This window comes from Sarcophilus harrisii, chromosome 5 (assembly GCF_902635505.1).
Source record: "Sarcophilus harrisii chromosome 5, mSarHar1.11, whole genome shotgun sequence".
Lineage (NCBI taxonomy): Eukaryota > Metazoa > Chordata > Mammalia > Dasyuromorphia > Dasyuridae > Sarcophilus > Sarcophilus harrisii.
This window is the reverse complement of record NC_045430.1, coordinates 249032910-249177088: the sequence shown is the minus strand read 5'-3', so window position 1 is coordinate 249177088 and position 144179 is coordinate 249032910. Positions and strand designations below refer to the sequence as shown.

The 144179-nt window shown below is 38.9% G+C and overlaps 1 protein-coding gene across 1 annotated transcript; it reads left to right on the top strand.

Annotated features, from left to right (window-relative positions):
* The first annotated feature begins 61736 nt into the window (after positions 1-61736).
* Positions 61737-64541, top strand: TMEM158 (transmembrane protein 158). The gene is given in 3 exon segments (XM_031940081.1): positions 61737-63214; positions 63217-63300; positions 63303-64541. Coding segments are annotated over 3 exon segments (1515 nt in total). The 5' UTR covers positions 61737-61824; the 3' UTR covers positions 63344-64541.
* Positions 64542-144179: the final 79638 nt, after the last annotated feature.

Genomic DNA, 144179 nt, shown 5'->3' with positions numbered 1-144179 from the left:
CCAAGCCCTAAGATTTCAATTTTAGAACACTTCTAAATAAGGAAACTCCTACCAGATCAAGCCAACAACTGCCCTGCAATGCATAATCTCTGGGAGTTACCTTAAGCACCCAGAAGTTAAGTGACTTGCCCTTGCTGACAGGCCCAGTTTGTATCCTAGCAGATGTTTAATTAAATGCCTGCTCAATTGAATTAGAATTCATTGACCCCAAGCTGTTCCCTGCTACCTATCCATCCAAAGCTTATCTTGTTCACACAAATATCCTCCCAGTGAAGCTCCTTGGCAGAGTACCACAGAACACTTTGAAGGTTAGAAATTGCTGGTGACCCAAAGAGCACTGGAGAGCCAAATGGAAGATGTAAACAGCTGGTGCACTTTTACTAACTGGTACAAAAGACATCGTCAAGGATGGCTAAAAATGAGAAGGGAGCTGTGACAGGGGGAACAACATATGGGTCTTGTCAGACAGGTAATCAACCAACATTTATTAAGTGCTTACTATGTGCCAGGCACTGTGCTAAGCACTGGGATGCACAAAAAAGCAAAAGACAGTCCTTTAGCTCAAAGAGCTTACAGGGAAGACATAAATAACTGTATACATGTGACATACATACAGAATGAAAGTTACCAATTATGCATCAACAAACTTTTTTTAGTCCCAGAGGAGCCCTGTCATGCAATGGAGAGATGTTCTACAAAGGATTTCTAGAAATACATGAATGAGAAGGGCTTGATGGATTACTCTCTGTTGGATGGAGCACTCACATTGAGGAGATCCTAGATAGATGGATTCTAGATAGATGAAATATTCTAGATGGATAGATAGATGGATATTCTAGTATCCATAAAAGAGTCAAAGTGATCGTAAATATATCAGTATTTCAGGAATTCAATAAATCCATTGTTATAGGTCAGAACTTGAAACAAGGTTCTAAATCACTGGAATTTATAGAGACAATGATTATGTACTTAGTTCACACTTTTAGAGTTCACACCTTTAAGAGAGTTCACATCTTTCACACCTTTAAGAGTTCACATCTTTAGAGAGCATATATAAGCTAGGAACCTCAACTAGGATTTACTTCAGGAGATTCACAAGTCAGGAACCCACAAGCCCACTCTTGGAGGATGAGCCAGATTCATTCCAACTTCCACCTTTGTGCTGGCTGGAGGCTTTGGATTAGGAGGGAGCTAGAGGCTGAAGCTGGAGAGGCAAAGAACTAGTGGCAAGAGCTCTTAGAACAAAGGAGAGAGATAGGCCTCTAAGAAAGCTAACTGGACTATTTTGAAGGAGACAATAAAGCAGGGGTCCTCAAACTACGGCCCGCGGGCCAGATGTGGCAGCTGAGGATGATTATCCCCCTCACCCAGGGCTATGAAGTTTCTTTATTTAAAGGCCTACAAAACAAAGTTTTTATTTTTACTATAGTCCATCCCTCCAACAGTCTGAGGATCAGTGAACTGGCCCCCTATTTAAAAAGTTTGAGGACCCCTACAATAAAGGATATGGACTTTAATAGCTAGCTGCATTTGAGGTGATTATTATACTGAACTGAAAGGAAGGCTGCCTTCAGAAGCCCCCCAGAAATCTGCTCCCAGAGAACATTACACTTTAGATAAGAGAACATTACATTTTGGCACCTGAATGTGGGACAGACATGATCCTGATCCAGTGGAAAAATCTCCTCAACCCAGAAATTTGGGTGCCTTTGTTATAAGGAAACTTTGTTAAAGAGCTAAAGTAATATTCCAGCTGAAATGGGACACATATTTAGAAAATAGTCTTCTGTTTCTCTTCTAGGAAAATGTTTAGAGAGCATTGTCAAGGTTACAAAAAGCCAAGGTTTGATTATAATTTGGGAGCAGATCACTGAACTTTTAGAAACTGTACAGTACACATCTCCTTGATACTCTAAGGAAAAAGAATTGAATCCAGATGAGTGGAAATTAGTAGGAGAGCAACTAGTTGAATACTACAATTCCAATTCAAATTCAAGTTCCAAAAATACACTTAATACATACAATTTAATACAACTGGCTTTAAGAAATTATATGTGTTAGAATAAGGAAAAAGAAGAAAGAGAGGAGAGGGAGGTGCCAACTAAACTAAATGAAAAGGATGAAGAATCAGATAAGAATTCACAGCAGTAGAAATTATATCATTCCCCATCTCATGACCCTTGCCCCTCAATTAACCCTTCATGGGTGGAGGGAGAAGGAGGAGGGGGAGAAGCAGTAACGCAATCAACTCCTCCCATGAAGCAGACTGTGACAGGATTAGAAAAAGCATTGGTTAAGGCAAAAAATGATGGACAAGATGTATCTGATTTAATACATGCATACCCTGTGATTGAAGAGATTGACTCTTCAAGTCAAAAAAGGAGAAGATATATTCCTTTTGATTTGGAAAAAATTAAAGATTTGAAAAAAGATTGCATTCTTTATGGGCTACATCATCTTATGTTAAGATGTTACTAGATAGTTTGGCTTATGAAATCTTAACCCCGAGTGATTGGAAATCCATAGCTAGGACATGTTTAGAACCTGGACAAAACTTGTTGTGGTTTTTGGAGTAACATGAATTATGTAGGATTCAAACCAGACGCAATAGGCAAACTGGAATTAACATACAAATCACTTTTGACCAACTAACAGGTGAAGGTCAGTATGGAGAGAATTCAGCAGATTAATTATCTCATAACAGTATATGAACAAATTTCTAAGGCTTCAATAAAAGCTTGGGGTTCAGAAAAAGATGAAGGTAAAGCCTTCACAAAAATAGAACAAGGTCCCAATGAACCTTTTGCTGATTTTGTGGGATGTTTGCAGACAGCTGTCACAAGAACCATTGGAGAAAATGCAGCTACTGAAATAATGACCAGACATCTGGCTAAGGAAAATGCCAATGAAGTTTGCAAAAGAATTATATGGGGACTATACAACAATGCTCCTTTAGAGGAAATCATAAGACACTGTGCCACAGTGGGCAAAATGCTTATTATATCCAGACTATGATGAACATGGGAAGACAGAGTCCCTCTTGGCAGGGGACTTCTAGAGAAACTCGTTGATGTTTTCAGTGTGGAAAACTAGGAAATCTGAGAGCCCAGTGTAGATATAAAGATAGAATGAGAGTACAGGGGGAGAGAAGACCTAAAATCCCATGTCCAAAATGCAACCGAGGCTTCCACTGGGTCTCAGAATATAGATTGATCCAGGGAAATGAGAGGCAGGGCCCAGCCCCAAGATATCATACAAAAAACAGGCGGGACATGATGGCAGCTGAGTTTACACCCAGAGAAGGTCAGGACTCTGATGTGATCAATCAGCCTAAAAGTAATCACATGGCAGAAAGGGATTACATGATCAGTCAGCCAAAAAAGCAATCAGATAGTAGAAAGGGATTATAATAGGGGAGAATACAAGCCTTTTAAACTAACAAGGCAGTATCCAGTACAAACAGCTCCAATGCAATTGCCAGGTGATGAAGAGAGACCTAGAAAGTGGTAAATAGAAGGGAATTAGATAAGTTAACTGCCTGGAAGAGAGGGTTTGCTTGAATTTCTGCAGATGGAGAAGGAAACAGAGGAAGGAAACAGATGGGTGGCAATGAGCACCTGGAGACAGAAAAAGAGAAAAATCTGGAAACAAAGGAGAAGATCTAAGAAACATCTGACACTGAAAGAGCATGGCTGATAATGAGACTGTTAAAGAACTTTAAAATCTGCAGGAATCATTGGATTCTCTAACACAAGATGAGACTATTTCAGGACTTAAAAACCAGCAGGAATCATTGGATTCCTTGAGATGAAAAATTGTTGATGAGGCAGGACTTTAAAACTTGCAGGAATTATTGGATTCCTGGCACGTGGACTAATGGATAATAGATTCCTTTTGGACTATTTCTAGGTCTTTTGGACATGTATAATTCCTCGTGTTGATTCATGTTATTTCTCACATCACTACTAGCCTGTGTTATTATGTGCTTATGTAATTTATGTAATTATGTGTAATATCTCCCATATTGATGGATTTATATTTCAAGTGAGCCCCTTTAGAAATCCACTAATCTGATTTGATTTCCCATTTCCTTAGGTGTTTTCATCTCCCTTCCTGAGAAGTCAGGGAGGTCATGATCACCTCTTTTTATGGTGTTTTCATTCCTTTTTTGAGTAGTCAGGGAAGGCATGATCACCTTCTTTTTTGGGGTTCTCACCTCCTTGAGAAGTCAGGGAGATCATGACCACCTATGTTCTAAAACGAGAGATGTTATGGGCCAGAACTTAAAACAAGTGGTAAGTCACTGGAATTGTTTATGTACTTAATTCACATCTTTAGAGTTCACACCTTTGAGAGAGTTCACATATCAGAGTTCACACCTTTCACACCTTTAAGAGTTCACATCTTAAGAGAGCATATATAAGCTAGGAGCCTCAACTAGGATTTACTTCAGGAGATTCACAAGTCAGGAACCCACAAGCCCACTCTTGGAGGAGGAGCCAGATTCATTCCAATTTCCACCTTTGTGCTGGCTGGAAGCTTTGGATTAGGAGGGAGCTAGAGCCTGAAAGTGGCAGAGGCAAAGGACTAGCAGCAAGAGCTCTCGCAACCAAGGAGAGAGATAGGCCTCTAAGAAAGCTAACTGGGCTATTTTGAAGGAGACAATTAAGGATTGGACTTTAACAGCTGGCTGCATTTGAGATGATTATTATACTGAACTGAAAGGAAGGCTGCCTCCAGAAGGCCCTCAGAAATCTGCTCTCAGAGAACACTGTAGAGAAGAGAACATTATAATCCATGATTCCCTGGATGCAGGAGTTATATTTTGCAGGAACTTTCTGAAAACCACAGAAAAACAAAATAATTATAACAAGAAGCTAGGTGGCCCATAAGAGAAGTATTTTTTTGCCACCTGGATCTGCTACTGTCTGCCCGTCACCAGGAGTCAGGTCTGGTTTTCTGGATACTGGAACAATCTTCAACAGAGGATAATGACAGCCAAGTGACTCCCAATATCTCAAGGTAGAAAAGCCTTCCTCAGGACGACCCTGTGCCTCGAGTCATCCAAATGGCCAGAATCACTAATCAGTTTACAAGCTTTATTAAATGCTTACTCTGTGTCTGGTGTAACTCTAAATGCCGAGGGCACAAGGAAAAGTAAAAACAGTTCCTGACTTTGGGAGATTATGTTCTAATGGCACATGGAAGTCACTTTTGACAGTCTACCTCTTGTACCAAAGCCATTAGTGTTTCTGTTTCTCCTTGAGCCCCTCCCCCCCACACACCTTTCCCTTTGCACACAGGGCACCACACATCTGGAATGCTCTCCTTTCTCTCCCCGTCTCTTAGAATGCCCAGCATCCTTTCCCCCTTTCTTTTAGGGTCACATATGCCTATAATACTTTCCCTACTTCTCTCTACATCTTGAATTCCTCGAACTCCCCCCTCCATTTTTTTTCTTCTAGGAAAGAGATCCTTAATCTTTTTTTTTTTTTTTTTGATCTTAGACCCCTTTGGCAATAGAATGAAGTCTTTGGATCTCTTCTCAGAATGTTTTTAAGTACATAAAATAAAATGCAGAGGTTTACAAGGGAAATCATGCAGAATGAAGTAGAATAGCTCCTAGAGAGCAGAAACTGTTTTATTTCTGTCTTTATATCACCAGAGCCTACCACAGAAGCTTACAATTGCAGACCCTGAATAAGTGATTGTCGGATTAAACTGAATTGCATTTCAATCAGGCCCCAGATTTCTGGCCTCCAATCCAGTGCCTTGCATGAAATGAGATCTCAGTAACCATCCTGTGCATGTTGAAAGGATTGTAAAGATGGATGATTTCCAGGAAGTGGAATGCTAAGGATGAAGATCAGCCCTTCCTTCCCTCCACAGAATAGGCTCATCTGTAAAACCATCAGACCCATTTTTCCTCCCTAGAACCCTTTGGAAACTGAATGCTGAGAAATCATTCAGCTAAAGTGAATGGCGCAACTTGGCTCACCATGAGGCAGGCAAGCATTCTGGGTTAAATCACCCTTCCCACTACAAGACTGAGCCCAGAATAAGCCCTGCCTTCTGCTCAGCGGCTGCAGAGGAAGAGGAGCTGAGTGACCCCTCGTTCTTCGGTGCATTTTAAAGAAACCATTTGTAGCTCTGTCACAAGGCAGGCAAATAAACTGGGCCCAGGAAAAATCAATGGTGGAATGGCCTGGATCAGAGAGTATGGGAAGAGTTCATGGATGCAAGTCCCTGAGAACCACAAATAACAGCATTTTTGAGCCTGTGGAGACCTTGACCTTCCTCATCTGTAATGATGAGAAAATGGAGACCCAGTGGGTAAAAGTGCCAAGGCTACAGGGTAGTCAGGGGCAGAGCAGGGGAGGACCGATGGCATATGAGCCCTTCCAGCCAGCCCTGTTCCTGCTGCTTTCATTTGGACCATCACCTCCAACTTGTAAGCTGGCCCTTTCCCTCTGGTAGATCAGCTTCTGCCTTGTCTAGTTGAGGCAGATTCCATGTCCTGCTCTTGATCCCTGACAATTCCAAAGAATTTAGGATGAAAAATGCTCTCCTCCTCCAGAAAGAGAACTGATGAACTGAGAGCAGATGAAGGCATATTTTTCCACCTTTTAATTTTTCTTTCTTCTCCCCCCCTCAAAAAACATAACTAATGTGAGAATAGGTTTTACATGGCTTCATATGCATAATAGGTATCATATGTCTTGCCTTCTCAATGGGTGAGGGAGAAAGTAGAGGGATGAAGAGGATTTTAAAATGGAAAATTTTTTCTGGGTTCCAGTCTTGTTGCTGATGCTTGCTAGCCTTGTGAGCCTTGTCAGGTCACTTAAGCTGTATGTGCCTCAGTTTCCTTTTCTTAAAAATGAAGGTAATAATAGCAGCTACCTCAGAAGGTGATTATGAAGGACTAAATCACACATGTAAAGTGCTTTAAAAATCTCAGAGTGCTGTATAAATGCTAGGCATTAGTATTCCTGGGAGAGAGCAGTAGGAAATTAATCCATATAGATAAATTAGGGCCAGACTGTAAAAAGCCAAGGATTTGAATTTTATCTTTTGGGCAACAGGGGAGTGTTAAAGGTTTTCAGTCAGTAGAATATTATCCAAATAGTACTAATGCACACTAATTTAGGATTCAGGGATGTGAGAGGTGGGTTGAAAAGGACAATCAGCAGGGGATCTAGAAAAATCATCAGCTAGAGCCCAAATAAAAGCCTGAATTATAATGTTTGGCAGAAAAAAGAAAAAAGAATGGACAAATGTAAAGCTTGACAATCTTTTAAGTCTCTTCTTGTACTAGAATGCTTTTGAATCCATGATTAGACCCTCTTCTCCAATCTCAAACTATGATGGCTACACTATTCCCCTCAACACCCTCCTAAGGGATTAAGTCATTGTCAAAACCAATTATTGGCAGAGACTCCATGACCTGATTTTCAGCAGATGGGCCACCTGTCCATTACCACCAGAGAAAAATTGTTAATCTGGGTTAGAGGGTCATGGTTTGATAAATTGAGAGTTGGAAGAGACCTTGGAGACCATCTTGTTTTACTTATTAAGAAATTAGGCCCAAAGAGATAAAATGGTTTGTCCAAAGTCAAATAGAAATAATAAGTGGCAGAGCTGGGATTGTAACCCAGGAACCCTGGTTCCAAATCCAATGCAAAGTCCCAGTATCTCAGAATCACTCATTAGCTTATTGTAAGAGTAAGAGGGCCTTGTCTAGAATATTTGTGCCAGCAGCCCAGAATAATCATGGTTATTAAATTGTCTAGGGAAGGCACAGTCAAGGAGGGATGAGAATCTTTTAGTCATTAAGGTACTGCCACCACAGTAAACTACTACTTTAATTAAGAAATAATGGATGGGGAGAGTTCCGAGATAATGACATTATCATCCACAAACAACAGCTTTCTGTGGAGGATGGGTGTCTTTTTCTGCCTGTGCTACCCTTCACTTTTTCCTCTCACTTAAGAAAGGAAGAAATAGAGTTTGTTTTTCATTTGGGGACAATTGCAAGAAACATATTGTGCTTGGGTAGAGAATGAAACCATAACCAGGAGAACGTCTCTTATCTTTGTAGCAAGAGCTCTTAGCTCTTAGCTATTATTGGGTAGTTGGTATGATTTATAAAGCACTTGTCAGAGTGATTGCTCCCAAATATTAATTGCTCTTGGATGATCTTACCAATATAGAAATGATAATTCTATTCTGAATGAATTTACTTATTCAGTGCAATATAAATAAGATTATCAAAGGGTTACTACATTGAGCTAAAATAAATAGCAAAATTTATCTGGAAGAGCAAAAAGTCAGGAATATCGGGGGGAAAGAGTGGGAAGGATGGGAGCCTAACAGTACTTACATTTCACACAATACTTTTTTCTTTTTTCTGAGGCAATTGGAGGTAAGTGACTTGCCCAGGGTCACACAGCAAAGAAGTGTTAAGTGTCTGAGACCAGATTTGAACTCAGGGCTGGCACACTATCCACTGAACCATCTAGCTACCCCTTCACGTAATACTTTTTGTTATTTAGTTTTTTTTTATTTTGTCTGGCTCTTTGTGACCTCATTTGGGGTTTTCTTGGCAAAGAAATTGGATTGGTTTGCTATTTTCTTCTCCAGCTCATTTGACAGATGAGGAAACTGAGAAAAATAAGGTTAAGCGACTTAGAATCACACAAATCATAAGTGCCTGAACTCAGGAGGTTCAATCTTCTTGATTCCAAATCCGATGCTCCAAATCCATTGTGCTCCCAGCATAGTAGTAATAATCATCAAAATAATTTGATACTGGATAAGAAGTAAAAAAGGAGATCTAGGGAAGAGAATAAGTAGAGAATGTTCAGAAGTATATGAGTGAAATAGCTTAGTATTTGATATACCCTAAAATCTTAGTTACTGATGTAAAAGCTCACTATTTGACAAAAATTGCTGGGAAAACAGAAAAGCAGTTGGCACAAATTAGTTATAGACCAACATCTCACACCATATGCCAAGCTAAGCTCTGAATTGATACATGACTCAGACATAGGCAAATAGAAATCATAAGCAAATTGGAAGAGCAAGCAAGAAATTACCTTTCAAAAGTATAGGTAAATATGTTCGTATTTAAAAACTGAAGCTAAAATAGATTTCTTGATTATATTAACATGTAAAGATTTTTGCACAAACAAAACCAATGCAGAAATTAGAAAGGAAAAATTCTAAAATTAAAAATTAAAAAAAGATAACTTGGGCATTATCTTGGCAGCAAGTTTCTCTGATTATGGTCTCTTTATCTAAAATATATAAAGAACTGGTTCAAAGTTATAAGGATTAAAAGTCTCTCTCACGTGAATAAATGGTCAAAGGACATGAACAAATAACTTTCAAAGGAAGAAATCCAAGCTATCAACAATCAAATGAAAACAGTCTTCAAATCACTAATAAGTAGAAAAATGCAAACTGAAGCAACTTTGGTTTTCCACTTTATACCCAGATTTGGATAGATTATAGAAAAATAATAAATCTTAGAGATTCTATAGGGGGGAAAAGGCACATTAATGTATCAGTCCAGCCATTTTGGAAAGTAATTTGGAAGTTTCCCCCAAATCACTAAATTGTGCATATTCTTTCAGCCATTAATAACCATTAGTAGGGTTATACTTAAAGAAATCAAAGAAAGAAGAAAGGGACCCATTATGTACAAAAAATATTTATAGCCCCTCTTTTTATACATATGGATATCTTTCCTCTTTCTTGGAGCTCTTTAGGCTATTACCCTAGTAACTGCTTAAGAATGGAAAATAAGGGGATTCTCATGAACTGGAAAATGGTTAAACAATTAATGCATATGAATTGTGTCATAAGAAATGATGAAATGGAGATTTTTGGAAAATCAGGAAAGAAAATTTATTTGAACTGGTATAGTCTAAAGTAAGCAAACATTTAATATAAATATAATTTTTTCTGTCAATATAAACAGAATAATTTATACAACAACATGGTAAAGGCAAACAACTTTGAAAGACTTGAGAATGTTGATTAATATAAGACTGACCAGGATTCCAGAGAATTAAAAATATAGCATACAATTCACCCAATGTGAAAGATGTATCCCCAAAAGGCAGAATAAATCAAAATTCTTAGAAATAGCCAATGTAGGAATTTGTTTTGCATGACTATATATTTTTGTTGCAGTGATTTTTTCTTTTTTTCTTTCCCAATTAAGTAGGAAGGAGAAAGAATAGGGTAGTCAAAATATAGAAGAAAACAGAGGGGAAAGGGTTGTCTTTTTAAAGAAATGCATGCAAGAGAATGGAAGGAAGACCAGAGAGAATCACAGGCAAGTAGGAGATTTTTGAAAGTTATATAATAAATCTATTATCTATTTGTATAATATTATATGCATTTTCTTCCATAAAAAGCAAGCTGCACATAATAGACACCAACAATTTCGTGCAAAATCCTATCCTCCTGTAATTCTATATGAGTAGGAGCTCACATGATAGTTAGAAAAAGTGAAACAAGGATACTTTCAAGATCTCTCTTAAGAATTTTGGAATTGACTGTGTGACATGGAGATGCTGTCAAAAGACCTCCTAGCATGGCGCACCCATATCAAAGAAGGCTCTGTGCTCTATGAGCAAAGCAGAATTGAAGTAGCTCAAAGGAAATGTGAGATGCACAAATTTAGAGAATCCACCCCAAATGTTCACATGGAATGTTTGTGCCTGATCTGTGGTAGTGTTCTGAACTTGTGTGGGTCTGATCCATCACATTGGATGCATTGAACCTTGATTCCAACATGTCATTTTGGAAATCAAGCCATTCTCCAATTGATAAATGGTCAAAGGATATGAACAGACAATTCTCAGATGAAGAAACTATTTCTAGCCATTTGAAAAGATGCTCCTAGTCATTATTAATCAGAGAAATGCAAATTAAGATAACTCTGAGATACCACTACACACCTGTCAGCCTGGCTAGAATGACAGGGAAAGATAATGTAGAATGTTAGAGGGGATGTGGGAAAACAGGGACACTGATACATTGTTGGTGGAATTGTGAATACATCCAACCATTCTGGAGAGCAATTTGGAACTATGCTCAAAAAGCTAGCAAACTGTGCATACCCTTTGACCCACAGTGTTACTACTGGGCTTATATCCCAAAGAGATCATAAAGAAGGGAAAGGGACCTGTATGTGCACGAATGTTTGTGGCAGCCCTCTTTGTAGTGGCTAGAAACTGGAAACTGAGTGGATGCCCATCAGTTGGAGAATAGCTGAATAAATTGTGGTATATGAATGTTATGGAATATTATTGTCCTATAAGAAATGACCAGCAGGATGATTTCAGAAAGGCCTGGAGAGACTTACACGAACTGATGCTGAGTGAAACAAGCAGGACCAGGAGACCATTATATACTTCAACAACAATATTATATGATGACCAGTTCTGATGGACCTGGCCATCCCCAGCAACAAGATCAACCAAATCATTTCCAATGGAGCAGGAATGAACTGAACCAGCTACGCCCAGTGAAAGAACTCTGGGAAATGACTAAGAACCATTGCATTGAATTCCCAAACCCTATATTTTTGCCAACCTGAATTTTTGATTTCCTTCACAGGCTAATTGTACAATATTTCAGAGTCTGATTCTTTTTGTACAGCAAAATAACAGTTTGGTCACGTATACATATTATGTATCTAATTTATATTTTAATATATTTAACATCTACTGGTCATTTTGCCATCTGGGGGAGGGGGTGGGGGGAAAGAGGGGAAAAATTGAAACAAGAGGTTTGGCAATTATCAATGCTGTAAAGTTACCCATACATATAACCTGTAAATAAAAGGCTATTAAATGAATAAAAAACAAAACAAAACAAAACAAACAAACAAACAAAAAAACATGTCATTTTGGTTCTCCTTGAGAACAAAGGACAATAACCAACCAATACTGGGTATGTGAAAATGCACATTTTATGTGGGCTTTATTAAGTTCAGAATTATATCTATTTTACTATTGTCTGTGTTTTCTTTAAAAGAAATGCAAGCTATATCTAGAAATCAACAGTTACAAGTAAAATACTCTTCTTATTTTCTGCTAGGTATATGGAAATACCTGAAAATTTGGTATTTATTGAGTCCAAGGGTGCCAAAGATGCTCATGGCCTTTATTTTCTTTCTGCAGTCTTCTAGTATATAGCAGTTCTAATCTTATTAAATCATGTGGGAAATAGTGTGGATTTTTTCCCTTGAAAGTCATTTAAAAATATGTGTAGGGTAAGAACCTAAAAGGAAAATCATTGCCATCTACTTTTTTAATACTTTTTTAAAATACTTTTTATTTAATGCTTTTTTAATACTGTGGAAAAGCGAGCATGATTTTATTAGCATAGATTTAGAGCAGGAAGAAAAGCCACCTAGTCCCAACCATTCAATTTAAAGGTAAAGTTAAATGAATTGCATGGGGACTAGAGGTGACTGGGTGGTACAATGGGTTGAACACTAAGAACTGAAGTCAGGAAGACTAATGTTTGTACCCAGCCTCAGACATTTATTACCTGTGTGAGATTGTGAGAGTGAATCCCTGAAGAAGTCACTCTCTAAATCAGCTCCTGGGTCAATGAATACCCAGTTCCCTGCAATATACTTTTATTAATAAATATATTTAAATATATATAGGGGCTGGAGCACTGGGTTCAAATCCTCCCTCAGGAACATGCTACACTGTGACCCTGAGCAAATCATTTCAACTCTTTAAATTGAATACTTGCCTCTTATAAAATATACCTGAACGCATCTAAAGCCTCCAAATCTAGGTACTTATTGATGCAATGTGGTTCAGTGGAAAGTGTGCTGGATTCTCACTCAATCTCAGTTTCTTCATTTGCAAAATGAGGGTAAATAATTGTATCTCTCTCCCAGGATTGTTGTGAGGATGAAATCAGCTGAAAGGCACTTTACAAACCTTAAAATGCTGAACAAATATAGTTATCATTATCTCATGTTGATTAAAAAGGTTCAAGAGACGTCGTTTCTGGGTAGTTTAATTATTTTATTAATAAGGCCAGCAGGTTATTAATAAAAGGATGGTCATTTGGCCATCTTGCTTAAAATAAAAGCTAATCATGGCAGGCGGTACTCACAGTTCATGTTCCCTTCAAAGCAGTAGGTGGTTGATCAAACAGCAATAAAATCTAATTGGTTAATAGGGATTGGAAGTGGGTTATATGAAAATGGAGGGCTAAGTATTTCTTGGCTGGGGAAAGTATCTATACCACATCCACCCATAGCTTTAGGCTATCACTTCAGGGAGCAGAACACAATGGGCTTCCCACCTTAGATTAAATTCTTTTCTAGGTTGGATGAAGTCTGCTGAAGGTTGAGGAGAGTCAGTGCAATCTTATTATTAGCAATGTCCTTCAGATCTAGAAGAAGGGGAAAACTCTGAATTTCCCCCAAATTATTGGTTATTAATAATTATTTCTCACCATATTATTATCATAATTACATCTAAATCCAAATCCAGCACACTTTCCACTGAACCACATTGCATCAATAAGTACCTAGATTTGGAGGCTTTAGACGCGTTCAGGTACATTTTATAAGAGGCAAGTATTCAATTTAAAGAGTTGAAATGATTTGCTCAGGGTCACAGTGTAGCATGTTCCTGAGGGAGGATTTGAACCCAGTGCTCCAGCTCCTATATATATTTAAATATATTTATTAATAAAAGTATATTGCAGGGAACTGGGTATTCATTGACCCAGGAGCTGATTTAGAGAGTGACTTCTTCAGGGATTCAAAGGATTCTATATTCACCATACTCCTGAGAATTCCTCTGAAGCATCCCAACCTCCTAAGGGACTTAGCATTGCTTCCTGGGAGTCAAAGGTCCTCTGGTTCTGGCCACAGACTACAAATCTCTAATCAGCCTGGCCTGATGTCTCTTCTGCCTCCATTCCCACCTATCAGCCTCTATATTCATGTAGTCCTGCACTATATTCTGGACAAATTTCCTCCCAGGACCACCGAGCATCCCTCATTGCATCCTCAGCATCCCTCACTGCATCCTCAGCACCCCTCGTAACATCCTCAGCTCAGATTTTCTACCGCTAATATTTGGTGGCCCAACCAACTCAAGTCTTATGTTTCCAACTAATCATTATTAATATCTGCCTCCTAACCACAACCCTGAGAGGAAGCACCAATCCTAGGGGCCATCCCAGAATGGATGCTCCTTTCAGCTCATAAAGAGACACTAGATTTCTAGTTCTGATTCTGTGTGATCTCAGGTGATCACTGTATCAACAAACATTCATTAAGCACTTATTATGTTCCAGACACTGTGTTAGGCTCTGCAGAGACAAAGACAGAAAAAGAAATGGCCCCTATCTTCAGGGAAAACATCATATACCACCATTCAGTGATTCAATAATCGGTTCAATAATCATTTTAAGCATCTACCATCTACTGGGCGCTCTGCTGGGCACTAGGTCTATAAAGACAAAAGTGAAATATCAGTCCTGATGCCAAGGGGCTTATTGGAGAAACCATTGGAGGAACATCATGCACACAGTCAAGTCAATGGGGCTATCATCTAAACTATTAAAGCTTGAAACTGTACCAAGACTTTGGGGACAGGCTGTGGATTCACTATATATACAAGGGTATATAAGAAAGGTAATCTGGGAGGGGATGAATCAGGAAAGGCTCCACAGAGAAATCATGTTGGAGTTCTAAGGGCCATTAGGGACTCTAAAAAGTGAAGAGGAAATGTGTTCCAAATATGGGAGACAGCCTGTGCCTGAAGAAGAACAAGACCAGTTTTGCCAAACTGTGGGGTGCACAAAGGGGGACAAACTTGGGTTTTAAAGCCTCTTGACCATTCCCTACCTTTCAAATAACAGCTGATCTCTAAGCTTCCTCCCAGTTCTGAGTCATTCTCCAGCCATTCTCATTTAAGGGATCTCTCTCTCCCAGACTTGCTAGAGCAGAGACTCTAACTTCTCTTCCTCAGCCTCCTCCATAATGAAGTCCTTACTAACTTGCTTTTACAAAAGCTCCCAGCCTCAATGGCTTAATTAATGAAAAGTATCCACTAAGCCCAGTTTCCTAATGGAAAAATAAAAGATGAAATTCAAATACATTTTCATTGATTAATGAAGCCCATCAAGGCAAAAAGCTTTTCTTAAACACTTAATTTTAAGAAAAACAAAGTAAGTTTAAACAAATCCTAAGTTGGCAAGTTAGGGTGTTTTTTTTCCTCCCCCTGAGGTCATTAGCTAACATTCAGCTCTGGCTGTAACACTATTTATGAACATATGTGGGCCTGGGAGGAAGATTTTGACAGCTGTGGAGCCCAAAGCTTATTTCTCTTCAGTGATTAAAAAACCTACTTTGTCAATCTCTCCATGCTGAGCATGTCGCCACCTGTGTCATCAGCAGAGAAACATTTGTCAGCAGGTCTGAAAGCTCTTCAGGTTAGAGTAAATCGAGTGATGTACCTTGCTTGGAGAATGGTTTCTTTGCACAGGCTTCTGGGAATCACATAGGCTTGCTCTTAGTCCACTGGCCCTGTCCTAAATGAGAAAAGAAGCAGGGGAGGATCTACTGGGCATCCCAAAATTTTCCTGACCGAAGGTATGATATGGCAGAAAATCTGTATTGTAGGTGGGGGATGGCAAACAAAAAGGCCAGTAATATGGTAGGTCAAAGGAAGAGTCTGGGCTGATAAGGGCTGACCATGATTGGTTCCTTCTAATGAATAGGAATCCCTGTGGACTTTTAATCAGAAAACTAGGTAAAATGCTGTCAGTTTGACTAAATGCATAGAAACTATGGGAGACTCCAACAGTTCACCCAGACATTGCCTTTGATAGGATACAGTTGGATTGGGTGGGGGACATTGCTACCTGCTTTCTGAGGTCTCTAGCTTTCTTCAAGACTGTTAGTGCCTTCCCCTCTAAGGGGAAAATAAAAAGCATTTATATAGCACTGAGCTATTATCTCATTTGATCTGAAGCTTTTTTGTTGTTCAGTCATTTCAGTTGCTTCCAAATTTGGAGTTTTCTTGGCAAATATACCGAGGGGGGGTTGCCATTTCTTTCACCAACTCAATTTACAAATGGGGAAACTGAGGCAAACAGGGTTAAATGACTTGCCCAGGGTCACACAGCTAGGTCAGATTTAAACTTAGGATGATGAATCTTCCTGATTCTGGCTCAACATTCCATCCACAGAGCCACCTGTTAATCTAAAGTTATCTTCCATTTGGTAGTATGTTTCTTGCATAATGTAAATTTATTTATATATGCATTTCCCCCAATTAGAGTATAAGCTCCTAGTGGGTAGGAATAGCTTTTTCTTTTTCTTTTTTTCCCCCACCACAGGAGCTGACACATACAAAGTGCTTAACAAATTCCTTTGCCCCTCAGTAGCAACCCCCCCATTCCCCAACTTGGTCTTCTCCCCTTTTTATTAGCCCTTGATGTCTTCAAACTTTTTCAGTGGAATTAATTAGTGGGCAGTTAAATACAACTCATGATTTCCAATTCACCAGGGTCATTCTTTCTTTCTCCATTTCTCAGACCTTGATGTATATTTAGCAAGATGTAAGTAAGAATCTCTTTCCTAACCAAACTCCAGAACCTTTTAAAAACATTCACCCACTAAATTTAACTTGGTTGCCCTTTGGCAAGCCTTCACCATCTCAGAGATGAATCATAAAAACCACTTGAGGAAGGCAGCCGCCACAGGTACACTGTGGTTAAAAATAATTCATGTGCTGGAAGCTGGATCCATTTAATGAGCTCAGTCTTTACCTCCAGAGATGTGGCTGCATCTCAAGGTTAGAATATCCAAGGGTAGTTTTAATACAGACTTCCCAATGGACCTTGATATATGTTGTGCACCCATACTCCATCACTAGCTCCATGTCTTGGGCAGGTTGGTGGAGTGAAGATCATTTGCCTTATATACTTTCTAGGAGGATAGACTTTGAATTTCTCTAGGCTTCTTCCATTTTCTCTTCTGCAAAATCAGGAGGTTGGACTTCTAGAGTTCCTTCCAACTTTTAGTCAGTTAATATATCGGAAGCAAAGTGGGTAAGAAAGGAGAGAGAAGTCACCATGGCACTTGGTCATGATAATAAGAGAATATGTCAGTTATGAAACCTGATCAATTTTCTTCCCTACATCCTTGCTTCCTCTGGTGAACAAGTTCAGTACCTAAGGTTTGAGACTCATTATTGAAAATAAAGTCATTTGTTTACATTAAAACCATTTTGTGTACACAGGATGGCAGGTAATATGGCCAAATATAGCCATTCTTTTATATTCTTTCATTCTCAGAGGACAGCTCTTTTCCAATCTTACCTGACTTATGTCTCCATTAAGACTGCTTAGTTCTGTCTAAGATATAGAAATCTCCTTGGAGATTTTTCCTGTTTCCTCCATTCTACAATGGCCTCTCTTCATCATATTTTGTTCATATTTCTTTTTTTTCTTATTTGTTCTTTGCTCCAAAAAGTTGATGGGTTAACTATGTGCATGCAGCTGATTTATAATGATATCCACATTGGTATCCAGTAATTCCCTTTCTTAAAATAATCATTACTTTCATTTTTGCGATGCCATTTGAATTTTGCTAAGTAAAATTACTACCCGAGGCTCACGTATCATATCTTGGCTGTACTATTCCAATAATCTCTCAAACTGTTCCTCTATTTTGACTCTCTCCTTTCCAAACCATCCCCCAATACAGTTGTCAAGTTGCTATGCCTAAATTTTGTCCTTAAAAAGCCCTTCACAGCCTGGCACAAACCGGTCTTTAGAGATCAATTTCACACATTTTCCTTCCCATACTCTATTCCAAACTAACTGGTCTATTCAATATTACCCTTATATAATATCCCATCTCTTGCTTTTATTCCTACTTACCTCAAATGTCCTCCTTTCTTACCTCTCCCTCTTAGAGTTTCTGCCTTCATTCAAAGCTCAGTTCAAGTACCATTCTCTATAAGAAGCCTTTCCTGATGTCCCCACTTTTTTTTAATTGTTCACATTTTTATTTTTAATCAACTAATTAATTAATTTTTTAAATTTACAAAACATTTGCATGGGAAATTTTTTCTAACATTGACCCTTGTAAAACCAACTTTTCTTCCAAATTTTCCCCTCCTGCCCCCTACCCTCTCCCCTAATTGGCAGGTGATCCAATACATGTTAAATATGTTGAAATACATGTTAAATGATGCCCCACTTGTTAATACTCTGCCCCCATTACCTTGTATTTACTTCTCTGCACACATTGTTAGCTTCTACCCACTGTGGAATACAAGCTTGTTCAAAGTAGGAGCCATTTCATTTTTGTTTTTTCATCCCGTATATAATAGTAATGATAATAAAAAGCTAGGGTTTATGATCTACTTTAAGGCTGCCAGACACTTTATAATTATATTCTTATCTGATCTCACAAAAACCCTGGGAGATAGTTATTATTATTATCCCCATTTTACAGATGTTGAAACAGAGGCAGATAGAAGTTAGACTTGTCCAGGGTTTCAGTGGTATCTGAGATTGCATTTGTACTTGTTTTTTTTTTTCTGAAATAAAACTCCAGGTCCAGTGTTCTATCCACTGCATCATTTAGCACACAGTAGGCACTTTAAAATGCTTGTCAATTTGAAATAGGCCAGGTTTACATCATTTTTTATTACATACCATATGTTCTTCTCTTTTTTATTTTTATTTCAACTTGGAATTTATTTGGATTGTTTCTCTAATCATTTGATATTCTGAGTGTGACTAGAGAGCTGATTCAGAGATGCTTCCCACATTAGCAACCCATCATGTCCTCTCTGTTAAGATCTAGTCATTTTCAATTTTTCATGATGTTCTTTGTTGTTCTCTCTGTTCCGAGCCTTCTCATCCTCTCTTCTTGAAGAAAATATTCATGATGCATAGGCAGGAAGCTTTTGTAGTTCACGAGCCTTTGGTTTTTATTTCTTAATCCCAAATCACATTCCCAAATACTTTTCACAGACCTTTTCTATGCCCAGCTTTGCATAAAAACAACAGTTGATTTATTTTGAGTGTATGGGAGATGTTGCTTAGTTCAACAATTCCTTCACATGTGAAGTAACTCTATTCCAATACCTTTCTCCATTGAGAATACCTCTATTGAATCAAAGACATTAAACTGGGAACAAAAAACTCTTGGCCAATTTGGAAAGAACAAAATGCTTCTATTTGCATGGAAGGAAATGATACTGAATAGGGAATATAGTAGGATTGGTTGAGGTCTCAGTAACATCCTGAACAGCTTGGACTAAAAACAGCAAGCTAGTTGAGATCAGACTTTCTAGTACTAGATCAGCCTGGAAGCAAACCAAGAAATAATTACCTTTTCTTAAGGAGAACACTTTTTAATGGAAGAGACAATATGTAAATAATTATGTACTTGTAAGAGATATACAGAGTGCATGAGAGGCAATTTTAGAGAGAAAGGAAGCAGCAGTGGGAGGACTTGATGTATTTCCTACAAAAGGTAGATTTGAGCAAAATCTCGAAAAAAGCCAGGAAAGAGATAAGGTGGAAATGAGGAGAAATGGAGGGAAGGACAGTAAGTAAGCCAGTGTAGATGGATTATGGAGTTCATTGGGCCACTGAAAATTGTTAAGCAGAAGGATAACCTGGTCAGAGCTTTTTAAGACAATGAAGATGAGAATAGAGATTATATAGAGAGACATATTGGTGAGAGTAGAAAGGAGGAGACAGATTCAAGAGAAGTTGCAGTAGAAGAATCAAGATTTACCAATTGATTGTTTTTGTTTTCAGGTTATTTCAAGTTCAAACAACAGACTTTCCCTAAATCCTCTTTACTTCATAATACATGAGGGCTGCTCAACCCATTTTGCTTTGAGGTCTCCACAGAAACATCCCAGCTCTAAAAATAAAAATAATTTAATCTCAAGGCAAGAACTTCAAATTGAATGGATTTTGGGGTTAATTGGTTAAATAGGTCACAAAAAACTTGAAAAAAACAAATTGAGAAAAAACTAGTGACCAAAACAAACTTGCTAATCATAATGAACAAGTTGACAAATGGGCAGTTTTGGGGTAGACCAAACAAATGTCAGTTGAGCTTGTAAAAGAATCCCAAGTCCTTGGTTACAAATCTATAGAGGTATGAAAAGTAGCATTACATGCTTTATAGAACAGTCCCGTAGAATCTCTGAGTAGACAAGATCATCCCAGATCATCTTGTCCAACTTGGACCTAAAGAAAAATGTTATTTCCTAGGTATGTAGGAAATTTCCTACATGCCCAACAAATGGATATTTCACAGAGAAAGAGAGAGAGAGACAGACAGACAGACAGACAGAGACAGAGACAGAGAGAGACAGACACACAAAGACAGAGAGAGAGAGAGAAAGACAGAGAGAGAAAACCCCCTATTTCCCAAGGGAGTCCTTTCCACTGTGTAATTGCTTCAATTATTAAGAAAATTTTTTTGTTACAGGACCAAAATCTTTCTCTTTGAAGCTTCCAATCATTGCCTTTCAATGTATTTTTGGAAGCCAAACAGAATAAATCTAATCTCTCTTTGACTGACAGGGTAATTCCTGATATTTGAAAACAGGTACCATGACTTCTCTCCATTTTCTCCAAACTGAACCTCCCCAATTCCTTCCCATTAGCCACATTCCCTGCTTGCCATCCTGCTCACCCTCCCTCTAAACATACTGACCTACTGGTTATTCCACAGATAGGACATCTCTGTGTCTTTGCTCTAGGGATTTCCCACACCTAAAATGTTCTCCCTTCCAACCTCCAACTATTAGAATCTTTGGCTTCTTTTAAGACTAGTCAAATGCTGCTTCCTCCAGGTGACCTTCCCCCTTCCCTCTAAGTGCTAGTGTCATGTCATTTAAAGTGACCCTCTATCCTCCCTACATTTATCTTGTATGTTCTGTTATATAGGCTAGATTATCCATTAGAATATAAGATCATTAGGGACAGGGATCAGTTTTGTTTTGTCTTTTTTGTTCTTAGTAATTAGCAACGTGACTGGCACATAGTAGGCACTTAAAAATGCTTATTGATTGAGCATACATTAGAAACAATGAACTCCCAACCTCAGTCTTACATTGAGGAAGAGTTTATTAAATAAGCAGGAAAGATAAACATGCATTCAACATTCACTTATTCAATCTGGATTTATTGAGCGGCTACTATTCACTGGGATACTATGTTCTAGCCCAGTGCTGGACATTTGGGTGCTATAAACAAAAGGTATAGCAGAGTTTCTTGCTTCAAAAAGTTTCGATCTAATTGGGGAGAAGCAGTTAAATAATAAGGAAAGCAGTATATGATTGACTCAAAATGAACAGTATAGCAATGGGTGCTCTAGAAATTCAGAGATGGAGATAAATGAAAAAGGAGCATGGAAATAGTAATGGACTTGGGATCAAGAGATGTGATCATGGGATACTGGGAAAGTTCTTTGACCTTGTTGAACCTCAGTCTCCCCATTTGCAAAATGGTGATAATACTTGTACTATCTACATTTGATGGGAAGATATCTGGAAAGTGTTTTACAAACAAGTCTCTCTCTGTGTGTCTGTCTATCTGTCTCTCCATCTGTCTCTCTCTCTCTCTCTCCTTCTCTCTCTCTTCCCTCACACATCTCTCTATATACATATAAATATATTTCTCCCCTTCCATTTATTCCTCCTTTTTTCCTTCCTTCTCTCTATTTTTCCTTTCTTCTTTCCTTCCTTTTTTCCTTTTCTCCCTACATCAGTATAGGCAATTCATAGTAAGGAACTTTCTCTACCAGTGCAGACTAGGATCTTCTTTGCAACTTAAAGTCTTAGAGACTTACTCTTGCCATTGAAAGGTTGTGACTTGTCTAAGGTCACCCAGTTAATATGTATTCACATACCAAATGTGAAAATCCAGATCTACCTGATGCTGACAGCCTTATGTTGCCTTTTCTATTCACATGTGACATACTATTGATAATTGGACTAGAAAAGTCAAAGCAAGACTCAGAGGACTCGGAGAAGAAGATAGATTTGAGCTAGATTTTGAAGGATGGGTAGAATTTCACTGGAAGAAAGAAAATGTAAAGGGCATCTTACAAGGCTGAGAGGAAACAATATGAACAAACATTTGGAGTCAGAAATGAGTCTGACGTACTTTGGAGCTGGTAAGACAAGTCTGGTTGGGATGTGCAATGAAAACGGGGAAAATTGGGCTAGATTAGTAGTATACAGGCAGTTTGCAAAGAGCTTGAAATTCCAGGCTGAGGAATTTGTACTTTATTCTACAAGAAGTTGAGAATCAGGGGCAGCTGGGTGGCACAGTGGATAGAGCACCAGTCCTGAAGTCAGGAGGATCTGGGTTCAAATTTGACCTCAGACGCTTAATCCTTCCTAACTGTGTGACTCTGGGCAAGTCACTTAACTCCTAATTGCCTCAGGAAAAAATAAGATATTGAGAATCATAGAAATTTTTCTGGAGAAACCAGATGGATCAAGCCCTTCCACTAATGTCTTCTGCTAATGTGGCTGGCTCTCTAGACTTCTTTTATATCACTCATCTTCTTGCACAATATGTTGCTGCCATATTGACCTATCAACCTTTTCTTGAATTCAACATGCCATTTCTTAGATCCCTTCTTTGTCCTGGTTGCCTCCCATGCCCAGAATGCATTGCTTCCTCATCTCCATCTGTTAGAATCCTTTGATTGCTTTAAGTCTCAGTTCAGGGACCACTTCCTGTGGGAGGCTTTCCTGACTCCCCTGAGAATTCCTTTTTCTCCTGAACTTACTTAGCCTTTAAATCTATCTTAGAATCACCTAGAGGGCGGGGCTATTTTTTGTATCCCCAATACTTAATACGTTACCTTCATGTTTCGGGAAAAAAATTTTATGGAATCAATGAATGACTGAAGAATCAGAAGACTGATGATCAGCTAGCCTGTTGGATGAACTAAAGAGGTGGAGAAATAGGAGACAGTGGGACAGGCTAGACCCTAGGGATTGAAATTTTAACCCCTTTGATAGTCTGGTCAAGTTTTTCTCAAAATCATGTTTTTAAATCCATTAAACAAAATACATAATATTAATTAGGAAACCAATTACATTGAAATACAGTTATTAAAAAGACAAGTTCACTCACCCCAGGATGAGAAGTGATAAATCTTGAGGTTAGAGTTTTAGTAGTAGAAATGAGGGAAGGGATTGATGCCAGATGATATTTGAAATATTTGGGGACAGATCAGAAAAAAAAAAGACGTAGAAGAAAGAGAGATGACCCCCAAATAAAAACAGAGAAAGATACAAATATCATATACTTCCCAGAATATAAAAGATGTCCTCGCACTCTTGGGGATCCAAGCTCGAAAGACTTCTTTGCCAGCTTTATGAATCTGATCTGCCTGGAAAGGTTTGATTTATCATGTGACTGCAATCAACATCTGATTGCTCACAGCGAGACCATACATACTGCATGCTGTTCCTAGATTTCAGGAGTCATTCCAGTTGTTGGTTGGTCCAGGGCTGCTCTCAACACATCAAAGTATGGAGAGTACAGATAACACAGATCATTTTTCTTTTTAATTTTTCCCTAGTTCAGCCTATAGTTTTTTAATTCAATTTTATTTTATTTTCAATTCAAAATTCTCTCCCTTCTATCAACTCTTCTTCATCCATTGAGAAAGCAAGAAAACAAAGCCCATTATGAAGATGCAAGCAAAACAAATTCTTCCATTAGCAATGTTAAAACCAGTCTTTAATCTGCTCTCTGAATCTATCACTAATCTATTTGGAGGTGGATAGTATAGTTTCATCATTAGATCAGAGTCCCTCAAAGTTGTTTATCTTTGACAGTGTGATATAAATTGTTCCTTTGGTTCTGCTCACTTTATTTTGCATCAGTTTATATAAATCTTTGCAAGTTTTTTTTTTTTAAATTATCCCCTTCATCATTTCTTAAAGCACAAGAGCATTCCATCATATATCTATATATGTATATGTATATATATATACATATATATATATATATATATACATATACATATATACCCACACACACATGCCACAATTTGTTCAGCCATTTCCCAGTTGATGGGCATCCCCTTAGTTTCCAATTCTTTGCTACCACGAAAAATGCTGCTAAAAGTATTTTCACATATATAGGGCTTTTTCTTCCTTTTTAAAAATCTATTTGCCATGGTAGTAGCATGGTTAGGTCAAAGGGCATGCACAGCTTAATAACTTTTGGGGTATAGTTCCGAAATGATTTCCAGAATAGCTGAACCAATTCACAGCTCCACTAATAGTGCATTAATGTACCTATTTTCAATAGTCCTTCCAGCATTTTTCACTGTACATGTTTTTGTCAATATTATCAATTTAATGGGCATGAGATAGTATTGGAGTTGTCTTAATTTGCATTTATCTAATTATTTGTGGTTTAGGATTTTTTTTTCCATACAGCTATCAGTATCTTGGATTTCTTCTGATAATCAAGGCAGAACATTTGTTCAGTGAAAGGGCATCACAGACCACAAATTTGTCTCAGAGCAGACCTTTATGTGAAATATAATCATGTCTTCCTTTCCCTTTACTTTGGATATTTTTCATGAAGCAGTTTCAGGTTAATTGGAATAGTTTTACCATCATGTCCCAGAGGAAACTAAGGGGCAGAAAAGTAAATGGAAGCAAAGATGCCTCTCCAAACCCCAAGAGTCAGTGGGAAGTAATACTATGCACTCCCCGGGTGCATTGTACAGACTCTTGTGGAGAGAGAAGTAAATAATTCTCCATAATATAGAATAAGAATGAAGGCTGAGAATTCAGAGGGTTTGTTTTTTTGGTTTTTGGTTTTTGGTTTTTGGTTTTTGGTGTGTTTGTTTTTTAGTTATTTGGCAATGTCAGAGTCTCCTACATGGTCTCTCCACATGGACCTGCTTTTAGACAAGTTCCCTGAAGAAGGTGAATAGTGTCATCTGCTGGAGAATGATAGAAACAACAAAGCTGGGAGAATTATGGAATTTATTATAGCCATCATCTTGGTAACTGAATTACCAAAAAGCAGAGCTATAAAAGACATCAGTGGTGGGAGCTGAGTTTTAGGAATAAATCAGGGGCCCTTCAAGAAGTGACTACACTTTGGCTAATAACTGAAGGGAGGGGTAATTTAGGAATGACAGGAGAGAAAGAAAAATAGAAAGCAGCAACTAGTGGTTCTAGGCTAGATTTTTAAGAAAAAAGCAATGAAGTCCAAAGACCCCCATCAAGAAGCATCAAGGTAGAGGACTGAACCCTGACCTACTCTTGATGTAGAACTGTATTTTATAAAATTTTACAAGTCTCTGGATCAGGAGAGGATTGCCCACATGAGGAAATCTCTTGTCTGGCTAAGGAGTTCATGAGTCTATTCCTTTATAAATATTTCTTTATATTCTGAGCCTTGTAAGACTGAGTGCTTATAAGGGGAACTTGTGGTTGCCCTTAGGGGAATGCCAGATATTGTCATTTTCAGGTCATCTGTATGGGGGCAAAAAGTCAGAGGAATGAGTAATCTCTAAATTATACTTGACTCTTGTGTTTGAAAGTAGGAGGCTGTGATAAATGTTACCTAAGCTTGTGGGGAATGGGAGAAATAAGAGAAAAGAGGAGTTAGGAAGAGGGGATGGGAGTAGGAAGAAGCTGGTTGCAATGCAGACTGTGGAGGAGATTTCACATGCTAAGAAAGAGATTGCCATTGTGAATTGGGAAAAAAAAAACAGGCTTCTTGCTCCATTCCTATCCAGAAATTGCCAGCAAGTAACTGGGAGCAGCTCTTGCTTTGTCAGTTTGAAGAAGATTCGCCAACCCAGCTAAGATGAGAGGGGTTTGAATACCACTTGTATCCTGTATTTCCTTTACTCTCTACTTCCCTGGATTAACTCACTTCCTCTTTAACAAAACATCTGGGATTTATCCTGATAACTTTAAGTCCATCTGAGGCTGGTTTGCAGCCAAATTTCCCAGCACTCCCTCCCCCACTGACTACTACTGAAAACCAGTTGAGCTCATAATCTGCTTCTCCCCATCCTTCTTTCCTCTCTTCCAGTAGGAGCAGATGCAAACTGAAAAACTTCCCTCCCCCCAGGACCTTCATTTGTCCTTTCTCATCTTCTAGTTAGGTCAGGGTCACCTCCCGTATCCCTTCTCCCCTCACAGATTAGGCAAATGATTTGCATTTTTTATTATTCATTGCATAATTCTTCTTCCTTAGCAGAGAGTTAATTGTATTATGCGATTTACCATTGAGTGAGGAACCAGAAAGATAGACTAAGAATAATTTTTGTCTATTTATTTGTCTATATTGTCTATATTCTTCTTATTGGGCACTGGTGAAGAGAGTATTTTAAATGTCTGTCTCTGAGGATCAGATTTGGCAGGAATTCAGTGGTTTAGGGATAAATCAATCATCTCTTAGAATACCGAAGGCCTGGCTGCCTTCTGTCAAAATCTGACCCCAAATCTCAGAGATCTCAAAATAATGAGATACGGCCTTCTTCCCTCCTGCTCAGGAGAATGTAAGGAGGTGGCTATTTTCTGAGAGATGGGTTTCTCTCCAGGCAACTGTTACCCTTTTCCTTACCACCAATTGCATTTCTTTGAACTTCATGGTTGATGTGAAAAATATAAGAGCAGCTGTGTTCAGAGAAGAGACTACCATTCCTGGTAAATGGAATAATTTAATTCCTAACATTTGGCGAAATGTAGTCTCTCGGGGAGTATCAGGATGTTTGCCCCCATAATGCAAAGCATGAGGGCATTTCAGAGCTAGGAGGAGCTTTAGGAATCATTTAGTAAAACCCTAATTTTAGCAGTTGATGAAATTGAGAATCATGGGGGAAATGACTTTAACTAGTGAATGATAACTTGGGGTTTGACCTGAAATCTTGATTCTTTCCAGTGCTTACTTTTCATGAATTCATATGATGTCACATAATTGGAATTATCCAAAATAAATGTGAAAAACAGGGACATTTGCAAAGAAACAGACAACTGAAGCACTGGGTAATTAAAATACAAGAGGACTTTTTTTTTTTTAAAGAGACCATGGAAAGATAGGGAGGGAGAGCAAAGGTAAGAGGGAAGGAATTTTCTCTACAATGTGATCCTTAAAACTTCTTTCTAGAATAGGGGGTGGATGTATTCCTTTAAGGAAATGATGGGTTTGATATGATTCCAGCCTCACCCTGGTCTTCCTTCAGGGTTTGCTAATCTGGATGAGGTTTGAGGGGGAGATGTAAACATCCAGCCCTGGGAGGACTTAAAATAATGTCTTCCACATCCTGGAGCTGAATAAGTAGGGATGGAATGGAATGAGGGAATTCTATCCCCTGCTTTTGGTGTTTTTGAACTTCATAGAACATGCTGCTCAATGAGATATTCTCCATATCCCCTTTTTTCACTGTTCACATACTCCAAGGATTCAGTTTCACACAAAGATCGCAACGTTGTCCCCTCTCCATGATTTAGTGATGGTCTTTCATAGTTCTTGAGGCTGAAATGACTCCTCACTCTCCATTCACCATTACTGTAAATTTTCCAACCCAAACAGGAGTTGCCTCCACCTTTTCCTTAGAGATGTTTTCTCATCCTATGGAACATAAATCCTATGAGATTAGGGATCATCTTTGGTTGTATATCTGTATTTCCCAGCATTTGGAACAGTAATTGCCACACAATAAGCACTTAAATGTTTTCATTTCTTCATTTCATTCCTTCATTTGCCCTAGAGCCAAAGTCGGGGGGGTAGGGGAAACTCTCTGAACTTGACTAGAAGGATTCTCATGCTACGAACATAGTTCCATCATTGGGCTCCTAATGAGAAGCCTTTCCTACTTTATGTGACCTGGTAGAACTTGCACTTCATTCACAGGAATTCTGGGAGTCCAAGATCCCATTGCCATCACAGTCACGTATCAGACATATACTATATTGGTCCAATCCCTAATAGATCTTTTTAAGAGGAAAAAAAAATCTTAATACCATAAAATTGTATGATGTTACTCACATAAGATAAATCAGATTGCAGGACTGGAACACTTATCTCCTGAACTCCCTAGGAGTGAGGAAGACCTGAGTTCAAATGTGGTTTCAAACACAAATTAAGTGACCTTAACTCTTTTTGCCTCAGTTTCCTCATTTACAAAAATGAGCTGGAGAAGAAAATGGCAAGCCACTCCAGCTTTGGGGAAAAGACTAGCTGAGCCATTATGCATTTCTAGTGGAATTTAAACATCAAAAAAGTTATTTGTGGCAGCTATCTGGCCCAGTGGATAGAGCACCAGCCCTGAATTCAAATATGATCTCAGACACTTAACTTGTGCTAGCTGTGTGACCCTAGGCAAGTTACATAACCTAGATTGCCTCAGGGAGAAAAAGATGATCACTAAAATGTTATTTTTGATCTGACTACATACTACAGGCATTTCCAAAGACTGGGAGTTTGAGGGATAAGTGCAAGATTCTAAGCCAACACACTGTCTCTCACTCCACTGGTTGTCATAGCCATGAAGTTTCTGCTATCTATTTAGTACATAGTTTTAGCAGAATAAGATCCACGGGGGCAATTGTGGTAAAGAGAAGGGATACTGCCAGTAATTCCTGGAACTGGGAGCTCCAATGTGATTTGACCCTCCCTTTCTAGGAATTCCTGAGAAAGCTCCAAGAAGACTGCCACTCTGAGATTGTGGAAAAGAAGTGACAGCTCAACACGATCTGGCTGATACTGGTATTCCAGGATTCACAAGAGGAATCTCTTTTTAGACATACTAATTTAAGACCCATAAGCATTTTCACTGGTTCCCTGGGGGGATTTAGTCAACCTTATTTCTTCTTTCTCCTTTAATTAGGAGGAAAACAACATTCGAGGACAATAGTTTCTAATACAAGATCATGCCCTTGGACATGTGGGATATGGTTCTAAATTGAAACTGGGTCCATCAGCCCCGGCTTGCTTGTTCTGTAGCTGTAAACAGGATGATCCCTCCCTCTTCCACACACTTTGCCTTGATCCGTCTTTTGCATTTCTCTCTCGATCTTGTATCACTATAATTCACAGACTTGTCATTCATCCTTGAGAATCAGATATAGCTCCTAAATAAGGAGCCTTTCCTTTTTTTTTCCCAAAGCACATAGTAGGTCCTCAGCAAGGATTAAATTGAATAATGATTCACCTCTCCTCTGCCTCCAGCGCTAGCATCCAATAAAGGAAATCATGTTCTGAGCAGCTATGGAAGGTTAGGCTGAAACATGAACGTGGCTAAGGTTGCTGAGAAGGTATTTTTAGTCCCTAGCTGGCTAATTTGCTGACTTGGAGAGCTCCCTCTCATTCAGTACAAACCAAAACCACCAGAAAACTTGAGATATGAACATTCATCTTAGTACCTGCTATATATCCAGAAGGGGGGATGGGCTTATTGTTTTCTGCTTTGCAAACATCAACAGCTTCAGGCTCACACTAGCCAGTGTCCTGTTAATAATACTCCTCAGCCTATTGTTACACATGGGAATGATATTTCCCGTTAATTGCTCTAATTGGGGGATGGAGAACTCTTCATTAAGGATTCCTAGGATAGTCGTCTGTTCATTCCCCACATGGCTACACTCCCTCTGACTCACTCTCTGAACTTCTCCTTTGTATCCCTGTCCCAGATACCTTCCTCCCTTCCCCCTTCTCTTTTCAGCCTGTTATTAAGTGGGTTCTCCCATTAGATTGTGAGCTCCTTGAGGACAGGGGACTGTCTTTCTTTTTCATGTTTGTTTGTTTTTTTCATAACTTAGCAGAGTATCTGGCACATAGTAGACACTTAACAAATGCTTGACTGATGACTAAGAAAGCACTTATTAAGTGCCTACTTTGAATCAGGGACTGGGGGCCGAGCATTGTTCTGCCAAATCATTCCAACAAGTTAAGTCTGAATCATCCTTAATTGTATGTGCATGCCCTGGAATGAAAACAGATCACTCTTACCTCTCTATCTTCAGGGATTCTTCACCTTCTTTAAAATTTTATTTTATTTTGGTCATGGCCCCTTCTGGTAATGGAAACTTATAGATTCCTTCTCTGAAAAAAGTTTTTGAATGCATAAAATAAAATACATGGAATTACCAAAGAAACCCAAAACTAGTAAAAAAAAAAAAAAAAAAAAGGGTAAACTTGGGATTCAGTGACATCTTTGAGGGTCAATAGATCCCAGATTAAGAACCCCCATTCAAAGAATTTTTTCCATGATGACTTGATACCAATCCCTCTGGTGAATCAATGGTTCTCTGATTTCTAGGGAAGCTAAGAAAACAGCATGCTAGAGGTTGTGTTTATGAAAGCTAAAATTGCCAGGTTCAAAGGCTTCAGTTAGTATCTTGATTTCTGGTTCATTCAGAGGCAATAAGGAAATCATACTGTCTCCAAGAATAGAGAAAACATTTTTCTTCAGAAAAAATCTCTGGGCATCAAAGTAGTGAATCTTTAAGGGCTGCCACAAGGGCTAAGAATTCTCGGATCTCTTTCATTAATGTTTTAACCTTAGGGGTCTTCAGGTTGATGTCGTGTCAGTCGAGTATTATCTCAACTACAAGACTGAGCAGTCAATCTGAGCCAATTTACAAGAGGTTAGGAGCCTTTCTGTCGAAGGAGCTGCTGTGCTAGACAGGTAGGCAGGCAGGGGCTCATTCATACAAACTCTACATGAACTGCTCCAACCCTTTGAAAAAGAGCATCATGTTGGAAATAGTATTAGCCCTGACAGTGGTTTGCTACCTACACATCTGACCTTGGATGATGAGTGTCATCTTTCTTATCAATGAAAGGATGAAATTTTGGGGTCAAACCGTCAGGATTTGAAACCCAGATTTTTTAATATTTTGGTCAAGTGATTTCTTCACTGTGTGTCTCAGTTTCCTCAATCTGTAAAAATGATAGAACAAGAGCTTTATTTTTTTCTTTTTAATAAAAGGAGAGAAGATAAATACTTATTAATTTAAAAAAAAACAAATTGCTTTTAATTTAAAAAAAAAAAAGAAAGAGTTGGCCTGGATGACTCTCTGTGGTCCTTTTTAGTTCTGATTTTATAGTTCAATGATTTCTTAAAAGAAAAGTTTGAGTTTGCAAGTCCAGTTTGTATGAGGTTGCTTATTTCTTTTAGAAAAATGCCGCGAGGAAAGGACCAGATTAAGGTTTGATGGTCCAGATTACTAGACTTGCTACATACAGGTATGGTTAAATGATCTTGGATTCCAGCCTGCATCTGGTCATCTTTATCAACAATCCACAGAGTCAAAGGAGCTGGTCTCTATTATAAAAACATGAATATATTTCTGGTTCCTAGATGACTTCAAATAATGGAGTACTATTGACAGAGCTAGAAGGGATCTTTGGGTCATTTAGTCCAATTTACAAACAAAGAAACCTATGCCCATAAAAATATAATATCACCAACTTACAGCTAGAAGGAATGTCACAGGTTAAATATAATCCTTCTTTATGGATAAAGAAACCGAGGCAGAAGAGCAATTAATTGATTTGCCCAATGTCTCCACAGGGAGTGGAAACAGGATTTGAATTCAAGTCTCTAGATTCCAAATCTAACAATCTTCCCACTGCATCATTCTGCTTCCCTAAATCAAATGAAGAGTATAGTCAAAAGATAAAGTGATAAAGTTGGGATTTTAACCCAGGTCCTCTAATTCCAACTTCAGTGCTTTTTATACTATACCAAGCCTCCCCATCTCAGAAGAATTAAAATTGTGGGTGACCTAAAGGGCAGTGGAAAGATTATGGATGTGTGCTGAATAGGTTGGTCATATAGCAATGATGAGGAAAACAGGTGGATACCCTGGGAGTCGTATTGGTGCTGGAGAAATATTAAGGCACTTTCTGTGCCTTGGTTGGATCTTCTATGAAAGGACATAGGTGATGATCACACAGGCTGAACAAATGTGCATGCCTTGCCATCTGTAGCAATGGAAGGAGACCAGCAATAATGAGATAACAGCAACCCATGATAATAACTAAGGTTTCTATAGCGTCTACTTTGTATCAGGTACTGGAAATTTCCTGCCCACACTCCTAATAAGCCTAGAAAGTGGCAGCTGTAACTCAATGGCTTCTGAGGGGACAATGAAGCTGATTCAAATAAGTTGTGTGACCTTGGGCAAGGATGGGAGCTCTTTGAGGGCAGGGATTTCTTTTACCTTTATCTGTTTCTCCAGCACTCAAAACAGTGTCTGACACTTAGGAGTTTAAAAAATGTTTGTGGACTAATTGAGTTTATATATACTCTCATTTGAGCCTAAAGCAAACCTTTGTCCCTCTTTGTGTTTAGAGCAAAGCCTTGTGGACAGTAGGCACTCAGTGAATGCATGCAGACTAGAGGGAAAGAGTACATAATATCTGGAAACAAGGAGATGTCATGGAAATTAAGAAAATGTGGCTCTTATCTAAGTCCTCAGGAACAATCTCCTGGGAGTGAGGGGTGGGGAAAAGACTTTAGTTAATGCTTGCATAATTCATTCCCATCCTGCAGAGAAAAATACAAAGATTAATAAGATAATTACCCTCCATCCCTGCTCCCAGCCCTGGCTCACACAAACAAGGTCTTCCTCCAGTTGTCATTGTTTCTGGAATCCTTCAGGTCCTTAGAACAAAGGCAGCAGCAAAAATAATTTTGTTAAAAATATGGTAATTTGATTCAAAAATGAGCATCGCTGAATAGTTTGCACAATTATCCTCTCAGAAGAATCTACCAATAGAGCAGCCTAAATCTAAACTTTCCCCACATCAGCCAGTGCAGCATGCTGTGCTCCTACGTCTAATCTGTCATTTCTTCTTTTCTCCATTCTTTTGTTCAAGGAGGTAAGACCCCTCCAGAAGCTCTCTTAACATCCTGAAGATTTTTCTCTATCCTCTCCCTCCAATTTCCCATCTATTATTTCATCCATTCAGCACCTCTGTAGCAGCCATTACCCTTTAATGTGGATGACACTAGATCTGTGTCCTGTGTGCTTATCTTTGGAAAATACCCAAGCCAGTGGTCTCAACCAGGATATTCATAGAAAATAGCTCAGAAAACACTTGCTCTCTCTCCCTCTCTCCCTCCTTTCTTATCTCTCTCTTTTCCTTTCTTCCTCTTTTCCTCCCTTTTATCCTCTGTTCTTTTCTTTCTCCCTCCTTTTCTTCCTCTTTTTCTGTCTCTGTGTCTCTCTCTGTCTGTTTCTCTTTCTGTCTCTCTGTGTCTCTGTCTTTGTCTCCCTCTTCCTCTTCCTCTATCCCCCTCCCTCCCTCTCTATGTCTATTTGCATGTTATTTGCATTTGATTTACATGTAATTATCCCTCTTTTCATAATCTATCCTCTGGCAATTTAAAAAAAAAAAAAAAAAAAGGTTGCTTAGTATTCTTGCTACCTCCAGCATGACTCCTTCCATCCAAGTTCTCTCTTCCTTCCCAACTTGCCACTCTCTTCCAGTAAGGTTCCTCTGAGGGCAAGGATAGTTTCACAGAAGCAGAAGAGTGAAAAAGCAGGTAGCAATGAGTGGATAGGAAAAGAAATAAGCACATAAATCTTATATCTTGATGGTACAGAATATAATAGGTTTCCACTGAGGACATGGGTCTTCAGAGTCAGTGTGAGTCAGTGTGTCAGTAGACTCATTGTTTTAATTACCCTCGAAAAGGATTTTTAGAAAGGGAACAGTGAGAAATGCCCCCCTTGACATCAATGAACATCAGACTGGGGGTCTTGTGATTTGTCATCTCAGATATGTGGAAAGTCCAGGAGCACCTTCTCCTTTGGATCAGCTGTGGTTTTTCTGACCAAGCATACCTGTTATTGCCGTTTGTTCTTCATTCTTGAAGAGGACCATGACAGCAAGGAGACTTTTAAGTTAAGATTGTTAACAGGTCTCAGTTTATTCAATTACTCCATTAGGATTTCTTCTAGCATTTTCACTTGACCTTATCAATGCAAATTCACACCCTATTCTGAGTTTAGGTACTCCCCAAGAACAAAGTCCATTAGCTAGTTCAGGTATGTTTTAGAGATCTAGAGAATTGGCTTTTCCAGTGTTATACATATGGTTCTCTCATAGGACTCAAATGAACTTAAAAATATTAAGTACTTACAATGTGCTAAACTTGGGGGATACAAACAGAAAAGCGAAATAGACAGTCCCTGCCCTCAAATTTACATTCTAAAAGAGGGAGATTTAGATAAAATTAAAACTTAGAATTCCTTGCTAATGAAAGACAAATGTATGACTAAAGTTCCCATTTGCTAGTTTCTAGTTCAGGAGTGATGATGACTCTCTCCACTATTCTTTGCAAGGAGGCATTTTGTCTATTCAATCAATCTAGTGAATTGTTCAGAGAACCATAAAGTATATGTGAGTGCTTTGTAACTTTGCTCCAGTGATGATGGGGATGGGAAGAAGTGACCTTGACCTTTGCTTTGACAAGAAAGCACAAATAATGCATTAATGTAAGCTGCTGGGGGCAACCATTATGAGTCATCAACTGAAGTACAGAAGAATTGGGAATGATCATAAGGGGCTCACCTGGAATGGCTTTTCAGTCAGTCCTCAGGCTCCAAGGCAATTCACTTATTGAGTCACTAGTTTTGTAACTGGTTGCTATAGTTTACTTATGGACTTAACCTTTCACCAGTGTGACTTCAATGATTTCTCAAGAAGTAGTTCTATTTTTAAGAGGTTCCTATCCCAAATAGAGTTCAGTTTTCCTACTAGTCATTCTATATGCATGGCCCCAAAGTCAACTGACTAATTCCTTGGTTATCCTCAAAAATAACCTTTCCTCATGAAGAAACAAAGCTTTTATGTTCCTTTATTTTTTTAATGTAAAGTTGAACTTCTAACTTTTTTTCATAGGTCAGATTTTCTTCTTTTGTTCATTCTATTTCATTTCAAGGTTTACCTCTCAACAGTGAAGTGCTGCTAAAATTAGGCTCAATGCTTTTTTCAATCTATCACTAAAGCACGAAGCAAAGAATGATGGTTACTGATGCTGGCTCAGACACTAATTAGTCATGTGACAATGGACAAGTCACTCTTTGCACCTCACTCTCCACATCTGTGCAAAGGGAATAAACGCAATCTGTCATCGTGCACTTATTAAGCACTTACTCTGTGCACGGCATTGCATTACAGTGATTATAGTGGAAAGAGAATTGGTTTCAGAACTGGGAAGACCTTTGTCGAGCCTGCCTCTGATTCATAACAGCTCTATGACTATGGGAAACTCATTTGACTTCTCAATGATCTATGCAGCTCTCTAAAACTAAAAAGTACACATGAGTTATCAGGATGAATTGATAAAAGGGTTTTCTATACTGAGATTTCATCACACCAGCGAAGTAAGGGCAAAAGACCATTTACATTGATGTGGGAAAAAATCTTTGCAACCCTTCTATTCCTTTTTTTTTTTTTATACCTGACCAAAACGTTATTTTGCTGTAGAAAAAGAATCAGACTCTGAAATATTGTACAATTAGCTTGTGAAGGAAATCAAAAATGCAGGTGTGCATAAATATAGGGATTGGGAATTCAATGCAATGGTTTTTAGTCATCTCCCAGAGTTCTTTCTCTGGGCATAGCTGGTTCAGTTCATTACTGCTCCATTAGAAATGATTTGGTTGATCTCGTTGCTGAGGATGGCCTGATCCATCAGAACTGGTCATCATATAGTATTGTTGTTGAAGTATATAATGATCTCCTGGTCCTGCTCATTTCACTCAGCATCAGTTCGTGTAAGTCTCTCCAGGCCTTTCTGAAATCATCCTGTTGGTCATTTCTTACAGAACAGTAATATTCCATAATTTTCATATACCACAATTTATTCAGCCATTCTCCAACTGATGGACATCCATTCAGTTTCCAGTTTCTAGCCACTACAAAAAGGGCTGCCACAAACATTCGTGCACATACAGGTCCCTTTCCCTTCTTTATAATCTCTTTGGGATATAATCCCAGTAGTAACACTGCTGGATCAAAGGGTATGCACAGTTTGATAACTTTTTGAGCATAGTTCCAAACTACTCTCCAAAATGGTTGGATTCGTTCACAACTCCACCAACAATGCATCAATGTCCCAGTTTTCCCACATCCCCTCCAACAATCATCATTATTTTTTCCTGTCATCTTAGCCAATCTGACAGGTGTGTAGTGGTATCTTAGAGTTGTCTTAATTTGCATTTCTCTGATTAATAATGACTTGGAGCATCTTTTCATATGACTAGAAATAGTTTCAATTTCTTCATCTGAGAATTGTCTGTTCATATCCTTTGACCATTTTTCAATTGGAGAATGGCTTGATTTTTTATAAATTAGAGTTAATTCTCTATATATTTTGGAAATGAGGCCTTTATCAGAACCTTTGACTGTAAAAATATTTTCCCAGTTTATTGCTTCCCTTCTAATCTTGTCTGCATTAGTTTTGTTTGTACAAAAACTTTTCAGTTTGGTATAATCGAAATTTTCTATTTTGTGATCAGTAATGATCTCTAGTTCTGCTTTGGTCATAAAGACCTTCTCCTTCCACAGGTCTGAGAGGTAAACTATCCTATGTTCCTCTAATTTATTAATAATTTCATTCTTTATGCCTAGGTCATGAACCCATTTTGACCTATCTTGGTGTACGGCGTTAAGTATGGATCAATGCCTAGTTTCTGCCATATTAGTTTCCAATTTTCCCAGCAATTTTTATCAAACAGTAAGTTCTTATCCCAAAAGCTGGAATCTTTGGGTTTGTCAAAGATTAGGTTGCTATATTTGTTGACTGTTTTATCCCTTGAACCTAATCTATTCCACTGATCAACTAATCTATTCCTTAGCCAATACCAAATAGTTTTGCAACCCTTCTATTCCTAAAGAAATGAGGATAACTTTTTTTCTCGGTTCTTTGCTCAGTCTTCACCATGAGATTTATAATTGGTGACTTCCTTGCTGGGGTAGAAGGGAGAAATCATACCATTAATGATTGAATAATTTTGGAGGACATACTTCCAACTCTTGTGAAACATTGAATTAGCTACATTTATAATTTGTTTCAATTCAATCTAATTCAACTGACATTAAATGCCTAATTATATAACTTTCTTGCCTTCATAGGAACTCAACTTAGAAGTAATGATTTATTTTGACCATGGAAATTTATATGAAACAGGTTGCCCAGAGGCAAGACAACTCTAGCAGTGGATTCAAAATAATAACAGTAAGAATAAAATCTCATTTCTATAACACATCAATATTTGTAAGGTTCTTTTCCTGTAACAAACCTATGAGTCAAGTAGTACAAATAGGATTATTTCTGTTGCATTGAAGATAAAATGAAGTCCAGGAAGATTAAGGGGTTTGCTTGTAGTCAGTCAAGAAGAGCTAAAGTTAGGTTTCCAAAATGGGTCTCTCCTGTACAAGTCCAATTCTTTTCTCTCTATGGCTCTCCTCAATTTCTCTTCTCACTGTCACAGCTCAGTCTTGTCTTCTTTTTTACCTTTTACTGTTTGTCCCTGGGCTGCTGAGTCTTTCTGCCTCAAATCTGGAGGTCCCCACTCTCCAGCAAATCCTTAGAATCTCTTCCTTGTTCTGAGATAAATCTTGGTTTTATACAGCTTACTCAAGGAATAACTAAATCTCTCATTCGATGCCTTTGATTCAAGACATACAAGACTTGTTCACCTAGTTCTGATCAATTGATTGAATCAAGAAGTTTAACTTCCTGTGTAATAAAAAGGTAATTGCTGGTCCATTGGATAGAGGAATTATTGGAGTCTTACTGTAGGCTACCTTTACTCTAGGGTTATGGACTTAGAGCCTAAAGGAACTTCAGAGTTCTTCTAATCAAACCCAGTTATGAAACTTAATGGTCAAGGACTTTTGCAAGACACAGAAAATAAGTGTTATTAATTGAACCCAAGTCTCCCTGACTTCTAGCCCCAACTTTCTATCTATAAATTGAAGCCTCCATGTGTTAGGCACTTTTTCAGGGCCCTTCAGGTCACCTATAGTTGTGATTCTTCATAGGTTCATGAATTTTGAGTTAGAAAGGACTTCAGTCCAACCTCCTTAATTTGCAGATGGGGAAACTCAAGTTCAGAGAAGTTAAGGACTTTCCCATAGACACTCAGGTATGAAGTGGTAGAGTTGGTCTGAATCCAGTTCCTATGAGCCCAACTCCAGGAGTTTTTCCACAGAACTATGCAAAACATCTGGATATGCTTTTAAGTCTTGAGTGCTTGTGATCTTGTCTTTCCTAATATAATCTATGTAATCAACCTCTTTCTCCTCATCATAAAGTGGCTGGCAATCACATAAAGACATTGAGACTAATTCTTAAACTTGTGGCCCAAAGAGTCTTCAGACTTCTACGTTAAGTAATTTGAGGATTTTTCACATCCTGTCTGTCCTATGGAAACTTCAGAAATGGCTGTCAAATTGGAGAAATAAATCAGTATTAATGACCTGGAATTATTATGTCTCCTAAATAAATTTCACATGGACAATAGATGCAGACAGTCCTTCAATTTGTGAAGACCCAGAATGTTTCACTCCTCCAGACTCAGATGGGTGATTTTGAGATTACTCCGCTTTCATATGGCACCATTGATCAGAAGACTCAACTTTTCAGAATGGCCAGTGGTAGGGGAGTTTAGGAAAGGTTCCTGGCCCTCTTTTGTTGGATGGAACATAACTTGGCACCCAACATGACAGAGAAGAAAAAACACAGGTTTCATAGACTCAAGACCTGAGTTGGTGTTCCAGCTTACACACTTCCTAATTATATAACTGTATGAAAGTCACTTCACTACTGAGTCTCATTTTTCTCATCTATAAAAGGGAGATGATAATATTTATGCTTTTGACCTCATAGGACTTATATAAAGAGCTGTAGAAATCTTAAAGTGATAAAGAAGTGAGAGTTTTCTCTAAATATTAGTATTAGAAAAGATAAAGAGGTTGGGGTGGCAGAAGGGGAGAAATTCTGGGTCAGCCCTTACTTTAAAAAATACTTTTCAATGGAATACACACCATTGTGATTACTATCATCAGTGATAATAAACATTGAACACCACTTATTTGGAGTCTATTGTGAATCTGAAGTTCCATAATTACAAGGGCAATGGGTAGATTTTGCATGCCATTCTTTGCTTCAGGGAAAGGTTTTTTGGTGCATGTTTTGGATTTTGTCAGACTATTTGCCTGAATAGAAAGTGATTGGTCTTAACAAAAAATGTTTTAAATATGTTGTTTGCTATTTTACCAGTTTCTACTGTATAAAAATTGAACTTGAGTTTGGCAACTGTTTTGTGACAATTTTCAGAAACATCCTGCTCAGATTTATAAATTCTATACCAATTTTATAATGATGGTAAATAATAATTGTATAGCCCTTTACAAAGAAATACATATATAATTTATATATATATATATATATATATATAATCTCAATTTCATTTTCAGAATAAAGCCCACAAAGTAAATACTCCCAAATACTCAAATAGATGCATGATCTCATTGATTTGAGAGTTCATTCCAATAATGCAGATCACAATACATCTAAGTATGTTCATCCTGTGTGATTCTTGCCTATGTCTTCCTAAAACTTCACCTCAAGGAGCCATTCAAAGTAGTATTAGAGGCTTTCTTTACTTTCTACCAAAAATTTAAGGGTACCACTAGTGGAGGAACATTCTGACTATGTGGTTATTATCCCTCACTCTCATCATGAGACCAGCTCATTTTCTCTTTCTGTTACATAACTTTATAATCTTCTTTATTCTTATTTGTTCTTCAGTTTGTTCTTCCTCCTTAATTATATGTTATAGTCTTCCCACTCCCACCATGTCTATACTATTCCATTGTTCTCTGTGAAATGCTTATCTTAAATTCTTCAGAGGCAATAGTGTTCCAGGTCTGACTGCCATCCAACAGCACCAGTAAAATATTGTCATTTTTGCTGTCATGGGAAGCTTAAGATTGGCAAAAGAATTTTTCATTTCTCCAAAAGCAACCCATTCCATTTTCCCCCTGCTTTTCAACTCTTCAAATAGCTCCTCTGAGTTTTTGGTGCCTCTGTCTCAAATGAGTTTTAGGAACACAGCTCTAAGTCATACTGTGTTCTGGGACCAATCAGTACCCAGATGGTCAATCAAAGCATAAACTTAATCATAGTCTAGGGCATTCTGATGGCTGCCTGGCCAATACTAGTGGTTCACAGCTTTTTTCTACACAGTAAAATAGTTACAGCTCACCCTGTTTTAGGACATAATTTCTAGCCCCTATGCTGTAGCAGCTGACCCGAAGAGGTTAGATGGATAGAAAGCTAAAGCCTGGTGAGTGGTAGCTTGGTGACTATAATGACATCAAAAACATCCAGCAAATACTACAAAATGCCCAGCTAAGAGGTGATTTATAGTTCTATGTAAGGTACTAGCTGACTCTGAAGAAGCTAGATAGTTGAAACCCAGCAGATGGTATCTGGTGACCATAATAATGTCAGAAAACCCCAGAAAACATTACAAAGAAAACAGCCCAGAAATGCTGTGCTCAGAAGCAAAAAACAGCAGATCTACTCAGAGCTCATCAATGGCTTTTGAGAGTCAAAAATGTAAGTATAGCCTGGCTGTATGTATACCTGGCACATGCCCCTTCCCACATGCCCCTTGGCTACATATACCTTCCCTACATGTTCTCTGATCACATATGTTTGCTATAGGTATTTCTTCCTCCACTAGTTGTATGGTGACATATGAAGAAGTAATCCTTCTACAGAGGGAAACACAATTTATTGTCATTATTTCCTATTCTATTTGAATAAATTTCATCTATTTTGAACTAATACATCTTCTGATCAGCTGGTAAATATAAATACATCAATGAAGGCTCACAAACTATGCTTTTTATTGGGTGCTGGCCCACAGGGCATCTTTCCCAGGAACCCAAATGTGCTACAATAGCACAAACATATTGGAATTTTTTGTATTCTCAGTATGGACGTTATATTGATGCCCCTTTATAGAATGCAGATGATAACTGTTTTATTTAAACTGATTATAAAGGTTTACAGTTGCTTTCATAATATGTCGTTGGTCATACCTCTGATTTATTTGAGCTCAGGTTCTTAGGAACAAAACTCCAATTATCATATTGCCCCCTTTGGGAAATTATGATCTACTTTATGACAATCCATTTCATGACACAATTTCCCAGAACCCATTATTGTGAAGGTTGGGGACAGTCTGTGCTATAAGACAGACTAGCTGCATAGTTATGTGTATTAAAATTACCAGGTGTTTTAATAAATGCATAATGGCAGCAATTGACATATTCCAATATTTTAAGATGGTGAATATCTTGCCATTAAAAAAGACATACTATTTAACTGATTGTAAGAGAGACAATTCTTCACTATTCACATTGAGTAATATTTGCTCACTTTTGGGCAGAGCCAGAGGTTCAGATGAGATTTTGCTCCTTACAAAACTTGAACAGATTTTATATTGTGGCTTTAATTTGAGCTGATTTGCATTTGCTTTGGCATTTAGTGAAACTGGACTCTGTAACTCGGCTATATTTTGGGTTAATGACTGAGATCACAAAAGGAGGATCTGGAATTCAAACTCAGGTACTTTAACCCTAAAAATAATGTACTGTCCCCTTTAGGAATAGCATGCTTTAGACTGTTCAAGTTTCCTGCTATTATCAGAGTTGAGTGCTTTGAAAGGAAGGGATTACAGTGAGATAGAACAATCTCTTCATAGTGGAGCAGGGCAGCTTTAGGAGCAGCTTTCCCTGTGTAGCGTGTATTCCTGTTTGTTGTTCAATATCCCTGGGAAAGTCTCGCATGCTAGGTCATGTTCTTGGGCACAGAGAAAGCAGAAGTCTGGATAGGCTTTTGTTACAGCGTGGTCAGTAGTTTTGGAAATTCTCTGGACTGCCCTGACAATCTTTAATCAACAGCCCCTACCACTAGGGGAATGAGCTAACTTCAGGAGAAACCCAAAATGTAGGAATGTTATGACCAATTCCTGAAAGTTAAGGCAAGACCGAGACCCAGAGATAGCTTATATTTCCTTAGTGTTGTACAGTTAACAAAACACTTTTCTCAAAATAATCCACAAAGTGGGTAGAACTTTATTATTTTCATTTTATTTATGAGAAAATAGAGGCTCAGTAAGATTAAGTGACCTTGCTAGCTCACCTAGTTACTAAGTGCCAGAGATTGGGATTTGAACCTGTCATCCTTTCCTGAATCCAAATCAATTGCTTTTCCTTCTGTGCTTTCTCTCAGAGGTGAAGACTTATAGCATTCAGGGACCGAGGGACCACAGACTTTCTACTACTGAGGATGCTGCATCATCCTCATCTCAGTGTTAGACTTCTGTGTCTGAATCTTGGACCTATGCCCCAGCATAAAAGGAGGTTGGGAGAGGGTGGGCGGCTGGAAGCTTGAGTTTATGTAGTTCCTCTTTAAAAATTCCAGTATGAAAATGAACTCAGAGGCCATCAGGAGCAATCTCCAGGTTTATTGGTTTGCAACCAGAGGCTTTCTAGGCAGATGTCCCTAAAGAGCCATAGACTTGATTCCTGTTAGTGCTGCAGCCTCTATTAGGTAAGGCCTCTCAATGGAAGAAGGAAACCCTATGAATTCCTAACTAGCAAGAGACCCTGGAGAATGAAGGCCTCCATAAAACAAACAATATCCCTTTCAGCACCACGGTTAGCGGAATAATTAGCCAGCTGTCTCCCCAAATAAAACAAAATGATTGATAATAAAAGAACTAATAGCCAACTCAAAATCACAATCTTTTTCCTAGAAAAACTCCCTTATTAAAAAATGCAGAAGTTCCCATTTAATCATACAATTTTGGAGTCAGAATGAACTTTAGAGCCCATTCTGTGGATGACAGAACTGAGGTCCAGAGAAACTAAGCTGTATGCCCAAGATCCTATAATTTGTCTGTGGGAGAACCAAGATTTAGAACCCAGGTCTCCTGACTTCTTGTTCAGTATTATACTGAAAGGTTCTCTGATACACCTATCGATCAGATTTTCCTTGTGGGGAGTAATATTTAAAGAGGAAGCTGAATCTTCTACTTCTCTTGCCACTTGGAAGATTGTCTAGTTCAACTCCCTCATTTTACAGATGAGGAAACTGAGGCCTAAGGATGAAAACCCATTTGTCTCCAGGTATCAGGAGACTGGGAGCAGAGAGCTGTATCTTCCAATTCTTTGTGTGGGAAAATTCACACCATAGCTGGGGGGAGCAGGTAGAGATAGGAAGATGAGCTTTATGGCACTCTCCAGGGATTATTTATGGATACCACAAAATATGGATGATAGATTCTTGGTGAGGCAATACGTATTCATTACAAAAATAGCTTTAGGTAGAAGCTGTTAGAGTGCAATAGGGGGGCTAATGGTTGTACATTAGCATAGAGTGTGAGTGAATGATGGAAAAAGCCAAGGAGGACATGACCCACAGGGGCGTCGAGACTAGGGAGTTTGCCTTGAATCTTCTTCCCATATGTTGACATCGTGTTGGGCTTGCTGGAGGAACTATTTGTGACTTTCACAATATATTCACTATGCTTCAAGGTTAAGGGCTGGATGGTCTAAATATCTTATGGATATATATCAGTATAGAAGAAGCAATGATGATAAGTGCAAAATCAGAGACAGTCCAGCACTGCTTATCTGAATCAATGTGGCTGAGTGTGTCTCTGGTCCCTATTCCTAAAAGACAAGTGTTTTGGGGAAGGAGCAAATTGGGCACCCTAGGATCCAGAATCTGGGTCATGTTCATCATGAATCCCCATTGTGTGTGTGTGTGTATGTGTGTGTGTGTGTGTGTGTTGGAATGACACTAACCCTTTGTTTTAAAAAAGACCCAATGTGCACATGGCATCATTTTCCATTTTGTACTAATGTAAACAGTATGAAGCTGAGAACTCCCATTATATTTTCCCTCATTAAGATATGAGCTCCTTGAAATCACGGATTATCGTTTGCCTTTCTAAGTATCCCCAACACTTAGCATAGAACCTGAGACATAGTAGGTGCTTAATAAATGCTTATTGGTTGAATACCTGAATTCTCCAGCATTATAAAGGATTTAAAATTTCATTGATGTGGAAACTCTGTCCAGGAATAGAGATTACAACCTGCCTACTCATCCAGTGTGACTCATCCATATCCTACTGAAACTCTTCCACATGGATCCCATTTGATATGCTAGGTGTTTTCCTTAAAAATTAGTGAATTAAAATGCCTTGTTTTTTTAAGATGCTGATTTTATTTCCTATTCATAGTTGTCAATAATGCCTTCTGTCATTTATAAGTGTCAATCCCTGGGAAACTAATCAGAAGTCTCAGATATAATACAGGCACTAGTGGGGGGATAATGGTAGCACAGTACAAAATGGTAGTCAATCCATATGTTGGGATTTTCTTTTCAATAAAGGATTGATTTATTTCTAAAAGATTATGGAATGGAAAATTAGTTACAATGGCTGTTTGCTTATTCATATACCTACATTCATATTGCATCTTACTAATAGAGACTGATAATAGGAGCCTAGGGCCATAGATTTAGATAGAAACTCTAATCCAATTTTAAAAATTTAATAGATGAGGATACCAAGGCCCAAGGAGTTTAAATGATTTGCCCAAAATCATATAGACAGCAAAATTCAGAGGTAGGATTTGAACCCAAGTCTAAGTCTTTAACCAGTGCTCTTTACATTATAGCACACTCCTCCTGCAGTATGATACCATTCTGAGTATCCCAAATCTCAGATTAGTTTCTTTGGATCCTTGAACAGAATGAGTTTGGGGGATCTGGTGATCTCCTCCCCCTAAATGAAGGCAGAAATAGAGTTACTTAACGCACTTTGTTGCAGTGTTATGGTCTGAGAGCAATTTTCTGTGGGTACATTCATATGTGCCCCAATGGAATAGTCTCTTCATCTTCATCCTTAATTGGATACTTATCTCAGAGACTTCCTTTTTCCAACATCTGGATTTTCAAGGACTTGGTTCCTGTCACTTATTTTGAGATGCTGATGTACCCAGGATTCTCAGCTCTGTTTTATACCATGTGACCCCAAAACCACATTTTAAGTAATTTATTGTCTCTAAACCTCAGTATATTCATTTGTAAAATGGGGATTATAATGTTGAACTATCCTTCTGATGGTGATGTTGTGAGGAAAGTATTTTACAGGTTGTGTACAAATATGAGGTGGTATAACAAAGACTTCAGTTACCTAGATTTTGATAGCTTCTGCACAGCTGTCCTTATCCCACTCATGCTTTGTGTATCAGCTCAAAGATGTACCTAATCACACTCAGTGCAGCTCCTAGAGCACTGCTGAACAGGGCCCTTGCATTTGTACTTCCAGGGTTCTGTGAAGCAACATAAATTACCTTTCTACTAAAGACTCCATGGGGATTCACATTTAAAGCTAGTTTCACTTACTTTAGAAATGGGCAAATGTTCTTGCAGCACAATTAACTTTGTATTCTGTTAGAACTCAAGGAGGGCTGAGTAGATCTCTGAAGTTAGCCAAAGGACAGGAGCTATAATGACTAACTACCCAAGGCACTGAGTGGCGACTACAATGGACCTGGCAAGAGCCGGACATAGTGGCCATAGTGAATTTCTTCAGTGAAGGAGACATAGGATATAAAAAGCTTGGGGAAAGTCATAAATAAAAGCCAGGTTTAAGTCCAGTTAGAGGAATTGGTGATTTTTTTTACTCAAAAGACAGATTTCTTAACAACTGGCTTCATGTATATATATATATATATATATATATATATATATATATATATATATATTCAATCCTTGCAGGTTCTATAATTTTGACAGTATGCCTATGCCTTCCATCAGTGACATTTACCCCTTCTCCTTACTTTTACTTTTGTAGCTAGTTTTCACAAGTTTCAGTGGCCAAAAATTGTTTCACTCTAGGGTCAACTGGTTCTTGCCTTAGGCTCATCTTCATATAATAAATACATGGTCCATTATCAGGCATCCTATTCAAACCCAGACAGTCCTCCACCCCTTCCCCAGAGTCTGCCAGAGTTTGAGCTCAGTTGTTCCAGTCTTTGAGACTCCAGTGTCCCTTTGAAGCCAGGAGAAGGCTTTAGAGTAGAACTTGATGGAGGCTTTACTTTTATGGAGATATACAGAGAGGAAAGTGTCTGTTCAGTTAATTACTATATATGGGCCCAAGAGAACCCAACCATTGAAAATGGGCTGTAGGTTGTCATGGGAGAATGGTTAATTAGGTAAAAGTCAAGACAAAGAGACAAGTATTTATTTGCTTGCTTTTGAAATTATAAATTTAATAGCCATCAATGAAAACAAATAAACAAAAGTACAAAATAAGGAATGCAGCCCTACATGAAGCCATAAATATATATATATATATATATATATATATATACACATTACATTTTAACAAAGTAGAATCAAATACATAACAAACTAACCAAAGATACATTTGCTCTGAGTCCCTGTCCAAATCTGTCAGAAGCACCATTAGCTTGGGCTCTGTTTTCTTTTCATTCTTTAAAAAATAAAATGAAGTTCTCTTCACTGAGTCTATTTTTTATAGTTCCATCAATCTCGCTCTGAATCACTTCATATAAGCCTTTTTATATTTACTCATACTCTTCATCTTTTTCTTTTTCTTTTTTCTTACAACACCATAACATTCCAAGACACTAATATGTCACCATTGATTCAGTCATTCTCTCAATCACTGGACATATGGGTTGTCTCTGGGTTGTTTTTTTTTTTTAATTTGCTATTACGAATAAAGCAGCCATAAATATTTTTATACAGCTAAGTCCTTTTTTTTCCTTTTCTTTATATCTTTAGGATGCACTCCCAGCAATGGGATCACTGGCTCAAAAGGAATGATGCGTTTGCCACAAGAACGTAGTAAGCACATACTAGGTCCCCAGCGCTATACTAGGGACCGTGGAGGCTATAAAAGGGGGAAATGTGGTCCCTTCCCTCAGACAGCAGAAGGAACCAAGCAGTGGGGAGGAGGTGGGCATGGGAAAGCAAAAAGCTTACTGCTTGAGAAGAGACTTGCGGGGGTTGCAAGGCGTGGGAGCAATAGGGAGAACATGAAAACTACCTTCAAGTATTTGAAGGGCTGCCATGTATGGGGAGTAAGGGGTGACACACTTGCTTTACTTGGCACCAAGGGCAGCACAAAGAGCAACAGCCTCTGCACAGAGGCAGATTTTGGCTCTAAAGAAGGAAGCCTAACAATTAGGGCTGTCCAAAAATAGAATAGGCTGCCTCAGGAGGTAGTGGGATCCCCATCCCTGGAGGTCTTTATGCAGAGGCTGGATAACCACTCGCCAGGGATGATGTCAAGAGGATTCCTGCTTAAGTAAGGATTAGACGAGATGACCCCTTCCAACTCGGAGATTCTGTAAGGAACAACAGGTGAGACAAGGCTTACATGTGGTAAAAAAAAAAAAAAAAAAAAAAAAAAAAAAGCAAGGAACAGTGCCTGAGACGACAGGTGAGGTCCCACGCCATTATGATCAACCACACATATATATTGGGTATCAACCCCAGGGAGATAGCATGGTACAAGGGCAGAGGCAGGGGGTGGGGATGAGAAATGAACACTGGTTTGGAAGTCAAAAATTCTGAGCCCAGATTGTGTTTCTACCCCTTCCTACTAGTGTAATGTAGGGCAAGTCACTTTGCTTATTGGGGACTCATTTTCTCCTCCAGCAAAATATAGAAATGGGATTAGGTGGTTTTAATTCCCTTCTAGCAGTCTCTTTTAGATTTAAATCTATGCTCCTATATGGAAAGCAGTGTGCTCAATGGTCAGGGGCACAAAGCAGCCCAACTATTGGAAATGGGCTTTAAGTTGTAGTGGGAGATCACCTAAATAGGTAAAAGTTAAGACAATACAATAAATATTTGTTTGGGTTTTTTATAATAAATTTAATAACCATCAATGAAAATGCTCAAATATACAAAAAGATAGTTCTACATGAAGCTATTTATGAGTATGGCAAATATATATGATATAGATATATAGATATGATGTGTGTGTATTTGTATTATATAAACATCTCACAAAAAAAATTAATTTGGTTGGAGAGCTGGGCACTATCCCTTCTTAGGTTGGGCAGAGCAATAGATGAAAACCAGCTTTTAGTGATTTTAAAGGAATACTGGAGGTGTTCAACTGAGAAGGCAGAAAACAAATGAGTTCCTAAATAATTGTTTCATATATCTATTTCTTCAAAACCCTAATTATCTGTTATTTTGTTGATATAGGACACTCTTTCTATATAACTCTTCATGAGCTACTTTAGTCAGAGTTTAGTTAGGGTTTAACAATCATGCTTTCATTCCAATCAGGAAATCTTTCCTCCGAAATGCTGCTTACAACCTTGTGTGGACACTAGGTTTAAATCATTTAAAAAGCCCTAGACAAGACACTTAATATTTATATGTGAAATGAGACAGTTGGACTTAATGGTTCTTTCTTGTACTAAATCAATAAACCTCTGACTTTAGGTAAGTCAACAACTCTAAAACTTAATTTTCTTACATATAAAATGAGAAGGGTTGAATGAGATTATCCATAAGGTTCATAGGACTATAGATTTAAAGCTGAAATAGAATTTATGTCATCAGTTTCAACCCCATCATGTTACTGATGTATAAAATGAGGTTCAAAGTGGTTAAAAGATTTGTCCAGTGACACAACGAATAAGAGTATGAGGCAAAATTCAAAGCCAGGTCTTTAGCACTCTATCCACCATACCACACTGCCTTTGGAGCCCTAAATCCTATGTTCCTAATAATAAATTGTGATACAAGATATTGATATGTGCCATGGGAGTCCAGTCCAGAAGGTCTGAAGGAATCTCAGTAGTGAAGTATTTCTCTGTGCTTTGAAGGATGAGTGGGATTTAGATGAGCAGAGGAGGGGGACGTATTCCAGATGAGAGAACCTGGCAAAGTTAAGGAGGTGAAAATTCCATCTGTTTGTGCTCAAGTAATTGGGAGGGCTATGAAAATTCAGAGAGACCAGTAATAAGCTGGGTTAATCATTGAAGGCTCCATGGAGTATGTGGGAACTCGTTCTAGATCTAAAAGGATGTGTGGAAGAGAGAATGGAGGAGGATGCTCCAAAGCACTGGTGACAATTTGAACAAAAGCCCAGAATCACAGCTTATGAGTAGGAACAGTGAGAGGAGATGGAAGGGAATCTTAATGAAACAAAGTTGAAGGGTAGTATTAAAGAATGGCAATAGATGGGTTAAAAAAGTATGTGGGAATAGGTTAAAGAGGACCTAATTAAGATTTCTTTTTTTAAAAGAGTACAGTATAATAGATGTCCATTTACTTACTTATAAATTATATTGTATATAAATAAATTACATAAAATAATAAGATAAACTATATTACTAATTATAAATTATATAATTTATATGATAACATTTAATATCTTATATGAAATAACTATAAATTATTTACTTGTACTACAGCATTAATTATGTGCATTAGAAGAATTCTGTGGGTGTCTCTAGGGTAGCTAGGTTATATCTGTCCCACGAATCAACACTCAATCCAGAGGCAAGGAGGTTGGAAGCTTCAGAGCCAGGAATATTGTGTGTGGTATGTGTGGTTGAATTAAGAGATAAGATGATATCTATCTTTTCACCTTCCAGATGGTTGATCACACATTCATTGGGATCAGTCTACATAATCCTCCCAACTTTGAAGAACACTGTCTTAGGTAACAGAGAGCTTTAGGAGATTCTCAAAGAGAGAAACATATGATTGACATGGAAATGTAATTATAGAAAGATTAATTCAGTAGCAAGATGTAGGATGGTTTGAGGAAAGAGGCCTTGGGACAAGAATGAATAGGTTGGTGTAGTAATCCAGGAATGAGATAATAAGGGCATGTACTAGGCACAGGATTGGGGTGAGAGAGAAGGAGCAACAGGAATGTAAAAGAAGGAATAAATTCAAAAAATAACTGAAGGGAAGAAGTCCCTACCTACACTAGTGATTGTTAAATGCTGGGACATGCTACCAAAAAAGGCTATGGGATTTCTGTTCCTGGAGATCCCTGTCTCAGAGGGTTTAATCATTCATCTATCTAGTAGCAGGAGCACTGCCATTTATAAGTATTTTGTAACTCCAGGAATCAGGATGGAACTGATAAAAATGTAAATAGCTATGTCTGTGATAGAGCATTTTGAGCTAGGACTTGGCCATTCTCTGATAGAGAAATAAGCCCTAATGCCCACATGCAATTTATTAGCGTTCTAAGCCCAAACCTGAATCGTAATAATAAAATCATAGATTTAGAGATGAAAGGGGAACTTATGATCTCATTTTATAGATGAGGAAACCGAGGCCCAGAACAATTAAATGACTTGCCCAAAGACACAAATCTAGGTCTAGGATTTGACCTAGATCCTGTAACTCCAAAACAAGTACTCTTTCCTCCACATTATGATCCTTTTAGGTCTATTACATTTCTGCGGAGTAATATCATAGAATCATAGGATTAAGAGGTGGAAAGGACCTTGGAGATCATAGAACCATAGACATGGATCAAGAAAGAATCTTAGTGGTCACTGAAGCCAATGCCTTTATTTTGCAAAAGAGGAAATTCTCCTCCCATTAGAATGCAGGCGCCTTGAGGATAGGAACTTGGTTTTCATTTTTATTATTATGTCCCCAGTGTCAAGATACAGTACCTTGTACATAAAAAATTCTTAGTGAAACTTTGTGGATTGAATTGAAACAAGATGAAAGAAGGCTGGCTTGCCTTTAGTTCTACCAATTGAAAATGGCAGAGCCAATATTTGGACCCAAGTCCTCATTCTCCAGACCTAGGACTCTTTCCACTGCACCAAGCTCCCTTCACCTATGTGTCTGGCACATAGTAGGTACTTAATAAATGTTTATTGACTGTCTAATCTAACTCTCTCATTTTGTAGGTGAGGAATCCACACAGTTCACCTCCTTCCCTCTATTTCAGTTTTGTCTCAAGTGAGCCCAAGCTGGGGGAACAAGAAACCTATTGCTAAAGTAGAGATCAAGCAACAGAGCTAGCAGACTGGAATCTGTGTCCCATAGAGCATCTGTCTGATTGACTAATCTGAAGTCATGAGGGAATATATCGGGCATTCTGTCCAAATGGAAGCTATTGGTGCATGGCTAACATTGTAAATGGGAACGGTCAGCAATATTCTACCCCAACCATTATATAGTTCAAGGCAAGTGGAAATGTCCATCCTTCTTTTCTTTTCTCCCTAAGTGAACTGGAAGTTGCTTTTCCCTCGTAATTTAAAGTATCTACTGACTTTTAAGATACAGCTAAAAGCTTGCAAAGTGTCCTATGAAATGAAGTGGAAAGAATCCTAGGATGAGATGTCAAGGAGATCAAGACTGAAATCATTACTTAGACATTAACTGATCGCTTAGATAAGCTATGTTCTATTTCAGGGGCTTGTTTGTCTCAATAGTAAAAATAGAAGCTTAAACTATGTTCCCTCTCAAGTCTAAATTTGTAACTGTTTATTTGTGTGGATTTTTCCTTATTTGTCTCCTGCCATTCTTGATTGATAGAAATATTTTCACAATTCCCCAGCCACCAAGATCCTTTGGGTTAGTCAGGGACATCTTTCCCCTTTGTTTTCCCCATACCCTTCCTCTAGAAATGCTTGGATAACCTGAGAGTCACCAATTTTAGTCTTTTTTCATAAAATGGAAGACCATTAGACTTTTGCCATCTGCTATGTCTCTCCTTCTCACCTCTCCCCCATATTGTCATCTGAAATGTTGATGCTCCCCAAAGACAACTGGGCTTTACCATCCACCGTATCACTGTACTGTTAAGACCTTCAAGTCCTTTAATCTGTCCTGCAGTTAAAATTTCTTTTAAGTGTAGAATGTGAGTCCCTTGAGAGCATGGATTCCCTCAATATTTCTATTTACATCCCAAAGGCTTAACACATTAATGGAAACACAGTAAGAGATAAACATGTGCTACATTCATTCATTCATTCATAAGAAAAGTTGGGCTCCTTTCCAAATTATTCAGAAATTCACATTGCTCATTCCCTACTTAGAGAGGGAAAAGAGCATGATATAGTGGATAAAGTCCTAGTTTTGGAGTCAAGAGAACTTAGGTTATGATAATCACACCTCCCATTTATACAACCAGGTAAGGTTCTTAAAGCATTTTATAGATATTATCTCATTTGATCTTCACAACAACCTTGTGAGGGAAGTGCTATTATCATTCCTGTTTCACCAAATTAAGAAAGTGAGACTCAGAGAGATCAATAGCTTTCCCAGGGACACACAGCTAGTAAGTGTCAGAGGCTAGATTCAAATCTATCTCCTGATTCCAAATCTAGTACATAACATGTTACCTCTCATTCACTAGCTATGTGACTAGAGTTGGATCACTTAGCCCCTCTGAGCCTCAGTTTCCCTATCTATAAAATTGACAATATCTAAATTTATTTATTTTACAGAGTTATTGTAAGACTAAAGTAAGATAACCTATGTAGGCTGCTTTGCAAACTTTAAAGTACTAATGTCAAAGATCATAAGTGTTATCCATTACTTATGATATTTTAACTAATCCACAGCAACTTAAGCACTTGGAGTAAATAGAATACTCCTTTATGCTCCAAAGCAAAACTTCTTTTCAGAAAAAAATGAGATTCAAAAATCTATAGTAGATTTATAATAGGTAATATAATAAAAATCTATAATATAATAAATTTAGAGCAGAAAGGAACTTTGCAGTCTATTGAGTCCTTTCCTTTTATAAATGAGGAACTGAAACCCTAAGAATGTAAGAGATTACTCAAAGTCACAGTGTTAATAGATGAGAAGTAGTGTGGCAACGACATATTTGAACCCAAGCCTTCTGACTCAAAATCCAGTCTTGTTTTCATTGTGCCCTTGTCTGTGATCCAACAAACGAGATTAGACTGGGGCCATGGTAAAGAGTCTGCATTGGGCTGGAAATACAATGGAAAAAGCTGAGAAGAGCAATTCTGAAAATAAGATATTTAATAAGAGTTCCCAGATCCCTTAATTTCCCCCAATTTGAGTCCCACTTATCCTTGAACTCTTGGAATTCTACAAACTGGGTACCAATTATCTAATTTAGAGGGATGTATTTTTGAGTTGTTTACAAGGAGGTGTGGAGTAAATATTTATGATGCTTGTTTAGCAAATGGAGTGGAAATTACAGTTGCCTTTGCAAGGAGTGGTTTTTGTGCCCCAGCTTTGCTACATTAGCTTTCTCAGAGCTGACAGCTCTGATTGTTAAATAAGCCGTTACACGGGGAATGTGTGGAGTGGGGGTGATATGGGTAACAGGAAGAACAGCAAAATACCACTACATTCAGTGGTTGATTTAAAAGGCATCTTTTCCCAGAGTGAGACAATTTAGAAAGGATACTTGAAGGGAAAGTTGATCTATTGCTTCATCTGACTGACATCTTTCTGAAAAGAAAGATGTGCTTAAAGTTGGTTGTTTCACAGAAACCAACATGCTGCATGTCGCAGCTACTGGTTCAGTCAACATACTATCCTTACTGGCCTTCCTTCACAACATTTCGACAACTGTCTCTTGATACTGCAAATCCTGCCTGTCAAAATCCACAAATGTGCTCACGGAAAGCTCCCAGGAGGGAGTTCCAGGCTCAAGATCTGCCTAGTTGAGTGAACAGACCCAGATGTAGTCAACAGAGATCACTATAAATGGGATAGGTGTGGATTTAAATATTGCCTTAAAGATGGAGTATAAATAAAAGATAATCAAATTATTTTGGAGATATGGAATAAATGATGGTCTTTTTACCTCTCTATATACCCCTTTCTCAAATTCTCTGAAACCATGCACTATGTTAGCCCTAGTTTCTGCCTCCTGAGTCCTCTCTTACATAAAACTTTCTTCTCCCTTTACATGAACTGATGTTGAGTGAAATGAGCAGGACCAGGAGATCATTACATATTTCAATAACAATATTATATGATGATCAATTCTGATAGACATGGCCCTCTTCAAAAATGAAATGAAGCAAATCAGTTCCAATAGAATAATAATGAATTGAACCAGCTACACACAGCAAAAGAACTCTGGGAAATGAGTGTGAACTACTACATAGAATTCCCAATCCCTCTATTTTTGTCCGCCTGCATTTTTGATTTCCCTCACAGGTTAATTGTACATTATTTCAAAGTCTGATTCTTTTTGAACAGCAAAATAACGGTTTGGACATGTATACATATATTGTATTTAACTTATACTTTAATATATTTAACATGTATTGGTCTACCTGCCATCTGGGGTAGCGGATGGGGGCAGGGAGGGGAAAAATTGGAACAAAAGGTTTTGCAACTGTCAATGCTAAAAAATTACTCATGCATATATCTTGTAAATAAAAAGCTATAATAATAAAAACCTTTCTTCTCCCATCTTTTTCCCTCCTTTTCCTTCCCCTTCCATTTTATTCCATTCTGTTCCCTTTCCTTTTCCTTCCTTACCCTTCTTTTCCCTTTGAAAGCAAGAGAAACCAGGTTCAAATCCTATTTAGGTAATCTTGGAAAAGTAATTTAACCTTCCTCAATTTTCTCATCTGTAAATGAAGGGATCGGATTAGATGGCCTTTCAACTGTCTTCCAACTCTAACTCTATGATTCTATGGAATTCATGCATTAATTTTACTAGAAGTCACAGAAATTTTAGTGCAAGTTCTGGCTCTAATTAGCTATTGGGCATTGGGCAAGTTATTCTTCTCCATGGACTTGACTGTCATAGAATCTCACAGGGTGATAAGACCATTAAGTAAATACTAGAAATGTTTTAAAAGGACATTTAGCCTAACCCACTTAATTTTCAGATGGGGAAACTGAGGCCCAGGGAAATGCTCTAGACATAGATATAAAATGTGAGAGAGAGGATTTTAATTCTGATCCTATAGTTCCAAAGTTAGTTGTTTTTTTTTTTTTTAACATTCATTGCTGGGAAAGGACCTTAAAGAATCACCATATTTTAAAATTGGAAGGGATCTCAGAAATCATCCTTTCTAAACATATGCAAAAGGAAACTACCATAACATAATCATCCAGTTTCCAATAAGTCTTCTTATTAGAGCCCACTTTCTTCCAAAGTAACTCATCCCTCCATTTTAAAATGTTTTTGATGGTTTCTAGCATAAATATGTTTGGTTTTTTTGCAACCTTGACCCATTACTTTTGATCTTCCCCTCTAAGGATAAACAGAATAACTCTACTTCTTCTCTCATATAATGTATCTTCAAGTCTTCTCTTTTCCAGGTTAAACTTCCCTGGTGCCTTGAAATGAACTTCATGAGATGGACTTGGGGACCATAACTATCACAGTCACTCTTCTATGGAAAAAAAGGTTGTTTAATACAATTCATACCTGAAGAGAAATCCCTTCTATCAGTATTTGCAGTCTTTACTGATGTCCACCTCCCAACTCTGATTGTGCCATCTCTCCCAAATTGCCTATATGTAACTACTTTGTAAATTTGATATTTATTTGCTTTATATTTACACTGTATAGATTTACATAAATATCTGCCTCCCTTAGAACATCATCTCCTTGTCAGGAGGAATCATTTTATTCTTTGTACTTGTATTCCCAGAACCTAGCAGAATGCCTGGCACTTAATAAATACAGACTATACTTGTAACATATCTATACATTGTATTAAGTGACTTATCCACAAATCAAATCTAATGAATGTTTATCAGTTAATTTCATGCAGATGGGGGCCAATTAGCAAGCCTACATGGGATATGGAAATTCATAGTATGAAAGGTTCCAGTCACAGAAGATTCTACAAAGGAGAAAGACTATGCAGGAGCAAGGGGGCACATCTAAAGGCGGGGCAACTTGTTGCCTGAAAGGTTAAGTGCTCATAAGACTTTTTTCCAGACTAAAACAGAAGTCATCTACCTCATCCCAAAAAGAGGGTCTACTATGTATGTGGACCCATTGTACTAAAGGGTAAAAAAAGGAATAAGACATTTATTTATATTCTAAATAGGGAAATAAAATATAAACATTTGAAAATGTAAATAACCACATATAACTTAAATATGAGTTCAAGGCAACAAGAGCAATCACAGGACCATAGGCCTAGATCTTCAAGGGACCTGAGAAATCATCCAGCTGTTATTTTATATAGGGGGAAACTGAGGCAGAGAGGAGAAAAGTGATTTGCCTGAGGTCACAGAAATAGTAAGGGACAGAGATAAAATTTGAACTTGTATTCTCCTGCTCTAGAGGCAACATCCTTTTAACCAAACCATGCTGCTGTGAATAATTGTCAACTAAATTTTAAAGCCAGTAATTGCTACAGGAAATTAGAAACAGGAAAAATTACTTCAGGCCAAGGAGATCAGCAAGCCAATTATATCTCTCAAGTAATATAGGAAGAAAACCTAAGTAAAACAAGTCAAGACTAATCTACAAAATATTACCAATCAAGATTTTGAATCTAGGTGTGGTGACAGATTCATTTGCCTATAATCCAATGATCAGCTTAGAAGGTTGGCTACCAAGAGTTTTTTTTTAATTTTATTGAAGAAATTCATAAAGGCAGCCTGCTAAGGCATACAAAGCTTTCATTCTGCAGATGCTGGAGGAAACATCCACCCAGATGAAATATAAACCTTTTTGGAACACTGAAATAATTAGTTGAGAACTTAAACACATCTGAATTGCCAGGGAAAGGTTCAAATGCTACATTTGCCTCCCAGCTCTCTGTTTCTGCCTCCCACCACTAACATCCCCTCCCAAGGAGCCTAGAAAAAAAGAGTGAGAAAAGCAAGGAAGCTGCCATACCTCCCCATGTCACCAAAGCTATTTAAACTCTCCAGATGGATGAATCTTATTAACAATGGCTTCTAACTCTCACTGAATTACCATGTTATCATTTTATGATCTCTTTGTCTGTCTGTCTGTCTCTGTCTTTCTCTTCCTCTTTCTCTCTCTCTCCCCTCCCTGCCTCTCTTCCTCCCTCTATCTGTCTTTCTCTCTCTTTCTGTTTGTGTGTGTGTTTGTATGTGTAATGTCTGATAATGATATCTTAATTCAACCTAGATCACTAACATACTAATGAATTTATGCACTGGAGGCACTTTAAGCTCTTTGGATGCAATGAATTAAACAAACTCAAGATATTGTTGTTATTATTTCACTAAGGTTCGTGAGGATACAATAACATAATATTTGCTAAGAGCTTTAGAACTGGAAAAAATTAGGACGTGTTACTTATAATATTTGCTTTGAATCTTTCAACTATTGGTTTTCTACCAACAGGAATATATAATATGTCTGTATAGGATATCTGTTCTATTTGTAAGGCTTTTCCTAGGCTCATATGGACCAAGTAAATTCAGAGATTTATCTAGAGATTTGTCTAAATCTTTCATTGTATCATCCTCCTTTCCCAGAATCATAGAATCACCCTCTTCCATCGATCCATCCATATACAACCACACCCATTCACACACATATATAGGCACATACAGCATCAGTGACTCCCTGTTGCCTTTAAGCTAATTTTTTTTTAAATCCTCAGCTTGGCATTTAGAGTTCTTGAAAATCTAACTCCTACCTACCTTTCCAGTCCTGTTTTATATGATTTCTCTTCATGCATTCTCCATTTCAATAAAACTGGCCTAATAGTTCTTTTCTCTTTAATTATATGTCTGCACAAGTGCTACCCTTCTTTCTCATACCTCATTTTCCCCTCACCTCCAATTGTAGAATTTCTAGCTTCCTTTAAATCACAGCACAAATTTCCTTCCTCCTTTTTGGATTCCCATGGGTCATAAAACTAACATTCTTTCTCACTGGAGCTAAATTATCTTTCATAGGCTTTCTATTCATTTTTCTCTCTCTGTCTCTGCCTCTGTCTGTCTCTGTCTGTCTCTGTCTGTCTCTATGTGTGTGTGTTGTATCATATTCGCTCTAAAACATAAAGGCACATGCTCGGCTCTTCAGAATAGTGAGAAAATTTCCACTGGAAAGAACACTGGACTAAAGTCAGGAGATCTCAGTTTAATCCCTGACTAGCTAACCTTTTAGGGTTTCAGTGTTTGAAGGGGTTGGAGTAAGATACCTTCTATTGTTGATAATCCATTGTTCTAAGATTTGCTTAATTTATTTAGGATTTATATCCTCCATATTTCCAAAAGAAAATGGACACATTTGTTAAACACAATGTTAAATAGGACAAGAAGGTCATGGTAAATGCATAAAGAGGCAATCTCATCGATAGGAATACCTGAGTTAAAGTCTTATTTTGACCACAAGTCATTTACTCTCCCAAGCAACTCTCTAAAATGCTAACCTGCCGACCAGCTGCTGATCTACACTGATAGAGGAAATTTCATCACTAACGCTTCTCGGTGACAATGAGATCATAGGTTCAGACTAAAATCCACACCCTCCCCCCCAACATACACACACACACACACACACACACACACATACACACACACACAACTTAAAAGAACAGCATTGATTTTCTTTATCTTCAAAGTCTGACATACCAAGTAAATTATAATTAATTCTTGATTATAAGTGCTGACTGAGGTGAGAATTACCTGATGAAATATGAAACCATTATAGTCACTAATTCCAGAGTTCAAACTTTCCCCTGACTGTCCACAATAGTAAAATATCACAAAGTCCAGCAATACAACCTAGGAGACACTGAGGGAATGACTTTTTATTTGCCATGAACCCCACCGGCAGGTTGGTGAAGCCTAGAAATGGAACCTCTTCTCAGAATCTTATTTTTAAATAATTGAAGGAAATGCTAGATTTCAATTGAAGTTTAGGGGAAAAAGGATTTGTTTATCTCTTATGTTCAAGGACTTCCAAAATCTATCCACAGTCTACAGGTTAAAACCTCAGGGATAGAATAACTCACAAACCATACAATCAAATTCTGCATAATAGTGAGTGGTGGATAACGTTACTTTGATACACAGATTTAATGGTATAAATTTACTTGATGTTTCTATTCCTCACACATCTTGGCCCTATCTCAAGCTCTCCAGCTTTTGGAAACTCCAAAGATGTCAGCTGCCAAGGCACAGGTGACATTGTTATAAAATGAAAGCTTTCCTGTTCTCAGCCGCTTGTGAAAGGGCAGACAAAAAGGAAGTTGTTTTGTTCATCAGACCATTTGGATCCGAGTAAAGTGTTAAATCACTCCAGCCAATATAGTCAGTGAGTGAAAAAGAGGTGCTTAAAGGAGAAAAAAACATTAACTAAAATTTAGGAATATTCATGGTTTTCTCTTTTATGAAGCTTCCTGGAAGGAATGTGCTAATGATATTTTCCCCATTACCACTCTAGGTTAAAACAATCGTTCTTTGTTAAAAAGTATGATTCTAGAAAAGCTAATGTATGATATGGTTTGTTTGTTTTAAGAGCTTTTTGGAGAGAACCATTTATAGATTGCTTTAGCTTCTGCCTCCCCTTAATTACCTCCCTCTTCCTCTTTTTGCTTTCTCAGGTGAATTGGTGGTAGGCAGGATGAATCCCAAACCCTAGGACCAAGGACAGCGCCCTAAAGGCACTCTAAATGGACATATTTCACTCAAAGTCTGACAAGCAGAATTGCATAAGAAAAAGTTTTCTCTTTTTAAAAATATAAATCTAATGTTAATATAATTCAATTGGCAGCTCTGGCAACCATTTGCACACTTTAATTTCTTACCCTGGGATTAATTGTCCTCCCGCACAAGCTTCGATATGAATCATTCATGAAAATACAACCAGTCGCCCTGCCAGGAACTGGCTGAAAAGTGAGAATAAACAAAGGACTGCAAGAAGGGAAAATTTCCAACCTAGAGGAATTCCCTTTTCTTGTGCCAATAGCGTTCAGAGCATCAGAATATGCCAGGGTGCCCACTCTACCGTGGGCACTTGCACCTCAATCCCCAAAGTAGTTCCTGGTGTTATCTTCAGTGACTGTGAGTTTGGCACTTAGCATATTGCTTCAGCTTGTGGGGAATGTTAGCTGGGAGGTTTCTTAACGACATAAAACTCTGGAAGACTCATGGGGAGGAAGGGGACCGAAGGGAATGTTTCTCCCTTTGCAGATTTTAAAAGCATTTTGGTTATACCAGGGAGGGCTCTTTCTCGGGAATTAGTCTGAACCTGAACTTTAATCCTAACTCTGATACTGACAGTTTGTATGAGCTAGAGCAAGCCACTTTCCTTTTGGGAAAGTGGGCCTCAGTTTCCTTTCCGTACAGCCAAAGGGTAGAAAGAAACAGTCTCTAAGGTGCTTTCTTGTCTAAAATTTCAAAAATCGATATAAAGCAGGCAACTCTATTCCAGGACAAAGAAGAATCAAATATACGATCTTCTCTTCAAGACTTCAGAACCCAATTCCACTACTGAGATTGTTTCCTTCTGGGGTCCGAGTTCTTTTTTTTTTTTTTCTGGGAGGTGGGGGGGAGAGAGGGGAAGAGGGATTGGACGGGGCCTGAGGAATGGAAAGCAGGTTAACCAGGTTAGACAGCTAACAAAAATGTAGGGTTCCTGGGGCGTTTCCTAAGACATGACACTTTCAATAGATTGCAGCTTCGAATGAAGTGGGGAGATACCGTTCTGAGAGGCTGCAGCTCAGTGGACGGTTCCGAGTGGATGGTGAGATGTGGACGAGGTGGGGCGGGACGTAGGGGAAAGCAGGGGAAGCCCCAGCTCAGCCCCAACCAGCTGCGAATCTGGACCAGACTTGCTTTACTAGCTCTGAGTTTGGTGACCACAAAAGCCACAAGGAGTGGGGGAAGGGTGGGCGGAGAAATTGCTTTGGCTGTCTAACTTTTCCCAAGGCTTGGAAGCCAAGGCCTCCCGGAGTTTGCAGGTGCAGGGGAAGAAATTTGGGGGGGAGCAGGGGAGGGGCTCAGGTTTGGGAAGAAAGTAGCGGAGGCGGAAGAAGCGGAGGGGGTGGGGGTTAGAGGGAAGAGCAGCGCTGCGCCCTGCTGACGGAGGGCTCTCCCAGTCTCCCAACCCCAGCGCTGCGAACTCCAGACCCATCCCATCCCCTCCCCTCCCGTCCACTCCCTTCTGCTGCCGTCCCCTCCCCTCCCCATGGGGAGGATTCCCCCACTAACACGTCTGAGCCAGCCGCAGCCTCTCTCCAGGCTGGGGAGGAGGAGGGAAAAGCAGCACGGAGCCGCCGCCGTCGCTGCTGCTGTCACACTTTCCCCTCCTTCTCCCTCCTCCTCCTCCTCTTCTTCCTCCTCCTCCTCCTCCTCCTCTTCTTCCTCCACCTCCACCACCACCACCACTACCACCTCCTCCTCCTCCTCCTCTTCCTCCTCCTCCCCCGCTTTCTCCTCCTGGCTCCTAAACTAGGCTCGGAGCTCTCCCCTCATTGCATCTCTCACCAGCAGCTGCTGCAGCCGGACTAGCGGCCGTGATCGCCTCTGTGCCCGCGCCCGAGGCTCTCCTCCTCCTCTTCCTCGCCTTCCTTCTCCTCCACCTCCACCTGCTCCTTGGGCTTCTCCGCGGCGGGGAGGGCTCTCCCTGACCGCCGCCCCTCGTCCCAGCGGTGGCCGCCCGCGCCATGCATCCTTCTTCTCCTCCTCCTCCTGCCCCTTCGAGGCGCTAAGTCAGTCTCATGCTGCTGCTGCTCCGGGGGCTGAGGCTGGTCGCAGCCTTCTTGCTGCTGCCGGTCCGGGACTGGGCCTCTACCGCTGGGGGGCAGGACGAAACGGGCCTCTTCCTGCCTCCACTCAACGCCTCCTCCTCCTCCTCCTCGCCGTCGCCCCCCGAATCCAAAACCACCGCCGGGGCCATGGAGCTTGACCTGGAGGCGCCCCAGATTGACGAGGACGCGGAAGACCCGGGAGAACCGGGAGACCCAGGTGGCCAGGAAGCCGCGGAGAGAAGCCACGCGACCCCGCCGTCTGACCCCAACTCGACCGCTTCCCCGGCTGCCTCCTCGGCCGCCTCCTCGGCCTCCTCCTCGGTAGCCTCCCCGAATGACTCCTCGGCCCTGCCTGCCGCCGCCGCCGCCGCCGCCGCCGCTGCCGCCGCCGCCGCCTCGCCCCTGGCCGCCGCCGCCGCCTCGCCCTTGCCCGCCGTCGCCCGCGCCCCGGCGCACCAGGAGCAGCAGAGGGGTCCGGAGGCGGCGGAGCGGGGCGGTGGGGACCACGACGACGAGCAGCAGCAGGCGCCTCACCAGGAGCAGCAGCAGCCGCAGCAGCAGCATCAGCACGAGGAGGCGCACTGCAACATCAGTGTGCAGCGCCAGATGTTGAGCTCCCTGCTGGTCCGCTGGAGCCGGCCCCTGGGCATCCAGTGCGACCTGCTGCTCTTCTCCACCAACGGCCACGGCCGCGCCTTCTTCTCGGCCGCTTTCCACAGGGTGGGCCCGCCACTCCTCATCGAACACCTGGGGCTGGCGGCCGGGGGTGCCCAGCAGGACCTGCGCCTCTGCGTGGGCTGCGGCTGGGTCCGGGGTCGCCGGCTGGGCCGCCTCCGGGGGGGGGCTGCGGCTGCCGCTGCCGCGGCTGCGGCGGCGGCGGCGGCGGCGGCTGCCGCTGCGGCGGCCACCAGCCCCGGCCCCGCTCCCGCTCCCGGCCCGGCCTCGGCCTCCGCCGCCTCCTCCGCATCCGCCGCCGCCGCCGCTTCTTCGGCTGCTGCTGCAGCTTCTGCATCGCTGCCCTCCTACCCCGCGGCCGAGCCGGGCCAGCTCTGGTGGCAAGGGGAGCCGCTGAATTTCTGCTGCCTGGATTTCAGCCTCGAGGAGCTCAAGGGCGAGCCCGGCTGGCGGCTGAACCGCAAGCCCATCGAGTCCACGCTGGTGGCCTGCTTCATGACCCTGGTCATCATCGTGTGGAGCGTGGCCGCCCTCATCTGGCCGGTGCCCATCATCGCCGGCTTCCTCCCCAACGGCATGGAGCAGAGGAGGACCACCGGCAGCAGCGGCGGCGGCGGCGGCGGCGGCGGCGGAGGGACCGGCGGCGGCGGCGGCGGCGGCGGCGGCAGCAGGGCCGGCGGGGCGGGGCCCCCCCTCCTCCTTCTCTTCCTCCCGCGGCGGCCGCCCGCGGCGTCACATCTGGAACCGCTGCAGCCGCCGCCGCGGCCGCCGCCCGGCCGCCGCGGCCGTCACATCGGGCACCGGGGCCAAGTAGCCCCCCGGGGTCCACCCCCCGCGACTTCCCCGAATCTCCCCAGCCGCGGCTCCCCGCCACCTCTCGGGGCCCTTGCCTTCCCACTTCCAGCGTGACGGAGCTGCGGCTCCTCTCCTCCCAGCTCTTCGTGGTCCTCCTCCTCCTCCTCCCTCACCTCCTCCTCCTCCCTCACCCTCCTCCTCCTCCTCCTCCTCCTCCCTCACCCTCCTCTCTGCTCCTCCTTCCTCTTCTCCCTTTGACTATGTTTGTTGTCTCTTGGGTGACTCACCCGGCGGTATACTCGACAGGTTTTATTCGTGCTGTAGTTACCATTAATTGTTCTTCTTTGGGGGGGATGGGGTGGGAACGGGGAGGGGGGGGGCAAGAAACGGCCAACAGCTGTGGCAAACGCTTTCCTGTCTTTAAAAAGAAACGTCTGGGGTCACATCCCAAAGCTTTGCAAGTCTAATCCAAGTTCATGGACCACAGCTACATGATGAGCACCTGTAAAGAGGGGTAGGGATGTATTGGGCATCTTTCACGATTCCTTCCTTAGGTTTCCCAAGCAATGCATACCTTCCTTCCCTCCCCACCCCGCCCCCATGTACCCAACATTCTTAGCAGAAAAATGACCAAATCCTGTGTATTTGTTTTATATTTTTAATAACTTTCAAAGGAATGTTTTAGTAAACACACACACACACACACACACAGAAACACACACACACACACACACACACACACACAAGCCAAACTGCAGTCATTGTAGTAAAAGGAGCTCTTTGTATATGCCCACAGATGTATTTGCAGTGTTTTGGGTTTGGGGGAGGGCTGGGTTTTTTTGTTGTTTTTTTTTTTTATCATTTACAAAGGGGAGAGTTTTGTGAGCAGGATATAAAATTGATATATTGCTACTGAGGATTACTGGACTTTAATGAACCTTCTTTCAAGTCTATTTACCAAATGAAGCCTTCTCTTGTGTATTTCTTCTTGTAGCTCTGTGTTTCTTGGCTTTTAATACAGACATTTTCCTCCAGAAATACATGTGTACCTTTTTTTATTTATCTCAGAGAATCATGGAATATCAGAATGGGGAAGGGACTTGAGAGATCAATTTATTTCCACCCCTAATTTTAAGCAGATGAGGAAATCAAGGTCGATAAAGGTTAAGTATTTCCCCCAAGGACACACAGATGGCATACCTATAAACTGATTTTTCTGATCTGGTCTAGCTTCCTGTCCACACCATTAGCCATGTTGCTGTATTTTATTTAAAAAAAAAAAAAAAAAAAAGACTTGGAAGGAAAAAAAAAATCATCTAATTGACCCTCTAGGAATGGTTGTCCATAACATCTAAGACAAATGTCACTAAGACTGATTCTCTGTTTACGTGGTGAAACTGGAAGATGGAGTAAAACATTCCACTTCAAATTTCACTCCTTTAATGCATACACTTGGAAAAATATCTGGATTTCTCAGAGTGGCTTTTTTAGTAATAATCCCACACTGGCCAAAAGTTGGCCAGTAAAATGTATCAATAAGAGAATCCAGAAACATTCAAATCCGTAATATTTCTATATAAGTAGTTGTTCTCTGAAATTGAAGCACTGATACTATTCTATTATATAGTCTTAAAATTTTCATTTTTGACAGCATTTTATTTAAGAGATGCTCATGCCCAAATAAGCCAGGCTTGAAAATATAGCTATTCCGTTGTTTTTTAACAAATGATTCTCATTAGCTTTTAAAAAATATTTATTTTTAGAATTCCTTCAGATATTCAAATGCATCCTACAAGTGGCAGGCATATACAAAATAAAATTTTAAAAAATTAAATAGTAAAGCATTTTAAATATCTATAATGTATGTCTTGTCAAGGGGAGTGACTCTGACTCTTGCCATTTTATAAAGAGGAGCTAAAATGATTACTAAAAGAAATTCAATTGAATGAATGACCGAAAAAGCACCAAAGTGTTTTATATGTGTTAAGGATTCTCAGATTTTTCTTTAAAATATAATTTTAGGCAATTTCTTTCTTTTCAAATTGTTTGGGAGATAACCATTTTAAAAGATTTTAGAATCAGCTTTTATTTTGAGATCACCCAGTTCTGATTAACCAAGGATTGCCCAGAGAAGCAGCCAGCAGTGAATATGAACTGTGATGTAGGAAGCTCAACTCTTCACTGTTTCAAAGGATATTACACTCATGTTAGCCACAAACAAATATGTATTCCACAGGACAGTGGAAGAACACGGGTCAGATCACAGATTTGGGGCTGGACCTTATTGGTGCTCTAGTTCACTCCCCCTCCCTGACCTATACCCATTTTAGAAGTCAGGAAATGGAAACCCAGAAAGGTCTGATGGTTTGCTGAGGGTCCTACAGGGATGAACTAGCAGAAGAAGCATTCAAACCCAGATTGGGCCATTATTCCTATCCCACTTCTAGGTTGGCCTTTTTCTCAGTTCAGAGCAGTGGAATCAGCTGTAAAACAAAATGAGGAGTTCCTCACACTACTCTGAGTTGTTCTATTCATTATATTGGGGCAACATTGTGGTGTTCAGGAAGATCCTTAACATTTTTGCCAATCTTACTTTGTTTCCTATCTAGAAAAAGCCAGAGCTTTCTGACCTATGGTCTTTTCTAATAACCCTTTCCTCACTTTCAGTCTCTAAGCAAACAATTTTCATGTGGAAAATTGAGGCATTTAACATGGTCATCCTTTACATTTCCTTCCTGATGTCATGGATCCCCTTTGAGAAAGGACGAATGACAAAGATGATCATTTTACAAATAGGAAAATTAAATGACTATAAAGAATTTTAGATCAACCTCAGGAAATAAATGAAGGCTTTTTGAGGGAAAGAATGTTATCCCTCTATGACTTAGTAAAGAAGTCTGAGGGAATTAGTTGCCCCAGGCTCAAAGAGATGACTTGTCGGGGTCACAGAGATAATGTCAGAAGGAAGATTTTAACATAGTTGTTACAGGATCATAGGTTTAGCCTGGAAGATACCCCAGAGGCTTTCTAGTCAACCTCATTTACAGATGAGAAAACTGAGGCGCAAGGAAATGAAATGACTTGTCTAAAGTTAGTGGCTCTGTCAGAATTTGAATCCATGTCCACGTGTGCCAAAGTCAGTGCTCATTCCATACTACCACACTGCCACTTCAAAAAGAAATTATATTCCCATGTAGCCTTCCTAACACATCTATTGAGACCCACTCCTGTTTAGCAACCAACAGAAGTTGAAAACAGGCACTTTCAGGTGAATATTATGATCAATCTTCCTGACTAAACCACTGACACAATCCACTGTACTATGCTGCCTCTGGTTCCTAGAGACATTCCTTGTTGCAGATTTCCAAAAATATTCATGTATCTTTGTGTGTCTACCAACATTCTTTACTTCGGATAGAGCTAAAACCTCACAGATTCCTATAAACAGGATTTTGCAGTCTTACTATTTTGAGATTATAATATTATAGACTTAAAAACAGAAGCTTTCAGAATGCCCCTTCCTGTTAACCAATATGCACCATTTTTCTTGGAGAGGCAGCATGCCCAAGGACAAAACTGGACAGAAGATCATGACATTTCTCATCAAGCCAGGTTGATTGGCTCAATTGCTTAGAGCAGAGTACTTAAATCACCAGCGTGAGGGAAAAAATCTATCCTAGGAAAATGGACTTCATCCCCAACTAGAAAAGTGTAGTTTGCTCAAAAGAAGTTTCAGGGCTGGGTAAATAGTAATACTTCAATAAGATCTTTGGAATTCAAGGGCAGTTTGCATTGTCAGAGTTATCAGCTTTCTTTCCATCTTTTAGAAAGAGGAGCTAAAATGGTCATTAAAGACCTTCATCTTCTGACACTCCTGGAAAAAATACCTCAAAACATGTTCATTGTAAGTCATTTGTCAATAAGTCAATAACTAGTTACTCTTTGTATATAAAGGGCAGAACATTATTATAGGCTACACACATGCACTTTCTCTCACTCACTCACTATCCAGCCTCCATTACAATGAATTAGACCTCTGGGGAACAGTGAATACTTCCTTTAATTGGGGGAGAATTTCAAGCCAGTGTGGCTATCAGCATTGTGTCTAAACCCCCAAGACAAATCATCCCTCTCATTTAAACTCTCCTAAGTGAGGAGAGACTTGGTCACTGGGGATGAGGGTTCTTTGATCAGCTCCTTCAAACCCACCTCTGAGAATAGATCTAACCTCAAGGGAAAATTATTATAGAACATGAAGTCTAATAACCAAAGTGCTGCCTAATTCCTCTAGGCCCACTTACCCTAATCTTCCCAGAGGATCTGAAAGCTCTGAGACTGGCTGATCATAAAACTAGAACATGGATCTGTGCCGCAAGTTTTTTTTTCTCTCAGTACATCTATGAAAAGAAAAGGTGTGTATCGGAATACCAATCTATGAAGAACACTAAATATTGAAACGATATAGAAACAGAAAAGTTTTACCTTAAATTCAAAATAAAAGACTCCCCAGTAATGTTTTAACATTTTAAGATTGCAAGCAGGGTATCTTGCCTGAATAGTCAGGCAATGAACTATGAAGGTTGAGCAGTTATTGTTTAATGTAATCAAATCAAACAGATGCATGTTTGAGGCTATCTGTATAACATCCCCTCAGAGCCACTTGCCCTACTCCCAGATGTTTGAATTATCTAGCTAGGTCCACTGAGGGAGGCTTGATGCTTCTCTCATCCTAGTTCTAGGGGTAATCCTGAGAATCTGGGTTGGTAACCCCATCATTCATGAATCCACAAGTATATTTCCCATTTTCACAAGTATTTCCCATTTTCAGTCAATCAGTTGAACTCCATTAGAAATTCTAAAAGTTAATGTTTTTAGAAAAGGGATTCACTTAGAAGATATAATAAGAACTGTTGGTATAAAACATTCCTTCCCAACCTTAGAGTTCACTGTTCCCTTAAAACACAAGTCTCTAGGGAAAATGGCCTCCAATTTAATGTACAGCATTATTGAGAAATACTTGCAGAACTGCACAATAACTGGATGTTAAATTAAAGGTACTTCTGGTCCTAAAGGCCCTTTTCTCTCTTCGATGATTCCTCATGGAATTCACTGGCAACATGGCATTAAGTTGTTCCATTATTCAGCTGAATTGGCTCTTTGCCCTTCACAGCCTCTCCACTGGAGGAGCAGCTCAGCAGAGCTTGTAGCTCCTGTAGCATGGGCCCTTCTACACTGGTCAAACCCACTAGAAGGCAGAATCAAGCAGGTCACTTAGCCGCTTCATTGGTTCCTTACTGGACTTGGCTATTGCTAAAATAAGCTACTAAGCCACCATGCAACAATCTCTGCAGAATTTGTAATGTTTATGAAGTTGCTGTGTGGGTATACCCATCTCAAGTTTGCTGCTCAGTCACTTCTCTCTGGTGGCTATTGTTATCAACTCTGGTTGATTCTGCCACCAGTTTCAGCCACCAGTGGGATTTCTATATCTCCCAAATTAATCATGATGATAATGATATGTGTATGTCTATAATAATGATATAATAATAGCATATAATAATGATGATGATGAAATAATAATAATGAATAATTTTAAAAGGACTTTACAAATCTAATTTTACCCCCAAAACACTGGGAGGTAGGTTCTTTTATGATCCCCATTTTACAGATGAGGAAACTGAGGCAGACAGCAGCAGGTAAGTGACAGGCTCAGAGTCACACAATTAGTAAATGGCTAAGACAGGATTCAAATGCAGGTTTTCCTCATGTATACTAGACACACACACGCAAGGATATAAGCTATATATACTACACAAACACACAGATATAAGGTATCAACACACACACAAGGATCTACAAGGAAATCCTAACATGGACACTGTTTAAGAAAATTATATGTTTGTATCTCTGTGTATATACTTTGTATTCTTTGTATAATTTATTAATAGAATAACTCTATATATTCTTTTCCAACAGTTGAGCTACTTGGTCTCTGCCATTATCCTTCCCTTTCTATTCCTTTATCCCTCTACCCTGGGATTTAACTTTCTGTGACTATTTTTATGACCTCCAATCTAGCTAGTCTTTCTAACTTAATAGCATCTTCTCCCTTCTATCTCCTGGTCTCCTGTGTTCCTGGTGTTGGGAACATTGGGAATTTGGGGCTACCGTGAGGCTAAGGGTTCCTGGGGCATGATGATTGCTGTTATGCATGGGGGTGGGAGAAAAGAGACTCAGATCAAGGGAAGTGGTGTAATCTTGGGGAGAGAGGGCTTGGAAAGAATTTTTTTTACATCTTGGAGGCTTGAGGGAAAGGAAAAGCAGAAGAGGATTTATTGTTAGGGTTGGAAATAAAGAAAAGAAAGACAAGTAACCAAGGCATGTTAAGGTCTTTTATGATCTAAACATCCTAAGTAATAAGCCAAATTTAGCTTCAAGATTAGTCTTAAAAATAATATATGAAATCTATTGAATTATATATCTATATAATGAAATATAATTAATATATTAAATATATTGAAATAATATGTTATTTCAAAATTAAAGAAAAGTCGTGCTTCCTTAAAAAACATAAACAAAACTCTCACAGTACTACTGCCAGTTACCTATTTCTTGAAATTCTTTTAATAAGACAAATCCTTCCCTATTCGAATTAACAAAAACAAATATCCAGGAGCTCTAATTCATTAGTGTGACAGAATCTCAGTTCCAGCCTGCAAATGAATATTAGTTTTATATACATTTCTATTTTGATAATGATAGCTAACATTTTAAGGTCTATAGAATAATATGCATACGTATATATGTATGTTCTTTTGATCCTCAGAACAACCATACAGAGAAGAAGTTAGAGTCTAAAGTGGGAAAGAAGGGGTCTGGGAAGGAAAGCAGAAAAGGACTGGTCTGGATACACTGAAAATAAACCCCTCACCTGTGTGTAGGGGTATGATCATAAATGTTTAATAACCAGTTCTGCAAGAAAAAAAAATACAGGACACACATTTTCCCCATCACTTTCTTAGGTCTAGGTAGTCAACAAAACAATAAATCAAGCCCTGATTTAGAGTGTCAATTTTGGAGGAGTTAATGATCTACCTACCTGTCTGTCTGTCTATCTATCACTACCTTTAGCTAAATTTATCATCCAGCTCTTTCCAAGACCAAGAAGGCTAGTTACAGATCTGGATGAATTTTAATAAGCACTCTGCTACCCTATATGGTTCCACTGGCAGATTTTCTGTAGCTATATTCTTTGGGGTCCACTCCTTCCCTGAGTGAGTGCTAAACATCTCGTCAGCAGCCAACTAGAGTTTAAAACTTACAGTTGAAAAAAATCAGAGGATAGATTACTTCTGTTTGATATAATTGAGTTACTATTATTAAAAACTCATTCTTAAATTCAAGTCAATACATTAATCAGATGTAACTTGGTTTGGTTTTTTCTTCTTGCTCCATAAGCTTAGTCTCAAACATTACAGTCATTTCAATTTTGCTTCCTGGGTCTCAAGACTACCTTCCTCCCAACCACACATAGCCTCTTACTCAGTTCTATACCCAAATTGTTCCCTAAGCAACCCCTCCTATCCTGACAATCTATTGCCCTGAGTTTTATCCATTCGTTCATTTATTCATTCATTCAACAAATATGTATTAAACATTTCATTTCCACTCTTGGTGCCTTTACATTGGTTGCCCCCCCCCCCACCTCTTGCAATGTCCATCCCTTTTTATTCTGCCTCTTGGACCCCTGACTTCCTTTTAAAACAAAAGGCACCTTTTGTGGTTTGGTGGCACCTCCTTCAACAGACCATTACTAATTCCCCCAGTTCTTAAAGATTCCTGACTGCAAAATCACCTTTTATTTAATATATAATTTTATTTAATTTGTATATAATTTATACATAAATTTACTTATTTATTAATATAAATATCCCTCCCAGGAGATATTTATACCCTCTCCAGGGTAAGGGGGTTGAGACTGTTGTTTACTTTGTGTGGCTTGGCAGAGTGCCTGGAACTTAGCAAACAATTAATGAATATTTATTGATTGATTCATAAATACTTCCTGAGTGAAAGTCTCTATCATAGGCATAAGCCAGAATAAATAAACAAAACAAGATTTTTTCCTCAAAAAGTTTCCTATTTGCTATAATCCTATGAAAATCACCCCAATCCCTACCTGCCATCTCACTTCCTTTACCCAAGACTTGAAGGATGAGGTAGCTTTTTTCCTTAGTAACATCAGCCCTTTTATGTGTATTCTTGATTCCATTTCCTCTATCACTTGTCCCTTTCATCTTCCCATCTAATTCACAAAATTTAACCTTCCTTTATTCACTAGTTACTTATCTATTGCCTGAAAACATTTCCAGATCTCCCCTTCCTAAAAAAAAGAAGACTGGGGAAAAAGAAGAGAAACAAAACAATCCCTTCCTTTAACCATAGAAAAAATTTCCAATTTGGGAATTTGATTGGATATTAGGGCAACATTAACCAACATTAATAAAATATTTTAAAATGTTAAATTTGTAGCACTGATGTCAATAGTCTGCCCACAGAGGCTACAGATACTATTACTGTATCTTTAAGAGGGAATAGATTCTTGGGGGAATTACAGTTTAATTTTCATCAGGAGCCTCGTTCCCATGCTAATGTTTTACAAGGGTCTGTGCCTTAGCACTTCCTTATTGGCAAAAACTGCCTGACATTCAGGGGCTTCTCAGGAACTAAACAGCCTTGGATGGCAGCCAGCAAGAACCTAACTTGTACAGAATTCTGATTATCTGTCAACTGAATTGAATCAAGCAAGCATTCTTTTAAGTGCCAGTTACTAAGGATACAAGGCAAAAGGATAAATAGTCCCTATCCCATAGGAGTTTACATTCTATCCAGGAAGACAGCACATGCAGCCTGGATGCTCAAATGGATCTGTGGTCTCATCAGTATGGGAGTTTACTCCAGTGGTGCAGATCCCATTCCACCTATGCCTGCACATTCCGTTAACTCTCATTCCTCTCCTCCCACATTTGCCACAGGGGACCCACCAAAAGAACTGGAGCTCTGTCTTTCTTACTTCCAACATCCTGCCATCTTGAAAGTATGGATGGATTGATGTAACTAACTGTCTGCTTATCTGTTGCCCTCCCCACAGAACCAGCCCATCTTCTCTTTTTTTCTTCCACACAATTCTTGCAGGACATCTTTTGCTCTTGGCAAAGCATTTTTGAGGATACCAGCTTCCCATCATAGCAAAGAACCCTTCTATCAAAACATTTTCCTGGTGCTGCTGTAGAACAGCAAGATTTTAAACACCATTACAGCTGGAGAATTAAAGATGAGCAGTATATAAAGGGAAAGGGGAGGGTATGAGAGTGGATCTGATCAGACTTCCACAAAATACATGTATATGCAAAATTTATCATAGTAAATGCCAAGAGGAAACTGGTAGAACTAACTGGAATTAGGAAGACCTGAGTTCAAATCCAAAATACTCAAAATACTGAAATACCTCCTAGCTTTGTAATCCTGGACAACTCACTTGACCTCTGTATGCTTCTGTTTCTTCAATCGTAAAATGGGAATGATAGCAGCTTTTACCTCAAAGTTGTTGTAAGGATCAAATGAGATAATGTTGTCCATAATGTTTAGCATAGTGCCTGGCATTTAGTAGCTTAATAGTAGATGCTTAACAAATGTTTATTTCTTCTCTCTCAGGAAAGGTGTCACATAGAGGATGAGATTAGAGCTGAATTTTGGAAGGAAACTGAGGAATCTAAGAAGCAGTGGGAAGCAGGGGTGTATCTTAGACCTCAGGAATTACTTGGGCCAAGATTTGCAGAGGAAAGATGCAATTTCATGTTTGAATCAGTTTGAGTGAAATCAAGTGTGTAGGAAAGGAAATACTATGAAATGAGACTGGAAAGAAGATGAGAGCCAGATTATGGAGGGTTTATATTTGGAGGAACTGAGGAACTTGTATTGGATCCCAGACACAATAAAGAGTTATTGAAGATTTCAGGAGAGAGGGGGACATGATCAGTATGTGCTCTTTGTGTTAAGAAGGGATGCGAAAGACAATGACCCTCACTTATGTGTAGGAGGCAGACTGAAACTCATTTGATTTGATTTCTTCTACCTCAATACACCCAAGGCTCATCCTTTGAGTAAAAGACTGCACCATTATTTACAAAGGTTAACTGAGATGCAGACCAGCCTGCCATTCAGCCTTTTGCTCAAAATGAATCTCAGCCTCCCTACCCCTTCTTCTTAGAAACATCTCCTCTCTGTGCTGATCTATCAGATATTCTAGCAGCCTTCTAAGTTAATGTGTGTTCCCTCAGCTCTAGATGATTAATTTAGTGCTTCCTGGCCACCCAGGATTTCTTCCAGACTTGAAACCGTAGGTTTAAACCATGAATCCACTGGCTTCTAACTGCATAATGATTGAGAATTTCTGCTGGTTATTAAATTGGGGATCTTAATCCGAGAATGTTTTATTGTAGACAGGAGTTTCATATCTCAAGTTTAATTCTTTTCTTTTCTTTTTATTCTCTTGGCAAGGAGGATGCTATCTTGCCATAAGCTCAAGACTTGACATCCCTCCTGATGTTGCTAGGTAACCCTGAAACTGTTAAAATGAAAATATACAAGTTCGGTGTTTTGAGTGAAGGAGGAGGAAGTTAAAGGAAAAATAGAAATAAAACAATAATCTATAGCAGAGAGAACAGGAGATGTTCTGAAGACACTCACTTAAAAGTGATGAGATTCTGATCTACCCTGCCCCCTCAAGTAAAAAAACAAAGACGTATGAATTTTTAAAATCCAGCACTTTATGGCAGAAACTAGGCATTGACCCACACCTAACATCATATACCAAGATAAGGTTGAAATGGGTTCATGATTTAGACATAAAGAGTGATATTAGAAGAACATAGGATAATTTACCTCTCAGATCTGTGGAGAAGAAAGGAATTTGTGACCAAAGAGGAACTGGAACTCATAATTGAACACCAAATAGATAATTTTGATTATATTAAGTTAAAAAGATTTTGTACAAACAAAATTAATGCAGACAAGATTAGCAGGGAAGCAATAAATTGTGAAAACATTTTTACATTTAAGGGTTCTGATAAAGATCTCATTTCTGAAGTATATGGAGAATTGACTCAAATTTATAAGAATTCAAGTCATTCTCTCATGGATAAATGGTCAAAGGATATGAACAAACAATTTTCAGGTGAAGACATTAAAACTATTTCTAGTCATATGAAAAAGTGTTCTAAATCACTATTGATCAGAGAAATGCAAATTAAGACAACTCTGAGATATCACTACTCACCTCTCAGAGAGGCTAAGATGACAGGAAAAGATAATGATGAATGTTGGAGGGGATGTGGAAAACTGGGACACTGATACATTGTTGGTGGAATTGTGAATGGATCCAGTCATTCTGAAGAGCAATTTGGAACTATGCTCAAAAAGTAATCAAACTATGCATACTCTTTGATTCAACAATGGGATCCTATATCCCAAAGAGATCTTAAAGAAGGGAAAGGGACCTGTATATGCAAAAAATGTTTGTGGCAGCCCATTTTGTAGTATCAAGGAACTGGAAGCTGAATGGATACCCATCGGTTGGAGAATGGCTGAATAAATTATGTTATATGAATGTTATAAGATATTATTGTTCTGTAAGAAACGACCAGCAGGATGATTTCAGAGAGGCCTGGAGAGACTTCCACGAACTAATGCTGAATGAGATGAGCAGATAATCACTGTACACGGCAACAAGATAATTCAAAGATCAATTCTGATGAACGTGGCTCTTTTCAACAATGAGATGATTCAGACCAGTTCCAATGATTTTGTGATGAAGAGAGCCATCTGCACCCAGAGAGAGGACTGTGGGAACTGAATGTGGATCACAACATAATATTCTCATTTTTTTCTTGTTGTTCCTTTGCATTTTGTTTTCTTACTCATTTTCTTTCCTTTTTGATCTGATTTTTCTTATGCAACAAGAAAATTGTATAAATTTATTGGATTTGAACATATATTTTAACATGTATAACATATATTGGATGGCTTTCCATCTACAGGAGGGCAAGGGGAGAAGCAGGGGGAAATTTGGAACACAAAGCTATGCAACGGTCAATGTTGAAAAATTATCCATGCATATGTTTTGAAAATAAAAAGCTTTCAAAAAAACCTCCAATACTTAAAAAAAATCAAAACTCCATAGTTAGTACCACAGAGTAAGTCATGGGTCACAGAGATGAAACTAGAGAACCAGGAATATTCTAATATCTTCTAGCCTCTTGTTGTGAATAGAGTGTCAGACTTGGAATCAGGAAAGCCTGAAACCAAATTCAGCCTCACACATATATACTAGCCATGTAATCTTTGGTAAGTTACTTGATATCTGTTTGTCTCAGTTTCCTTGTCTGTAATATGGGAATAATAATGTTACCTACCAAACACGATTGCTAGGGGAGGGGGAAAGGGACAGATAAGCTAGAAATATGAAATACATATATATGAATAGATGAAAAGTTTTGTAAACTTAAAAGTACTATAGAAATTTTAGCTATTGTAATTATCATTCTAAAACTTGTCAAAGCTCCCACTTCATGGAAAAGATGGGTTGCTTTGAAAATAATGTGTAGAATTTATTACATAGGTTTTCATGAAAGGGAAATGCATTGTTTTATAGTGAATTCTCATGACAGTGTTCTTTTTTCTTTTCTTATTTTGTATTTAAATTTAAATGAATAAAAATTTAAAAGAAAACCTCCCACCTAAGGGTTGATATGAGCCTGGTTTCCAATTTCTCAGTGGGAGAATTGTTCTACTTATAAAACTCCATAAAGAATATTCAGGCATCTTTGAAATGATCATGCTACTTCTCTGCTCAAAAATTATTGTGACTCCTTGTTGCCTCTAAGATAAAATACATAACCTTCAATCTGTTATTTCAGGTCCTCCATAATAGGTATTATGGAGGACCTGATTAATCTTAATCCAACCTATCTTTATGTATTTATTTTACATGACTCTCTTTCATATACTTTACCTTTCAAGTTCAGTGAACTACTATGTATTCCCCAAACTCAATATTCCATTTCCCCTTTTCACATGCTCACACTTTGGGGGGTCTTCAGTGAGTTTTGGTAGAAGAGAAAGCATCAGAGGGTACTAGATTATACCTGCTTCCATCATTTACTACCTGTGTGACCCTCCTTAAGCAAGTTGAGTTATCATGTTGGGATTCAGTTTCCTGGTATGTAAAATGAAAGAATGGACTAGAAGTCCTCTAAGGTCAATAGATCCCAGCTCTAAATCAATAAATCTATGACAACCTGATCTCTGCGGTATCTTCTAATTCTGATATCTGTGTGAATGCATTCTCTCCTCACCTCTATCCATTAGTAGTTGTTACCTTCAAGGTTCAGCTCAGGATTGAGCTTCTTCTGAGCCTCCTGACTAGAGAACTAGTATTTTTTTTTCTTCTCAAAACACCTCATATTATACTCATGTACAAACATGTTGTATCCCCCTCTCACTCAACCAATAGCCCAATATAATATAAGCTTCTTAAGGGCTGATCTCACAGAGTGTGCTTCATAATGTTTTTTGAATTGGAGTAAATGAGAAAATAGTTTCTCTCTTCTATTTCCTATTTCAAAAGTCAGACATCTATCAAAACCAGACAGATCTTTCCACTTTCCTGGCAGAAATCTGGTTGCCTTCTGTTCCTACAGTTGCTGATGTGAATGATAATAAATGTAATACAACTTTAGAAGATGAAAACCCTGATCTGTCCTCTACAGTTATAACCACACCATTTTCTTGTTATTGTTGGACTCATTTGATGTCTCCAGATGCTAAAATTAATTCAGTGATTCAATAAATCAAGAGAGGATATTGCTTTCAGGGAAGGCTACACAAAGTGCAATCGAGACCCTGTGTGGTCAGAGGACGATATCAGAAAGGCTAATTCCTTTCTGGTGGGAAATGAGAGAGAAGACAGACCTTATCAGGGACATCATTTAGAAAGAACTGGACTTTGAAGTGGGGCTCCAGCCTAAGCTAACTTCCTTAAGTTGTTGTCTTCTGCTCCTGCCATGATTTACTCAGTTTTTTCCCCATCTTTTTGACCAGTTTTAGCTCCATCCCCAAGAAAGCTTCTTTTACACTTAAATGGTTCTGAACCTAACCCAGCTTAGTGGCCCCGTCATTCTGTTATAAATTACTACTTAGTCAATTTCTGACTAACTTGTGATTTTCAGAGCTCATATTTGTATAAATATAAAAATAGGTTATCTCTAGGAGAAAAGACAACTATCAAAGTCATATAATTTATACAAAAAAACACATTGGAGATAGCTTGAAACTGGTAAGAGATTGGATTTGGAGTGGATCTGGATTCAAATTTTAACTCTCCTAGTAACTTACCTAACAGATATTAAACAGTGTTTTAAGTTTTACAAAATTTTTTACATATACCATCTCTTTTGACTCTCACTACAATCCTGTAAGAGCAACTAGATGATATGGAAAATACAGGCAGGGCCAAGAGTCAGGAAGATCAGAGTTCAAATCTGTATTCACTAGCTGTGTGAATCTGGCCAAGTCACTTAATCTTTTTTGCCTCAGTTTCCTCATTTGTAAAATGAGCTGGAGAAGGAAATGACAAACTACTTCAGTATCTCTGCAAAGAAACTCCCAAACAAGGGTCATGAAAAGGTGGACACAACTCAACAACAACAACAAATTCTGTGAAGTAAATACTATGATTGTCCCCATTTTACAGAGAAAAAAACTGATGTAAAGATAGGTAAAATTGCTTATTGAACATTTAATACCTTGCATCAGAGGTTGGATTTAAATCTACAAATCTCCCAATTCTAAGACCAGCACTCTTTCCACTCCACCATCAATACATAGCTATCTGACATTGAGTAAGTCAGCCTTTTTATTCTTCAATTTCCTCATCTGTAAAATGAGGGTATTGACTAGATGATTATATTAGATGATCTCTAAGATTTCTTCTGATTCTAGTTCTTAAGATCTGTCTATTCCTTCACAAGTAAAGTCATAGCCATAAAGACCTTAGAAGTTACCGGGTCCAAATTCCCCCTACTATAGGAGTTCTGCCTACAATATATCTGATGAATGGTCATCCATCCTTTGTTTGAATAATATCAGTGACAAGGCACTTATCAGCCATGCAAGTAACCTAATTCATTTGGGATAGCTCTTCTTGTTAGAAAGTTCTTCCCCACTGAAATTCCCTATAATGCACTTCTTCCCTTTAGGGTCTAACAGAATAAATAGAATCTCTCTAACATAGGATAGTCCTTCAAACATTTGAACACAATGTCCAGGCTAATCATAGGCAATATCTTCAACCAATAGGCATATGCATGGTTTTCAGGTCTTTCATACAGTTCTTCTCTTCTAGGAATATAAAGATTGTGATTTGGCCATTCAGAGAATTGTAAATGCTTAGAAAAGGTTCTTGTTAAATGGCCTAATACTTATGTATCCATTTCCATAATTGGGTAAAGAATGAGATGCTGCCATATGTTGGTAGACTTCATAGCAATTATAATACAATATAATATAATAACCTTGTGGCCCATGCTCTGGACTTACAAAGACTCTCAATTAGGAGAAATGAATCTTTCTTTCTTATATTTAATAACCAATTATTGTATTAGGACTAAGGTTTTCCCCCTATTCTACTTGCTCATTCAGAAACCAGACAGTGGGGGAAATCTCTTAGAGATTTCCCTGGCTCAGATCTAATCAGACAGTAAAGGAAATTCTAAATTTAAGCTAATGGGTATATTCCTGCTCATTTTGTTTGTTCAGACAGATCCTGGGAAAATGATAATTCTTACTATTATCAGGCCAAGTGTTATGGAAACTGATGATCAAGATTTGAGTGACCTAAGTTACTCAACCCAAGATAGTCTACCTCCCATTTGATTAACCAGTCAGAGGTGATTTAGGCAGACCTCAGGAACACTTCCTCTTCAGAGGGCATATAATCTATGACCTTACCAATATTAGGGAGACCAATATTGTTCTGATAGAGATGGGCAAATAACCATCCTTTTATAAATAATCTGCTGATCTTATTAATAAAGTGATGAAATTACCCAAAATTATTTCTCTTGAATTTTTTAATCATCACACCATCTTCCAAACACCCCCGCCCAAAGCATAATTCCATTAAATCATATTGCCTTCATGCAGAATTCCCTCTGGGAAAAATCAGAATGCGACTCCTAAATGATTCTTATCTAGATCTCCATAGTAATCTTTATTTAATAAATGCATAGAAGAATCCCCAGATCCCATAGAAGCATTCAGAGCAAGGATGTATATATCAGATATGGGAAGCTACCCCAAAATGCACAAAGGACCCTTTGTAACCCACAGACAATCAATATAGTTTTCCCTGTCTGGTGACTCTCATTCTTCCAAATGTTTCCTTCTATTTACTCGCTCTCTCTCTCTTTCTCTCTCTCACTCTCTCTGTATGTATGTATGTATATGTATATGTGTGTGTATGTATGTATGTATGTATGTCTCCTCCATTAAAATATTAACACTTGAAGATAAGGACTGTTATTGCCTTTCTTTATATTTCCAGCAGTACATGATCTAACACAATTTATTGCTTTTGTTCAATTGTGACCTCATAACTTGTTTTTGTTTTTGTTTTTTGGCAAAGCTTCTAGAGTGTTTTGTGATTTTCTTCTCTAACTCATTTCATAGATGGGAAACTGAGGCGAACAGAGTTAAGTGATTTGCCCAAGATCACACAGCTGGTGAGTGTCTGAGGCTACATTTGAACTCAGATCCATTCTGACTCCAAGCCCAGTGCTTTATCCACTGAGTCATCCGACACAGTAAGTGCTTAATTAAGGTTCATCTCCCAGACTCTTAGTACCACCCTGTGCTTTGGTAATAATAAGAATAATCAATCAATCAATAAATACTTATTAAGCATCTACTAAATATTATTCACCCTCTACCTCCAAAATTCTAAGTCCCTCTTTTACCCCAAAGTTCCATACTGCATCTAGTTTTCTAGTTCTGAATGAGTGAATTCTTTCAGAAAAAAATTAGATAAGCAACTACTTCCCTTTCCCACTGGATATTCACATGGTAGCAGTAGCAGGTAAAGCTCAGGCCTTTTTCTCCCCCATTTTGTGGATGTGTCCCCTGCTCTTCCTCCAGCTTTGAGGAATATGAGCATGAATCCTCTCTCTGAGAAACTGGCTCTGCTCAGGAATTCCCCTTTTCTTTTTAAAAGGTTGGGTCCCAAGAATCCTGCACTTAGGGTTGCTTACAAGGCAACCCCAAGGCTGGCACTGCACAGGGAATTTCTCATCTCTTACTAGAAGCTAGGTTATGAGCTTAAGCTGTCTACAAAATCCCCCTCCTCTGCTTAGAGGTTCAGACATTTTCCCTATTGTCTCTATTATCCCAACCACTCAGCTGGGGCCATGTGTTTGAAAGGGGACATGCCTGGGCCCTGAAAACTGATGTTAGGTTGTAGAGAGGTTAAAGATAATGTTGGATATAGGGCAGGAAGGAAGAGTTCAAACTTAGAAGGAGGAAGAATCTTGAGTGCTTGGGGAGTTCAGCAGTATGACCGTAATACAGAAGCCGTGATGGGGGAATCAGAGAGAGAAAGAGGAAGGACAGATGGAGGAAGTGAGAAAAGAGAAAAGAGGGAAAGAAGGAGGAAGAGAAAGAAGAAGGGAGAGGGAAAAGAAGTGATGGGGAGGAAGGAGGGAATGAGAGAATACATGTGGATTCAGTGGCTAAGGAAAAAGTGAGAGAGAAGGAAAGTGAATCCTTGATAAGGGTGATGTCAGCGGTGATTATGGGTGAGGGAAGGAGATAGAGAATTTGGCAAATTAGTGAATGTCAGGGCAAATTTAGAGCTAGAGCCCCAGCTGTGTGATGAGCTCTGATCTGAGAGAGATTTCCTGCAGAGCTGATGCTGTGACCTGGGTCCTAGTGTCCCCCTACACTGCCAGCAAAGGAAAAAGAGTGATAAATGACATTCTGACTCATAAAGAAGAAGTGAATTATACATTTTTCTAAGCTTCTCCGAATTCTCTCTTGGAGAGAGAGGGTCACAAGATAACATGTCCACAAGAAGGAGCTATAATGTCAAAAGGAGGAGAAAGCCTCCAGTTTAAAAAAGGTCCTGGAAAAGACTTTAGAGCCCATTGATTTCAAACCCCTCATTTTACAGATGGGGAAAATGAGGCATAGAGGGGGTGAGGCACATGCCCAAAGTCACATAGGTCTAAAGTGTAAGACAGGACTGACCTTTTAATCAAATAATAGGTGAACTATAGCATTCCACAGAATCTTGGATTAAACTATAATGTAATCAGCCAGTCATCCCAGCCTTTCCATGTAACTTGAAGACACAGATTTTTAGGGAGCAGCTAGGTGGTGCAGTGGATAGAGCACCAGCCCTGAAGTCAGCAGGACCTGAGTTCAAATCTGTCCTCAGAAACTTAACACTTCCTAGCTGTGTGACTCTTGGGCAAGTCACTTAACCCCAAATGCTTCAGGGGAAAAAAAAAAGAAAGAAACAGATCTTTCTTCAATATCCTTAGAAGCATTTTTCTCCAAGTACCTTCCTTCTAATACTTGGTAGAGTCAGTCATTTTGCCAACAAAAATCTCTTAAGCATTCCCTATATGTCGGACACTATGTTAATGAGAATATAAATACAAGCAAAAAATTTAAATTGTCCTTGGCTTCAAGGAGCTTACATTCTATTATGGGAAGAAAGCATATAAAAGGAACCTAAAAGGGACAGGGGGTGAAGGGGAAGATAACTGGTGGTTGTGGGAAATCCAGAGTGCAGGTTGGTGAAAAATGAAAGTCTGGCTGGCCTGGACACCCTCCTTAAATGGAGATACTTCGAGGAACTGTCCTATCAGAGACAAGGGATGCAAGATTAGAGCGCACTTCTGAGATATTAATTCCAGAGTTTCCAGTTGTGATTCATTTAGGAATCCCCAACATATTAACACCATTCCCAACATATGATACAACCAAGTACCATACAGATCTTTGCACACAAGCAGTAGATGCCAAGAAAGAAAGAAGGAAAGAAGGAAAGAAGGAAGGAAGGAAGGAAGGAAGGAAGGAAGGAAGGAAGGAAGGAAGGAAGGAAGGAAGGAAGGAAGGAAGGAAGGAAGGAAGGAAGGGAAAGAGAGAAAGAAGGAGGAAAGGAAAGAGAGAAAGAAGGAGGAAAGGAAGAGGGAAGAAGGGAAGGAGGAAAGGAAGGGGGGAAAAAGGAAAGAGGAAAGGAAGGGGGAAAAAGGAGGGGGGAAAGGAAGGGGAAGAAGGAAAGGAAGGAAGAATAAAGTAGAAAAGCTATGTTTCAATCTGCACTGAATTCATCAGTTTCTTTATATAGTATATTTTTAAAAATCACAGATCTTTTGGAATTGTCTTGGATCATTCTATTCATAAGATTAGCTAAGTCTTTCACATTTGATTATCATTACAATATTTTTATTACTGTGTATGTACTCTATTCTCCAGGTTCTCCTCATTTCATTCTACTTTAGTTTATATAAGTCTTTCAGGTTTTTCTGAAACCATTATGATTATTATTTCTTATAGCATTACACAGAGAGAGAGAGAGAGAGAGAGAGAGAGAGAGAGACAGAGGGACAGAGACAGAGACAGAGACAGAGACAAAGAGAGAGAGAGAGACAGCATTCCATCACAGTCATATACCACAACTTGTTCAGTCATTCTCCATTTGATGAGCTATTCCTTAACCAAGTATTAGCTACCACAAAAAGAGTTGCTATACATATCATTGTCCATATAGGTCCCTTTCCCTTTTCTTTGATCTCTGGGATCTTTGGATATCAGATTTTTTTATATGTTTCTGATTATTTAAAAATAGGATTTTTGTCATCTTTCCCTACTGAATTTTGCTGATAATATATAGAAATGTTGATGATTTATGTGGATTTATTTTATATACTGCAATTTTGCTAAAGTTGTTAATAGTTTCAACTAATTTTTTAGTTGATCCTCTCGGATTCTTGAAGCATACTAATATATCATCTGCAAAGAATGATAGTTTTGTTTCTTTATTGACTATTTTTATTCCTTCAATTTCTTAAAGTTCTTGTCTTATCGCTACAGCTATCATTTTTAAATATTAAGTACAATATTGAATAATAGTGGTGAGATTGGAAATTCTTCATCCTTGATCTTATTGGAAAGATTTCTAGCTTATCCCCAATATAGACAATACTTGCTGTTGGTTTTAGACAGATAATATTCATTATTTTAAGACAAGCTCCATTTATACCTATGCTTTCTAGTATTTTATATAGGAATTTTGTAAAACAAAGACCAAAAAAAAATCCTTTTTCCATCAATTGGTATAATCCTATACATTTGTTGTTTTTATTATTGGAAAGGTCAATGATGCTGATAGTTTTCCTAATACCAGCCCTGAATTCCAGGTACAAATCCTACCTGGTCTTTGAATCAATTCAAATGAGACTGTGGTTCAAGCATTGCCCACCTCCCTCACACCATTTTCCTTTCCACCGTAAAAGATTTTCCTTGCATGCTTCTTTTATTCTTCCTCTCCCTTCCTCCTTCTCTCAATGCATCTCTTTTTCTCACCCATCCCTTTTTTTAGATCATCCCAACATAATCAACTCCCTCCTGTGCTCTGTCTATATAGTTTTTCTAACTGCCCTTTTAATGATAATGTTTTTAGAATTGCAATTACCATGTTTCATATAAAAATGTAAAGAATTTGCCTTCATTGAGTCTCCTAATTTCTCTTTCATATTTAGCTTTTTATGATTCTCTCGAGTCTTGTATTTAAAAGTCAAATTTTCTATTCATCTTTAGTCTTTTCAAGGAATACTTGCAAGTTTCCTATATCATTAAAATATCCATTTCTCCTGAAGGATTATATTCAATTTTGCTGGGTAAATTGTTCTTGATTGTAACCTTAGGTCTTTTTGCCTTCTAGAATATAGTATTCCAAGCCTTCCATTCCTTTGACATGTAACTACTAAATTTTATATGGGATTGTGGCTTTGTGGTTTCTTTCTGGAAACTCGAAATATTTTTCCTATGACCCCAAAGGTCCGGAATTTGGTTGATATTCCTGGGAGTTTTCAATTAGGGATTTTCAATTAGGGATTTTTTTAAGGAGATGATTAGTAGATTCTTTTAATTTCTATCTTGTATTCTGGTTCCAGAATGTTGGGCTATTTTTCTTTGATGATTTCTTGAAATATGATACCTAAGCTCTTTCTTAAATCATGGCTTTCCTAAAGTCTTATAATTCTTAAATTCTCTCTTCTGAAATCTATTTTCCAGTTCATTTGTTTTTCTGATGTGATATTTCACATTTCCTTCTATTTTTTTTTCATTTCTTTTCATTCATTGACTTTGTTTTATTGTTTCTTGATGTGTTGTGGTCTCATCAGCTTCCACTTGCCCAATTCTAATTTTGAAGGAATTTGTTTCTTCAATTAGCTTTTGTACCTCTGCTTTCATTTAGCTATAATTCTGTTTTTAGGTTAATTTCTTCAGTATTTTTACCAAGTTATTAATCATTTTTAAACAATTTTCTGGCATTGAACTTATTTCTTTTCCCAGTTTTTCTTCTACTACACATTTAATTTTTCATTTTTAACTTTTCTAGGAATTTCTCTTGGACTTTTCTTTGAGATTTTGCTTAGAGCTGTTTTGACATCATTGCCTTCTTTAAAGTTTGTGTCTTGATCTTCCTTGCCACCATAGAGATTTTTATGGTCAAGTTCTTTTTTTGTTGTTTGCTTAATTTCCTGTTCTACTTCTTGACTTTGAGTTGTATACTAAAAGTCTATTCCCAGGGAGAGGAGGTGGGCCTTATTCAAAATTTTAGTCATTTTTTTCTGCCTTGGCATTTTCAGAGTTAGTTCTAGGGGTTTGAAAATTTTTGGTGCTTCCAAGGTGGTATGAGCTGGGCCTAGGTTTGGATACTGCTCCCTTGTGACCAAAAGAGGTTTTGATCCTCAAGACTCCTGCCCTTAACATAGCTTCTCAGAGTTACTTTTCCTTTGGGACTATAAGGGATACTAATCCTCAAGGTCCCTTTTCCCATGGGACAGTGTTCCTCTCTATCCTGGAACTGCAAGTTGGAAGTGGATAGAGGCAATGAACTTGCCAAATAGCATTTTATCTTGTGTCTAGGGCTAGCACAGTAGTCCACTATCATCCCTTTCTGGCCAATTGTCTGATCCCCTTATCTTCACTGGTTTGAGAGCTTCCATAGCTGCTTCTGCTGTTGTTGCTACTTCCAACACCCATAACTGCTATTTCTTCCATGTGGGTTCCAGGAAAATTCCCCATCCCAGGGTCAAGACACCTTTTGTAATATCCTAAGTTATTTAAGGATGGAAGAAAAAGTCTCACCCCAACCTTTTGTTAACTCTCATACTCCAGAATTCAATTTGAAGTATTACTCTAAAATTCTTTGGAAGGGAATATTGGAGAAGCTCAGCTGCTTCCTCTCTTCACCATCATGGCTTATTGTATTCATAGAAATATAATTACCAGGGCTATTATGTGGGTCAATGGGACAAGGGGAAGAAGATTCAGCCATTCCCTAACAGATAAGTAGAAAAAGTACATGAACAGTTTTTTTTTTCTAAATAAAGCCTTTTATTTTCAAAACATATGCATGGATAATTTGACATTGACCCTTGCATAGCTTTGTGTTTCAGATTTTCTCCTTCCCCCTACCTCCTCCCTTAGATGGCAAGCAATTCAATATATGTTAAACGTGTTAAAATATATATTAAATCCAATATGTATAAACATATTTATACAATTCTCTTGCTGCACAAGAGAAATCTAATCAAAAAAAGAAAGTAAATGAGTAAGAAAACAAAATGCAAATGAACAATAACAAAAAGAGTGATAATGTCATGTTGTGCTCCCTCCATCACAAGGTCATTGGAACTGGCATCAATCATCTCATTGTTGGAAAGAGTCATGTTCATCACAATTGATCTTCATGTAGTCTTGTTGTTGCCTTGTACAATGATCTCCTGGTTCTTCTCATTTCACTCAGCATCCGTTCATGTCAGTCTCTCCAGGTCTCTCTGAAACCATCCTATTGGTCGTTTCTTATAGAACAATAACATTCCATAACATGAACAGTTTTTGAAAAGATTACAAACCATTAACCACCAAATAAAAGATTGCTAAAAATCACTAATAAGAAAAAGACATATTAAAACAACTCTTAGGTTTCATTTCACATGTTATAAATTGAAAAAGATAATCCCAAAATGATAATAATTAATGTGGGAATGTCTGTGGGAAGACAAGCACAGCAATGCTTTGTTGATGGAGTTTTAACTTAATCCAACATTTTGGATAATAATTTGGAAATATTCAAGAAAAGGGAATAACCATTAATAATCTCTGACTCACTCCTGAGCATATGCCCTAAAGATGTAAGAAAAACATCTTTGACAAAGGTCAAAGAAATACCAAAAAATTCATAGCATTAGTACACTGGGAATAAAACACTAGATATCCCCCCAAGGGGGCATTGCTAAAGTCACCATATGTGTCTTCATGGGAGTTGTGGATTATTATTGTATAGTAAAAATTTTATATATATATATATACAAAGTATTCAGAAAAACATAAGGAGACTTCTACAAATAGATACAGAATAAATGAGTAGAATCAGAACAAAATGAACAATGTATATGACAATAGTATAAATGAAATGGCACCAAAAGATCACACTGAGTTTAAATTAGTAAAACTAATAGTCCTAGAGTTATTTACTGAGTACTTTCTATGTGCAAGATATCCTCCTAAGATGATGAAAGCCACCTCTGTTCTCTCTACCCTCTAGCAGTGGTTCTCAAACCTTTGTTCTCAGTATCTTCATGTTGTTAAAAAACTAAAAGGAAGGTTTCATTTCTTGGCTGAGTATGGGGTTGGAGAAAAGGTAGATCCAGAAATATAATGATATACAAAGCAAAAGACATCAATTTAAAAAATAAAAGAAAGCCTTGGCAAATTGCAATCTTATATTATATAAGTAGTGTTCCTGTTAGGTGCCTCGGAAGCTGGATGCATTGAAAAAGTCCCTAAGATTCCAACTGATAGCTTGAAAACTGATAAAATTTCTATCACTTTTTCCCTGCTCCACGCAAGGGAAATAGCACCTTCTTTGTACATCATCGAGCTTCTGCATCTCTGAGTCAGCTCTGCCAATCTGATTTAACAACTCAGTTCTCCCCTTCTGCTAAGCCCATAAAAGCAGCCCAGCTCTGGGGAGGCGAACTGGCTTCTCTTCTCCCGGTTCCTCATCAATAAGCATTGTCAACCAAACAGAAGCAGCGCTCTGTTCTTGCTCCTGGACACGACTGAGGCCACGAGGTGAGCACTGCTTGTGATGGAGACCTTTAAGCACAATTTGTGGAACCAGACCAGGTGCCAGTAACATGTATGGATCTCAGCTTCAGGATCCTAAAGCTGGAAGCCTTCAAGGTCATCTAGTCAGTGAGTCCTTTGCAGGTTATTTATGAGGGAAAGGATATGAAAAAAGGGATATGCAATAAGAACTTGGATCAGCTAATCAAAGTCCTCTTCTTCTGAGCTGGCCATTTTGGTCCACCAGCCAAGTCTTAGAGTCAGGCCGAAGTCCTCTTGGCTGGAAGTGATGTCAGCTGTCCAATTCATAATCCTCCCTCCCAGGCAAGTGCCAAGGATGGTCTCAACGACCACTGAAGGAAAAACTAGCTTTACCTGCACAGGGAAATAAAGACCCCGCCCCACTATACAGCTCATTTTACCGATGAGAAACCAAGGGAGAAAATTGTAGTCATTTGTCCAAGGTCATATATGAAATGAATGGCACAGATGGTGTTTGAACCTAGACCTTTCAACCCCAAATGTAGCACTCTTTTCACTGAGATACATTCAAGCAGGTTTGATGTTAAAAGTTAAAAAGATGGACTCAATGAGTATAGAAGAAGCAGGCAGCCTGCCTCTACTAGCACATGGGAACAAGCTCTGAACCCAAAGGCAGAAAACTGGGATTGAGCCCTGGGTCTGGGCACTTGCTGGCTTTCTGAACATGAGATTCAGAGATCATCTGACCTCTCCTAGCCTCAGTTTCCTCATCTATAAAATGAGTTAAAGTTGTTGCTATTTCAGAAGTCATCTGACCTCTCTTAGCCTCAGTTTCCTAATCTATAAAATCAGTTAATGTTGTTGGTATTACTTAACAGACCCTTGTTTGTAAGGAAAACCCTTTTTAGACCTTAAAGTACCATTTAAATGGGAGATTCTGGTCTTATTTTTCATTTTTATGCATGTTTATTTCCCATCTCCCCCAATCAACTTTCCTTTCCCTCTAAGTGGGTAAAATAGCCAAATTGTTCATATCTTGCTAGCCACCGAGACTTGATCTGTGGTGTTCTTTCTTGGGTTAATTAGTCTCAGCTACGGAAACAAAAGCCCAGCTTCAGGGGAACACACTAAAAGCAGCTGAGGCACAGAAGAAGGGAAGCCTGCTAACCTTGACATGATGCAGGTGGCTCTGCCTGGTCATTGTAGGCAAAGAGGAAAATACAGGTGTAATATCTCCTCCTAGACAGGGCTAACATGGCCTTGGCCTTGAAGCTCTAAAAATAGCTTGCTCTTAATAATAAGAGTCGGCTTTAAAGTTTGCAGGTACTTTATATGTGTTATTGGAGTGGAGCCTTACAATATCCCTATGAAGGTACTACAGGTCCTGGGCGTAATCACAGGTCACTGGGTAAATTTTTGAACTAGAAGGGCTTTTAGAGATCAGACCCTAAGAATGGGAATAATAACAATAAATAACATTTATTTAGCTATTTTATTAGCTAGTTATTAGTTAGCTAGTTTATTAAGCTAACATTTATATAACGATTTAAAATTGACAAAGTGCTTTACAATGATTGTCTCATTTTATCATTACAACTACCCAGAGAGATAGGTATTATTATTATTCCCATTTTACAAATGAGGAAACTAAGACAGGGATTGGGACTTGTCCAGAGTCACACAGCTAGTAAATGTCTGAGGCTGGATTTGAATTCAGGTCTTTATGACACCTCTCTAAGTGCCTCAATTCCATGTTTCTTCTCATAATTTTAAAGATGAGAAAATTGAGCCAGAGAATTAAAGGATTTATGCATAGCTAGCAAGAATCTGGTCTGAGAGAGGAGTTCAACCCAAATATTGCAACTCCAAGTCCAACTCTATCCATTAAAGATGTTATTATCCCCTTTGACCACATAGCCAGCAAATGTAGGGAGTCTCATAACCTCACTTCCTTCCCTCTTGCCCTTCTGCCATGCTGCCTCTCACTCTGGGGTATCTATTTTATCAATTAGATATCGGCATTCAGATAACGATAGGCCACATTTAAACAGAGGTTCATGAGATCATAGGCTTAGAGTTGGGACCTTAGAGGTCATCAGCTCCAATCTATCTCATTTTATAGATGAGGTCATTGAGGTCTGGAGAGGTTGAGTGACTGTAAGCCCCCTCAGAGCAGGTGCTATTTTTGACTTTTTGTGTCTCCAGAATTTAATAGGTGCTTAAAACACACTTATTAATTTGACTTGACACAGATGGCAAGTAGAAGATGGTGTTTAGAACATTCAACCCTTCCTTGGACACTTCCTAGTCTATGGACAGAAAAATTATTCACTTCAGGACTTAAGAATCCAAATTCCTCATTTTTCAGACATATCTCTCTTTTCTTCATTGTTCTTGGACATACCGTATTCTCACAATCTGGCCCTTTCCACTTTTCTGCTCTTCTTAGAATTGACTCCCTCTACATAATTTATGATCCAATAACACCTCATTGCCATTCTCACAAAGGACACTTTGTCTCTAGCCCTTCCACTGGCTGTCTCCTAATGCATGCATAATCTACCTCCTCACCTCTGCCTCCTGGCTTCCTCTGAGACTCAGCTTAAACCCTACCTTTCATGAAAGGACTGTCATTCATCCTTCTATCCCTCCTCCCCCACTGCTAGTGCCTTTTCTCTGAGATTGTATAGCTATATATATATATATATATATATATATATATATATATATATATATATATATTCCCTCTGAGAATTGTATAGATTGTATGTAGATAGCCTTCGTGCTATCTCCCCTGTTAGAATGTGAGTTGCTTGGGCACAGAAAACATATTTTTTGGCTTGTATTTTTGTATCCTGAGCCCTTAGCACAGTGTCGGGCACATAAGAATCATTTAACAAATGCTTATTGGTTGACTCCAACAAAAAAGAATCGGTCCCAAATATTATGTCTCCAAAGAAGTTACTGAACTCTTCTCCATCATGGAATCACTACCCTGTCTCAGGTAGAAAACGGGCTCCCTTGCCCATTTGGGGAGCCCCCACGGAGTCAAGGACTTGCTGCGCCTTCAGCCACCAGGTGGCAGCCTTTTTGCACATCACCCAGTGCCAGGAGCCTCTGATCACAGGAGACTGGGTTATTGAACTCTACCTAGTAAGGATGCTCTCAGAGACCTCCAAAGTCCCTTGCCTGCTGGAAGAGAACTTGAAGGAAAAAGCCAGGGCTGGGCATCTCTCCTGAACTCTTAGCTATACAAGTAGCACATGTAGACTCATCATCCCTCCACAATTTGGTTTATGCAGAGAGGGGATTTCATCTATAAGGAGAATGGATAGCAAAGACTGAGAAGGGTGTCAAAGCTCAGGTTTTTCTCTGATGGATAGCACTGTACCTACCAATTGAACCTCTGTTGCTCTTCTTTCTCCTCCTCCATTGGAGGAGGGCACATATGGCACAATGATGAGAGAGCAGTGCCATTGTAAGGCATGATTTTCAATCCTGGTCCGATGCTTTCTCTTTGTGTGATCTTGGACAAATTCCTTGGCTTCCCTGAGTTTCCTCAGCTGTAAAATGAGAAGATTGGGCTAAATGATCTCTGAGATATGTTCCCTAGATCTGCGATCTTATGACAGTGAGTGAGAAATATACACTCTGGATTTCTCTAGCTTGAATTGCCTTTCTTAAATTTTGCTAAGCTTTTCTAAGCAATAGCAGTTTGAATTTTGTTTGTGCATAGACACAAATGGAAACCAATGCATTCTCCTAGGACAACTTAAAGAGGAATCTGTTTTAAAATAAAAAGAGATATGGAAGAGAACCTGAAGGTCAAAACCAGAGCTTTGGTAGTAGTATGTAAAATAGATTATAAAGAGCTGGCCTTGAGTCACAAAGACCCAATGCCTCTGACATTCACATTTATAAGCTTATTAACCTTGTACAAATCCCTTGATCTCTTAATACCTTCAGGTAACTCTAGATAATCAGTCCCAAAGAAAGTGCTGATCTGTTTTGGTAAAGAAACTTCCTGACCAAGAACTTCTCTCTATACTAATTAAATTACAGGATTTTTCTAAGATTTTGAATTCACAATTAAAGATTTTAAAGAATTTGTAATTAAAGTAACCTTGAACTGTAATGTATTGTGGGAAGCCAGATCTTTTCACCTTGTATACCTATAAACTTTTTACGTTAGATTAGTTTTTTGTTTTTTGGTAGTAATAATAGTCACTGGCAATACAGACACCAAATCAAAATAGTCCCTGCTTATATTCTATGGGGAAATGAGGTTCAAACCCAAGTCATACCAATTTCTAAATCAACCCAAAACTCTTGTCTTCCCCTTGTCCCTACATATTTGAATTTTGTCTTCTTGAAGCCATAAAGCCTTCCATGATATTGGAAGTTACCACTTCCATTGCCCTAGAACTTTGGCCCTCTCATATATATTCATCAGGAATTCTTGCATATCGGTTATGCAAAAGGGTATCAAACCCCGCATCAGACTAAAGCCTCCACAAGAGAAAGGACTGGTTTTATATGAGTTATTGTAACTCCTCCAACACCCAAAAAGCACTTACTACTAATTCAAAGGCTAAGGTCAGTAGAATTTATCAAGGAGGAAAGTTTTTGAGTGTGATCTTGGCAATTACTGTGTGTCTTGTCATCCAGGGACCAGCTCAATTTAGCTAAATCTGTATAAAACACTTAATACAGTGCCTGCCACACAGGAGATATTACATAAATGTTAACTATTGTTGCTGCTGCTGCTATTTGGATGGGATTATGAAGGTTGGCCACCAACTTATAGATTTGACTATTTTTGTTTCAGGTTGGAGTACTTTTTTGTCCACCGAACATCTTAAAACTATTTCCTAAAGTTTAGCTAGATTGTCTCAGCTGAGGGTGTATTCACCAAGTTGAAATAATGGGACTTTTAAAGTACTGCCCTATATTTCACAAAGTACATTTACTGACTGAGAGAGGATAGACAGTTCTTTAAAAATATATTGCTAGTTAGGTGTGTCTCCAGAAAGACTGAACCGTTTTCAGTGACCCAAGTGAGACGGAAGTTTACCCATTTCCTCACATTCCTGCCATTATTAGGTTTTTATCTCTTAATTAATATATGATAATTTAATAGATTTTTTCTGTTAGGTTAACATGTGACTTTGAATAAGCAAATAAAAAAGCATTTATTAAGCACTTAGTATGTACCATGTGAAAGATTGGTGATTTGGTTAGCATGGGGATCTCCCAGTGTGAACTGAGTCACTAAAATAGATCACAACCTATCAGTGACTTGACATATAAACTGTAGGAAGTTTTGGGAGAATAATGGACGTTAAGCAATTTCTCCAGGGTCATATAACTTATTCTCAAAAGCAGGAGATTTCAACCCAGATCTGACTGTGAGCCCTAAATTTTATCTACTAGGCCACATTACTTCTAAAAAGAATATAATGGTACCTTTAAACTGATTTATTTTTTCTTTCAATTAGGAAATGGCTGGATAAAATGTGGTGAGCTAATATGATGGAATATTATTGTGCTATAAGGCATGGTGACAAGGTTGGCTCCAGAGAAACCTGAACAAACTTTTATAAACTGATACAAAATGATGTGAGCAAAACCAGAAAAACAATTTATGCAATGATAACAAAATTATAAGGAAAGATAGCTTCAAAGGCTTTAGAATACTAAGCAATTCTATGAACAACTATAATTCCAGAGGGCTTTTTTTAGAACATAATTCATTTTTATTTTAAAATATTAAATATTTTTTCTAAAGTTAACAATTTCAAAGAAAACATTTAAAACAAAAATGTTAGACACTTTTTTCAAGTTCAGTAAACATTAATTCCTTTGTTATTTCATGATATAAAGTAATCTAAAGCAAAGCAAATCTGTAGGAATGGATTTCATCTGCTCTAAATGACCCATGGTTTTAAAACAGTTTGTACAGAACAAACTCTGAGTGGTCCAACCGAGTAGGAAAGCTTTCATGCATGGACTGAATGAGAGATTGTGGCTTCCAAGGGCACACAGACTTATCACCAGAAGGAGGCAGATTGATGATTTTTTTTTTTTGGCCTCCTACAATCAATCAATGAATCAACTAAAATAAGTGCCTGATAAATGTTCTGTATGTGCCTCTACATATTAATTTCTCTCCCCTATCTGTCTCTGCTTCTGCTTCTCTGTCTCCCTCATTGTTTCTGTCTCTATCTCTCTCTGTCTGTCTGACTGTCTGTTTCTCTCTCTCTCTCTCTCTCTCTCTCTCTCTCTCTCTCTCTCTCTGTCCCTCTCTCTCTCTCTCTCTCTCTCTCTCTCTGTCTCTCTTTCTCTCTCTCTGTCTCTCTCTCTCTTTGTGTTTCTCTCTGTCTCTCTATCTTTGTGTCTCTTTGCTTCTCTGTCTCTTTCTGTGTATCTCTCTCTCTGTCTCTGTCTCTCTCTCTGTCTCTCTCTCTCTCTCCCCTGTCTTCTTCTCTCTTCAAGAAAGAAGGAAAAATCTGCATCCCTAGACAGTGTCCCCACCCTGATGAAGTCACAGACCTTTCAGAGGAACAAGGTAAGTTGTATCCAGGTTACACAAGCCTAAGGTTTCCAGGCAGTTCTGCCAGAGCTAGCATAAACCCACGCAATCTTTTCACCCGATCCTAGCTACAGAAGGCTCTTAGCTGGATTCTTGACAGCCCAGTGAAGTATTACCTCAAAATAGGCACATTACAGCAACACAGACTCAGACCATTTGGGGAAAACTGAGGGCACCAGACTAGGCAGATCAGAAAAAGCCTTGGAAGGATCTGACAAGACTACTACCTCCCTGAAGCCAAAGTTTTCGGTTTGTTGATTTACTTTTCAGAGCAAGAAAAACAACCAAAGGAACACCAACGATGGAGAAATTTTCATGGTAATGTAGTTCCTCCCTGCTACATCAGTCTTCCTCCACCTTGTGGTGGCCCATCACCTGCTCACAGCATTACTGGGTCACAGACACAGAATTGGAAGGAGCTTAAGTGATTTACTTTTATAACAAAGTGACACGTCCAGGGTCACAGAAATCACAGTTACGGGTTATATCGGTCCTAAAGCTTGCAAGTCATCAGAGGAAACCAGAAGAGCTAAGATAGGGGAATTTTTTATAAACCCCAAAGAATTACATCTGTACAAATTAGCTCGACTCTAGCCCCAGTAGAGGCGGGAAATACTGTGCAGCCTTGGTACTTTTTCTGGGGAATAGGAGTCCAAGTCATCTTTACAACTTGGAAAGTATTCACAATAGGATTGATGAGTCTGCTTCTTGACCAGCACTGTCTGATGTGAGCTTTCCCATCATCAGGGCTCTGTCCCAGGCAAGAATAAATGACCTAAACTTGTAGGGCTTAAACTTTTTCCACTCCCAACCCTTTTATGACTGAGCAATATTTACATGACCCCAGGTAGATAGGTATATAAAATAAAGATATAAATCAAACATTTATTGAGGATAAATCAAAATTTTTCAATCCCCACACAGTTATGAGACCCCAGATGGGATCATAAACCACAGTTTAAGAAGCTGGGACCTAGAGAATGTAGAACTAGGGATTTGGCCACTTGGTGCCACAGGCCAAGCCAACTGCTGGTCGGGGGAGGGAAGAGTTGAATTTTTATCTGTATAGAAGATGTCAACAACATGTCAGCCAAAAGAGAGTTGGGGGGAAAACCAGAGGACATGTCACAATACATCTGACCAGGCAGCAGAGATGAGAATCAGAGCTATGGGCCAAAGTGATTATCCAACAAGAAGGGAAACCAACTCAAGAGTCCTGTGCAATTCCTTCTGGGCTCTTGCTGAGACTTCTTTAACTGCAGCCCAACAGGTCGGTACTAGCTCTCTGCTTTGTCATCCTCCTCCCATTGGACGTATCTGCTCAGGAATAGCCCCAGATAATTCCCCCAGTGCCATCTGCCATTAGGAAATTCATTGGCAGAGGATGATAAAAGCCTTGGCCAAATGTTGCCCGTCATTTTTATGAGCTGATAATAAGTTGTTTCCTTTCTTAGATTTATTAACAGGGTGGAAATTATCCCCTCCCACTCCACCCCCACCCTGGACAAGTTTCCCATGCTTTCCAATGATCTGCTCTTCTCGACATTAACATTTAATATTAACATATTAAAATAGCCTTTGGTTATGGTTTATTATTGCTCAGTCATTTGGGGCACATCCAACTCTTCATGACCCCATTTGGGGAGAGGCTTACCATTTCCTTCTCCAACTCATTTTGCAGGAGAGGAAACTGAGGCAATTAGGGAAGGGACTTGTCCAGGATCACACAGCTAGGAAGTGTCTGAAGCTGGATTTGAACTCAGGAGGATGAGTCTTCCAGACTCCAAGCCCAGTGCCCTGTGCACTATGGCTCCCCATAGTGGCTCTTTGGTTGTGGCAGAGAACTCTAAGATGAGATTTTTTTTTAATTAAAGCTTTTTATTTTCAAAATATTTGTATGGGTAATCTTCAATATTCACACTTGCAAAACCTTGTGTTCCAAATTTTTTCCTTCCCTTCCATCCACCCCCTCCTCTAGATGGCAAGTAATCCAATATATGTTAAACATGTACAATTCTTCTGTACATATTTCCACAATTATCATGCTATACAAAAAAATCAATTCAAAAAGGAAAGAAAATGAGAAAGAAAACAAAATGCAAGCAAACAATAATAAAAAGAGTGAGAATGCTATGTTGTGGTCCACTTTCAGTTCCCATGGTTCTCTCTCTGGGTGTAGATGACTCTCTTCATCGCTACACCATTGGAACTGGACTAAATCATCTCAATGTTGAAGAGGGCCACGTCCATTAGAGTTGACCATTGTATAATCTTGTTGTTGCCCTATAATGATCTCCTGGTTCTTCTTATTTCACTCAGCATCAGTTCATATAAGTCTTTCCAAGCCTTTCTGAAATCATCCTGCTGGTCATTTATTACAGAACAATAGTATTCCATAACATTCATAGACCATAACTTAATCAGCCATTCTCCAACTGATGGGCATCCACTCAGTGTCCAGTTTCTTGCCACTACAAACAGGGCTGCTACAAAAATTTTTGCACATGTGGGTCCCTTTCTCTCCTTTAAAATTTCCTTGGGATACAGACTCGTAGTGACACTGCTGGATCAAAGGGTGTGCACAATTTAATAACCCTTTGGGCAGAGTTGCTCTCCAGATTTTGGCCAGATTGCTCTCCAGAATGGTTGGATCCGTTCACAGTTCCTCCAACAATGTATCAGTGTCCCAGTTTTCCCACATCCCCTCCAATATTCGTCATTATCTTTTATTTTCTTAGCCAATCTGAGAGGTGAGTAGTGATATCTCAGAGTTGTCTTAGTTTGCATTTTTCTGTACTGATTTAGAGAAAATGATTTTAATTTCTGCATCTGAAAATTGTTCATATTCTTTGACTATTTATAAGATGAGATTTTAATAACGGCCAGTATTAATGGAGGATTTTTAATTTAGCAAATTACTTTACATATATTATCTCATTTCATTCTCCCAACAACCTCATGAAATAGACTAATGATACTATTTAGCCCCATTTTACTGATGATGATGCTGGGTTTCCAGGAGTTACAAAAAAGTAAGCGTCTAAAGTAGAAACAGGATTCAGATCTTCCTGACTTCCCTCTTTCTACCATTCCAAAAAAGGATAAAAATGTTTTCTAGGATACTTACCATAGATCTCCTAAAGGAAGTCAAATATCTTTCTACCCAGGACAGGAAGAAGAGTGTATATAGTCCCGAATCCCTTCTTATCAAATGAATTTAGAAATATTTACTCATTCATTCATGAATAAATATTAATTTGGGGGCACAGGACCAGGTGCTATGGAAGTCCTTGCATTACAACAAAGCCCCCTGCCTTGGTAGTGCTTATAATCTGATCTATTTCAAAGAATGAGCTGTAATCATAATCTGGATAAAATTACAGTAATACATTAATGTATTGTACCCAGACAAAATTTCCCTGTGATATCACTAATCACCCACCCCCATTCTGGCTGCATTCCCTCCTCCAGAGCATTACTCCCAAGGACCACCCCAGTAATCCTCCCTGTCCTTTTAGCCCTTAGCCCCTCATTACCATCACTGCTCCCCAAGTCCCAGCCCTCCCTTGGTTCTTCAATTTCATGCTTCAGAATGCCCCTCTACCCTAATTCTGGGGTTCCCCCCCGCTCATGCTTGATTTGGTTTTGCTTAGCTTAGTCCCATGACCTTCCCAGATTCTCTTGGATCAAAGCTGCCCCAATCTCAGTTCTGATGCAGGACCCAAAATTTATGAGCTGCCAGTCTTTAGATCAGCTATACTTATTCCTAGCACTCTCTGATCTCCCCTATCCCCCCCACTTCACCCCTCCTCCCCAAACAGATATATCCAAGACTGTATCACTCATCCCACCTAGAGATTAAACAATCTTACCTCTTCACCTCTCAGGGCTCTATCTCCTCTTTATATTATTGCTCCTAAGGCTTCACCTGACCCCTATTTTATTTCACCCAAAATTGAGTTTGATGAAACCAGTAATAATATTAGATCAAATATGCTTTATGATCAAATCTCTTTCAAACCTTTTTCTCCTCATTTCTGTGAAACAGATAAAGTAAGACCCCTTTTGAGACCCCCAAAGTCCCTCTATTTTCCTGCCACCTCCAAATACTAATCTTTCTGTGAGAGTCTGATTCTCTCTTGGCCATTAATTTATCAATCTACTCATCTAGGCCCATAATACGGACTCCCCTCTTGGAGTAGCTTCCATTTTCCTTTGTTTGTACTTGGCTGTTGAACTTCTGAGAAGGTTTTTGTTTTGTTTTGTTTTGTATTTCCAATGCTTAGGGCAATATCTTAACTATAGCAAGTGCTTAATAAGTGCTTGTTGACTAACTGAATACCTTTTGCATTTTTATAGGGGATTTGGTCATGAGTTTCTTGGATTTCAAGCATTGTAATAAATGTAGACAGTGACATTTTTAGGGTCACAAAGAGATGACTATGACTGAAAAATGACTGAACAACAGCCAAATGAGATATTCAAAGGGGCAAAGCACCCATGATTCCCATCATCTCTCAAAACACAGCTGAATTTGTGACCTCTGCTCAGTGATACCTATCCTGAATGTAAATCTGTTACCTAATCACCCCCCCCTTCTCTCCAGGTAGTCTTGGGTTCACATTTGCCCAAGTATAAGTGGGGAGACCATGTTCACAAAGTGGTAGGACCTTTACCTCATCAAAATAGCTGGAAGAATGAGGTTAGAAGGCTCCAGTGACCAGAAGGAGACCTCCCTTCCCTCATTATCTTCAAAGACAGCCTGAACTAGATCAGTTAACAAAGAAAGGAGAAGTCTTGTGAGCACTAAGGACAGCTGTCTCCATCATTGTTGATCCTCCCTGGCAGTTGCCATGGTGATGAGCATAGCTATGAGCACCATCCACAGCTCTGAGAATTGCTGGGGACAGGGTCAAAGAGGGGGAGCCTCTCACAGCTGGAGAGCTGGGAATTTTACCACTAATAAGCCTGAGAGGTTGAGAATAGAAACAGAGGCTGAGGCTGGCAAGCTTTAGTACATCCTGGCTCGACGTTCACTAGCTTTGTAACCATGGACCCATCAATTAACCTATGAAAGCTTTGATTTCTCTTTTGTAAAAGGAGCAGATTCATCCTTGTATTATCTTCCTTGGGGATTTACGGTTTTAAAAAACGACTTTCGATTCTAATGTCTTACATTTATTTGCCTTCGTTACCCTGACATCTAGCCCAATGCCTGACACATAGTAGGCAAATAATAAATTTCTTATTGATATAAATGAAAAATATTTTGTAAATCTTTTATAAAAAGTAACAAAAGACTGAGTCTCCCTATTCCACCAGTTTGAAGACAGAGGAGCTGTCCAGAGACCACAATCAGCACCCATAGTCAGTTTAGCTCACTGCTGCCCAGAACTCCTGAGCTCAAAAGCCTTGGTATCTCTAGCACACAGCTTGAGTTTCCATGTCTGGCTTCCTGTGTAAATGTTAACAAGATTCAGATAGCATTGCACTAAGGCAGTCTGAGAATGGGTAGAATGCTAAACTTGGAATCAGGAAGACCAAGATTCAAATCTTACCTCACACGTTTATTAGATATGTCACCCTGGACATGTCATTTAATTTGCCTTGACCTTAGTCATTGTTCAATCATGTCCCACTCTTTGTGACTGATCTGAGGTTTTCTTGGCAGATACTTGAGTGGTTTGCCATTCCCTTCTCCAGCTCATTTTACAGATGAGGAAACTGAGGCAAACAGGTTTAAGTGACTTGCCCAGGGCCACCCAACTAGAAATTGTCTGAAGCCAGATCTGAACTCAGGAAGAGAACTTCAGGCTCAGCACCCTATCTACTGGACTATCTCACTGCTCCCACTGCATCACCTTGCTGCCCCCACTTCCTCATGTATAAATTTAAGGGGTTGGATTAAATCATCTCTAAGGTCTCTTCTAGATCTAAACCTATGATCTTTAAGCATGGAAGTTGTTCTTTCTTGTTCTCTATGGTGAGCTGGCTAGGGCTCTGGACCTGGGTTCAAATCTTAATTTGGGTATTTAGTATTTGAATGACACTGAACACATCTTAACCTTTTTCTGCTTTAGTTTCTTCTCCTACATTTATATACCATTTTGAGATTTGAAACATGCTTCACAAATATTATCTCATTTTATCCTCATAATAACCCCAGAAAGTAGAGACTATTATTTTTTACCATAGATAGGTGGGGAAACTGAGGGTGGTAGATATTAAATAACTTATTACATAGTTACATGTCCTAACTACATAGGATCCACTGAAATACCTAGCTACTTCTAAAATAAGGTTCTGCTAAATGGCCTCTGAGGTCCCTTTTAGCTGTAAATCTGTGATGCTTTCCTTACCAACATCATTATTGTCTGTGTGACCCTGGAGAAGTCATTTAACTCCTAAGAATCCCAACAAGTCTCTAAGCAGTAAATAGGCTGACCTGAAAAAGTGGAGGGAACTTCTTTACTTAGAGATCCCTAAGCCAGTGAAATCCCAGATTGGGTTCAAAAATAAAAAAGCAAAGATGGAATCCAGTATAGAAACTTCCTAATGTCTCTAATTTTGCCTCAGAGTTGCCCAAGGAGCTGAAAGGGGAAGTTTTTTGCCCATTGTCAGTCAAGTGGCTGATATATCTCAAAGGCAGGATTTGAACTCAGATCTCTGATGACACAAAGTGAACTTTTTTCTGCATTCAGTGGAAGTAGTCCTTCATCAAAGGAATTACTCTTTTGTATGACTTGGGTAAATCCGGATGGCAAAAGTCCAGGCTCAGAAGAAGCAAAAGCAGTTTGTTGCCTTGAGGCTTAAGTCTATCACCAAGAAGAGACTTGTTACAGCTTAAGTATCTTCTTGTTCTTTTGACAAATCGGTTCTTTAAAGAACCCGAAAGTGATTTTTTCTTGTGCAAGGCTTGTTTTTGCTATAATCCTTTTCTGTCTTGGTCTGTCTTTTTGTTCTAAGTACCTTGTCTTTCTTGTTGATGTTTTTGCTGTTCAGTCGCCTCTGACTGTGATCCCATTTAAGGTTTTCTCAGCAGACACTGGAGAGGTTTTGCTATTTCCTTCTCCAGCTCATTTTACAGACGAGAAAACTGAAGTAAATGGGGTTAAGGTTAGGTGACATGCCCAGGGTCACACAGCTAGTAAGTGCCACATTTGAACTCGGGTCTTCCTGACTCTAGGCTCTGCCCTTTGTCACTGCACATCTAGTTTGTTGATAGCTTTAAAAAAAAAAATTTGATTCTAATCAGAACTAGAAATATTTTGCTTAATTCTTTGGAATGAATTTGTGATGATTCACTCTCTGACAATGAGGGAGTGTCCTTGTTTGCCTGCAGGCTTGGGGAGCTAGTCCTGGACCGCTTCCCTTTTTCTCAGTTCATTAGCCCTCCCTAAATACAGCCTCAGGTCCCTCTGCTGATGAACCCTTACTACAGCCCACTGATTTCAAACTAGACAACTCAGGTTTGGATCCTCCCTTTGTTACTGTGATGTTGGACACGTTGCTTAACTTCTCCAAGCCTCAGTTTCCTTATCTGTAAAATGAATGGGTTAATCTATGATCTTGTTATCCATAGACAGAAGTCAAATTTTTTTTAAAAAAGCTTCAATCAGCCACATATGCTGAAGTAATCCTGCGTGTTTATTGAGTAAATAACCTCTGGTTATTACTCTGATCTCTTTCTGTATTATCTTTAAACAAGAGAATTCTTAGTGCAATACCTTTTGGGAAATGATCTTCCCACAGAAAAGATGGATACAACGGTTTCTGGCATATAACTGAACAAATAAGGGTTTGGAGAGGATGAGCCTTAAGCATTAAGAGACTGATCAGAAACAAAGAGGGGGAAGGGGGTATGGGGCTGAGGACTGATTAATAGAAAAAATAATAGCAGGGAAGGAACAAAATACCTTCAAAGACAGAAATGGGAGAGTAGAACTAAAAGTGCAACGATTGCGTTAGTATATTATCACAAGAGTGAACCAGAGAACTGAAATATTTGATAAGCTGAGATTGGACAAAGTCTGCCCCAATTCTTTCAAAATGGAAAATGGGGACTTCCCTAAGGAGAAACTGAAAAAAATTAGCCCAGCAATTGTGCCAGTTCTTGACTCTATCTTGCTAGTGTAGACCTGATCTTAGAGTAATCTGAGCTTAAGAAAGGGAACATTTAAGCTTCATTTCAGGGAAAAGAAAAACAAAATTTTCAATCAATGAGGATCACTGGGTTGCTGGGAATTTTCCCAGCAGAAGTATTAGTAAGCCTCGTTGCCATTGTCAGTGTGAACTCAACTAGACATGAGTTCTACCGTGGATATGTTACCAGTATTGGGTGATTTCCCAATTCTTTATTTTTAAACGCATGCAAACTGTATCATGAAGATTTTAATTACTGTACCTTGAAACTAAGAAAATGAACCATAACAGAGAATCAGTGTTTCTGTTTAGTACTTGACCACTATGAATAAGGTAGATCAAATTTTATTTAATGTTTTTCTGAACAGTATAAAATATGAAATATGAGCATGAAACCTGCAGATGTTGATAAATTAGAAGTATTTATAGGCTCCTATTCTGGACAAGGAAATGAGTACTGATCCTTGGAGATGAAAAAGAAAGGAGCTAAATTAAAGAATGAGGTTTAACTTCAGAAAGTCAACTTTAATCATATGAAAGCAGAGGAAGTGTTAGATTGGAGAAAAATACTATAAACCACCATCTTAGAGACCATCTCAATTAATAATGATAATGGCTGACATTTTTATGGATATCCTAAAACTCTTAGCACAGTTTTAAACTGTTAAAGCTTTTAAGAATTAAGACTTTGGGGACACCCTGTATAGCAATTTAAAGTTTACAGAGCATTTTATATACATTATATCATCTGAGCTTCACAGCAACCCTGTGGGCTCACTTTTCTGTGAGCATAAGTAATTTTACTGTAGATATAATAAAGAATAATATCTACAGTAGAGAGATTATTCATTCCTGTTTGACAGATAAAGAAACTGAAATTTAGAGAGGATAAGTGATTTGATCATTTGTTCACTAGTATGAATCTTTGTCATCTCGTTTGGGTTTTTCTTGGCAAAGATACTAGAATGTTTTGCCATTTCTTTTTCCAGCTCATTTTACAGATGAGGAAACTGAAGTAAGTAGGGTTAAGTGACTTGCCCAAGTTCACACAGCTAGTAAGTGTCCAGGGACAGTTTTGAACTCAGGTCTTCTTGACTCCAGGACTTCTTGACATCCAGCTGGGGTGATATATGTACCCAGAGATCTACAGAGTAAGACAGAATCTGAGGAAGTGCAAGGCAGAGGCTAAGCAGGATGAGAAAGAAGCATCACTTCATTCAGGGAGTTGGAAGGAAGGGATCCAGGAAGACTTCCTGGAAGAGTTGGACTTCCAAGAAAGGATTTTTGTCCTCTTCCCATCTCTCCTTTGACATCTTTTATATGCTCTAATAATCTTCCTCATGGCAAAGTCTAACCATGTCACTCTCCTGCTCAAAACCTTCCCTCAAAATCATAAATTTGAGCAGGAAGGAATCTTAGAGACCATCCACCAATATCTCATGTAACATTGGAGGCAACTGAGGCTCAGAGAAATAAATTGACTTATCCAACATGACACAAAGATCTGGGAGAGGGGATTATATGGTGTTGGAGAGGAGGAGACTCCATTCTGAGCATTTGGAGTAGACCTTACAAAGGAGCAGGCAGGAATGGATAGGTTAAGAGGATGAGGGGAGTAATTATGAATTTTATTTAGGCTGGAGCAGCAAGTACATGAAGTCAATCTGTAAAGGATAAAATTAGAAAAGTTGACTGAGTTAAAGAGGATCTTGGATGCCAGGATATAAGATTTCTATTCTATTTGAGAAATAATGAAGCATTATAGCCAGGGGAAAGAATGATATCACTTGAATCTGAGTTCAAATCTTGATCCTGTCACTTACTCCCTATGTGTGATTTTGGGCAAGTTACTTATTTTCTGAACTTCAGTTCCCTCAACTATAAAATGAAAGATTGGACTAAGTGGCCTCTGAATCCCCTTCTAGATTTAAAGTGATAAGCCTATGAGTCACTGAAGGATTTTGAGCTGGGCCCTGTTATGGTTAGATGTATTCATGAGGGAGATTACTCAGGTGATAATGTTAGAGACTGGAAGTGGGCAGGAGAATCAGAAGGTTATTCCAGTTGAAAAAAAAAACAATTTGTAATAAGGATGGTAAGCAATATAGTACCATGGGTTGGAAAGAAAGGGAGAGAGGCGATAGATGTTTCTGAGATAGACTCTTGGTAACAGATTGAGAGAAAGACACACAAACATAGTGATAGAGAAAGAGATACAGAGACAGAAAGACAGACACAGAGAGATAGAAACAGATAAAGATACAGAAACAGAGACAGAGAGTGCACAAATAACACTGAGGGTTCAAGCCTGAATAGCTGAAAGGATAATAGTGCCATCAACAGAAATAAACAAATTTTGGGGGGGTGATTAATTCAGTTTTAGACAGACTGAGTTTAAGATATACTTGGAATATCTAGTGGAGAAATACAGCAAATAAATGAAAATATCAGTAAACTTTAACTTTTTTTCAAAGATCTATTTTCTCTCCTTCCTATCTGCCCTCACCCCCCATTGAACAAAAAAAAAAGAAAAACCAATTCTTGTTATATACAGGCCGAGTCAAGCAAAACAAATTCCCACCTTGGCCATGTTGAGGAAAAAAGTGTCAATCCCTCCTCTGAGTCTGTCACCTAGACTCTGCCTTAGGAGACCTGTAACCTATTTCATTATGACTCCTGGAATGGTCATTACGTTGGCCAAATTTCTGTCTCAAATGTTACTGTCTTTACATCATTGTTGTTATAAATCATCCCCTGGATTCTGCTCGCTTCACTCTGTAGTTTTACAGTCTTCCCAGTTTTCCCTTCATCATGTCATGCAGTATTTCTTCACATTCATATGCCATAATTGGTTCTGTTATTCCCCAAGTGATGAGCATCCTTTCCATTTCCAATTTTTTGCCTCCACCAGAAGTGCTGCTGTTATTTTTATAGTCCAATATAAACACTCTGTTGACACTCTCTTCACAACTTTCTCCTTTTCTGTCTTTCCAGTCCTTTTGCATATTGTTCCTCTTCATATATTCCCAGCTATGCTATCTGCTTTTCCTCACCCATGAGTCCTGTGTCCCATTTTCCTGTTTTTGCATCTTGACTATCCCCCATCCCTGAAATACTCTCCCCTTTCTATTTCTCAGAGTCCTTGATTTCCTCCAAGCCTCAGCTAAAAACAACTTTCAAGAAATGACCTTTGCTGATCCTGCCAGCTAATGCCTTCCCATCTGAGCTTACCTTCCATCCACTCTGGAGGTATCTTGTATGACCCTAATTATTTACTTGTTGTCTTCTCTATTTAAATAGAAGATCCTTGAGGCAAGAAACTATATTTGCCTTAAAAGGGCAATTAGCATAATGCCTGCCATATAGTAAACACTTAATAAATGCTTTTGATTAATCATTTACAGATAGGGATTCAATGGTTTCTCAGGCCTTTCAGAGGCCTTCTGCCCCAAATGTAGAAATAATTAAATTTGGTAATTTTAATATCAGTTTCAGCTCCAAATTCTACAGTCCTGTATGTGGACATGCATTTAATGTCATCTAGTTTAGAAAGCCACTACTCCTCTCTTTCTCTCTGGCCTTGATTTCAATTATACTTCTATTTTTATGTGGGACCAATGTCCAAAGTTCTCTGAATATCCACCAACATTGATTAGGTATCTATGATGTTCATAGCACTGAATTAATTGTTAATAATTAATAATAATAATAAAGGCAAAAACGGAAAACTCCCTCAAGGAGCTTACATTCTAACTGTTCAAATGCATTCAGGATTGTTAAATGTGTAGAAAACTCAAATAAAGATAAGAATTGAAGAGATGCTATTGAATATCACAACAGGAAATTTATTATTGGTGGTCCTGGACAAGGCAATTTGGGGAGGATGAGAAGGACAGAAGCCAGAAGGAATTTAAAGAATGAGTAGCTAGTATGAAAAGGGAGAATAAACTATAGAGAATCCTCTCTGGGAATTTTGACATAAAGGACCTATACTGTAAGATACAATTTTTTGATATGACTGATAGAGTCCTGGGTGCTCTGGAAAGGACTTAGGGCTAAACTAGTAACTTTTTCTAGCTTAAATAGGGTAGATGTTAGGAAAAGATTCTCCCCTATCCCTACCCCCACCTCCACCCTGAAGGGGCACTATAGAAAAGCATACTTAAGTTGATCAAGGGAAAAGACTTAATTGTAACTTGGGAACAGATTGCTAGACTCTTGGGTACATTAGAACGCACATCCCCTTGGTTCTTAGAGGAAGAAGATATTGGGGGAGATAATTGGAAACTAATAGGAGATCAACTATGTGAATACTACAGTGATAAACGTCCTAGTTCAATTTCCAAGGAAGCATTATATATATACAACATAATACAATTGGCCTTAAAGAATCCTACAAGTTATAGAAAAAAGAAAAATTTTCAGAGCAGCCAGATGAGAAAGTGTGAGGAAAAAGAGGAAGGCAAAGGACAGATTAATGACCATATCGCCAGGATATGTTAAGTGAATTAAAGAGTGTGGTGATTCTCCTTCTCCCAAGGCAGCTTCAACTCTGCCTACATCTACAGAGCAGATCCCTGACACACCCCCATCAATTCCACCTTCCAGGATGGAGGGAGGAGAAGTAGTGGGAAGGGCAGTGATACCACCAGCACCTCCCCTCCCCCCCAGCAATCACCCCCTCCTATGACTAGATTGCAAAAGGCAGTACTTAAAGCCATAGAAGAAGGGCAGAATTTAGGTGATTTGAAAATAGAAATGTATCCAGTGATTCAACAGTTTGACTCTTCAGGTAAAGAAAGTAGAAGATACGCTCCTTTTGATCTAGAAAGACCTGAAAAAGGCTTGCACTCTTTATGGGGCTACATCAGCTTATGTTAAGATGTTATTACAGAATTTGGCTTATGAAGTCTTAGCCCCTAGTGACTGGATATCTATAGCAAGGACATGCTTAGAACCTGTACAAAACTTGTGGCTTTCAGAGTATGGTGAGCTCTGTAGGATACAAGTCTAACAAAATAGTCATAGTGGGGTTAATCCTCCAATCACCTGTGACCAACTAACGGGTGTAGGTCCTTATGCAGACATTTCAGTACAAATTAATTACTCCATAGCAGCATATGAGCAAATTGCTGCTGCTACTATCAAAGCATGGGCTTTTCTCCCTAGTAAAAATGACAAGGGTGAAGCCTTCACAAAAACTGCACAAGGACCAAATGAACTCTTTGCTGATTTTGTGGGGTGTTTGCAGATGGTTATCATACAAACTAATGGTGAAAATGCAGTAACAGACAGTATGATAAGGCAACTTGCTAAGGAAAATGCTAATGAGGTTTGTAGAAGAATTATACTAGGACTGCACAAGGATGCTCCTTTGGAGGAGATCATAAGACTCTGTGCCACAGTGGGCACAAATGCCTTTTATAGCCAGGCTATGATGCAGCTTCCCAAGATCCGAACATGGGAAGACAGGGTCCCTTCTGGCAAGGGACTTCCAGAGAGACTCGTCAATGCTTTCAATGTGGTAAAGTAGGGCATCTGAAAGCTCAATGTTGCCATAGAGACAGAGGGAGAAAACAAGATGGGAGAACAAGAACCAAAACCATGTCCAAAATGCACAGAGGCTTCCATTGGGCCTCAGAATGTAGACTGATTCAGGGAAATGGGATGAGGGGCCCAGGCCCAGGGCCCCAGGAAAAAAACACTTGGGGCATGATGGCAGCTGATGCTACACCCAGAGAGTGCCTAGAAGTCCAGTACCCAGACATGACCAATCAGCCAGGAAGCCATATGATGGGAGAAGGGGATTACACAATCAACCAGCTGGGAAATAACCTGATGGGAGAAAAAGATTACAATTGGGGAGAATAGAGTTGTATGCAGCTGGGACAACTGAAATACACACTGGAGAAGTGAAATCTATTCCTCTCCAGGCTATGGATCCCTTGCCTCCAATAGGCTTGACCATTTCACCTCCTGAGAGTACTTACAAAACAGTGTCCATCCATACACTCATGTGGGAAACTGGGGAATGTGTAGATAATATCCCCGTCACTAATACAGATAGACAATGTGTGACATCATCCAGGAGAAGTAGCTGCATCAGGTTTACTGATACAGACTCCTAATAAGCAACCTAGTGATAGTCGCCCAAATTCTGACACAAAATCCAGGAATATTCTGGGCAGCAGCTGTGACAGCTGACCGACCTATGCTCACTATCTATATAAATGGCATACCATTAGAAGGATTGGTAGACACTGGTGCAGATCATACAGTCATTAGAGGTGCCAACTGGCCCAGTCACAGGCCAAAGATTAAGGCAGACACCTACATGTCTGGCATAGGAGGATCAATAGCAGCTGAAGTTAGTGCTACCCCTTCAAGATGGACTTTTAAAGGTGAATCAGGAGTTTTTACTCCTTTTATAGTTGAAAAATCCCCATCAATCTGTGGGGAAGAGACATTTTACAATAATTAGGGTTAAAAATGAGTACTTCAGTTTTTTAGGCAGGGCTGCTGTTGAAGACCTGACAACACTTTCACCTGGTCCTATCCAATGGAAAACTGATACACCAGTGTGGATAGAACAGTGGCCCTTAGGTAGTGATAAAATTCAGGCCTTATTAGATAAAGTACAGGAGCAACTTGACTAAGGATACTTACAACCTTCTCTAAGTCCTTGGAATTCCCCAGTATTTGTTGTAAGAAAGAAATCTGGAAAATGGAGGAAGTTGACTGATTTAAGAAAGGTAAATGAACAGATGGAAACTATGGGAACTCTTCAGCCTGGACTTTCATCTCCTACTCAATTGCCTACAGAATGCCTCTTTGGGTTTTAGACATTAAGGATTGTTTCTATTCTATCCCTCTGGATAAGGAGGATATGAAAAGATTTGCCTTTTCAGTGCCCAGCGTTAACTTAGCTGAGCCCTGTAAAAGATATGGACAGTTTTGCCACAGGGAATGAAACACAGCCCTACTATGTGTCAAATGTATGTTGCTGATGCTCTTACTCCAGTAAGAAAAGCATTTCTAAAAGTTATGTTATTACATTACATGGATGATATTTTGGGATGTGTACCTGAAGAACAAATGTTAGAAGCATGTCTACAAAAGACCATGGAAACACTAGGATACTACAAATTGCGCATAGCTCCAGAAAAAATTCAAAGACATGCTCCTTTTCAATATTTTGGATATGAAATATACCCTAAGGTGCTTGCAGTACAAAAACTTTCTTTAAGAACAGAGAAGTTAAACAACTTAAATGACTTTCAGAAACTGATACGATATATCCAACAGATGCGTTCAGTGTTAGGCTTGACTGCCTATCAATTGCAATGTTTATATGACATTTTAAGGAGAGACAGTGCCACATCAGCTTACAAGAGAAGCTCAAGAGGCTTTGAGAGAAATTGAACTGGCTTTATCCAATGTGGTTGAAAGAGTCACTCAAAAACCCTTGGAAATATCAGTTTTTGCTACACAAGGAACACCCACAGCAGTCCTTCATCAAGGAGACAGTGTGATAATGTGGATGAACCAACCAACACAACCAGAACAAAGCCTTACTCCTTATCCAGTGCTTGTGGCTAGAATTTTATTAAAGGCCATTAAGCGAGCAGTACAATTATCTGGGATAAGACCTGACAAGATATACATCTTTTATACTAATGCACAAATTAATGTATGCTGTGAAACCATCCCCAGAGTGGCAAATTTTATTAGCATGGCTCCAAATCTTACACACGGGTCTCCATTAAAGATAACCAGACTATTACATAATTGGCAATGGATTCTTGAAGAAAAGATTTCTAAAGTTCCTTTTAAAGGACCAACTATTTTTACAGATGCATCTGAACATAATATTTGCGCTGTATACTCTTGTGACTTAACTATAGAATAGTCAGAACTCCTTTTTAGTCACTCAGCAGAATGAATTGTATGCAATCATTCTAGCTCTTACTTATTATCCAGGAGACATAAATATAATATTTGATTCGACCGATTCAGTAGGTGTGGTACAAAAAATTGCCCCAGCCCAAATAAAATTTGTAGCCTCTAATATTCTTCAGCTCTTTAAGGAACTTCAAGAGCAAGAGAGAATGTATCCAGGTAAGATTTATATCTTGCATGTCCACTCTCATAGTGGACTTCCAGGTCCTATTTTTGATGGTAATTCAAAGGCAGATAGCCTTCTAACTATGTTGGCCAGTACTCCTTTATTTCAGGAAGCCCGAGAATCTCATTTTAAATATCATCAGGTACTCAAGCTTTACGTTTACAATTTGGAATAACAAGAGAGCAAGCTAGGAGCACAGTAAAAGCCTTTACAACTTGCCTTCCTTTCCAGGCTCCTACACTGCCTCCAGGGAAAAATCCTCGTGGATGAAATTTGGCAAATGGATGTGATCCATTATAAATCTTTTGGTCACCTGTCTTTTATCCATGTTGTGATAGACACTTTTTCAGGATTCATTTTTGTAATATCAGCAGCAAAAGAGACACAGCCCAAGTGGTCACTGAATTCCTCATACAAGCATTTGCCATTATGGGTGTGCCACAAGCCATAAAAACAGACAATTGACATGCATATACTTCTAAACATTTTGCACACTTTAGTGCACATTATAAGATTTTACACACCACTGACATACCCTTTAATCTTCAAGGACAGGCAACAGCAGAGGGGAGAAACAGAGACATTAAGACACTCCTCCAAAAACAAAAGAAAAGGAGAGCCACAGGTAACCCTAGAGAACTTCTAAATCTAACTCTTTATACTATTAATTTCTTGATTTTTGACAAAGATGCACTGGCTCTGGCAGACAGGTTTTATAACCCACTGGAAGGGCAGTGTCCAGTGCAAGCAGCTCCACTATCTTTAGATAATCACCAGGTGATGTGGAGAGACCCAGAAAGTGGTGAATGGAAGGGACCAGATAGGTTAACTGCTTGGGGGAGAGGGTTTGCTTATATCTCTACAGATGGAGAAGGAATCAGATGAGTGCCTCCAAACCGTATTTACCTGGTCCATTGGAGAGAGACGGAGCAGACTCTTGAAATGAAGGAGAAGACCTAAGAAATATTGGGGTGGTTCTGTCTCTGACTGTGCCCGCCATTGAATGAGCATGGTAGTTATGGTGTTTAATTCATGGACATCAAAAATTGTTGGACTTCAAAACCCTCAGGAATTACTGGAATCCCTGAGACATGATAAGACTGTTGTAGGATTTGGAAACCCTCAGGAATCATTGGATTCTCTGAGATATGTTAAGGTAGGACTTGAAAACCCTCAGGAATCATTGGATTTTCTGAGAAATGATAAGACTGTCTTCAAAATCTGCAGGAATCATTGGATTCCCTAACACATAGAAAGACTGTTGAAGGACTTTAAAAACTTGCGGGGATCATTGGATTCCCTGGCACATGAAGCAATGGATAATAGATTGGTTTTGAACTATCTCTTAGCTGCTGAAGAAGGCATATGCATGACTATTGTTTACATACCCTCCTTCTAGGACTTCTGGAAATCTCTTACAATACCATGTTGATTCATATTGTTTGTTATATCACTACTTGCATGTACAATTCATGTTTGTTACACCATATTGAGACTGCACTGGCTGGGGAGAGTCATCACTAATAGCCTGTGCATTATTGCTATGTGCTTGTGTAATACCTCCCATGCTGATGGGTTTGTGCATACTAAGACCCTTCAGCCCAGAAATCCGCTAGCAATCCCCACTTCCCTTTGGTGCTTCTCATCTCCCTTCCTGAGATGTCAGGGAGGGCATGATCATCTCCCTTTTGGTGTTTTCACCTCCTTTCCTGAGAAGTCAGAGGGAGACTTGATCACTTGTATTCTAAAGCAAAAGAAAGGGGGAGATGTAAGGAGCTGAAACTGAGCAGATGCTCTTGAATAACCAAGCACTTAAGGCTAATTATGATAGAACAATACTCTATTAGCATATGCTTGGAAAATGGCCCGCCCCAATATCCTGTGCTGGCTTGATCTGTTGGTGTATACAGAGAATGGTAGGAGGGATTAGAGGGTGGAGTAAGAGAAGCGAGAGTGACTTCTGGCTGGGAGAGGAAGGTGGAGATTCCTGTGTCCATTCCTCTCACTTGGACAAAGAATAAAGATCAAGGACTTTTGCTTATCCTGACTCTGGCTGATTCTAAGGTATCCAGGGTGCTAACTCAGTCTTCCCATAAATCCTTTTTACAAATGAGAAAAGTGTGTTTCAGAGAGATTACACAGATAGTGACAGAAGTGAATTCCAGATCTCAAACCTCTCTTTCTGCTATACCAGGTTTCTTCTCATACTCACATAAAACAGCCAGTTGCATAGTGTCTGTCCCTCCCCCTTACTTAGTTTTTCATCTTCTAAAGGAAACAACAAAACTGTTCTGGCTAATGATGCTAGTAGAATGAATTTTCTGATCAAATAGGTCTCCCCCATGTCCTTTCTTTCTCCTCAAAATGATCAAGGATATGATACTCTCTTTTTCTTTTTCTTTCATCACCTTCTACTCAGTTTCATCTCAGGAAATATTTTCCCCAATTTAAACATGTTTTCTTTAGTTCTCTCTTTTTTCTCTCCCAAATGTTGCCCTCTTTTTCTTTATTCCATTTATGAGTCACAAATTTCATTGTAATCTTGGTTAATTACCATGAGTTCTGTTGATGTACCTATATCAAAGAAAAGGAAAGCCACGGATTTTGAATTGAAATGAGACAGAATAAATGAGCACTGTTACCAACCTCTAAAACTTGGATGGGTGCCCTCAAAATCTCCACAAAAGTCTCTGCCATTTCTTCTATTTAAACTTTTGCATTTCCTCATCAATATCCAGAAGGAAAAAAGTTTTCAGTTTTACTGTTTTATTTAATTCCTAATGATACCAAAATGGTTTTTGCTGCTAGTTTTTCTTTACAATTCTATAGACTGTTACCAACATGAGTCAAAATTGGGGATTTTTGTGTGGTAGTCTAGAAATATAACCACCATTCTATAATAATTCTGTAAGAGAATGTGTTCCAAGTTCCAGACAACCAATTTGGCAACCGATTTTTGAAATACAACCCTTGTTTGTATTAGTCACAAGCACAAAGCAACCCATGGGTCCAATGTTATTTGAAGATATATACAATCCCTTTCTATTGTCAACAAATTTCCAGGTATCACATGACATTGTTGGACCTAAATGAAAGAAAAAAAAAACAACAGTGCCAAATGTGCATTAGGATCTGAACATCCCTTGAAATAACACCCTAGCTCCCAAAAGACCATGACCCACAGACTGATAACACTTAATACAGAAATAACTTTAAAGAGAAGAGAAGAGAAATGTGATCTCTCTCCACACACACATTCAGTCCATCTGGAATATTTCTTTATATGTGATAAGTTCTATTTGAGAAAAAATATGAATATATACAAGAAAATTAAGATAAATATGTAAAGGAAAATCAATAAGATTGAGAGATTTTCTTAAGGATAGAGTGGTATATGGTGAAGAAGAAGAAGATTAATAAAACTGAAGAAGATAGCTGATTGCTGATTAAATATAATAAGGATGGGAATATCTTAAATGATGCAAATATTGAAAGAAGATGAAGGAAATTATGTAATTTTCCATGAAGGCTAAAGTAAATCATGTAGTCCTCTGTGTGAAGGAAATTTATGGAAGTTCCCCCCACGCACAGTAGCCAAGAAAGTAAAATGGGGAATTTAGGTCATTCATCAGCCTCTTTGGACAAAGAAACATGCCTACTTCATTTATTTGAACATTTCAAGCATTCAGGTAGCCCGAAGGAGTCCAAGAATTATATTATATATTCTACTTCATTTTGCTACTATAGATCTGGTGTTTGAGTAGTAAAGGATGAAGAAGGTATTATTTTTAAATTTAACTTCAGAAAGTAGGGAAGAAAATGGAAGCTTGCTGATAATAAAAAAATAATTTTATTATAGATAATGTTTCTGTTTTCTATGGTGGAAGTCTCAATGTGGGTACTATTCTAGAATAGCGTTGACTCTGGAGTCAAGATGACATAATAAAACTGAATCTGATGCTTACTAACTACCTGGATGATCCTAGACAAACCACCTACCTTCCTTAAGCCTCAGTTTCCTCATCTGTAAAATAATTTAGTTCAGGGATTCTCAAAAATAACATTTTTAAGTAAATAAAATTAAATACATTAGAGTTTTTAAAATCAATTATATTGAGTTGAAGATGTAATTTTCCCTTTTGAATAAGTTCATGGAAGCCCTAAAATCTACTTATAGAGTCTGTGAGAAATGTATAAAACCCAGGTTAAAAGTCCTTGGTCTGAGAGAACCTTTTCAACTCTGGGTTTGAGAGTCTATGATTTAAAGCTCAAAGAAATCAGTCATAGTATAGATGAGGAAACCAAAATCCAAATGTGAAATGATCTCCTAGATCATAAGGTAGGAAAGAGAACTCACAATTCAAATCCAAGTCTTCTGGTTTGAAATCCTACTCTTTTGCTAGTTCAGCCTGCTAATGGTTGCATGCTAGCCACATAGGCAAGAAAAGAGGATGGCTTTTAACATCAAAGTCAGTCAGTGATGTTGAAGAAAACTTAGCTTTAGAATTAGCTTACTTATCTCCACTTGAAAACATCATCAAATAGTAGACATCTTGAGTTGGCTACTATTTAATGGTGTCAAGAAAATCACAAGAAGCAACAGGATCTTCATTGGATTATAAGCTCCTGAAAGGCATCTTTCCTTTTTTTATCACTAGCAATTAGCATAGTGTCTGGTATCTAGTAGGTGCTCAATAAATGATTATTGACTGACTGACCCAGGAAACTTGTAAAGATATCAGGGGGAGGGTCCCCAAATCCTTAAGTCTTTTCTTGAATCTGCTTTTTGATACATAGGTTTAGTCTCACAGTATTTATTTCCTAGCCTAAAATGAAGATGAAACTTATGTTCCTCCAATAAATGTCTAGGAATTAACTAATAATTATGGAAACCAACTTAAGTGACAAGTCATAGATTTTAAGTATGACACTAATTATAATTATGGATATTATTGTTGCATAGCACCCACATTGAAAATGAAAATATATTGGTGAGTTTAACTTTTACATTATTCACATCAACTTGAAATTATTCCTAAGTGATGATACAATGCTAAGCACAAAGGAAAATTGATTCTTTCATTTTCAGAAATAATTATAGTTATAATATCTGTGAGAAGTACCACTCTTGAGCATTACACAAGTAGCTTATAGTTGTACAGAAAAACACTGGTGAGATGGGTACAGAGATGGTACCATTTGCTCTGTGTTCCTGATGCCATAACAAAGGTCTTTGTGCCCCTTACACTATCCTCTGATTTAAAAAAAATCTTCTAGACCCTATGAATCATACAAGGTGCTGATGAAGAGTTTGTAAGTATATGTCAAACTTCCATTAATTACATATTGATGTGATCGCATATATGTAACCTACATTAAATTGCTTACTATCTTAGAGAGGGGAGGGGATGGAAGGAGGAAGAAAATTTGGAACTCAGTGTTTTTAAATGAATGTTAAAAATTGTGTTTACACATAATTGGAAAAATAAAATATTGTTTTTAAAAATTCACGTATTGTAAGATAACATGTATATTACTCTGATATATAATATAAATCCCCCATCTGATGAAAGATCAGAACTTGACCTGCTGTTTTGTGTACACAAAGATGTTGTAGCAATAGTTTATCTCAAGGAGAATTCAACTTGATGATCATTGGGCCTCTTTCCACCTGGCCTGCTATACACGTTATGTCCCCAAATAGAATGTGAGAACTTGAAAGAAGGAGACTTGTAATTTTATATTTGTGTTCATAACACTTAGCACAATTCTTGTACAGTGTTGGTGCCTAAATGATTTTTCTTTCATTCATTTAAAAAATGGTGGCAGAGATGTGTTTATTTAGCAGTTTGGGTAAAAAATAGAGTTGTGGGGTGATTTAGTGATACGGTAGTCTAAAGAAGTGATGTAATCTTGGATTACTTTAAGAGAAGTAGAGCTTCTAGGCACAAGGAGCTAATGGTAATGGTCCCCTTATATGTTACCTGATCCCATCTGTTGTGTTCTAGGTACCATAGTTTAGAAAGAATATCAATAAGTATGGATGCCCAGCAGAGAACAACTGCCTTGAGTGGAGGCTAGATAGGAAGAGTTGAAAGAACCAGGCACACTTCTCTGGGACAAGAAAAGCCTCAAGGGATGAAGGATAGCTAGGCTGAAAACAGAGAAAGAAAATTATAGACCAATCTCCCTAATGAATATTGATGCTAAAATCTTAAATAAGATATTAGCAAAAAGACTACAGAAAATCATCTCCAAGATAATACACTATGATCAGGTAGGATTTATACCAGGAATGCAGGGCTGGTTCAATATTAGGAAAACTATCAATATAATTGGCCATGTTAATAACCAAATTAACAAAAACCATATGATCATCTCAATAGATGCAGAAAAAGCATTTGATAAAATCCAACATCCATTCCTATTAAAAACACTTGAGAGTATAGGAATAAATGGATGTTTCCTTAAAATAATCAGCAGCATCTATTTAAAACCATCAGTAAGCATCATATGGAGACAATCTGCAACCATTCCCAATAAGATCTGGAGTGAAACAAGGTTGCCCACTATCACCATTACTATTTAATATTGTATTAGAAACGCTAGCTATAGCAATAAGAGCTGAGAAAGAGATTAAAGGAATAAGAATAGGCAATGAGGAAGCCAAATTATCACTCTTTGCCGATGGCATGATGGTATACTTAGAGAACCCCAGAGATTCTGCTAAAAAGTTATTAGAAATAATCCACAACTTTAGCAAAGTTGCTGGTTATAAAATAAACCCACATAAGTCATCAACATTCTTATATATCACTAACAAAATCCAACAGTCAGAGTTACAAAGAGAAATTCCATTTAAAGTAACTACTGATAATATAAAATATTTAGGAATCTATCTGCCAAGGGAAAATCCGAAACTTTATGAGCAAAATTACAGACCACTTTTCACACAAATTAGGTCTGATCTAACCAATTGGAAAAATATTAAATGCTCTTGGATAGGGCGAGCAAATATAATAAAGATGACAATATTACCTAAACTAATCTTTATTTAGCGCTATACCAATCAGACTCCCAAAAAACTATTTTAATGACCTAGAAAAAATAACAACAAAGTTCATATGGAAAAACAAAAGGTCAAGAATTTCAAGGGAATTAATGAAAAAAAAATCAAATGAAGGTGGCTTAGCTGTACCAGATCTAAAATTATATTATAGAGCAGCAGTTACCAAAACTATTTGGTATTGGCTAAGGAATAGATTAGTTGATCAGTGGAATAGATTAGGTTCAAGGGATAAAACAGTCAACAAATATAGCAACCTAGTCTTTGACAAACCCAAAGATCCCAGCTTTTGGGATAAGAACTTACTGTTTGATAAAAATTGCTGGGAAAATTGGAAACTAATATGGCAGAAACTAGGCATTGATCCATACTTAACGCCGTACACCAAGATAAGGTCAAAATGGGTTCATGACCTAGGCATAAAGAATGAAATTATTAATAAATTAGAGGAACATAGGATAGTTTACCTCTCAGACCTGTGGAAGGGGAAGGTCTTTATGACCAAAGCAGAACTAGAGATCATTACTGATCACAAAATAGAAAATTTCGATTATACCAAACTGAAAAGTTTTTGTACAAACAAAACTAATGCAGACAAGATTAGAAGGGAAGCAATAAACTGGGAAAATATTTTTACAGTCAAAGGTTCTGATAAAGGCCTCATTTCCAAAATATATAGAGAATTAACTCTAATTTATAAAAAATCAAGCCATTCTCCAATTGAAAAATGGTCAAAGGATATGAACAGACAATTCTCAGATGAAGAAATTGAAACTATTTCTAGTCATATGAAAAGATGCTCCAAGTCATTATTAATCAGAGAAATGCAAATTAAGACAACTCTAAGATACCACTACACACCTGTCAGATTGGCTAAGATGACAGGAAAAAATAATGATGATTGTTGGAGGGGATGCGGGAAAACTGGGACATTGATGCATTGTTGGTGGAGTTGTGAACGAATCCAACCATTTTGGAGAGTAGTTTGGAACTATGCTCAAAAAGTTATCAAACTGTGCATACCCTTTGATCCAGCAGTGTTACTACTGGGATTATATCCCAAAGAGATTATAAAGAAGGGAAAGGGACCTGTATGTGCACGAATGTTTGTGGCAGCCCTTTTTGTAGTGGCTAGAAACTGGAAACTGAATGGATGTCCATCAGTTGGAGAATGGCTGAATAAATTGTGGTATATGAAAATTATGGAATATTACTGTTCTGTAAGAAATGACCAACAGGATGATTTCAGAAAGGCCTGGAGAGACTTACACGAACTGATGCTGAGTGAAATGAGCAGGACCAGGAGATCATTATATACTTCAACAACAATACTAGATGATGACCAGTTCTGATGGATCAGGCCATCCTCAGCAACGAGATCAACCAAATCATTTCTAATGGAGCAGTAATGAACTGAACTAGCTATGCCCAGAAAAAGAACTCTGGGAGATGACTAAAAACCATTACATTGAATTCCCAATCCCTATATTTATGCACACCTGCATTTTTGATTTCCTTCACAAGCTAATTGTACAATATTTCAGAGTCTGATTCTTTTTGTACAGCAAAATAATGTTTTGGTCATGTATACTTATTGTGTATCTAAGTTATATTTTAATATATTTAACATCTACTGATCATCCTGCCATTTAGAGGATACTTATTGTGTATCTAATTATATTTTAATATATTTAACATCTACTGTCATCCTGCCATTAGGGGGGGGGGGGGGGTAAGAGGTGAAAAATTGGAACAAGAGGTTTGGCAATTGTTAATGCTGTAAAGTTACCCGTGTATATATCCTGTAAATAAAAGGCTATTAAATAAAAAAAAAAAAAGAAAGGATTATTGTGAGTGAAAATGGATTAGAATTTTTCTTTTTGGCCACAAAGGTAAAATCCAGAGTAATGGGTAAAAGCTGCAAAGAAGCTTTTTTTTTGCTTCCCAAAAGCAGAAAGCTGGGGAAATTTTTTTTCATATCCAGTATTTCTGATGAAGGCCCCATTTCTAAAATATATATACAATTGAATCAAATTTATAAGAATATAAGACATTTCCCAATTGTTAAATGGTCAGAGGATATGAAGACAATTATCAGATAAATAAAATCATTTCTACTTATATGGAAAAAATGTTCTAAATTGATTAGAGAAATGAAAATTAAAGACAATTCTGAGGTACTACTACATACCTCTCAGATTGGCTAGGATGACAGGAAAAGATAATGATGAATGTTGGAGGGGATGTGGGAAAACTGGGATACTAATATATTGTTGGTGGAGTGGTGAATGAGGGGAGGGAGAAGGGATTGAAAGAAAGAAAGAAAGAAAGAAAGAAAGAAAAAAAAGAAATGATAAGCAGACATTTCAGAAAAGAACAAAAAAGTCTGGAGAAACTTACATGAACTGATGCTGAGTAAGGTGAGCAGAACCAAGAGAACATTGTACATGGTAACAATAAGATTATGTGATGATCAACTGTGATGGGCTTGACTTTTTTCAGCAATGGGATGATTCAGACTGATTCCAATAGATTTGTGATGGAGACAGCCATCCACAGCCAGAGAGAGGACTATGGGGACTGAGTATGGATCACAATATAGTATTTTTACCTTTTGTTGTTGTTCTTTGGTTGATTTTTCTTTCTCCTGGTTTTTGTTGTTGTTGTTGTTGTTGTTGTTTTAATTAATATGATTTTTCTTGTGCAGAATGAAATACTGAAATGTTTGGAAGAATTGTACATGGTTAACTTATATTGGATTGTTTGCTGTCTAGAGGAGGGTGGGAGAAAAATTTGGAACACAAGTTTTTGCAAAGGTGAATGCTAAAAATTGTCTTTGCATGTATTTGGAAAAGTAAAAAGTTATTAAAAATAAATTTTCAAAAAAAGAAAAAAAAAGCTTCTCAAGAATTAGAGCTGTCCAGGTGGCTGCTTGGGGCATTAATGAATGTATACTCTTTAATGAAAGCTCTGTATCAGTTGTTGTTCTTGTTGTAATTTAGTCCTTTCAATAAAATTCAACTCTTCTTGAACCCATTTGGGCTTTCTTGGCAGAGATACTCAATTGCCATTTCCTTTTCCAGCTCATTCTACACTGAGGAAACTGAAGCAGACAAGGTTAAGTGACTTGCCCAGGGTCACACAGCTAACGTGTGTTTTTCTCCAGATTTTAACTCAAGAATGTGAATTTTTCTGAATCTAGCCCCAGCACTTTCCCCTGAACCATCCAGCTACTTATTAAATTGATCATGGTGGGAATTCCTTTCATGAGATAGCCACCGATATCCTGTCTGACTCTAAGCCTCTGATTCTATGAAACAGCATAGTCCCTATTGCCAAGGAGCCATCTGCTCAGTAGTGAATACTGATGAACAGACAATTCTGTTCTGTTATGTCACGGGGGACAGGGCAATGAGCTCCCAGGTCTCGGAGCACATTAACACGCACTACCTGCTGTAAAGTCCCATGGGAGCTCAAGGAGACCATTCCAGAAGTGAGGGAGGGATGGGGCCTTTCCCTCTGACACTTCAGAGCAGGTTCAGTATCTTCTGTTTCATGTCACCTACTGTGTGATGATTAATTGGCCTCCGAGTGCATGCACAAAAGTTTTATTAAACAAATGAATTCTCCTTTCCCCGGTGTCCAGGGAAGCAAAAACTCTTGCAGGTCTCCAGGTTGCTGGAGATCAGCCATGGCAGTGACCTGCCCCCAGCTGTCGCCTTATTTCCCTACCTGGCTTCCATGGGGCCATAATTATGAGATACTATTTTTTCTTTTGTCCCTTTGTGTTTATCCTATCCTCGCCCCGGGTGATGAACAGGAGAGATGTGGAACAGATGAGGTGATGACCTGATGGACTTCAAAACATTAGAAGAATCATCCAAAACGTCCTCTGTGACCGGATCGGCTCAGAAACCAGCTAAAAGCTTTTCCTCTGTCACTCAAAGCTGTCTCCTAACAATGGTGACCCTGGGGACCTCGAACCTTCTGATTTCTCCTTCCATGATATCAAGATATCAGGAGACACCCTGGCTCCCAGTTCTAATGGCTGCAAACAAGCAGAACTTAGCATGACAACAATTCTGGGTGATCCGAGCCACAGCAAAATCCCAGAATTGTTTCCTATCAGCATCAGGTTTCGGAGCTTGGGCAAGACCGGCAGCACCCAGGTTCCTGTCAGTTAGCCCTGCTATAAATCACACTTGTCATTGTGGCTATTACTCCTCTGGCAGAAGGAATGAGTTCTCCCCACTGCCTCAGGACCCTCCCATTAGAGCTGGGGCTCGGACAAGTGTGTCCCTGATTAAAAATTGTTTTCCTCATTTTGAAATTATATTTCTATTTGAATCCTGAACCTCCTGTCTCTAACCTGCTCTGTTCAGGTCTAGCCACCCACAGGTTAGAAGCTGGTTCCGATCCAGTTGATGATGAGCACTGATGACATTCATTACAGTCTTTAGTTGGATTTTCCTTCCAAAGAAGCACCTTGATGTTGGTGCTGGTGCTGGTGCTGTTTCTGGTGCTGGTTCTGGTTCTGGTGCTGCATTCTCCTGATCTGCTTTCCTTCCACAGATCTCCCCGTAGACTGAACCCCAAGAGACACTACAGAGGTATTTGGACCGTCTCTGTCTCTATGTTTTATACCTCAGTCTAGAAAGCCTTCTAGCTATTTATTCCTTCCCCACAGCCCTGCCCTGTGGGAGAACTACTTTCTAGTCATCCTGCTCCTGAGTTTCTGTTTTCTTAACCTCTTAAAATGTACATACCTTATTTATCTCTTTCTTGCCCCACAAGGCCTTCACCCGGGTAGGGTAACTGAGGCTGCGCCCCAGCACCAATTTAGAAGGCAGAAGATGAATAATACTTCCTTTGAGCAACAGAAACAACAGAGCTTAGCATTTTAGTGAGCAAGAATAATTTGTTATTTACTACCTATGTGACATGGAGCTCTCTGGGTCTCAGTTTGCTTAGGTGTTAGAACTTAATGGCCTCCAAAGTCCCCTCCAGCTCTAATCTTGTAGCCCTGTGGGATTTTCTGAAATTTAAGTTAATTTTAGTCAAATTCTGCCTTCATATTGTATTACAATTCAGGACCCTGATCTTATGAGATTTAGCCTTTGGGTCCCCACAGAAGCTCTGTCCCCTTGGCTCTCTCCCTCAGTAATCTTTCTCCACACACCAGAAGTACTCTGGCAATTCTGAGACAACTGGTTTGGGATACTTCCTTAATGAAGGTGATAGTGAGAGTGCAAAGCAAACCATCATCTGCTCCTGGGAGGCAGGTCAGGTGGGGAAGGGCTCAGAGCTCAGCTAACTAAAAATCCCAGACCTTCCTGAATGGGGCTGACCAAGTGGTATGGCTCGGGACATTCCCAGCCTGTTTCTTCAGGGAACTACAAAGGGAAAGAGGGATTGCCAGATCCTCTATTTTTCCCATAGTTACAGAGCTACAAAGGTCACAGGAGATCATTTAAGTCCTTTCGAATTTTACATAAAAGAAGACTAAGGCTTGAGGTGGGCTGGGGGATTCAGGATCTCACAACTAATTTATGGCAGAGCTAGGACACGTTATCTAAAGACCTTTATTTTCTTTTGTGTTGAGTCCCTTTTATAACTATTCTGGTCTAGCTTCATTCTTTAGAGACAGGCCCTGGCCACAAGGTATTTCTTGGGTACCAAGCAAAGGGCTGATTGCATGCCTGGATTTGTACTGGCTCAGAATGAACTGCCTGACACAGATCACTCCCACCCCACTATGACTCAGTTTACCCATTGTAAAATAGGAAGAAGCCCTGGTCTCTTCACCTTCATAGGTAGATCAGTTCTCCAAAGGAGGAATATGATAATATCTGCAAGGTATTCTCAATTCTATCTGAGTAATGTAGCATAATGGGAAAAGCACTGGCTCTGAAGGCAAAGCACCTGAGTTCAAATCCATTCTCTGCTTCTGACTATGTATGTGGTCTTGGATACAGCATTTAACTTTCCTGTGCCATGGGCCCAGGAAAACTAAACGGCGTTTGCTCTCCAAGAGTTTTCTTGGTCCATGGACACAGGAACCCATCTTTTCTCTGCCATGACAGAATCCATCCAGTCCCACTTCTCAGTTTGGTATTCCAGAAACTCTGGAGCGTTTCTCTTTCTCTCTGTCCCTGTCTATCTCTCTTTCTCCCCTTCCCTCTCTTTACATTAGGTATATGAAAAGTCACTTCAAGAGAAATTACTAATAGCTGGAAAAAATAGGAAAGGCCTTATGTAGAAAGTGCTCTGAAGAAAATTACAGATGCTATAAAATAGAAGGAAGGAAGCAGGGCATTCCCAACACAAGAGACCATATTGTCTCAGTCTGAGGAAGATGGAATGTCATATCTTAATAGCAAAAAGCAAATTGGGAAGCAGCGTGGACCTGCAGCCATCGTTCCCTTAAACTTCCCATTTCTCGTATTCCCTGTGACTTTTGCTTTCAGATTCTCTAGGATGCCATATAATAACTGTCAGACTGCTCAAAGAGAAGGAGACACAAAGTTATTGAGTACATTTCTCTAGACATCTGGATCCTCCTTGACTCTGACACAATCATGACACAATCCAAAGTCATACTCAAGTCAATCCTTTGACTTTGAACCCTTTGAGGTTCTTCCCCTAAAGGTGGCTTGGCCAGCTTCCCAGAGCTATTTCATCCCGGCCCACACCTTCTTTGTGGGCTTCCTTGTACACTAACTTTAGACACTCATGGACTCTGTTGAGTTCAGAGGCCAGAACCTCCTCAAAATAGCTTTGTTTCCCACCTTCAAGGATCAGGGTTCCCCCAAACGTTGAATTCTACTAATCCAGTCCAATAAACCTATATTAAGTGTCTTCTACATGTCTCCTACAATACAATGAATTTTTTAAAAAAGAGGAAAGAGAGTTTCTGTCCTTAAGAAGCTTACAATCTAATGAGAACAGAGGAAGTAAGCCTGAGTTTTTTTCTCCACCTAAAATAAAGCATGCTCCCTGAGGGCAGGGACTTAAGTTACACACATGGATTTTGCTGAGCTGGTTTGTTTTTTTCATTTCTTTCTGAGTTTTCTTACAAAAGATGGCTTGCTGAGTAGAAGGATGGGAATACCCTGTGTTCAGAAACTAATGTGATGCAAAGAGCTGCTAAAATGGCACTATAGTGCATAGAGCGCTGGTCCTGGAGTCAGAAAAACTCATCTTCTGAGTTCAAATCAGGCCTCTAACCCATGCAGCTGTGCTTAGCTCAGCACTCTAGTATCTTTGCCAAGAAAACCCTAAAAGGGGTCACAGAGTCGGAAAGGACTGAAACAACTGAAAAACAGCAAAAAGTGATATACTAGCCAAAGGTAGCAAAAATGTTTTTTAAGTGTTTAAAAAAAAGAACTGAAATAGACCTTAGAAATTATTAGTTCCTCCCACCCTCTACTTATGCTCCTTTTAAAAATCTTAACACCTATGTACCCAATATTTAGTATAATACTGGGTACAAAGAACTAATAGATCCTGATGATGCTCATAGAATCAGAGCTGAAGGGTCAGTGAGACAATGAGTCAACATTTATGAAGCTCCAAGAGACATAAAGATTATTAAGTACAATTCCATCCTTTTATAGAAAAGAAAGTTTTGTCCCAGAAAAGTGAAATATCTTGACTAGTGTCACATACTTTATTAAAGGCAGAGAACCCAAACCTTCTGACTTTTGAACCCAATGTTCTTTCCACCATTACTAGATTCAGGGGGAAAAAACCTTGTTGGACAGACTTGAAATTAATCTGAGAACTCAAGCCCAGTTCCCACTTTCAAAATGGATTTTATTGCAAAGGTTAATCTGTGATTTGTTTGGAACTTGAAAAGTATTTTCCAATAGAAAAATGATATACTATGCTATAGAAATAAAATATATAAATCACATATATAAATGTGATAATATTATCACATTTAATTATATTATATTCTAATTGAAATATATTGGGGGGTTGGTTATTTTTATTGTTGGTTTTTTTTTTAAGACTAACCTATATAGGAGAGAGTAGATCATAGAGAAAGCCTCACCATGTAGTGGAAAGATCTGGGGAAATGGGTTCAAATCCTAACCCTGTAATTTATAGTTTTGCAACCTTAGAAAACCACTTCACTCTCTTTGACCTTGCATTCTCCATTTGTCATGTTCTCTAAGGTCCCTTGCAGGTCAAATCTGTGGTCCTATTACCAAAAAAGGGCAACCAGGTGGCTCAGTGGGTCGAGCACTGAGCTTGGAATTGGGAACATTCATCTTCCTGAATCAAATGTGGCCCCAGATACTACTAAGCTGTGTGATCCTGGTTAAGTCACTCAACCCTGTCTGCTTCAGTTTCCCCAATGATAAAATGAGTATAGAAATAACTCCTCCCTCTCAGGGCTATTAAAAGGACAAAATGATATATTTAAAGGTCTTTGCCAATCTTAAAGTGCTATGTAAATACTGCTTATTATTATCATCATAATCCCCACTGACAGAGTCCACCTATTAAAACTCTCTGCTCCCATGCCTTTGTATTGGTCATCCCCCATGCCTGGAATCCCTAGCTTTTCCGCCATATGTAATTGTTTGTACTCTCTCCTCCTTCCTATTATCTTGTATTTACCTAATTGTTCACATGCTTCATCTCTTCAATAAAATGGGTTTTTTGGTAATTCAAGAATCCTTCCTTTTCTTTTTTTATCTTTATATTTCTTGCACTTTGATGATCATAAGTGCTTAATAAATGCTTGTTGAATTTGATTGGATGGGAGTGAAGCATCTAGACATAAAACAGTCAATAACCCCCTCCTTCCCTGAGGACAGGATTCTCCTTTGTCTGTGTCCTATTCTCCTACTGGATTTTAAACTCTGTAAGAGAAGGAATTAATGTCATTTTTCATCTTTCCTCTCCAAAACCTAACATTGTGTTATATATGCAGTAGATTCCTTAACAAGAGTCTCCTGAATAGAAGTATGTTTCCCATGTTTATAAATGTAAATCTGAGGAAGTTGGACCCCCACCCCCACCCCAGAGGCAATTTTATTAGATGAAACTTTAGTTTCTTGGATTTTAAGTAGATTTCAAATTTTTATCATTGTGGTCAAATTATTTGTGCATATGTTTTGAAAATAAAAAGCTTTATAAAAAATAACTCCATGCATTTGTCCATGCCCAACATATACTTTCAATATATATGTACTATCTTTAGTATATATATATACACTAAATATATAAATATATATACTATCTCATATACTATCTTTCAAAGTTATTTTATTTCAATGTTTTGATCAGTGTTATCCCTGATCTTCTTATTGCATATCACCTTATATGGTTCTATGTCTGCTCTTTCTTCCCAATAAAATTTAAATTCTAAAAGGAAGCATTAAAAAAAAAAGATTTCAAATTTTCCTGCTCCCATTGAGCTGAGTAAGATTGAGTTGTCCTCTGATCCCTTTCTGGGCTAACCCTCTTGGTAATCACTGGCATATGAGGAAAAACCATGGGGGATTTACTCTGAATCCTGGTCGTCTGCTTGTGGCAATGGGGGCCCTGCCTCCTGTCAGGACCAGCCTTCTGCTAGGCCATTTTCCACAAGCCCAGAGCTCAGGAGCAGCTTCAGCCTCTTTCATCCGGCAACAAGAAACAGGCTAGTTATGGCTGAAGTTTGCAGGAGGCTTTGCAGGGGCTTGTTTATCAAAGCTTCCCTCAAAGGCTTATGGGTAACCTGTGGCTCTTAGGGCACAGAAATCCTTTGAAGATAAATGAGTGGGGGGGGTGGGGGATGCTCCACTATCACCTCCTATTTACAGTCTATTTCTAGGCTCAGCAGGCACCTGACTGGGGCAAATCCGGTGTCTCCTCGTGGCCCTAAGAAGGCGTGGGAGGACAGGTAAGCAATCTCATTCACCAACAACGCCCCCTCTGTTGGCAGTCAGAGCAGATTAATGATCAATCTGGGACTGAGACCTGGCCTAGGGGAGGAAGGGATGGAGAGGCGGCTGGCTGACTCACACAACGTCCTCCCCCTTTGGGGAAGCAGGGCTCCCTCCGCCCAGACACACAGGGAAGACCTTCTCAGCTCTCCAGCTCCAGGCTCGTGAGGAGACTTCCAGGAGATGCAGGACAGAAAGAGCAGGCAGGCTTTGGAAGCCTCAGAAGCACTGAGGATGGATCCTTTAATCGAGTAATCAACAAGCATTTATTAAGCAACGACTGTATACCAGCGACTGTTAGGTTTCAGTGACGTAAAGGAAAAATTAAACATTGCCCCAGTGGGAAAGGGGGTGGGAGAGAAGCTTGTAAGTTCTGGGCTGTAGGAGGGCAGGGGAGGAGGGAAACAGTGTGTGCCCATAGTAGGGATTATCCTGTTTATCTATCACAGGGCCTGCCAAAGAGGAATTTAATAAATGCCTTTTAATTGGTTGGCATAAATGGATATAAAACATAAATGAAGAGAATGCAAGGCCCTGTAAGCCGGGAGAGGGAGGTGAGGGGGGACAAAGACCTCATGGAGAAGAAGAGCTGAGTTTTGAAAGAAGCTGGGGGTCTAAGAGTGGAGGTGAGGCAGGAGGGCATTCTGGGGACTGGGGCAAAAGCATGAACGTGGTGGGGAAGAATAGCAGGCAGACTATTTGACTGGATTGTAGAGTGTTGGGAGGGGCTTGGCAGACTATCAGCATGGTAAAGTGGGCAGGGCTCTGGACTTCAGGAAACCTTGGTTTGCTGCCCTTAGAAATTTAAAAGAAGACAGAAGGGAGAGGAGAGGAGGGGAGGGAAAAGGTGGAGAAGGAAAACGAGGGGAAGGATGGGGAGGGGGGGAAGGAGGAGAGGAGACAGGAGGATTGAAAGGGAGGGGAGGGCAGGGTAAAAGAGAGGGGAGGTAAAGGAGGAAAGGGGAGGGGAGGGGAGGGGAGGAGGGAAAGGGAAAAGAAGAGAGAAGAAGGAGAGAAGGGAGGGAAAAGGTGGGGAAGGAAGGGGAGGGAAGGAGAAGGAGGAGAAGGGAGAAAGGGGAGGGAAAGGAGAAGGGGGAGGAGGGAAAGGGAAGGGAGGGAAAAGAGAAAAGGGGAAGGAGAGGGGAGGATAAGGCGGGGAGGAGAGGGGAGGAAAGGAAAGAAAGGGAAGGGGAAGGCGGGGGAAGGGAGAGAGGAGAGTATAAATTTCCTTTGATGCGTTATGTCAATCTGTTTGCAAGGGGAATGACTAGGATGTTAATGACTCAGAGATGCCTCCTGATTTCTCAAAGGTCTGAGTCAGCAAAAGGTAATGGCTTCCGAAAAGTAATTCAGGTCCTCCTTATCGCAGAGGATACCACGGAGCTGGAGCCCCGGCCCAGCGCCCGTAACTTTCTCCAGCTCCTGCCCCACTATTTAAGGGCCGGGCAGGCTGTGGCCACCTGTTGGGGCATTGTAGAAAGGCTGGGCGGGGGGGGGGGGGGGGCAAGAGCCGGCACAATCCCAGGATGCCGCAGTGCTGTGATTCCAACAGTTTACTTTTGCTACAAGTAACTTAGAGTGACTAACCCTGGGCCCCACGGTCCTGTGGACACTTCCCGTCTTACTTATGGAATTCCTCACGCCGGGACTCCTCCCACGAGCTCTGTCTCCGGGGCTCCGGGATGCCTTCCCAGCAGGACCCTCTTTCCCCCACAGCACGGCCCTCTCTCCCCCGGCACCACAGCCATGCTATTTCCAGTCAGAATCGATTTCCCAATTTCCTCTCTTAAGGCTCAGAGCAACCAGAACTCTCCTTCAGGACTCGGTCAGGAAGCACAAATGAGTGAGCACCCCCATAGTTAATATGACAACCAGGCAATCCGCATTTATTGAGCACCTATGGCATGCAGGGCAGTGTGGGTACAAAAGCAGTCACAGATAAAACAATCTGTACAATACAAGTGGACGTAGAAGTGATAGAATACATAGTGACCTGGAGTGGGGAGTGGATTAGCCTTTGGGGACGTTGAGAAATAGTAAAATGGAGCTGAATCTTCAAGGAAATTGGGAATTCAAAGAGAAAGAGGTAAAAAGGGAGAACATTACAAGCAAGAAGGCCGTGTCTAACTCAAAGGTAAGGAGAGAGGGAATCGTTTGTTTTATGGGACATGAGGAAGCCTGAGCTATAGAAAGTGTCTAGAAAGGCAGGTTAGGGCCAGATTATGAAGGGCCAAACATGGCAGGCAGAAGAGCTTGTAGGGAATCCCTGGCATTTATTGAGCAAGAGAATGACATCCTCAGACCATGTTTAAGGATTTCATTTTGCTGGGACACTGATGCATTGTTGGTGGAGTTGTGAACGAATCCAACCATTCTGGAGAGCGATTTGGAACTATGCTCAAAAAGTTATCAAACTGTGCATACCCTTTGATCCAGCAGTGCTACTACTGGGCTTATACCCCAAAGAGATACTAAAAAAGGGAAAGGGACCTGCATGTGCCAAAATGTTTGTGGCAGCCCTGTTTGTAGTGGCCAGAAACTGGAAAATGAATGGATGCCCATCAATTGGAGAATGGCTGAGTAAATTGTGATATATGAATGTTATGGAATATTGTTGTTCTGTAAGAAATGACCAGCAGGATGAATACAGAGAGGATTGGCGAGACTTACATGAACTGATACAAAGTGAAATGAGCAGAACTTCAACAACGATACAGTATGAGGATGTATTCTGATGGAAGTGGATTTCTTCGACAAAGAGAAGATCTAACTCAGTTTCAATTGATCAATGATGGACAGAAGCAGCTACACCCAAAGAAAGAACACTGGGAAATGAATGTAAACTGCTTGCATTTTGGTTTTTCTTCCCGGGTTATTTTTACCTTCTGAATCCAATTCTCCCTGTGCAACAAGAGAACTGTTCGGTTCTGCACACATATATTGTATCTAGGATATACTGCGACATATTTAACATATAGGACTGCCTGCCATCTAGGGGAGGGGATGGAGGGAGGGAGGGAGGGGAAAAGTCATAACAGAAGTGAGTACAAGGGATAATGTAAAAAATTATCCAGGCATGGGCTCTGTCAATAAAAAATTATAATTATTTTTTTAAAAATTTCATTTTGATAGCTATGTGGGAATGAATTGGAGAAAAAAGAAAGCTAAGACAGGAAGACTGATGTGATGGCTCTTGAAATTGCTCAGGTGAGAGATGAATGAGGCAGTGAAATGGGGAAAAAAGAATATATGTGGAAGTGTTGTGAAGATAGAGTTCACAAGATTTAGAACCAATTGGATATGTAGGTGAGGAAGAAGGAGGAGTCAAGGATGATGCAAAATGTCAGATCTGGCAACTGGATTAAGGCCAGGCATGGGGCAAATGAAATATCGGAGTAGGAGAGAGATTTTGAGAGAAAAACGATCATTCAAGAAACTAAGTATTATGATAAGGGTATAACTTGGGCTTAGAAAGAAGGGTAGGAGAGGTTAGCATAGACATTCAAAGTTCTGTATCTTGGAAGTGGTGGAATTCTGAGAGCTTGGACAGTCTAAGGTTTGGTTATATTGGTATGTGGTGAAATGGGGGAACAGGAGAGGTTGGAGGATTTGAAAATTCAGGTAAAGCAAGGGTGGTCAATATAAATATTGAGTTCCTAAGAATAATAGCAGACAATATAATGTAGATGAAGTCTTTAATCTAGGTAGTAAACTCTGGGAAAAGTTGAGGAAGTAACCTGGAGATCAGTAGATGGAGGCTAGGAAGAGGGCAGAACAAATGTGTTTAATAGTGTTAAAAAAAAAAAATGAGCCATTGTTTCAGGGGGAAACATGGGAGTTTTGCTATAAAGCATAATTTCCCAACTTTCCTCCTGCTCAATTTTGATCCCAGATCATTGGCCATTTGCAGGGGTTGTTCAGGATAAATATATTGCATCTACAAATATTTGAAAATCAATAATACTTTATTTGAATGAAACAAACTATTAAGTTTCTATTAAAAGTGTATTTGCTTATTTATGATTTTGTGAACTAACTGAAAAAACTTAAATTGCACAATAGAATGTAAACTCCTTGAAGGAAAACATGTTTCATGTTTGTGTTCCCAAGTCCTAACATAGTGTCTGTTCACAGTAGATGCTTAGCTTAAGAAGGGAGGAAGGATATGTTTATACATATTGGATGTAACATATATTTTAATATGTTTGACATATATTGAATTGCTTGCCATCTATGGGAGGGGTGGGGGGAAGGAGGAGGAACATAAGGCTATGCAAGTGTCATTGTTGTCAAATTATCTGTGCATGTGTTTTGAAAATAAAAAGCTTTATTTAAACAAAAAGAAGGTAGGGAAGAAGGGAGAAAGGGAGGAAGAGAGGAAGGGAGGGAGGCAGGAAGGGAGGAAGGAAGGGAGGAAAGGAGGGAGAGAGGGAGGGAGAGAAGAAAGGAGGGAGAGAGGAGGCAAGAAGGGAGACACAATGACCTAGAGTTTGTTGAGCACAGAGTGTGATGCACCTCGCTAGTTCAACCATGACTCAGATTAATTAACTCATTCAGGGGCATACAGATAACAGGTAATAACTTGGCATATAAAACCAAATCCTGTAATTTCAAATCCTGCCCTCGTTCCTGCCACAGTAAAGTTCAAGATGATGATGGTGACATTAATACTGTAATCAAATGGTACCAGAGGGTAGCATGGTGGGAAATACGAAAATTTTCATTTTTATATAAAGCCCCATTGCCCCCTTCTTTCGACTATAGTAAACATTAACAAGAATGTTTGGTTTCTCAGAGCAATTTGCTCACCTCATAATGGGAAGCATCCTGACAAGCCATTATTATTAAGCTGCAGGGAGCACTGTTAAAATAATAACCTCAGGAAACCAAATTCTCAAAAATGTACTCTTGGAAAAAATGTCTTAAAGCTCAACAAAAGCTGTCTTGCTCAGAAATGAGAGGGACTGAGTCAAGTTTGACCCAAGAGCAACATAATATGGTTTAGTCTCACTGTTCAATATCTGGTGTGAAGAAATTGATTGACAAATACCCCATGGAGCTGAACACACAGCTACAGCTATTTAATCACCAAGCTGGGGAAATGGTCATGGGCTCACCAAGGTGAAATCCATGGAGCTGAAGCTTTGTCAGCTTTGAGAAATCTGGAAGAGCTTTTAGGACAGCTTCAGAATGAGACTGTTATCTGAGGGTTTTCCTAGAGGAATTCAAGATACTCATCCCAGAATTGGCTGCAATGTGATGAATTTCTCAGTCATAGCAGCTCTTAAAGACAGTCTAAGAAGGTCCAAAGGAAAAAAGAAAAAAAGGGGAGGAAAATATTCAGAGAAAAGCAGCTAGACCAGTGAAGGGCTTCAAATCCTTGTCATAATGGACTCTGAGTTAGCTGTCCCCTGGACAATCCACCCTCCACAGTAGATGCTCTCTTCCTTCTAAAATACCTTATACTTAACTATTTTGTGTATGTGTGTGCACACACGTGCGCGTGCACACACACACACACACACACACACACACGAGTAATTCTAGCCTTAGCTGGAAAGGAGACCAATAGAGAAACCTAGGATGAGGTATAACAGAACATCAGATTAGAACTGTTATAAAATCTAGCCAGGTATACTCCAGTCTTGCTTTTAAAAACTGCTAAGGAGAACAAACATAATTGTAGAACAATCGTTCCTAAGATTTTTGGCTTAAAGCTTAATTGTTGTTTCTATTACTACAGTGTTTTCTTCCTAAGGTAAGGCAGTGTCAGCAATTATTTCTTTCTCAGTTCTACTCACCAAATGTTTCTTAAGTGCCTTCCATATCCTCAATACTGGAAGGAAAAGGGGAACACATACATGCACACACGTACACATAGGCATATTGTTCAGAAGTTACCCACACTGATGATCTTGTCAACAAAGCAGTGATTCAAGGCAATTCCAATGAATTTAGGATGGAAAATGCCATTTATATACAGGGAAGGAACTATGGAAACTGAATATGGTTTGAATCATAGTATTTTAACCTTTTGTTTGTTTCTCATGATTTTTCCCTTTGGGTCTGATTTTAAATTGAACAACATGACAAATTTGGAAATATATTTAAAAGAACTGCACATATTTAACCTATATTACATTACTTGCTATCTTGGGGGTGGGGAGGTTGTGATAACTGCATTAGTACCCTGGATACCTTAGAATCAGCCGGAATCAGGATAAGCAAAAGTCCTTAGTCTTTATTTTTGGTCTTTAGAGGTAGGATTGAATTGGATGGAAGCAGAATCTCTGCGACTTTCCTTCTTCATCTTCTGCCCAGAGTGACCCTGGCTAGTCTTATTCCACCCCCTAGTCCCTCCTATAATTCTCGGTATACACCAATTATAGAGTCAGCACAGGATAGTGGGAAGGGCCATTTTCCAAGTATATGCTTATAGAGTATTGTCCAATCGGTAATTAGCCTTAAGTGCTCGATTGTCTGGATCTCAGTGCATGAATTCAAGAGTTTCAGCCCTCTACAGGAGATGAGGAAGGGAGGGAGAAAAATTTGGAACATAAAGTCTTACAAAAATGAATATTGAAAGCTATCTTTACATGTTTGGGGGGAAAATAGTATTGAATTTTTAAAAAGTTACCCACATTTCCCTAAATATATGTTTTATTCTTTATCATTTTGCCAAGAGAATACAATCTTTTATGGGCCCTACCAACCTTTGAGTATTGATCCAGGGATGGACAGCATATTGTCCTAGGTTTTGAGAAGTTTATGCATAGTTTGCCCATAGGCCACAGCAACTCTCTAAGACTTCCCACTACTTCAATGAAGGGTTGTGTTCTGTGGTAAAATAGGTAAAACACTAGATTTGAGATTAAAAAAAAAACCTGAGCCCAAGTCTTACTTCTCCATTTGGCACAATATTCATGGAAGTACTCCAGCCAAGATCTAGAAATAAAGTAGATAATCCATATATGGAGAAGGGTTAGACAAACAGTGGGGCATTAATGTAATGGAATATTAAGAAATAATGCATGATAAATTCAGAAAAGCATTTATCTAAGCTAATCTAATCTAAATCTAAAATCTAAAAAGATTTATGTGAACTGATATAGAATTAAATAAACATAACTTACATAATGATTATAATAAAGACAAACATTAATCCAACAACATTCCAACAATAAAAAGAACAACAGTAATAATATAAACATAGTAAAATTAATGCTGGTGACCTGGAAAAGAGTTGGGAAAATATATCCCCACCCCACTGGAAAAGGTGAATGACTTTGGGTGTATATACTGTCAGAAATGACTAACAAGGTGATTGACTTTGATTTACTTTATCTTTTTTTAAAAAATCTGTATCATATGGGATGACTTTTTGAGTAAAGAAGGGGAAAAGTACATATTCCTATGGAAATAAAGGTGACATAAAAATCTGCTCTCAAATTAAATATAAGGGACATGTGAACATCTTTATCCAGAGAAAGGACTGATAAATAGAAGTATATATGAATAATTTTACATATATATGTATTTATATAAACACATATAACCAACAGTAGCCAACTCTAGGTTGGGAGGAGGAGGGGAAAATTTGCATAATAATTTAGTTGTATATTTGAAAGGAATACCAAGCTGTGCAGAGTAGATATGTAGTTTCATATGTAAGTTTTTCATTGTGATATGTTATGGAAATGCCTGTTTTATTACATAAATTAAAAATGTTTTACACTTTAAAAGAGAATATGGAAAAAATCAATGTTACCATTAAAAATAAGATCATAAATTTTATTTCAAATCCTAACTTTCTTAAGAATTGGGACAATATTGTATCAACTTTGTATCCTGCAGTTGCATGTAGCAGAGTACACTATTCATACTTTGATACTTTAACATATAGATGTTTCCATGATGTGGACATTCCCTTTACCAATGCAAATAGCAACTCATCCAAGCCAATCCATCATACAGTGTGATTCTTGTCCATTAAGTCTTCACAGATTTAATGAAATCTAATGGAAATATATCCAGCATGCTGAAATCTTTTGGCATTGTGGTTTGGCCAATAAAACACATGGGAAACTTTTGCTTCTATAACTCAGGGTCCTCTTCATGCCATAGGAAAAGCATCTGGGTAGGAGAGTCCCTGTCACTATGGCAAGAAGGTGATCTTGAATTCTTGAAAGCTTTGCCCATAGAACATAAACTCCATCGGGTTTTTAAATTGAAAAAGCTTCGATTTGGGTCACAGCAAGAGACTTTCAGAGGACCAAAGTGTAGAGAAGCTCTTTAGCAGTAGGCTGGCCACTTAGTGATGAATTTGCTGCATATGGCATCCCATGAAGTCTTCCTGTCCTCAGATCCAAATATGGATGGGAGAGCTGGAGGCAGGAAGACCTTGGTCCAAATCATCTCCTCTGCCCCACCAATACACACACAGAGAGAGTGTTTTGACACTGAGCAAGTCACTTAATCTCTGTGAACCTCAGTTTCCCCATCTGTAGACTGAAGCTTTTGGACTAGAAAACTCTAGACCTGTTACTGTGGTCCTACAGTGGATTGAACTCCCATGACTGTTCAAGGGAGGAAGTAGATTCGTCCTATATACACTGACACCAGTATTTTTTCCTTGAAGAATTTAGGCTAAGTGAAAAAAGCTTGGTCAATCAGAGGCACCCTCAGAGACTGAATGGAGGTTCTCTGCTGTACTTACAGGGAAATTTGTTGACACTTCCTTAATCCCTCTTAACAAATAAGAAACATCTAGGTATTAATCTAGTTCTTGTTATGAATATTAATAATTATAAGAATTCACACTTATACTGTTTTACAATTTTCAAAGCATAACAGCCAAGAAGCTGTTTCAGTTGAGTTGCTCATTATTAATCTTCTCCAACCTGCTCTCCAGCTGTCTTGCCTCCTCCTCCTCCTTCTCAATCTTTTCTTGTATTCTCACTGGTTAATCAGCACCTGGAGTTAATAACCTGTGCTTCATTGGATCTTCATTAATCACCTCCTCCAGGCTATTGGAGAGAGAGTTATTTTGTTTTCATTGCAATATTCTAGCTTGTACTGTGCAAACAATTCCAACTGGGCTATGGTTTCTAGGTACATTTTTAGAAGCATTTCTCTTAGAACACAGTGACTTTTAAAAAAAAAAAAAAAGTAAATTTGTCATTGCCAGCAAATAGATAAATTCTAGAAACTTTTCATTAGAATGGCAAGGATTGGCCAGTTGGTCTTGATACTGGGAAATACATACACATACATATACATAGCTATCTCTATATATCCATTTGTATTTATTTATGTGTGTATATAAGTATACATGTATGTGTTTATAATAGATATATACATGTATATATATGAGGGTTGGGTTTTTTTTTTAAGTCTTCCATGCTTAAGCTTCTCTGTGGCTTCCAAAATTACCACCAAGAAAGTTTTCTGCCCTTTTTTCTCTTACCCCCAAAAGTTGCAATATGCTAAGGAGTAGTCCAGGAATTCATCAGTAGATCTTTCTCACCATCAAAGTCATCTCAAAAAATGAGGATAGGTCCATAGAACCAGAACATAGAAGAAATCAGATGAACTAGGAAAGGAGTTGTATATGGAACAAAAGAGAAATCTTCATTAAAATTCAAAGTCAAACCCAAGGTGCTGAGTTCTTCAGATCTGACTTGCTGAAATTTCCAGCTACCTTATCACCATAATCACAGCAAGAGTGGGAAAGAATAGAGAAGAATTTTGAAAGCTGTCAACAAATTTTAGTAAGGCATAAGCTAATTTTTCAAAAAGATTCTCTCTAAGTCTGTTCACATTGCTTCCATAACCAAGACACTGAAATTCTTGCAAGACTTTCATTAGACTTAGGGCCAGTCTTAGATATAAATATCTTCTTTCCCCATGTCCAGCCCACTTTCAATCTATATTGCTTGCCACTGCTGGAATAATTCTCCTAAATATCCCCTTTATCATGGTGTTACCATGGTCAGAAGTTCCTTAAGCCTTATAATAGTGGTTCTCTCTGAGACCTTTTCAGGGAGTCTCTATCAAAACTGATACAAACTGATATAGGATTTTTACATAATACTGATATGTTTTAATGTTTGATACAGTAAATAACAACAGATAGCCATAACCTGTTTGTTTTTTTAAAAGGTCTTTAGGATCCTCAGTAATTGTTAAGAATATAAAATCGTCCTGAAACTATAAAGTTTGAGAAAAATTTCAATTCTGACATAGTAGTTCTTCTGAACTATTCTCCTAACCTGTATTTGCTTTCTCAGGTTGTCCATTCTCAAAGGACAGTTGATACTCAGCTCCAGGAGCTATTCTAAAACTAAAACTCATGAGCTCCCAGCAGTGTTTCCCAGTAACAATCAGCCTGTAAACACTCTTAATCTCAGCAAAGGTATTTATTAAAATGACATAATTAAGAATAGTAAATATAAAACCTGACTCCATAAACCTGAGGCATACTCTCCCAGAAATATACACATTGTCTATAAGAAAAGTGAGTTCAGATTTAGAGCTCAATAGTAGTAAGCTACATGTATAGAATGTATAACAAGAATTGCAATACTGGGGATTGCAGGTACTGGTTAGGTTGTTCATTTCAGCATCTGAGATCTGTTTCTCTCCATAACCAATTCTTGATTACCATACACAGTCCCTCAAAATTGCTTTCTACCTCCAGTCTTTATCTATATCCATCTATATGCATCTGATTGAAAGGGCAGGGTGTAGGTAGAGAGAAAATTTTCTCCCCTCCCATTGCTGATTTTCAGTTAAAACCCAATGGTATCCTTCCACAACTATTGCCAAATCTTGAACTCAAACTCTTGAAATCCATCTAGCTAATTGAAGCCTCCAAAGGGAAGACTGACTTACTTGCTTAACAATTCACAATGGGCCCAAATTCTTGGACTCACCAAATGTGATCGCACCTCATAAAAAAATCATAAGATAAAATTGTATCTTGTAGCTACATTAAAACTTAATCACTTGTGATTTTATCTCCCCTTCTCTTATATAGACATACAGTATCTTTCAAAATGGAATACATCATCTTGCTCCCTAAACTAAATTTCCTTGTTTCTATTCTAGGCACTCCCAGTTTCCTGGACTCAGTGTCTCAGAATCATAACTTTCTGTCATACCCTTCTTCCAAATCTGTTCCCATTTCTTTTCAATGTCATCCCAAGTTATTGCCTAAAATGCTGAAAATAACCAAAATAGAGCCCTGTGGCACTTGACTGATGACCATTCCAGCCTGCCAGTTTTGTATTTCCCACCATTTTGGGGGTCAGTTATTCAACCAGTGCTGAATTTACCCAACTGCACTATCAGTCCATATGTTTTCATCTTGAACCCAAAGTATTTTTAGGTTTGATTTGTTTTTTTAATGCTTTGCTTAAATCCAAATGCTTTATATCTAAAGCATCTACCTAACCAAATAGTTTTAGCAACTATGTCAAGAAAAGAAACTATAAAGATAAGATCATGGCACAGCCTTGTAGCCCATAATACTTACTGTCTGTACATTTTGACATATCAGTATATTCAATTTGTTATCATATTGTATACCATATTTGTGTCATTCTTTAATTGTCTCAAGGTTTGCCTCAATAACATATTTTGAGTTTTGGGGGAGCAAGGACCAATCCTTAAACTTGTGTATCCAACAAAACATCAAGAACATAATAATCAATGAAGATGCACTGATTTGATTCATATTTCCCTAATTTGACTCCCCAAATTAATTGCTGGATTTGTACATCTTTACTGGATCAGCCAGAACTTGTGGTGGATGGGAACTGATATTTCCTGATGGAAATGGGGGAAACCTTTAGAGGAATGGGAGGTGATGGTTATAAGAAAGTGCTGGGAAGCCTGATGGACATAAGCATCTTGCCTTCTGGGTGGGTTGGAAGAATATAGAATAGGGGGGAAAGCACTAGATTAGGAAAAATTCTTTTTAAAAATGAGGTTTCATATTTTGAAAAGTAAGCACAACTGAGGAGTAGTACAGCAGATAACTTTAAAATGAATAATTATAAGCATGATCCAGAGGTCCAACAGACTCTAAATTATAATTCCCAGGTGTACATGAGGCAATAAATGAAGACATGACCCTAGCACAGACAGACACAATTGGTATGTTTTCAGTGCACACTTTAAGAAACTAGATGGAGGTTTCAGAGTAAAATGTTGTGATGAGCTCACCTGCTGACTCCTACACAGCCTTCTGGAAGATATAGTAGAAAGAAGCTCAGATACCTTTATACAAGCAAGGAAGTGATTAATTAAAAGTCAGGTGATTTTAAAACTGAGTACCCATAGGAGCAAAATGGGCTACTTCAAAAGCTTGTGCGTTCTTTCACACTAGAGGTCTTTAGGAAGATATTGGGTGACTACTTACAGAGTATATCTTAGAAGGGATTGTTTTGGGGTGTGGGTCAGAACAGAAAACCTTGAGATTCCAAGTCAGAGATTCTGTGATTCTAAAGTATGACTATCCATTAGGCAACAAGCACTAACTTCCAAAATTTTCAATTTGCCCCCAAAAAGTTGTGTCCACAAATATATTAAGGGTAGTATAGAGGAAAGGAAAAAAAAGAAGGAAGGAAGGAAGGAAAACATAGGCAATTAAATATTGAGGGATTCTTTTTTAGAGAATAAGATAAATTATGGACATTTTTATTGTAATTAGATTGTAGGCTCCTTGAGGGCAGAAATTGTTTTGCTTTCTTTTATATCCCCAGTGCCAGGTACAGAGTAGGTGTTTAAGAAATGTTTATTGATTGATTGATTGATTGATGATACACTTAAAATACAGCCTATACAGTCCAGAGGAAATCTATGCCTGAGGTCTATCTATGCACTTCTAGTGGAACAGAAAGGCAAGAACTGGAAGAAAATATCATATTCTTGGGGACTTCTCATGTCCCATGCCATATGATAGGGATCACTTCTCCAGAACCCAGACTTCTATAAAAGACTCTCATGAGAGCTTGATCTGTCTTCCCATGAGGCTACCACACGAGCACATTTGGTATTTGGAAAGGAGCCCTGGAACAGTAAGTACTAGCCTTCTTCCAAGCCTCATTTAGTTTATCTATTTAAATGAATCCTTCAGTTTTTCTGACAGACTTTGGAATAATGTTAATACCAGAGTGAAGACTGCAAAAGAAGCCACTGAAAATTCATCCTGGAAAAGAAGATAATAAGTAGCAAAGTCAATATTTTCTCAATGTCTCTTCCTTATCTGTCAGGATTAATCTTTAGTGACAGAGCAATTAAATTGGATGAAACAAGTGGGGATGGTGCATATGAAACAGACTTCTCTAATTAAAATCGGAAAAAGGGAAAAGGGAAAGAGAAATCCTGATGACTGAGACTCTGGTTTCTGGGTTACAGAGGTGAGAGAAAGTCCTATCTTCTCGAGCCCTAAACTGCTCTGTCTTTCTAAATTAAGTATCCACATCAAATCTCTCAGACCAGTAAATCTCTCATTCCTTTTTCAAATCTCTCATTTAAGAGGCTAAGCCATGATTTCTTTCTAAGTCTTATTAGTAGAAGTAAGGAACCTACTACCCATCCCACACACCCCATTAATGGTCCAGCATTTTGAAATTCACATTATTCAAATTTATAATTAAGTAAAATGAAGTCATGGTTCTAGCCTAATGAAAATATGCATTGTGAATTCAAATAATACAATCACTTTAGGCAATTCATTATTTGCACTAATTGTGACCTAGCTGCACCTAGAAATAGCTCTCTTTAGGATTAGAGGCTAATAACACTATTATTCATGGATAACTATGTGATATAATTCAAAGCCCCCTAGAAATATTCCTGCTCAAAAATATTTATTCCATACTCCTGCTATACTGCCTGAAATTCCATCATTAAATCTGAAATACTTTAAAACAAAGAAATTAAGTGCTGAGCTTAAAAAATAAACAGTCCTAGGAGACTGTTATCAATCATTTGTAGTTTAGTGTAAATTAGTTTATAAGATATGATAGAGATCATGCCATTCACATAATATAAAGTCTTTGGAGGCAAGGGCTATTTTATTATTGGTTTTGTATTCATATTGATGGGAAAGAATCTGGACAAGGCTTCAAGAGATAGAAGAGGATAGAAGGATCTGGTATGCTATGGTTCATGAGTCCCAAAAAGTTGGACACAAATGAACAATACTCCCACTATATAGTACCATGTCCTGCATGCAGTTGGTCCTTAATAAGTGCTTGTTGAATTTACTGAAGTATACATATGGCAAAACAGAGGAATAATTTTGACTCGGGATGCTGTGCAAGAAAAAGAGGTATGGAGAATGAAGCTACTATAGAAGTAAGAATGAGAAGAACTCTGAGAAACAGGAAAGTGGAAGATGAATTTGCTCAGTGTTAGCCTGGACTTTGCTCCCCCTGTTGCCATGACCATCATAACTTCTACAGATCAAATACAAAGGTTTAGAGGCTCCATGACAGTCCTGACTGAGGGAACAGTCAGGTTACTGCTGAAACGTCATCACGTTGGTCCAGAAAATTTGACCCCGTCTTCCACCGTGTCCTCATTCCCAAAAAACTCGTTGCCTTCCTTCACCTTCTTAGCCACTAATCAAATTCTAGAGTTATTAGCTTGGATTCTCCCAGAGTCTTATTTATAAATAAGGCACACTGTCTTTGTTATCATAGCCTGGAAGAATGCCTTTCAATTCCAGTGAGCATGATAAGTGAGAAATGTGGGAGTATTCCTGAGAGGGATAATTAGTCACAAGATTGCAAAATGTTGTTTGTTTCTAAATGATAGTGTCTCTATTGGATGGACATCCTTTCCCAAACAGGGCTGGACAGAGGAGGAAGTGTCATATGTATCCTATAATCTCTCAAGGCTTCCAAACCACTATAAAGCACTAAGGGTTTTATGAAAAGCTTGATATTAATTTGGGGGGGATTTGTCAGGGAACTGGTGGGAGGGGGCTTGGCAGGAAATGAGCAAAGTATTGTTGTTTTTAAGTATGATTAAATTCTAATTTGGGAGTCGCAGAGATGGTGACTGGAGTCATAGGGTAGATGATGGGGAAGGAGGTCAAAGAAGCTAACAGATGTAGAGGAAGCAAAATGGGGTAAATTAATGGACTCTTTCTCAGGTGTGTCTATTTAAAATGTAAAGAGACATTAGCATCCTTAGAGATTGGTACAGATGAGGAGTCAGCCCCATCGAGTTGCAACGACCTGCCCAAAGTCACACACATAGAAAGAGGCAGAGACAGAATTTGAATTCAGGTCTTCTCACTCCACGTCTAGCACTCCTCCCCCTAACTCCCATCTCAAACATCAGCAAAGGATCTCGGGAGAATTATTATATTGATTTTGCTGCTGTGTATTTAAAGAGTCATTGCCTTGGAAATTCATTCAGGGAATTCTTTTATCATTAGAGTGCTAATCATGGCTCTCTCATCAAGAAATGGTCAATGGCCAGCTCTTGGAAGGTTTTTCCCTAGAATAACTGAGGGATTGGAGCCAGTGGGCTGAGAATCTCTCCTGCTGGGAGCTTGTTAAAAAGCAGAGAAACCAGCAATGGATTCTCTCATTAATAGCCCAGCAGGTGGAAATAACATCCGGGTATTACTTTGCTTGTTTATTTTGCATTGTGCTGAAAACTGCTGAAGGTGACAGTCACAAACAGCTTCTTTCCAAACTTTCTTCTCCCATTAAACATGAGGATTTTTTTTTCAGCCATTGCTCATTTTTAGCACTTTCTCTCCTTGTTCTTGGCTATATTTTCTAACATGGAAAGGGATAGTATAGAAAAAATAAATTAGCAACATAAAAAAAGGGGGGAAAACCCAGAGTTATGGGATTGTTAGAAATGGAAAGAGCTACTTATGACCTGTGTAAGCTTAGGGAAAGCATGCTATCTCTTTGGGTCTCAGTTTTCTTATCTGTAAAATTACAAGAATACCAATAGTTTTATCTTACAGGGCTATTTCAAGCCTCAAAGGAAATCATATATATACAAAGGATTTTGCAAATATTAAAGGACAAACTAATGTCAGTTATTGTTTAATGTCCCTTCCCACCCTCAAAATATGTTCTGATAATTCCATGGAAACAAAGGAGTTTTTTTTAAATCCTTTTAAATGTTAGTGTGTTCTGTCTTATGGAATAAATGTGTTTCTAAATAGCTGGGTATTAATTGAAATTTTATAAATCAAATAGCAATAGAAAGTTTGCTATTTAAAGGAATCCTTTGGTGAAAGTTTTTTAAGCAAACAATCCTTATATAAAGCTGGCAATTACCTTAATTACCTTCTTTTTTTTTTTTCAAATTCTGATTTTCCTGTCATGTTGGCTTTAAGCCAAGGAACACTCTTAAATTTGCTCAAGCTGCCACATGAAACTGATTCTATAGATATTAAAAAGAAAGTAAATCATTGTTCTAGATTTTCTAATTCAATTCAATAAACAATTATTAAGGACCTACTACATAAAAGGCACTATG